Genomic DNA, 144,179 nt, shown 5'->3' with positions numbered 1-144,179 from the left:
AAGTGTAGCTTGAGACTGCTGCCTTATTCTGGATATATCTACATAGAAGAGCAGTGAGACTATGGAGCTCTCTGTCTGAGGAGGTGGTGATGATGGACTCACTAAAAGAGTTCAAGAGGAGCCTGGATGTATCTCTGGGGGGTAATAATATTACAGATTATAGTTATTAGATATCTGAGGAGATGCAGGGAGTTATTGGAATGGGTAAGGAATTTTATCTTGCCTAAAATGAGGAAAATTGTCTCATGTATAATTTTTGTCTTCCTCTGGATCAACTTGCAGGATAACAACCTGAACTGAATGGACAGATGTCTTTTTTCATCCTTACAAACTATGTTACTTTGTTACCATACATAGACATGAAAGTAGATGGCCGCTGAGGCAGATATGGATGCTGTGCTCTTCTCCTGTATTTCTGATTTAGCTATTTTTGCTCAAGGTAAAAAGTGCTCTTCAACCTAAAATAAAAAATAACCATAAGTACAGGTGGCTGAGTTGGCCTCTGTGAGCAACTAACATTTTTTCTGAGAAACCATAACCAATAAGTGGAGACTGGCAACAGAGACTTGTTTCATCCCTTGTCTACGACAACTCGAATATGTAATATGAATTATAAATAAGAAATGTGCTGTCGTTATAAAGGTTTTTGACGACTTACACCACTGCAGAACCTCAAGAGACAACATTGTTAGTCTGTAGGTCATTCAGTAGATCCAATACTACATTGTACCTCCTTTTTATGAACACATTTTTGACATATCACTTGAGGCTCCCCTTAACTTTTTGGAGTTCGACTACTTTCACACATGCGGTAAAGCTATCAGGCAGGCTATTACGGCAGAGGGACAGCCTGCCAAATTCATTGCATCCATCACAGCCGGATCTGGCCATGCACCGCCAGAGCCCGTTGACTATAGTGTGATCCTGCTGGAATTCGGCCAGTTATCGGCATGAGCAATAGGTTTCAGTGTGCTGTTCTTTGTCCAGCCAAAACCCAGCGCTCATGCCAGAAAATGGCCAAATAGTTAATGGAGTCTGGCGGTGAATGGCAAAATCCAGCGAGGCCAGACCTTGTGAACTCCGGCAGGCTGTTCTTCTGCTGGAACATCTTGCGGGATAGCTTTACCACAGGTGTGAAACTAACCTTAGGATATATGTGCACATTCATATGACTCATTTTATGTGGTGGGGGTCACCACAGGCCACATATCAAGATTGTGGTCTTTAGATCCTCCTGTGCATGGCTACCCCAACTTCCCCTATAAGGCACAAAAAATATCTGATTGATTAGAACTGGAGCTATATTTATAGAGAGAGAGTTCTATTACTATAAATCTGCTTTCACACTTTGCCTTCCTGTATATGCCAGGAGAACTCCAAGTGCATATGTCAAAGGTATCCATAGGCCTTTCATCACAAGGAGGCCAAAAGAGTCTGCTGTTCTATTCCATAAAGAGGGAGCCAGTACAAAATATATATTGTGCATACATTGTGTATACATGTCTTATTATTTGGAATCTATGGGCAAAGGGTGCCATTAAATGCCCATACAGTGGCATCTGTCAGAGGTATATGTTGGGAAAGTCCTCCTAATGCACACCTTTGAAGAACACTGCAATATGCAAAGTGAAAGCAACATAGGAGGTCACGTGGTATCTGTCGTGGCAGAGTTGGCACAGTACAACGTATGGGTAAAAGGTAGAGACACGTACAACCTGGACTCAACATTTACATTTGGAATACAAATGCATTAGAAAGATGACAATCATTTATTAATATGAATAGAAGTATTTTTTTTGCCCAATATTGTGAATCTGATGTCATTGGGAGTATGAAAATTTCTAAAATGTGGTGTACTATAAAAGCCCTTTAATAAAAGGCAAACAGGGGTCTGTAAAACTGGGTGAATATTTCATGGATTCCAATAATTCAAGGCATTGCTCTGACAATATTTTAAGGAATCTCAAGTTATGCCTTCAACCCCCGCGTCTCTGTGATGGTCTTTGCACAGTCTTGCCAGCCACTCATTTACTGGGTATTTAGCAATCAGATATAAATAAAGGTGAATGACAGAGCAGAGGGGGTGTAAAGGGAAAGGGAGGCTAAATGTGCTTCCATGACTCATAAAGTCAGCTCTAATTACTATATCCTACAATCTATTAAGCCAAATAGCAAAACACAAACTAACAAATTATAGAAAACATCAAGATCATTAACGTGAAGCATTGCCTTTGACTAGCATTGGTTATGTAACTTTCTAACATTTCTTTAGTAGATTGTAAAAAATTATATTATTACCAGGAAACGGTTAATGGGTTATTCCAACTTGGACATTTATCGGATATCCAACTACACCTTTAAAGAATATGGAATAATAATAATAATAATGATAAAAATAATTTGTCGCATTCTGGTGGGGAATAAATGGCGAGGTGGCTGCACATGTGGCTTAGGCTGCCACCGATCATGACAGGGGGTCCTGTGGACCTGTATGAATGGAGTGGCAAGCTGAGCATCGTCACTTCTGCTCCATTCATTCTGGGGACTGCAGGATATAACCAAGTACAGACACATAGGGGATAAGTTGTTATCTTGGAACAACACTTTCAAACACTACAGGCCATACTACAGGCCCTGTAGCTGTAGGCTTTTTCATTTTAACAAGCAATGTGACGTCTGTGTAGCTTGTAACAAAACTTTGGAGACCTTTTACTTAACTGCTATTCACACTACTGTCCTACTTTCAGATCTTAGGTGAGACACAATTATGATGAACACAAATTCTGACAGATACCATTGATTTATATTGGGGTCCCAGAGGCTTCTCTCCTTCCAGTATTTTAGATGGCAACACTAGTGCGGCACACTATACTGTTCTTATGACCAAAACCTATGAAACCCTGTATGCGGTTTACAGAAACACCTCACATGTGATCGTAAACTGCTGTAAGGGCACACGGCAGGATGCTGTAGGAAAGAAACGCCATATGATTTTTGGAAGGCAGATTTAGCTGAACTGGTTTTTAGATGCCATGTTCAATTTTAAGCCCCCGTGGTGCACCCCTACAGTATAAACTCAAAAAAGTGACCACATTTTGGAAACTACGGGATAAGGTGCCAGTTTATTGGTACTATTTTGGGGTACATATGATTTTTTATTACTCTATATTACGTTTTTTTTGTGAGGCAAGGTAACCAAAACATTGATGTTTTGGCAGTGTTTTTATTTTTAGCACATTCATCTGACAGGTTATATCATGCACTATTTTTATAGAGCAGGTTGTTACGGACGCAATAATATCAAATATGTCTACTTTCTATGATGTTTGTTTCAGTTTTACATAATAAAGCATTTTTGATAACAAAAATTAGGTTTTTGTATCTATCTTCATTTTCTGAACGCCCTATTTTATTTTTTTTCTGCCGATTGTCTTGTGCAGGGGCACGTTCTTTGCAGGAAGAGTTGATGTTTTTATTGGTACCATTTTTGGGCACATATGATTTTTTGATCATTCATTATTACACTTTATGGAGCAAGGGAACCAAAAAATTGTTTTGTAAAACAGTTTTTATTTATTTATTTTTACAGCGTTTACCTGAGGGATTAGGTCATGTGACTTTTTTATAGAGAAGATCGTTACTAACTAATATGTCTACTTTTTCTTATTTATTTAAGTTTTACACAATAATAGCATTTTTGAAACTAAAATAATGATATTTTAGTGTATCCATAGTCTGAGAGCCTATAGCTTTTTTATCTTTTGACCAATTGTCTTAGGTAAGGACTCATTTTTTGCGGGATGAGGTGAGGGTTTGATTGGTACTATTTTGGGGGGTATAAGCCTTTTTGATGGCTTGGTGTTGCAATGTTTGTGATGTAAGGTGCCAAAAATGTTTATTTTTTTACACTTTTTATTTTTTTTACGGTGTTCACCTGAGGGGTTAGATCATGTGATATTTTTATAGAGCTGGTTGTTACGGACATGGCGATACCTAATATGTATACTTTTTATTTATTTCTTTCACTTTAGCACAATAATAGCAGTTTGAAGCAAAAAATAATCATATTTTAGTGTCTCTATTGTCTGAGAGTGATAGCTTGACCGATTCTCTTAGCTACGGTCTAATTTTTTCAGGATGAGGTGATGGTCTGATTGGTACTATTTGGGGGGCGTATACGCCTTTTTGATAAATTTTTGTGATGTAATGTGACAAAAATGCCCTTTTTATACACAATTTATTTATTTATTTTTATGGTGTTCATCTGAGGGGTTAGGTCATGTGATATTTATATAGAGCTGGTTGTTATGGACGTGGCCATACCTAATATGTATATTTTTTAATGTATTTTACTTTAGCACAATAATAGCAGTTTTGAAACCAAAAAAGGATGTTTTAGTGTCTCCATGTTCTGAGAGCTATAGTTTTTTTTTTTTTTTGGGCGATTGTCTTAGGTAGGGGCTCATTTTTTGCGGGATAAGGTGACGGTTCTATTGATACCATTTTGTGGGACATGCGCCTTTTTGATCGCTTGGTGTTGCACTTTTGTGATGTAAGGTGACAAAAATGTTTTTTTTTTACACAGTTTTTATTTTTATTTGTTTATGGTGTTTATCGGACAGGGTGGATGATGTGATATATTTATAGAGCCGGTCATTGCGGAAGTGGCGATACCTAAGAAATCTTTTTTTCTCTGATTTTTAATTATAAAATAAGGGAAAAGGGGCTTTTTTTTTCTTTTTTTACTTTATTAATTTTATTACTTTATAAATTTTATTAAAAACACTTTTTTTCTTAACTTTTTTTCTGATGTTCACTTTTGGGGGTCTGATCCCCTCTGCAATGCATTACAATACATCTGTATTGTAATGCATTGCCTGTTCGTGTACTACAGTAAGTAGTACACAAACAGGTTGGCTAGGAGACCCAGCCTGAGGCTGATCTCCTCAGCACCCGTAGAAGTCAGGTCCCGATGCCGTGCAAGGCATTAGGCATCCTCTGCACGGCATCAGGCTGCCTTCTGACACATCGAGTCCCCGCCACAGCACCTCGGGGACTCGATGCGCTCACTCACCCGACACAAACCCCTTCTTTGTTGCGGTCAGCGCGGACCGCGGCATAGAAGGGGTCAATCTGCCCGCATTGGCTTTTACAGCGATGCCGGCGGATACAGCAGGGGCCCGGCTACCGCTCCGGTGACGCAGTGGTTTCCATGACGTAGTAGTACGTCATGGGTTGGGAAGGGATTAAAGAGCCTTTTTCTTACCACTGGCAGCCATGAGATTATATCCATAGCCATATATGTCGCTGTCGCTGTCACTGTAAGATTGTTAATGTTGGCTTGGTGTTAACGAGCTTGAAATGAGTTGCGTATGGTCATAGGAGACCTCAGATTGTAATCCACAATTTTTCAGGGCAACCGGAGTACTGTTGATTCAGGTCGAATTTATTCAGACCCAAATCGAATCTCCTGACCGATTTTTTTTCAAGAAATTTGCTGATCACTAGACAGCATAAATTTTCGCTGTAGTCTCCGTGCACACAACTTTTTCTAGGTCACTGTTTCAGTGCAGAGATGGACAATATGTCCTCGGTGCAGGATGTGGTCAACTCCATACACTGTCCACCCAAAGGGGCTACTCTCTTCTTGAGGATCACCGTCACACTTAACACAAGCAGGAAGCAGGAGTGCAGGATAATTACAGCTTTTCGTCCCATTCTTGTGACTGGGAGAGGGAGTGCAATTACCCAGCACCACCGCTACATTGTACACAGAAAGCATGTAAGCACGAAGACAATGAAGCACTTGCACGAGCGCTCCGACCATTTCAAACTGCTAATCATCGAGGGTTCTGAGAGTTAGACCCCCACTGTTCTGATATTGGTGATCCACCCTGAGGATAGGTCATCAATACCATGTGACCAAAGTAGCAACTGATTTGGCCGCCCTTCCTGTTTTGAGTTTTGCAAAAATGGCTGCTACAGTTTGGGTGAAAATCTCTTTTAAAGACCGATCTAAAAAAAAAAAAATTGGACCTTTTTTAAGTGATGTGTTAGCTTCATGTGAAAAGAGTTATTATTCTAAATTATATATTTGGCAGAATTTTATATCTTTTCTTTTCATATTTTATGTAATATATTTCTTTAATAAGTGGCATTTAGCAAAATACCGTATATTCAGGAACTGTTTATATAATTCTGTATAATACAATATTGTAACTTTTCTACTAGGATTCACATGTATATCCAAGAGCATGAACTTGTACAGATGTGTCAGCAGTGGGCACAGACAGCTGAGAGTCCCTGTGCAAAAATGGACCCAGTTCCGTCGTCGGAGCTGCCTGCCAGATCCGCCGATCAGTGTGACAACTGACAGCATTTGTAGAAGGATCTGGGTGCGAATCCGTCTACAAATGCATTGCAAGAACGGATCAGTCTCTCCACTTGTCATGCGGATGGATGGATCCGTCTTGCAGTTGTTTTACAATGCCGGATCCGGCACTAATGCAAGTCAATGGGACTGATCAGGCACTGTCCGGTCAAAATGCCTGACAGTGACTGAACGGAAGGCATACTGATGCAAACTGAACAGATTTCTATCCATTCAGAATGCATTGGGATATGCCTGATCAGTTCTTTTCCGGCATAGAGCCCTTTTGACGGAACTCTATGCCGGAAAATAATAATGCTAGTGTGAAAGTACCCTAACAGTCCACCAGTGATTGTCCCAGTGTGCCAATTCATTTCTGCTACATACTATATATATATATATATATATATATATATATATATCAACGAAAAATGGCGGCACTGGCAATTGGATAAATCTGGGTGCATGTCCTTGAGGGAATAGGCTTCTTACCCAAAAATAGTCCAGAGAATGAACGGCACTCCAATAGATCATGGACAAATAACTCCTTTATTCACCCGTGCGGTGCAACGTTTCGGCTCAATACCAGAGCCTTTTTCAAGCAAAGAACACATACATGTGGTGAGTATATATAGAGGTAAAAAAAACACATCAAAGTCATGTGACCCAATCAAATCAGTGGGTGTTAACAAAATTAGCATACAAAGCAATTAGAAAGAAAAACTGCGTACAAAATATACAATATACATTGCATAGTGAAAATTGCCTGGTAAAGACGCGGTCATATACAATAATTGCGATATAATCTAATATCCTTATATAAAAAAAACTACGATCTATAATGATAGACATCATCTCCAGTGCTGACCATGTCAAGTGTTAAACCAAAGTCTAATATAAGGGGAGGAGCCAAAAGACAGAGAATGCTAACATACCCATCGGGTAAGGCACACTATCCATACGCCATCCCGGCGTTGTGTACATTCTACTGCGCCTGCTTCAGGGAGTGCCAATCGGGTAACACGCAGGCAGCTGGGTGCGCCTTGCGTCAAAGACAAATGTTGGCGCATTCCCATTCCGCTCTCTTGCCTAATCTGTAAGATACTACGTGCATGCCCAGTGTAGTCCAGACACACACGCGCCACTTGGCTACTGGTCAGCTGCCCTAACTTCGCATATCAATGCTGCTGCCACCAGAATCCAGCCTTATGATTGAGTATAGCACCGCAAGACGGCAGGGGCAGTCCCCTTCACAGGGATGCAACCCCACCATTCAGGGTAACACCCCAAAGACCACCACATGTCACGTGGCTATCTAGGGGGGGTACCATGAAAATATGCGGGCATCATTCTACTCAAGAGGGATCTCCTCAGGCCGGTGAACCAATATATATAAATAAAGGGCGGGTAAAAAAAATACCTGAAACAATAAAAACTGAACCAACAGGGCTAGTGTGACTTGTACCCTCTGGCACTCCTCATTCAGGGCAGTGTGTACTCAATAAACAATACATAAAGAGTGACGAATTCCCGACGGATGTGCTGCAGCCACTTTGCTCTCCATCCCTTCTTTCTTCATATTGTGCAAGTGATCTAAAAAGACTCAGGTTCTGACTCCATTTTCAGTAATATAGCTATTTTCTTGGATAAAGTTCTGCGACATTGTTCTATAGGGGGTAGTTCTTATATACAGGACATGTCAGACTTCCTGGTCAAACTTGGAGAAGTGGATTTGGCTCACTCCTCCCCTGTACTACTTGCCTCCTTTGATGTAACCTCGCTATACACTTCAATTGTACACGAGAGAGGTATTTTGGCTGTCACAAGGATGCTCAGGTTGTCAGCTTACACTGCTCATGCATCAGATTTCATTATCACTTTGTTGAACATCATTCTGCAGTATAATTATTTTATTTTTCAGGATGTTTTTTATTTGCAAAAACGCGGCGTGGCTATGGGGTCTCACGTGGCCCCTACGTACACAAATATATTTATGCGGCGCTTTGAGGAAGATGTCGTCTATCTGTCCCACCACTTCAGACATGTTCTGAGGTGGTGGAGATGCATCAACGACATCTTCCTCATATGGAGTGGCAATGAGGCCCAGCTGTTGGACTTTCATGTGTTCTTGAACAATCAGGATAAGAACCTGCAATTCACACTTGTACACTCTAATACTGAGATCCAGTTTTTAGACACCAGGGTTATATATAGTGGAGGTACATTGCACACTGATCTTTACACGAAGCCCACAGACACTAATACATTTTTGTGTTATAACAGCTCCCACCCTAGGAAGATGATTTAGTCGCTCCCTTTTTCCCAATTCCTCAGGGTGAAACACACTGTACACACTGCCCTGAATGAGGAGTGCCAGAGGGTACAAGTCACACTAGCCCTGTTGGTTCAGCTTTTATTGTTTGAGTTATTTTTTACCTGCCCTTTATTTATATATATTGGTTCACCGGCCTGAGGAGATCCCTCTTGAGTAGAATGATGCCCGCATATTTTCATGGTACCCCCCCCTAGATAGCCACGGGACATGTTACCCTGAATGGTGGGGTTGCATCCCTGTGAAGGGGACTGCCCCTGCCGTCTTGCGGTGCTATACTCAATCATAAGGCTGGATTCTGGTGGCAGCAGCATTGATATGCAAAGTTAGGGCAGCTGACCAGTAGCCAAGTGGCGCGTGTGTGTCTGGACTACACTGGGCATGCGCGTAGTATCTTACAGATTAGGCAAGAGAGCGGAATGGGAATGCGCCAACATTTGTCTTTGACGCAAGGCGCACCCAGCTGCCTGCGTGTTACCTGATTGGCACTCCCTGAAGCAGGCGCAGTAGAATGTACACAACGCCGGGATGGCATATGGATAGTGTGCCTTACCCGATGGGTATGTTAGCATTCTCTGTCTTTTGGCTCCTCCCCTTATGTTAGACTTTGGTTTAACACTTGACATGGTCAGCACTGGAGATGATGTCTATCATTATAGATCGTAGTTTTTTTTATATAAGGATATTAGATTATATCACAATTATTGTATATGTCCAGTGTCTTTACCATGCAATTTTCACTATGCAATGTATATTGTATATTTTGTACGCTGTTATTCTTTCTAATTGCTTTGTATGCTAATTTTGTTAACACTCACTGATTGGATTGGGTCACATGACTTTGATGTGTTTTTTAACCTCTATATATGTGTTTTTTGCTTGAAAGAGGCTCTGGTATTGAGCCGAAATGTTGTGAATAAAGGAGTTATTTGTCTATGATCTATTGGAGTGCCGTTCATTCTCTGGACTATATATATATATATATATATATATATATATACACAGTACAGACCAAAAGTTTGGACACACCTTCTCATTCAAAGAGTTTTCTTTATTTTCATGACTATGAAAATTGTAGATTCACACTGAAGGCATCAAAACTATGAATTAACACATGTGGAATTATATACATAACAAAAAAGTGTGAAACAACTGAAAATATGTCATATTCTAGGTTCTTCAAAGTAGCCACCTTTTTCTTTGATTACTGCTTTGCACACTCTTGGCATTCTCTTGATGAGCTTCAAGAGGTAGTCACCTGAAATGGTTTTCACTTCACAGGTGTGCCCTGTCAGGTTTAATAAGTGGGATTTCTTGCCTTATAAATGGGGTTGGGACCATCAGTTGCGTTGTGGAGAAGACAGGTGGATACACAGCTGATAGTCCTACTGAATAGACTGTTCGAATTTGTATTATGGCAAGAAAAAAGCAGCTAAGTAAAGAAAAACGTGTGGCCATCATTACTTTAAGAAATGAAGGTCAGTCAGTCTGAAAAATTGGGAAAACTTTGAAAGTGTCCCCAAGTGCAGTCACAAAAACCATCAAGCGCTACAAAGAAATTGGCTCACATGCGGACCGCCCCAGAAAAGGAAGACCAAGAGTCACCTCTGCTGCGGAGGATAAGTTCATCCGAGTCACCAGCCTCAGAAATCGCAGGTTAACAGCAGCTCAGATTAGAGACCAGGTCAATGCCACACAGAGTTCTAGCAGCAGACACATCTCTAGAACAACTGTTAAGAGGAGACTGTGTGAATCAGGCCTTCATGGTAGAATATCTGCTAGGAAACCACTGCTAAGGACAGGCAACAAGCAGAAGAGACTTGTTTGGGCTAAAGAACACAAGGAATGGACATTAGACCAGTGGAAATCTGTGCTTTGGTCTGATGAGTCCAAATTTGAGATCTTTGGTTCCAACCACCGTGTCTTTGTGCGACGCAGAAAAGGTGAACGGATGGACTCTACATGCCTGGTTCCCACCGTGAAGCATGGAGGAGGAGGTGTGATGGTGTGGGGGTGCTTCGCTGGTGACACTGTTGGGGATTTATTCAAAATTGAAGGCATACTGAACCAGCATGGCTACCACAGCATCTTGCAGTGGCATGCTATTCCATCCGGTTTGCGTTTAGTTGGACCATCATTTATTTTTCAACAGGACAATGACCCCAAACACACCTCCAGGCTGTGTAAGAGCTATTTGACCATGAAGGAGAGTGATGGGGTGCTGCGCCAGATGACCTGGCCTCCACAGTCACCGGACCTGAACCCAATCGAGATGGTTTGGGGTGAGCTGGACCGCAGAGTGAAGGCAAAGGGGCCAACAAGTGCTAAGCATCTCTGGGAACTCCTTCAAGACTGTTGGAAGACCATTTCAGGTGACTACCTCTTGAAGCTCATCAAGAGAATGCCAAGATTGTGCAAAGCATATTTTCAGTTGTTTCACACATTTTTGTTATGTATATAATTCCCCATGTGTTAATTCATAGTTTTGATGCCTTCAGTGTGAATCTGCAATTTTCATAGTCATGAAAATAAAGAAAACTCTGAATGAGAAGGTGTGTCCAAACTTTTGGTCTGTACTGTATATATATATATATATATATATATATATATTATAAACATATCCTTCTCAATAGGGAGTGGAGCTACCTTTTTTAAATTATAATACTGTATATTATATAAAGCTGAGTGTATGTGTGTGTGTGTGTGTGTGTGTGTGTGTATGTCCGCTAGAGGAGTCCACACCGTCGCATTTACAATCACGAAATTTGGCACACAGGTACATCAGGTGTCCGGGAAGGTTTTAGACTGGGTCTCAGCTCTCTAGGACGTACCGTTCCTGAGATATTCCCAAAAAAATGCATTAGCTAATAGAAGCTTGGTCACATGACCCTTATCAGCCAATAGAAGCTTGCAGGGGTTAGCCTCCACATACACAGTTTTACTCCAGGTTTCCATAACAACCCAGCCATTTTTCTTCACTACTATAGGTGAGCTTTAAAGGAAATCTGTCACCAGGGTAATCGCTATTGAAATAAAGCCATGGCTTAATAGCTGTGTATGACACTGTTAAGGGAGCGGAGTGCTGTGGAGGTCACAGTTCAGGGGACAGGTAGTGTGGCCATTCAGGCTACCCTGAAAAGATGGACTTAAAATCCCGCCCCCAGGTCCACTAAGCCACGCCCCAGATTAGGCCACGCCCCTCCCACTTCTCAGCCGACAGATATTGAAAAAATGAAGTTAAAAATCAACTTCTGTCAGCTGCGGAGATTGGAGGGAGGGTAACTTTCTCCCGGCAGCTCACACTCAGACAGCACAGTGCTGCTGTCTTAGAGTGAGCTGTTGAAAAGGACAAGCCCCCGATCCAGTGAGGCCACGCCCCCTCCACTCCTCAGCCGACAGGAATTGAAAAAATGAAGTTAAAAATCAACTTCTAGGTCCCGCTAAGCCACGCCCCACTAGTTAGGCACATTTCCTCCCACAACATACACAAACATTAAATGAAATAGATTGAATATACCCGAGCGAAGCCGGGTCCTTCAGCTAGTATATATATAATGTTGGTGACATTGCCAAAAAACTAAATTGTGGCATGAATGACGCTAGTATACCAGATGACTACTGTCATATATGATAGAATGACTTTATGGACTTCACATTGGCCTCTGAGTTTGAATCCAAAGTGGGCAGCATCTGTATGGAGCTTGAATGCTCTGCCTCTGCTGATAATGCTTTTCCTTGTTCTCCTGTTTCCTGACACAGATCCCAATCCTGAGACAGGGATAATAATAGACGAGTACCAGGGACTGGGACTGATTCAGGACTGTAGAAAGAATATGTTGCAATTTTATACATAATGGGAAAATAATGAATACCCAGTTTATAACATCACTACTGTCCAATCTAAGTTATGTCCTGGCTATGCTCTTCTTGTAAGTATATATCCCAAGGGATTGTAATATAATAAAGTATAGGATTGATGGTGGAGTATTAAGCCAGCAGTAAAATGAGCATAATCCTCTCTAGAGCAGAGAGACAGTTAAGAAGTGAGGAATTTCAGGGAGAGGAGGGGGCAGCCTGTGATTGTGCTGAAGCGGGAATGCTCTGTGCTGGGCACATCCCAAGAATAGACACGGGTGAATATGGCCATGTTCCTCCAGCACATATCACATTCACTCCGTGCTCTTCAAACACCAGCGCTCACCCGGAGACACCCAGAGCCTTCCATTAAATATTTATACAATCAGTAATCCCATGTTATTCTGGAGAATATCTGGCTGCATGTATTACGTGTTTGTTACGCAGAGAGATGCCACACACACAGGCATACCATGTATGTGTATAGCTATAAATATGTGCTGAAAGGAGGACCCCTCTGCTATACCGGGCACCAGGAGGGTTATTTTTAATCAGCGTACCTGGAGGCTCACTCCAAAATCCAGGAAACCTGGAGGCTCATTCTATTATCCAAGGTACCAGAAGGCGCTCATCTTCTGTCCAACATACCTGGAGGCTCATTCTACTAAGGGTACATTCACACTGGCCGTATGTGTTTTGTGGTCCGCAAATTGCAGATCCGCAAAACACGGATACAGGCCATGAGTGTTCCGCATTTTGTGGAACGCACCTGGCCAGCCCTATGATAGTAATGCATATTCTGTCTGTGATCGCGTCCAATACAACATGCTCTATCTTTTTTGCGGGGCCCCGGAACGGAAGTATGGATGTGGAAAGCACACAGTGTCACACATCTTTTGAGGCCCCAATTAAAATGAATCGGTCAGCACCCGTTCCGAAAAATTGCGGAATGGATGCGAACCCATTCATATGGCCGTCTGAATGAGCCCTAACCATGGTATCTGCAGGCACTCTGTGGTACTCCCGTGGGGTTCCATGCCTCCATTCCGCACCAGACCTTCCAGATTCACTTGAAAGGGACCGCATCTGTGATGCGGGGTGCAGGTGGCCGGTACCCGTGTATTGCGGACCAGCTGTTTGCAGGCCACAATATGGGCATGGCCGGGCAATGGCAACTGGGTAATCCATTTTATACTATCTTTGCTGTTGATCTGATAACTATGTATAATATATTCAGAAAACGGTCCAGCATTTTATTGGCCGCTATAAAACACATTTATCGCCATTCCTCAGAAATACAGAACCTTCTGGTGCATCTGTTGCCTCCACAGACGGGCAGTAACAGCTTAATATGTCATGCCCCAGTTCTGACTCCTGTGCCTAGTCAGTGCATTAGCCGAATTCTCATGGGTATCAGTTTGACCCATGAATTGCCTGTCTCCAAGTTGGTAACAGGATGCACTGTAATACCAGCCATGAGCAAGACTGCAGAAAACAGCAAGGACCAGAAAATAACAGCACATAAAACTGTAGAGATGTGGGCTTTTCAGTACAAGTCACACAATTTTATGGTGAGAAAAACCATCAAATTAGGACCATAAAGCAAGCAATTTATTGTGACGGTTAAAAAGGTTGTTTGGGTTAAACATACTCTGCCAGGGTATAGTCAGCTAATAGAAGGGGTCCTGCGATCGGCCCACTACTCTTTACTGAATTCCATAAGAGTTCCCCAGTGGCTGATCACAAAGTCTCCCAAGCTCTCTTGGTGTCCAAGGCGGTGCTTTCAGAATATGCCCCGCCACCTTTAGCCTGCATGATAGCAGTCAAAAGAAAATTTCTTTATTTATCCTTAAAGGGCATCTGTATTTGTAGCCATGAACCTGGGTTGGTTCTATGTTCATATGTGTCCGCATTGCTTAGAAAAATGTCATTACTATATTCAAATGAGCCTCTAGGAGCAACGGGGGCGTTGCTGTTACTCCTAGAGGCTCAGCTCTCTCGCAACTTTCTTGCACTTTGTTTGACTTTAGGAAAAGTCAGGGCCAAGCATTATGAGGTTTTCACTGCCTGGCCCTGTCAATCAAAGTGCCTTCTCAGGTGTCTTCACCAGAGTCCTCCAGAATGCTCCTCTTTGTTACTGGTACCTAAAGGATAGGTCCATCTTTGCTGAACTTGCAGGCAATGCGGTTCTCTAGCATAGTCTCGGTTTTACAGATCATTTTTCAATCCTCAATCCTTTCCCCATGAATCTTCAAGGTTGCCTATTGGCCCAATAAGTGTCCCATATGTCCCATACAGCGTTGAAGAGTGCCATTTTGTCCTGATACTATGGATGGCTTTAACAAATTGGCCAGAAAGGCCGTAAGCCTGGAGGGTAGCAAAGAGGAATGGCCAACCTAAATGGTCAAATGCCTTTTCCGCATCCAAACTAAGAAGTAGTGCCTCCTCCCCCGAGCAAGATATGACATCTATCAGGTCAATGTTTCTCCGTGTGTTGTCGGCCCCCTGATGGCCCGGGACAAATCCCACCTGATCCTTATGAATCAGGGAAGGGAGAAAGACGTTTAGTCGGGTAGCAAGGGTTTTGGTGAAAATCTTAAGGTCTGAGTTAAGAAGGGCAATGGGCCTATAATTAGGACATTCGTGCGGATCCTTCCCCGGCTTCGGAATCATTGTGAGATACGAGTGAGACATTGGGACAGGACCAGCACCTGGATTTGAATACTTTTGCAATTGCATGTAATTAACCATTTAGTATACTCAATACAATGTATGTGGAGCCTCACATTATCTTTTCTTTATATTCTTTTCTGACCATCTAAGTAACATCACTGAGGTGGACGCACATGCTCAGTTTCATCCTTCAACTGCAGCCAGCTATGTCTACTGTTATAAGCTACGACAGGAACAAGGAGAGAACTTCCGGAGAAAGGACACAACCCCTGAACAGCCAGCCTGAAGAAAATCCAGCAGAGCCATTGAAGCAGTGAATGGGTTGATCTATGTGAGGTACGGGGCTGGTTCTAAAGATATTATAATCTACTATATAATGTCTGATTTTAATAATTTTCCATTAATCATGGAGTAATCCCCTTAACGATTGGGGTGCACAGATTATATATCAATATCTGTTCTTGTCATTTCTCATAGATTTCTTTTCTGTTTCTTCTTTATTGTTCTGGCTTTTTTACCTTATGCTGTTTAGTAGCTTAATAATTTACTAAAGGTAGATCTAGAGCTAGAATTGCTCATAGGCGTAAACCACATGCCCTGTGCGGCATCGTAACGGAACACTTCCCCTTTGGATTGACAGCACTAGACATATAGTTACTGTATATTCAGATAGAGTGTAGGGTCTTCTGTTGTATAGGACGCAGTGTAAAGAGGCATATAAAGATAGCGAGGGAGTCTGTCCCAGAATAGGGGTAAAGTCCAAAAGACTCTGAACAGCTGTTTCCCTTTGAAGCACGGCCATTGATGTGTATTTAAAGTCCTTCCTTTCCATAAAATCATTCATTAGATCTCCTCTAAAACACGGCAGATGACGTAAAGTTCAATGTAATACATTGTAATGACCAGAAAAGGGACAGTTCCGTAGAGTATTATTCTCTTTTTGTTATAGAGAGACAATCGTGGCATACGGTAATCCTCAGATACAATGAGTGGGAGTGGGATGGGGGATTTAGGTAATTAGAGGGATTCTGTGGGATTAATAGCGTTCATCTCGCTAAACATTCAACGCTCAACAAGCCATAAAAGTTCACTCCCTGAGCTCAGATCTCGGGGACTGGTACTTTATGGGAAGCTATGCACACAATGCCTGGCCTCATTTTGCTGGGTAATAATCTGACGTTTTATCATAATAATGCTGCAGATTACTATCTGGCACCCACTGCAGTCTCTTGTTAGTTCTTTTACTATCTAAACTTCCTAGTGATCATCCGACAAACACCAGCTTGTTGGCAGATCACACCTCTTATGTTACCATTACCCTTGAAACAAGTACTTTTTGACTCTGCCCATGTAAAAGGATCTAGAGCAGCAGATGAAGCTGCTGATTGTTGGGAAGGAAGGGTTTCTTCCCAACAATTGCCTGCTCGTCATTGGTGGAGACCGCTGCTATTACATGCAGCAATCTCCTCCACAGTATGGGGAGAAGTGATCGCTAATGCCATTGCTTGTTCCCATAAGTAATTATTACGTCACGATCTGCTGGCAAACTATGATTTTTCAGCCTTCTTTAAAAAAAATGCAATTGCCCAAAGAATGATCGTTTGCTCGTTCATCAGGTAATCGCTGCACTTTTACACAGGCAGATCATCGCTAACGAGTGCTTGATGGTGATGATCTGCCTGACTATCTGTGGGTCTAAGTCTACTTTCACACTCGCGTTTTGGCTTTCTGTTTGTGAGATCCGTTCAGGGCTCTCACAAGTGGTCCGAAACTGATTTGCATTCTAATTGTCATGGAACCATGAACCAGACGTACAACAAGAGATAAGTGGAAATAAGAAGGCTTTATTGAAAATCAAGCTGTAAGGCAAAAGTCCAAACGGATGGCTAAACCGAAGCAGGGTCTTGCGAAGCCAGAGGTCAGGAACCAGAAGGGTAGTCAGACGAAGCCTGGATCAGGAACCAGCAGGGTAGTCAGACGAAGCCTGGATCAGGAACCAGCAGGGTAGTCAGACGAAGCCAGGATCAGGAACCAGAAGCAGCAGCAGTCTTAGAAGCATGTGAACACAGGGGGACCAAGCAAGGAACTGAAGCCACAGACCTCCTATATATATGAGCTAGGCATCCAGCTCCTCCCAGTGGGAAGGAGAAGCCGCAGGGTGGGAGGCTACAAGAAACCCAGAAACCAAGATGGCCGCCAGCACATGTCAAACGAAGGAGAACAGCAAGAAGGTAAGACCATGACAGTACCTCCCCCTCAAGGGCCCCTCCTCCGCGGAGTAAAGAACGGTTTCTGAGGGAAGCGTGCGTGGAAGGCTCGGAGCAAGGCAGGAGCATGGACATCTGCGGAGGGAACCCAGGAACGCTCCTCTGGACCATAACCACTCCAATGGACCAAAAACTGCACCCGACCGCGGACCAGGCGTGAGTCCAGGATATTGCTCACCTCATACTCCTCACGATTGCCCACTTGGACCGGACGAGGCCGAGGAACCGAGGAAGTGAAGCGATTACACACCAGTGGCTTCAACAGGGAGACATGAAACACGTTGGAGATCCGCATGCCAGGAGGAAGCGCAAGGGCATAGGCTACTGGGTTTACCCTGCGAAGCACTCGGAAGGGACCAACAAAGCGAGGCGCCAGCTTGGGAGTGGGCACTCGAAGGTTGAGGTTGCGGGTGGACAACCATACGCGATCTCCGACCTGGTAGGAAGGAGCGGGCGCTCGTCTGCGATCAGCCTGGAGTCTCTGGCGCTGCGCAGAGACCTCAAGGGACCTCTGGATCTGTACCCAAGAAGCACGTAGGACAGAAAGGTGATCCTCCACAGCCGGAATATCCTGGGGAGAGAATACCTCCGGTAACACGGCAGGTTGGAACCCATAATTGGCCATGAAGGGAGACGTCCCAGAGGAAGAGTTCACCACCGTGTTCCTGGCAAACTCAGCCCAAGGCAGGAGGTCAACCCAATTGTCTTGGTGATCGGAGACATAGCAACGAAGGAATTGCTCCAAGGCCTGATTGGCTCGTTCTGCGGCCCCATTGGACTGAGGGTGGTAGGCCGAGGAGAAAGAGAGATGAATCCCCAACTGGGAGCAAAAGGCGCGCCAGAACCTGGACACAAACTGACTCCCCCGATCCGACACAATCTCCTTGGGCAAACCGTGCAACCGGAAGACCTCCCTGGCAAAAATCGAGGCCAACTCTTGTGCAGAGGGTAACTTCTTGAGAGGAACACTGTGGCACATTTTGGAAAACCGATCCACAATCATGAGAATGACCGTATTGCCTCGGGATGCAGGGAGGTCCACAATGACCATGGACGCTCCCCGGTGGCTATGGGTTGCAAAAGGCCCAACGGAAGGTGCCGAGGGGACTTACTCTGGGCACAAACGGAGCATGCCGCTACATATGCGGCGATGTCGGAACGTAGAGAAGGCCACCAGAACAGACGTGAAACAGCCCAGGACAGCTGATTCTTTCCAGGATGCCCCGCGGCCTTGGAGTTATGGTAGGTTCGCAACAACCGAGTGCGCAACTCCTCAGGCACAAAACATCTGCCGTTGGGTCTCCCAGAGGGAGCACCAGATTGAGCCGCCAAAATCTGCTCACCCAGGGGAGAGGTCAGGCTGGTGCGAATGGCGGCCAGGATCTGATTCGGAGGTATGACCGAAGTCGGAATCGACTCCTCCCCGGACAGCTCGGAGTACTGCCGTGATAAGGCATCCGCTCTGATGTTCTTGGAACCGGGTAGGTAGGAGACCACGTAATTAAAACGTGACAAGAACAGAGCCCATCTGGCCTGACGTGGTGTCAATCTCTTGGCCTCAGAGAGGTAGGTCAGATTCTTGTGGTCCGTCAGGATGAGAACCGGAACCACCGAGCCCTCGAGCAAGTGCCTCCATTCTTTAAGGGCCTGCACGATGGCCAATAACTCCCTGTCACCAATCTGATAGTTGCACTCCGCGGAAGACAGTTTCCGGGAGTAAAACCCACAAGGAAGCAGAGGGCCCTCTGGTGTTCTACGCTGAGACAGAAGGGCGCCTACTCCCGTCTCAGACGCGTCCACCTCGAGGACAAAAGGCAACCCAGGGTTGGGATGCGACAGAATCGGAGCCGACACAAAGGCGGACTTTAGAGCCTCAAAAGCTCGGATGGCCTCGAGCGGCCAGACCTGGGGATTACTGCCCTTCCTGGTCAGATCCGTGAGAGGCTTGGCTAGCATGGAAAAGTCCCTGATGAACTTCCGATAATAATTGGCGAAGCCCAAAAAGCGCTGCAGGGCACGAAGACCACTGGGCTGGGGCCACTGTAAGACAGCCGAAACCTTCTCAGGATCCATGGAGAACCCCTCAGCGGAAATGATGTAACCTAAGAAGGTTACCTGGGATCGGTGAAATTCGCATTTCTCAAGCTTACCGAACAGCTTGTTCTCTCGTAACCGTTGCAACACTCGTCTGACATCCAGAATGTGGGCCTCCATGGATTCAGAATATACCAAGATGTCATCCAAATAGACCACCACACATTGCTGCAACAGGTCACGGAAAACATCGTTGATGAATTCCTGGAAGACTGCGGGCGCATTGCACAACCCAAAGGGCATAACCAAGGATTCATAATGACCGGTCCTGGTGTTAAACGCGGTCTTCCACTCATCGCCCGCCTTGATCCTTACCAGGTTATATGCCGCCCTCAGGTCGAGTTTGGTAAAGACCGTGGCCCCTTTGAGGCGATCGAACAGCTCGGAAATCAAGGGTATCGGGTAAGCGTTCTTGATTGTGATGCGATTGAGACCCCTGTAATCGATGCAAGGCCTCAACTCACCGCCCTTCTTTTTCACAAAGAAAAATCCAGCCCCTGCCGGGGACGAGGATTTGCGAATGTGTCCGCGTGAAAGCGCCTCCCTCACGTACTCCTCCATGGCCTCATTCTCCGCTACCGACAGTGGATAGACTTTGCCACGAGGAGGAACGGCACCAGATTGTAACTCTATGGCACAATCGTATGGGCGGTGCGGAGGTAGGGCAACCGCACGCACCTTATCGAATACATCCCGGTACTCCTCGTATTCAGGAGGCAACAGAGAGTCCGAGGAAGTACACAGCAACTTGACAGGCCCATGGATGCAACTAGCCCCACACTGCGGTGACCACGAGAGGATCTCGGCCGATCTCCAATCGAAAGTCGGATTATGCTTCTGGAGCCAGGGGTACCCCAAGACCACCGAGTAGTGTGGAGACGAAATAACCTGGAGACAGACCGACTCTCTGTGAACAGCACCAATGGCCATCCCCACTGGAAGGGTCTCCTGAGTCACGTGTGGCGGCAGAAGGGGTCTGCCGTCTATCGCCTCAAGAGCCAGTGGGGAACCTCGAGGCTGCAGAGGAATGGAATTGGCGGCAGCGAACACACTATCAATGAACAAACCACCAGCACCAGAGTCCACCAACGCCTGGGTCGTCACCGAGCCCCCGACCCAGGAGAGGACAACAGTAATCAGTGGTTTGTCAACACGGGAAACCGGGGACGAGGAGACTCCACCCAAGATCTGCCCCCGACAGGATCTCAGGTGCGAGCGTTTCCCGGACGGTTCGGGCATGCCAACCGAAAATGCCCACCGAGACCACAGTACATGCAACGGCCCTCGCGTCTCCGGAGTACCCTCTCCCCCTCGGACAGGCGAGCAAACCCCAGCTGCATGGGTTCACCCCCAGACAAGTCATCCCCAGGAGGCGTGGGAGGAGAGGGAGGCACGGGTGGGACAGCAAACGTAGGCGCCAATCTGTTAGAAGACCTCCGCAGGCTCTCCTTAAAGGAAGGTCTCTCCCTGAGTCTGGTGTCAATCAAAATCAGGAAAGAAATAAGAGACTCGAGCTCCACTGGTAGGTCCTTAGCTGCAACCTCATCCTTCAAGGCATCCGAGAGACCATGAGAGAAAGCAGCGACCAGAGCCTCATTATTCCAGCCCACCTCTGCTGCCAGGGTACGAAACTCAATGGCGTATTCAGCTACGGATCGTGAACCCTGTCTGATGGACATAAGGAGCTTCGCAGCAGAGGCAGCACGAGCCGGCACATCGAATACCTTCCGAAGAGAAGCAACAAAACCGGAAAACTCGGCAACCCCCGGATTGTTGTTCTCCCATAAAGGGCTGGCCCAGGCCAAGGCCTTGTCCGAGAGCAGCGAGATCAAGAAGCCCACCTTTGATCTCTCAGTAGGAAAGGCATGTGGCAGCAACTCGAAATAAATGCCCACCTGGTTAAGGAAACCTCGGCACTGAGTTGGCTCTCCCCCAAAGCGCTGTGGAAGGGGGGCAGAACCGGTCATACCCCGAAACACCGCAGGCGCAGCAACAGGTGTCGGGGTAGACTCTGGCGCAACAACCGGAGCGGCAGTAGGAGCGGGCCCAGGAGCGACAACCGACCCATCGGCAACGGAAGCTAAATGAGCCGTGCGTTCAAGCAGGGTTTGCAACGCCACAGCGAACCGACCCAACAGGTGATCCTGCTGATCAAGTCTGGCAACCAGCGTAGGTAGCGAGGATGGCCCTGTACCGTCAGAATTCATGGCTTGGTCCTAATGTCATGGAACCATGAACCAGACGTACAACAAGAGATAAGTGGAAATAAGAAGGCTTTATTGAAAATCAAGCTGTAAGGCAAAAGTCCAAACGGATGGCTAAACCGAAGCAGGGTCTTGCGAAGCCAGAGGTCAGGAACCAGAAGGGTAGTCAGACGAAGCCTGGATCAGGAACCAGCAGGGTAGTCAGACGAAGCCAGGATCAGGAACCAGCAGGGTAGTCAGACGAAGCCAGGATCAGGAACCAGAAGCAGCAGCAGTCTTAGAAGCATGTGAACACAGGGGGACCAAGCAAGGAACTGAAGCCACAGACCGCCTATATATATGAGCTAGGCATCCAGCTCCTCCCAGTGGGAAGGAGAAGCCGCAGGGTGGGAGGCTACAAGAAACCCAGAAACCAAGATGGCCGCCAGCACATGTCAAACGAAGGAGAACAGCAAGAAGGTAAGACCATGACACTAATGTATTCTGAATGGAAAAGGATCCGCTCAGAATGCATCAGTTTTCATCAGTTCAGTCTCCGTTCCGCTCTGGAGACTGACACCAGAACACTGCTTGCAGTGTTTTGGTGTCCATCTGATGACACTGAGCCAAACGGATCCGTCCTGACTTACAATGTAAGTCAATGGGGACGGATCCGTTTTCACTGACACAATCTGGCACAATAGAAAACAGCCCCGCCCTCCATTGTCTTTCAAGTGTGTTCAAGAAGGATTCGTCTTGGCTATGTTAAAGATAATACAAACGTACGCAGACAGATGTATGATCTGAACGGATCCGTCCATGACGGATCCGCACAAAACGCAGGTGTGAAAGTATGACGACATTGGTCGCGCAACTATTTTTATAATGGCAGTCTATGGTGTCGCACTGCAACACGCTGCGACTGCAATGCAACAGTTGCAGAAAATCTATTGAGATGGATTTTTCTGCGACTGTCACGTCGCAGTCGCAGCATGACGCATGTTGCAGTGCGACATTATAAAAATTGTTGCGCGACATTGGTGCAACAAAATGCTGCACCACAAATGTTGCAGCGTAGTTGTGCCCTGTCGCGTGACAAATGTCGTCGTGTAGTCCTAGCCTAATACAGGCCTTAGACTTGAAGCATACGTAGCAATCTAGCCAGTTTACAATGAAATTATGTCTTTACATCAACAGCCACGCCTTTCAATCCGGTCTTTTGAGTTTCTGAAAGCCACTGTGACCACATGAAAAGGAACCTTGTTGGTTATCTTCCTTCTATTCACTGTTAGTTAATCACTTACTGACAAGGTCGCTATTCTAATTTTACTGATACTTTATGATTCTCATGCCTGTGGGAATGAAACAGTTTTATAAAAAAATAATAGCGCCTCTACATGCCTCCCAAGTGTCCCTTTTTTGGAGGGACAGTCCCTCTTTTTGATCCAAGTCCTTCTATCTCTCTTTGATCCTTAAATGTCCCTCTTTTTGACCTGGGGAATGAATGCATAAATGTGCATTAATACATTTACTAAATTGCTCCTTACTAAACTATCTGTATGGTTTCTACCTGTATATTAGACCATAACTTCATTATTTGATGCAAATTGTCCCAAGGGCTCTGTATACTGTAGAAAACATAAAGGAACTTATACTCACCTAACCGATCCCCAGCAGTAATTATGGGTTAGAGACATGGACTAGTATGAAAAAAATTGCAGCACAAAAAGTTGGGAGGTCTGCCTCTATCATGCCCTGTCCTACTGCTGACTATTTTCAGAACCTCTGACCAGCATTGTACCAGAGAGTCCAGAACTCACTCACACAGAGGATGTGCATGTCCGCTTTAAATTCTTCTGTCACTCTATGCACAGGACATATGATCAATAAACTCTAATAGGATATTCATGAACCAGTCTATAAATGGCATCCCATAGTGGAAAATTATTGGCTCAAAAGTCGTCTTCATGTGAGATTGTCTTCTGCTAGACCTCTGGGACCCTGTTATTGTGTGGGGACAATTTTTGTGTTTGACCCTGGGCTCACTAGAAATTCTTATGTAGAAATAGATATCTAATATGTGATCATTACTTATCAAGCTCATAGGTAAAATACTAATGTTCTTTATTTTCCCCTTTTTTCCTTGTAACTGAAAAATAAAACTTTAGGAATATGGAAACAAAAAAATAGGGTTGTTCATCCTAGGAGCCAACCAACTCAATCTTCAGAACATGTACCCAATTAAGAAAAAAATACTCACCTGTCCACAGCAGCAGTCCCCATACTGTGGCCTTGTTTCCGACCGCTTCAAGTCCCCACCTTGAAGTCACTTGGCTGTGTGACCACAGTGGTCTCAGCGGTCACATCTCGTAAAAGGCCATGTTGCTAGTACATGTGACCGATCAGGCCAGTGACTGGCTGCATTGGTCATGGGATCAACCCGCCTCCGATCTGGTGAGGACCTGAAGTGGCGGGAAGCAGGGCAGCAGGACTGTGTTCAGGTGAGTTTTTTTTTTTTTTTATGGGTACAGGATTGGGTTGGTCAGCTCCCCTTTAAAGGGGTTATCCCATGATAAATAAATAAAAAAAGAAAGAAAAAAGAAAATCAGACATTATATAGTACATGACAATCTCTTTGTAACAAAACTAGAACCAATCCTGTACAGCACATGGTTCCAGAAATGTCCCCATTCATTGCTCTACTAGATGCATTTTAAGCTGGCATCTTAGGAGTGGGTCCTTTCTCAGGGAATGTGTCATTTCTACTGTAGCTCTCTTCTTGTAACTATAACTACTGTAGGTAGAGACAGACAAGGACAGTGAGCCCGAAGGCTAAAACCCAGCCCGCTTTCCTACCTACTTGCAGCACAAGCCCTAGATAGCTAGACCGCAACTGGTCGATGGTACCTATGCAGACATGGACAAACAACAAAGACAGACAAACACAATATCAGAGTCATATGTAAATGGGTCAGAGCCAGGCAAGCTATGCAGTACAAAACTAGAGACAGAGAGTGGTAAGAAGACAAGCCAAGATCCGAACCAGATGGACAACACAGTGCCAAACGAGAGACAGAGAGTGGTTAGAAGACAAGCCGGTGTCGGAGGAACGAGCAGTCCAATAAGCACAAGATTAAGGAAAAAGGAACACAGCTAGTGAGTCAGAGACTATCACTGACACTGATGTATGGCCAGGAAAGGGTTTAAATTGGCTCTCCATTAGTCAGCACACTAGCACATAGGAATAGAGCAGCTAAACAATAACCTCACTGCTAATCTCCTCCAGCACACGCCCGCTGTGGGGCGAAACAGAGCACTGCATCATGTTGTAAGGACGCTGTTGTGTCACCAGGGGGCATGGCTTAGCAGCACGTCTATCCCGGTGCAGCCGTGCAGAGGCTGAGGATCACACTGCTGGACCCCAGTCAGTGAAGTATGTTACAGTAACTGTCACAACTAGTGGCAGCTGAAGGATGAAACTGAGCATGTGTGACCATCTCAGCGAGGTGGACAGAGAAATAAGGAAAAGGACAAACAGCAGGTGGCACCAAACAAATAAATTTTATGGACTATACTAAATTTTAAATTACATGCAATTACAAACGTATTCAGATTCTGATCTGAAAAATTTAGAATATTTTTTGGTGGGACAGCCCTTTTAAGGCCCAAATTAGGCCATGTCCTTATGGGGTTAAAACGGTCTTGCTTACAGAATGTCATCTTTATGTTCTTTCCCCTGTTTATATCACATTGTACAGCACCACAGAAGATGTTCGTTCTGTATAAAACCATTTATAGTCTTTATAGGGGTGAAAGTTAAATGTCTGCCCGACCCCTCTGAAGCCCAGACTTGCGCTATGATATATAGGAATCAGGTACAAGCAGGGCCGGCCTTTGGGGTGTGCGGGCTGTGCGGCCGCACAGGGCGCTATAGCAACAGGGGCGCCGGGCGGCCGACAGCTCGCAATGTAATATGGGCAGGCGAGGCGGCACTTGTGTTCTCCCTCGGGGCGGGCCCCCCGCCCCCTCCATCTCCCCCTCCCCTGTATTCAGCAGGGGCGCCCGGCGCCCGTTGCGGTTAAAAAAAAAAAAAGTTGCTTATATAAGTTTGGGCGGCGCCCCTCATTCTGCGCCGCCTGAGTGGCTGAGGCTGAGCGCTTGCCGCTCTAAAGAATCCTGCCTGCGCCTGCTGTGTGCTGTTAATGTAGCGTGGCCGAGCTCTGTTCGATCCGCGGTACAGGAGCTTTTGTTTCCTGTACCCGGCTGGACTGACAGGAAGTGCTCACTTAGTGTGCACTTCCTGTCAGTCCGGCCGGGTACAGGAAACAAATGCTCCTGTACCGCGGATTGAACAGAGCTTGGCCACGCTACACTAAAGGTGGAGGTGGGAGTAGAATGAGAGTGACAAGGGGGGAGGGGGGAGAAAATAATGAGAGTGACAAGGGGGGAGGGGGGAGGGAAATAATGAGAGTGATGGGGGGGAATAATGAGAGTGACAAGGAGGGAGGGGGAGGGAAATAATGAGAGTGACAAGGAGGGAGGGGGGGGAATAATGAGAGTGACAAGGGGGGGAGGGGAAATAATGATAGTGACAAGGGGGGAGGGATGGGAAATAATGAGAGTGACGAGGGGGGGGGGGGAAATAATGAGCGTGACAAGGGAGAGGGGGGATAATGAGAGTGACAAGGGAGAGGGGGGGGGATAATGAGAGTGACAAGGGAGAGGGGGAAGAATAATGAGAGTGACAAGGGAGAGGGGGGGAGAGAGTGACAAGGGAGGGAGGGGGGGGAGAGAGTGACAAGGGAGGGAGGGGGGGGAGAGAGTGACAAGGGAGGGAGGGGGGGGGAGAGAGTGACAAGGGGGGGGGGGGGGAGAAGAGAGTGACAATCGAGTCCCCAGAGCCAGATTGCAGCCAGAGTCCAGATCATCTTATTGTCCTGGTGGTAAGTAGAAAATGCAATATGTTTATTATTTAATTGTTTAGTTATTAATACTACATTGGAAACTAATTTTCTCAGCTGGACACCGGCCGACACTGCGCATGCGCTGGGAGCCTCACCAGCGGTTAGGGTAGGGAAAAAGCACTGGCCCGTACGTAATTTTTCCCTTCCCTAACCGCTGGTGAGGCTCCCGATGCATGCGCAGTGTCGGCCGGTGTTCAGCTGAGAACATCCATCCGATCACTGCGCCTGCGCATTGGCCCATAGTTTTTCCCTACCCTAACCGCCGGCGAGGCTCCTGGCGCATGCGCACTCTGCTGTGAAATTTCCCTAACCTGTCGTTGTGCGCCTCCTCACGTCATGTCTGGTGCGACCGGAAGTGACAAGGGTAGGGAAATCTCACGAACTAGGGAAGTATAACATTACACCGGCCTTTGGGGTGTGAGGGCTGGTAACTACTTGGTTGGATAGTCAGCCAGCCTATGCCATGATGCCAGCAACAAGCGGTGTTTTTTTTTTTTTTTTTTTGGGGGGGGGGGGGGGGGGCGCCACAAGGTTAGCTCGCACAGGGCGCATGAACACCTAAGGCCGGCCCTGGGTACTAGAACTCTAAAACCTGAAGTCATAATGGTGACAAGTAAATAGAAAGCTTATCATTTTCTAAACTGTATGTTTGATGTTACCTGACATAGGCTGCCTAGTGTAAAGTGTAATACATGAAGCACAGGTTTAATAAAAGTAGTAAAAGTAGCCAGATACAAGAAAGAAATTATAAATGGAGGCTCAATGCTACAAAAATATGGTGCATGTGCTTGTGCCATTTTTAGGTCTTTAACAACATAAAAGTCACTATTGTCCTTGTCTTGAGGCCTCCTCCTTGCCTGCTGTCCTGCTCCATCCTCTGCATCAGTGGCTCCATTCCCAGCACCCTACTCACCACCGGTCACTGTCACTGGTGTCCTCCTCCCCACTATTGCTCTTCTAAGTGCCTCCCACATGCAAGTGCACAGACTTCAAGGGCCAGTGCACACCAATCCATCTTTTCTCCAGTCAATTCCCAGTTGTCACAAGATTGGACGCTTCCTCCAAAATTTCTGTGCCTGAGCAATAAGGTTCTTTAGATACCAGGTAGCTGTAGGTATTCACCTGTCCAGTTTGCCTGTCTTAGCACGCTTAATGCCTGCCGCTGTGACATCAGATAGTAACTTTTATCCTTAAAAGGTTATTCTGGTTAGTACAAGTGGGGGATAACTGTTCGATGGGGGTCCAACTGCTGTAACCCCCACAATCACAAAAACGTGGGTCCCATGTTCCAATCTAAATGGAGAGACGTTCAAGCATATTTACCACCACTCCATTTAAAGTCTATGGCAGTAGCATTGTTTGGTCGGCACTCAGTATCTCACAGTCGTGGTGTATGTGGAAGGGAAGTCCCACGTAAATAGCAATCAAGTAATCCTGGCACTCGCAAGAATGCTCTTTATAGTTCACACAGGACATGTTTCGGCCCCTCCATTGCCTTTGTCAACCACCACTTAAAGTCTATGAAACTGCCAGATATATTGGAGGGCCGTACTTGCCCATCTCCATTAGTCTTTTAGAGATAGATGGAGTGACAGTGCACATGCGTCACCTGATGCTCCATTGGAATGGGGGCACCTGATGAGTGAGGGTCCTAGTGGTTCGTTCCCCACCAATCTAACAGTTATCTCTTATCCACTATATAACTTATTCTAACCAGGAAACCCCTTTAAGTCAGCTACTTCTAATGGAGACTTCTCCAGGGATACCTTCTCATGGGGTTCTAGGGTTGAAGAACTCACAATCCCTTAGGCCCCTTTCACACCGTTGCGGAAAAATGTGCGGGTGCGTTGCGGTAACACGCACGATTTTTCCGCTCGAGTGTAAAATATTGTAATGCGTTTTGCACGCGCGTGAGAAAAATCGCGCATGTTTGGTACCCATGTTTGGGATTGATGTTCTAAAGATTGTATTATTTTCCCTTATAACATGGTTATAAGGGAAAATAATAGCATTCTGAATACAGAATGCATAATACAATAGCGCTGGAGGGGTTAAAAAAATAAAAATAAATTTAACTCACCTTAATCCACTTGCTCGCGTAGCCGGCATCTCCTTCTGTCTTGATCTTAGCTGTCTGCAGCAACAGGACCTTTGGTGACGTCACTCTGGTCATCACATGGTCCGTCACATGATCTTTTACCATGGTGATGGGTCATGTGATGACCGGAGTGACGTCACCAAAGGTCCTGTTACTGCAGACAGTAAAGATCAAGACAGAAGGAGAAGCCGGCTACGCGAGCAAGTGGATTAAGGTGAGTTAAATTATTTTTTATTTTTTTAACCCCTCCAGCGCTATTTTACTAAGCATTCTGTATTCAGAATGCTATTATTTTACCTTATAACCATGTTATAAGGGAAAATAATAATGATCGGGTCTCCATCCTGATCGTCTCCTAGCAACCGTGCGTGAAAATCGCACCGCATCCGCACTTTCTATGGGGCCTGCGTTATGTGAAAAACGCACAAAATAGAGCATGCTGCGATTTTCACGCAACGCACAAGTGATGCGTGAAAATCACCGCTCATGTGAACAGCCCCATAGAAATGAATGGGTCGGTATTCAGTGCGGGTGCAATGCGTTCAACTCACGCATCGCTTCCGCGCGGAAAACTCGCCCGTGTGAAAGGGGCCTTAGACTCCACTCTTTAGCCCAAAGCCAAATCTGTAGCAACCCAGTGGATCCACATCCTCTTCAGTTAGTCTTGTGACAACCGATGGCTCCACCGCTAGTAGTTACTGCTGATAATTATAACCTGTGCCAATGTGTTTAGGAGCGTTCTTAGTTTCCGACACGAGATACCAATACCTTACATTTTCCACTGCCATCAAGACATGAGTGGAGGCCACCAATTGCGAGAATGATGCAACTGTGGCATCTGTTAGTAGGGATCTCGGCTGATAAGCTCCCATTCATAACACCTTCTAACAAACCTCATGCAAAACACATTAGTCAGCACCACAATAAAGGGGCAGGTGCAAATCTGCTGTGACTGCAAACATATCTGCATACACAGGGTACTGCAGCGTTCGCGTCTGTCACATCTCAGTGCTAAAGGCATACATACCCTAAAGCTATGTGTTGATGCAATCTTACTATATTAGAGGCTGTTTATATATTTTTTATTATCTTGTGAAAAGTTTATCAAGCACATTATCTATTTTTACCAGCATCTGGGAACATAGAAAAGCTGCCTTGGCTTGGTACGGTATCTAAATGTACTGTGTGAACAGTGACATCTAGTGGTAGAAGATATATCACTGCTCATTCAGTCATTTTTCTGCTGTAAATAATAAAATAAAACGCACACTGTGTACTTGGCCTAATATCTTGCTAGTGTAGTCTTTCTGCTGTGAAAAAATGAAGCACAAGGAACATTGTGTGAACTGGCCCTTAGAATATGTTTCTAGAACTGATTTTATAGAGAACTGTTTCTTAACTATGTGTGGACCACTAAAATGGAGATGAGTGAAGGTCTCAAAACTTCAATTCGGCTGCTTCGCCGAATTTCACAAAGAAATTTGCTTTGTGACGAATTACTTTGTCACGAAGCGCATTTCTTTGTGAGAAGTGGGCCCCCTATCATTCAACCCACCCCCCATCATTGAACCCCTCAGATGCTGCGTTCATCGTTGATTGCAGCTCCTGAGATGACCATTGAGGGCTGTCAGGGGTTAATCTGTAAAAAAAAAGAAGAAAAATACCTTATCTATTTGAGAACGAAGAGCCCGCTGCGGCCAATTTGCTTAAAGGGATTCTGTCACCAGGTCTCACCCCTGTCAGCTAAAAATATGCTGATGTTCAGGGCGTCTTGACGATTCCTGATGTGGGCTTATAAATGTCATCTGTAGGCTTTTTTAGCTAAAAAACTGTTTTGACTAACCTGTCAGTCAAACAAATAAGGTGCCCAAGGGGATGTTAATGGATGCAAGGTGCCGTCCGCACCCACCGGCGTTCGTGCCCAGCGCCGCCTTTCCAGACTTCTGTGCCGCCTCCTAATCCTCTGTGCCGCCTCTCTCTCTCCCTCCCTCCCCCCTCCTTCTGCTGTAAGATCTCGCGCATATACAGGGGTTGAGCGAAGTGCCGGCGCATGCGCACTTCGCTGTAAGAAGCCAAATGGAGAAGTCCGCACGGGCGCATCAGGCAGAGCCCTGTGCGCAAGCGCGAGATCTTACAGCAGAAGGAGGGGGGAGGGAGGGAGAGCAAGAGGCGGCACAGAGGATTAGGAGGCGGCGAAGAAGTCTGGAAAGGCGGCGCTGGGCACGAACGGCGGCGGGTGTGCACCGGCACCTTGCATCCATTAACATCCCCTTGGGCACCTTATTTGTTTGACTGACAGGTTAGTAAAAGCTGTTTTTTTTAGCTAAATAAGCCTACAGATGCCATTTATAAGCCCACATTAGGAATCGTGAAGACGCCCTGAACATCAGCATATGTTTAGCTGACAGGGGTGAAACCTGGTGACAGAATCCCTTTAAAGATCCAGTGCGAAATATCATGTCACAGCGCATGAGATTTCTCGCGGGATCTTCTATCAAGATGGCCTCGCGTGGGCTCTTCGTGATGAAATGGATATGGTATTTTTAATTTATTTTTAAATAGATTAACCCCTGACAGCCCTCAATGGTCATCTCAGATGCAGCGATCTGCGATGAATGCGGCATCTGAGGGGTTCAATGAAAAATGTATGAGTTGAGTGGAAATGGAAGAAGTGAGTATGAATTATTTTTGTTTTACCATCATTTTAGGGAAAGTTAATTTGTTGTTACCACAAAGCACAACGAAATTCAGGTTTGTGGCAAATCAAATTTTCCCTGAAATTTGAAAAGAAGCCCATTTTGTTAGCTTCGATTCGCTAAACACTAGCTATAAATGTCTGGGCGGTCCGCAGTAAACTCTGCAAGGACGTTCCTGAACATCCATGCAGAGTTATCTGATGCACAGAGATTGTATTTCTGCAGGAGCAGGGAGCCCCCCGCTATCAGTGACAGCAGGGCTCCCCAAAGAGAAGGCAGGGATGGTTATTTTCTACTGTCGCTGTCTTCTCCATGACAGAATACACTGCACTTAATGAGTGTTGGATATACAGATAAGTAAGCAGCGCTCCAGTCCTAGTGATCATGTGACCACTGGGGGCTAGTTATCTGCATGAGCTGCTGGTCCTAGCAGATCCAGATCAGCTCTACAGTGAGGCTGAACAACCTCTCTGGGGCTAATATGTCACCCCCAGTTACAGGAGAATCAGCAATAAAAAAAAATTAAATGCTAAATTCCCTTTTTTCTTGTATGACCTTATGGGGTCTAAGTGTAAAAGATTATTCCAAAAATAAGGGCATAATTAACAAAACACCACCACTTGTCACCCTGCAATGTCTAGCCTCGCCACTGGCTACTATAATCTATATATCCCACTATATCAAAATGATAGCTACAGAGAGGAGACATTTCAGTAGTATTTCAGTTGCACTATGTGCCATTAAAAATGAAAACATGAAAAACAAAATAAAATGATATAAAAATAAAGCTCCATGTATTACCGAAAAATAGGGGCACAACATTTTTTTCCATAACCGAACGGAAAAAAGTTCTTGCGTTCAAAGAAGCACGAAACAAAGAAACAGAAAAAGCTCTTGGTCAGGAAGGGGGTTAAATGTGCAGCGTCCTACTGCAATGGCGGTGTTCTCTTGCAAAAGGATTTTTACGTCCACATTTCGTTTGCTTTGGCAAAACAGCTTCAAGGCCTGTCTTTGGAGGTGGCAGGATTGAAGGCGTCTGTCCTCCAACAGCAGCAGCAAATGCAGCAGACCGTAAGCCCAGTGGTTGCTATGGGTAACCAGGTTGTTACAGAACCCAAGGTTGTTCTTCCTGACAGATTCTCTGGGGGAAGGGACAAATTTGTGTTGTTCCGTGAGGCCTGCAAATTATATTTTAAGCTGCGCCCTTACTCCTCAGGTAATGAAGAACAGCGGGTGGGGATTGTTATTTCCCTGCTTCAGGGGGACCCGCAATCCTGGGCGTTCTCGTTACCCCCTGGTTCCCAGGCTCTCCGGTCAGTGGAGGGATTTTTTGGGGCTTTGGGTCTCATATATGATGACCCTGACCATGTCGCCCTGGCTGAGTCGAAGTTACGGAAACTCCTACAGGGAGATCGGCCAGCAGAGGAATATTGCTCAGAGTTCCGCAGGTGGGCTACGGATACTCAGTGAAACGACCCGGCTCTCAGGAGTCAGTTCTGCTCTGGGTTATCTGAAAGGGTTAAGGATGCGCTGGCGCTGAATGAGACCCCCCTTTCCCTTGATGCTGTTATGTCCCTCTCTATCAGGATAGATAGACGTCTTAGGGAGAGATCGAAAATTCCTGAGCAATCGGTAACCTCTCCCAAGCAGCAGTTAGTCTGTACTGACTTGGATGAGCCTATGCAGCTAGGAGGAACTTCTCGTCAGGTCCGTCCTCCTGAGGTTCGCTGTAGGTGGGGGGCTTGTTTTTTCTGTGGGGGGGAAGGGTCATTTCATTAATATCTGTCCCTCCTTTCCCAAAAACAAAAGACCGTCGGAAAACTACTAACCCCAGGCTGTGCGGAGGATGTCAGCCTGGGGGTATACGTTTCCTCCATACAAACATCTCAATTTGTGTTGCCAGCGGTTATTGTTTTTGGTGTTAAGACGGAGTCTATTTCTTTTTTTTCTAGACAGTGGTGCAGGGGTAAATTTGATAGATGCCCATTTTGCCCGCACTATGGGTTTGTCTCTCTGTACGCTGCAGAGACCCATTCCCATATTCGCTATTGACTCTGCTCCTCTGTCTCAGAGAAACCTCACTCACGTTGTCCATAACTTACATCTTCGGGTAGGGGACCACCATAAGGAGCGTCTTTCATGTTACGTTCTGGAGGGCCTTCCCTCTCCTGTGGTATTGGGTCTTCCCTGGTTGGTAGCGCACAATCCAGTGGTGGATTGGCAGGCCAGGGAGATATTGGAGTGGAGTGAGCATTGCAGAGAGAATTGCTTAAATAACAATTGCTTAATCGCCTCCATAGCTTCCCTACCTACATTTATTTCGGACTTTGAGGACGTTTTTTCTGAAAAGGGTTGTCAGAAGCTACCACCTCATCGTCCTTATGATTGCCCGGTTAACCTGATTCCCGGTGCAAAATTACCCAAGTCCAGGTTGTATAATCTTTCGGGTCCCGAGAGACAAGCCATGAAAGATTATATCTCCGAGAGTCTGGCCAAGGGACACATCAGACCCTCTTCTTCACCCGTGGCTGCAGGGTTTTTCTTTGTTAAAAAGAAAGATGGGGGCCTGCGTCCTTGCCTAGATTTCCGTGAGCTAAACCGGATAACCGTCCGAGACCCATACCCTCTTCCTCTCATTCCTGACCTTTTTAATCAGATTGCGGGTGCTAGGTGGTTCTCCAAACTTGATCTTAGGGGGGCCTACAATCTGATTCGTATCAAGGAGGGGGATGAGTGGAAGACAGCTTTTAACACCCCTGAGGGGCATTACGAAAATTTAGTCATGCCTTTCGGTCTGACCAATGCCCCTGCTGTCTTCCAACATTTCGTTAATGATATTTTTAGTCATCTCATCGGCAGGTTTGTAGTCATATACCTAGATGATATCTTAATTTATTCGGCTGATCTGAAAACACATGAAGTACATGTCAGGCAAGTACTGCAGGTCCTACGGACGAATAAATTATATGCGAAAATTGAAAAATGTGTCTTCGCCGTTCAGGAAATACAATTCCTGGGATATCTATTATCTGCTTCAGGTTTCCGTATGGATCCTGGGAAGGTCCAGGCAATTTTAGATTGGGATCTTCCTGAGAACCTTAAAGCTCTACAACGGTTTTTGGGTTTCGCAAATGTCTACAGAAAGTTTATTAAAAATTATTTAGTGATCGTTAAACCCCTTACTGACATGACTAGGAAGGGGACTGATTTTTCTAAATGGTCTGACGCCGCTAAAATTGCATTTTCCTCTCTAAAAGAGAGATTTACCTCGGCACCTGTCCTAATTCAACCTGATGTCTCCCAGCCTTTTATTGTTGAAGTTGATGCGTCGGAGGTGGGAGTGGGGGCTGTATTGTCTCAGGGTCCGTCTCCTGGCAAATGGCGTCCTTGCGCTTTCTTTTCCAAAAAATTATCTGCAGCAGAAAAGAACTATGATATTGGAAATAGGGAACTGTTGGCGATTAAACTGGCGTTTGAAGAGTGGCGTCACTTCTTAGAGGGAGCAATCCACCCCGTCACGGTAATTACGGATCACAAAAACCTTCTGTACCTAGAATCGGCTAAGCGTCTCACCCCTAGACAAGCTAGGTGGTCGCTATTCTTTACCAGATTTAACTTTGTAATCACCTATCGTCCTGGGGCAAAAAATACCAAGGCAGACGCATTGTCTCGTAGTTTCCCTGGAGGGGGTAATGTTAGTGATCCGGTACCTATTTTACAAAGAGGAGTTGTTGTCTCTGCTGTACACTCTGTTCTAGAGGGAAAGGTGTTAGAGGCCCAGGGGGACGCCCCGGCCTCTTGCCCCTCAGAGAAATTGTTTGTACCGTTAAACCTGCGTCTTGAGTTATTGAAGGAACATCATAATTCGGCACTTGCTGGGCACCCGGGTAGTAAAGCAACCTTGGAGCTATTGTCTCGTCGTTTTTGGTGGCCAAGGTTGCGTCAGGATGTAATAGATTTCGTGTCTACTTGTTCTACTTGTGCACGCGCGAAAGTCTCTCATACACGTCCAGCAGGGTCTTTATTGCCACTTTTCATCCCCAATAGACCATGGACACATCTATCAATGGATTTCATCACTGACTTACCTTTGTCTGCGGGTAAAACAGTTATCTTGGTAGTAGTAGACAGGTTTAGCAAAATGGTACACTTTTTTGCGCTACCCGCACTTCCTAATGCTAAGACTCTTGCTCAGGTGTTTATCAGTGAAATCGTGAAGCTTCACGGGGTCCCTTCCGATGTGGTTTCGGATCGGGGAACCCAGTTTATTTCTAAGTTTTGGAAAGCTTTTTGTACCCGTTTAGGGGTACACTTATCCTTTTCCTCAGCTTTCCATCCTCAGTCGAATGGACAGACTGAGCGTACCAACCAAAACCTAGAAACATATTTAAGGTGTTTTGCGTCTGAAAACCAAGAGGTGTGGTCATCATATTTACCGTTAGCCGAGTTTGCCATAAATAATCGCCGTCAGGAATCCACTGGCAAGTCACCATTTCTTGGTGCATACGGTTTTCATCCCCAATTTTGTACTTTCAAAGAGGGGGGGTCTTCTGGGGTTCCCGAAGAGGAACGGTTTTCTTCATCTCTTTCATCGGTATGGCAGAAGGTGCAAGCTAACTTGAAAAATATGAGTGGTAAATACAAATGCATGGCCGATAAGAAACGGTCGCCAGGTCCGGACCTAGGAGTGAATGACTATGTGTGGTTGTCTACTAGGAATATTAAGTTGAAGGTTCCCTCTTGGAAACTGGGTCCTAGGTTCATTGGTCCTTATAAAATTGTAGCCGTCATTAACCCTGTGGCTTTTCGCCTGGAGCTACCTCAGACTTTTAAGATCCATAACGTCTTCCATAAGTCGTTGCTCAAGAAGTATGTTCCACCTCTAGAACCATCACCGCTGCCACCTCCTCCTGTTGTTGTGGATGGTAATCTGGAGTTTCAAATATCCAGAATTGTTGATTCTCGTCGGGTCTGCCGCTCTCTTCAGTATCTGGTGCATTGGAGGGGTTACGGTCCCGAGGAAAGAATGTGGGTTCCAGCGTGAGAGGTAAACGCCAACAGGTTGATTCAGGCTTTCCATGTCTCTCATCCGGAGAGACCTGGTCCTGAGTGTCCGGAGGCCCCTCGTGAAAGGGGGGGTACTGTCACGAGGGTGTCAAGAGCCACGTCTGACTCTGTTATACCCGGGGTCAGGAAGTCGCAGCGGGTGGCTGCGCGCTCTATGTCTAAAGATCACGGTGTTTCTTAGTGTTTGTTTTCTGTGTTTGCCTTGCTATCCTTTTTGTCTCACTCAGGGATCCGTAGCTTCTCCTCCTCAGCTGTTTCTTGTCTGCCACTCCCAAACTCCTTATATTCTCCTCTCACACTTCTCTTGTTGCCAGTTATAGAGCTTCCTGCCTGGACATCTATGCTGACCCACTGGAGCTGAGAATCTGGTTGTTGTTCCAGAGTGCTACCCTTCGGATCCCTGTTGGGCTTTTGTTGTCTCCTGTTGTTGCCCACCTGGGATTATATGTTTAGTTTGTATTGTCTGTCCTCCCCTTGGTGTTTTCCTTTAGAGCTAGTGGTGCGGACTAGTGTTCCCACCGCCCTGTTCACTATCTAGGGCTCATCCTAGGGAAAGCCAGGGTTTTAGGCACGTGATCGGCGTACGGGTGAGGAACCCGTCTAGGGACGACAGGGCAGCCAGGCGCCAGCCGCAAGGTGAGTCAGGGGTCACCACCTTCCCTCTCACTAGGGCAGGGCCTCCCTCTTTTCCTCCCTTCGTGTCACGTATGTGACAGTTACGCCGATCGTGATAGATACTTCATAAAATAGTTATTACTTAACATTCCCCATATGTCTACGTTATGTTTGCATCATTTTGTAAATAGTATTTTATTTTTTTAGGACTTTAGAAGGCTTCGAATTTTAGAAGCAATTCTTAACCTCTTGGGGACACATGACATACAGGTACGTCATGATGTCCTGGTACTTAAGGACACATGACGTACCAGAATGTCATGTGTATTTCCGATCACCGCCGTGCAGCAGGCGGTGATCGGAACTGGGTGCCTGCTGAAATCAATCAGCAGGCACCCTGGGACAATGCCGAGGGGGGTCCTGTTACCCCCCCTGTATCGGCGATCGCTGCAAACCGCAGGTCAATACAGACCTGCGGTTTGCAGCGCTTTCGAAAGTTTCTGATCCCCGCGGTCCGTGACCGCAGGGATCAGAAACCTCAAAATGACCCATCTTAATTTTTACCCCCCCCTCCCCCGCAGCCCTTATTGTTATCTGCCGGTGGGCTGTGCGGAGAGTGGAGGTGCGGGCAGTGCTGGGGGGGGGCGGGGCGGGGCGCGATCATACCGCCCGCCCCCTCTCTCAGGATGGCCGAGCGTTTAGCAGAGTGTCAGCACATTGCTGACACTCTGCTTGAAAAGGCTGACATCCGTGCTCACAGATGTCAGCCGTTTAATCCCTTCCATGCTGCGGTCCGTAGGGATCGCTGTATGGAAAGAGTTAACAGGGAGGAAGCTCCCTCCCTCTCCCATCGGGCTGCAGTGCCGTTTCAGCCCCCGATTCTTGACGGGATCGCAGAGGGAGGGGGCCCCTTCCCCATCACCCGCTGCTCTGTTGTGGCAGCGGGTGATGGTTACCATGGCAACCAGACGCCTTCACAGGCTTCCGGCTTGCCATGGTAAGGCTTAGTCTGATCAGACTTCTGCTAAAGGCAGAAGTCTGATCAGACTAAGTGTAAAGTGAAAATACAGTACAGTACGCTATATAGTGTACTGTATTGTATTATACAGACATCAGACCCACTGGATCTTCAAGAACCAAGTGGGTCTGGGTAAAAAATAAAAAAAATTACATTTAAAAAACACATTTATCACTGATTAAAAAAAAAAAAAAAAATGCAGTACACATTTTAAGTATCGCCGCGTCCGTAATAACCTGCTCTATAAAAATATCACATGACCTAACCCCTCAGGTGAATACCGTAAAAAAAAAAAAAAAAAAGTAAAAAAGCAATTTTTTGTCACCTTATATCACAAAAAGTGTAATAGCAAGCGATCAAAAAGTCATACCCACCCCAAAATAGTGCCAATCAGACCGTCATCTCATCCCGCAAAAATCATACCCTACCCAAGATAATCGCCCAAAAACTGAAAAAACTATGGCTCTCGGACTATGAAGACACTAAAACATGATTTTTTTTGTTTCAAAAATGAAATAATTGTGTAAAACCTACATAAATAAAAAAGAAGCAGACATATTAGGTATCCCGGTGTCCGTAAACACCTGCTCTATAAATATATCACATGACCTAACCCCTCAGGTGAATACCGTAAAAATATAAAATAAAAACTGTGTAAAAAAAGCAATTTTTGGTCACCTTACATCACAAAAAGTGTAATAGCAAGCAATATACGCACCCCAAAATAGTGCCAATAAAACCTTCATCTCATCCCGAAAAAAATGAGTCACTACACAAGACAGTCGCCCAAAAAAATAAATAAAACTATGGCTTTCAAAATGTGGAGACACTAAAGAATTATTTTTTTTTTAAATGTTATGTAAAACTGAAACAAACAACCAAAAAAAGTCATATTTGGTATTGTCGTGTCCGTGACAACCTGCTCTATAAAAATACCACAAGAAATGAAAGGTGTAATGAGTCAGAGTGGTACCTTAACCCTGGGTTCAGACCTGAGCGTTCTGAAAGGAGCGCTCTGTATGCGCGATTGTACGGGCGTTTACAATCGCGCATACAGAGACAAGCGAACACACATTGTCGCGCGTTCCCGAATATCTATGTACGGGAACACGCGACAAAACGCCCCCAAAAAGCTCAAGAACTTATTTGAGCGTCGGGCGTTTGTACGCGCTGTAAAACGCCCAGGTGAGAACCATTCCCATAGGGAAGCATTGGTTTCTCCTTGTTGAGCGTTTTACAGCGCGTAGGAACGCGCTGTAAAACGCTCAGGTGTGAACTTAGGGTAAGAAAAAACTAGCCAAGAGATTAGGAAGGCTTCAGATAGATTGAGGATATACTGGGGGAAGGGTGTGCAAGTTGTATTATGCTTGTACTTGCTTACATAAAATTCAATAAACAGTATATAAAAAAATAAATAAAATACCACATGATCTAACCTGTCAGATGAATTTTGTAAATAACAAAAAATATAAACGGTGCTAAAACAGCTATTTCTTGTTACCTTGCCTCACAAAAAGTGTAATATAGAGCAACCAAAAATCATATGTACCCTAAACTAGTACCAACAAAACTGCCACCCTATCCCGTAGTTTCCAAAATGTATTCACTTTAGTGCATCGGGGGGCTTCAATGGGACATGGTGTCAAAAAAACTGTCCAGCAAAATTTGCCTTCCAAAAACAGTATGTCACGAGGGTGTCAAGAGCCACGTCTGACTCCGTTATACCCGGGGTCAGGAAGTCGCAGCGGGTGGCTGCGCGCTCTATGTCTAAAGACCACGTTGTTTCTTAGTGATTGTTTTCTGTATTTGCCTTGCAACCCTTTTTGTCTCACTCAGGGATCCGTAGCTTCTCCTCCTCAGCTGTTTCTTGTCTGCCACTCCCAACCTCCTTATATTCTCCTCTCACACTTCTCTAGTTGCCAGTTATAGAGCTTCCTGCCTGGACTTCTATACTGACCCACTGGAGCTGTGAATCCTGGTTGTTGTTCCAGAGTGCTACCCTCCGGATCCCTGTTGGGCTTTTTGTTGTCTCCTGTTGTCGCCCACCTGGGATTATATGTTGAGTCTGTATTGTCTGTCCTCCCCTTGGTGTTTTCCTTTAGAGCTAGTGGTGCGGACTAGTGTTCCCACCGCCCTGTTCACTATCTAGGGCTCATCTTAGGGAAAGCCAGGGTTTTAGGCACGTGATCGGCGTACGGGTGAGGAACCCGTCTAGGGACGTCAGGGCAGCCAGGTGCCAGCCGCAAGGTGAGTCAGGGGTCACCACCTTCCCTCTCACTTGGGCAGGGCCTTCCTCTTTCCCTCCCTCTGTGTCACGTATGTGATAGTCACGCCGATCGTGATACAGTATGGCATTACTTTCCTTCTGCGCCCTGCCGTGTGCCCGTACAGCAGTTTACGACCACATATGGGGTGTTTCTGTAAACTACAGAATCAGGGCCATAAATATTGTGTTTTGTTTGGCTGTTAACCCTTGCTTTTTAACTGTAAAAAATGGATTCAAATGAAAAATCTGCCCAAAAAGTGAAATTTTTAAATGTTATCTCTATTTTCCATTAATTCTTGTGGAGCACCTAAAGGGTTAACAAAGATTTTAAAATCAGTTTCGAATACCTTGAGGGGTGTGGTTTGTAAAATGGGGTCATTTTTGGGTGGCTTCTATTATTTAAGCCTCACAAAGTGACTTCAGACCTGAACTGGTCCTGAAAAAGTGGGTTTTAGAAATTTTCTGAAAAATTTCAAGATTTGCTTCGAAACTTCCAAGCCTTCTAACATCCCCCCAAAATTTAATGACATTCATAAAATGATCCAAACATGAAGTAGACATATGGGGAATGTAAATTAATAACTATTTTTGGAGGTAATACTATGTATTATAGAAGTAGAGAAATTGAAATTTGGAAATTAGCACATTTTTCCAAATTTTTGGAAAATTTGGAATTTATATATATATATATATTTTTTTTTACGCCATTTTACCAGTGTCATGAAGTACAATATGTGATGAAAAAACAATCTCAGAATGACCTCGATAAGTAAAAGCGTTTTAAAGTTATTCACACATAAAGTGACACTGGTCAAATTTGCAAAAAATTGCCTGGTCCTTAAGGATTTAAAATTTGCAAGAAAATTTCTAAAAGCTACTTTTTTAACCACCTCCGGACCGCCTAACGCACGGATGCGTCCGGAAGGTGGTTGATTCATTCCTCCTGGACGTATCCGTGCGTCATCTCGCGATAGCCGAGATTTCCTGTGAACGTGCGCACACAGGCGCGCGCGTTCACAGGAACGGAAGGTAAGCGAGTGGATCTCCAGCCTGCCAGCGGCGACCGTTCGCTGGCAGGCTGGAGATGCGATTTTTTTTTTTTTTAACCCCTAACAGGTATATTAGACGCTGTTTTGATAACAGCGTCTAATATACCTGCTACCTGGTCCTCTGGTGGTCCCTTTTGTTTGGATCGACCACCAGAGGACACAGGTAGCTCAGTAAAGTAGCACCAAACACGACTACACTACACTACATCCCCCCCTGTCACTTATTAACCCCTTATGAACCCCTGATCACGTCATATAGACTCCCTGATCACCCCCCTGTCATTGATCACCCCCCTGTAAGGCTCCATTCAGACGTCCATATGATTTTTACGGATCCACGGATACATGGATCGGATCCGCAAAACACATACGGTCGTCTGAATGGAGCCTTACAGGGGGGTGATCAATGACAGGGGGGTGATCACCCATATAGACTCCCTGATCACCCCCCTGTCATTGATCACCCCCCTGTAAGGCTCCATTCAGAAATTTTTTTGGCCCAAGTTAGCGGAAATTTTTTATTTATTTTTGTTTTTTTCTTACTAAGTCTCATATTCCACTAACTTGTGTCAAAAAATAAAATCTCACATGAACTCACCGTACCCCTCACGGAATCCAGACTTCTTCTCATGCTTTAGGGCGCCTAAAATGCCAGGGCAGTATAAATACCCCACATGTGACCCCATTTTGGAAAGAAGACATCCCAAGGTATTCCGTGAGGTGCATATTGAGTTCATGGAAGTTTTTATTTTTTGTCCCAAGTTAGCGGAAAGGGAGACTTTGTGAGAAAAATGTAAAAAAAAACAATTTCCGCTAACTTGTGCCAAAAAAAAAAAATTCTATGAACTCGCCATGCCCCTCATTGAATACCTTGGGGTGTCTTCTTTCCAAAATGGGGTCACATGTGGGGTATTTATACTGCCCTGGCATTTTAGGGGCCCGAAAGCGTGAGAAGAAGTCTGGGATCCAAATGTCTAAAAATGCCCTCCTAAAAGGAATTTGGGCCGCTTTGCGCATCTACGCTGCAAAAAAGTGTCACACATTTGGTATCGCCGTACTCAGGAGAAGTTGGGGAATGTGTTTTGGGGTGTCATTTTACATATACCCATGCAGGGTGAGATAAATATCTTGGTCAAATGCCAACTTTGTATAAAAAAAAATGGGAAAAGTTGTCTTTTGCCAAGATATTTATCTCACCCAGCATGGGTATATGTAAAATGACACCCCAAAACACATTCCCCAACTTCTCCTGAGTACGGCGATACCAGATGTGTGACACTTTTTTGCAGCCTAGGTGGGCAAAGGGGCACACATTCCAAAGAGCACCTTTCGGATTTCACCGGTCATTTTTTACAGATTTTGATTTCAAACTACTTCTCACGCATCTGGGCCCCTAAAATGCCAGGGCAGTATAACTACCCCACATTTTGGAAAGAAGAAACCCCAAGGTATTTTGTGATAGGCATAGTGAGTTCATGGAAGTTTTTATTTTTTGTCAAAAGTTAGTGGAATATGAGACTTTGTAAGAAAATAAATAAATTAAAAAAAATCATAATTTTCCGCTAACTTGTGACAAAAAATAAAAAGTTCTATGAACTCACTATGCCCATCAGTGAATACCTTAGGGTGTCTACTTTCCGAAATGGGGTCATTTGTGGGATGTTTGTACTGTCTGGGCATTGTAGAACCTCAGGAAACATGACAGGTGCTCAGAAAGTCTGAGCTGCTTCAAAAAGCGGAAATTCACATTTTTGTACCATAGTTTGTAAACGCTATAACTTTTACCCAAACCATTTTTTTTTTTTACCCAAACATTTTTTTTTATCAAAGACATGTAGAACAATAAATTTAGCGAAAAATTTATATATGGATGTCGTTTTTTTGGCAAAATTTTACAACTGAAAGTGAAAAAAGTCATTTTTTTGCAAAAAAATCGTTGAATTTCGATTAATAACAAAAAAAGTAAAAATGTCAGCAGCAATGAAATACCACCAAATGAAAGCTCTATTAGTGAGAAGAAAAGGAGGTAAAATTAATTTGGGTGGTAAGTTGTATGACCGAGCAATAAACGGTGAAAGTAGTGTAGTGCAGAATTGTAAAAAGTGGCCTGGTCATGAAGGGGGTTTCAGCTAGGGGGGTTGAAGTGGGACCAGTTCAGTCAAAAGTGAAGTCACTTTGTGGGGCTTACATAGTAGAAACCACCATGACCCCATTTGTAGAAACTACACCCCTCAAGTTATTTAAAACTGATTTTTACAAACTTTGTTAACCCTTTGGATGTTCCATAAGAATGAAAGAAAAATCTCTGACTTCAAGCCTGACTAGAAAAGCGCGCCGGGCAGGGGATTAAAGAACATTTTTACAGCTTTTGCTTAACTACCTACAGGAAGAAAATGATCGCTACAAACATGCTGCTGGCTACTCTAAGGTACTGCTGCCGGCTTGGGATGTTTTTTGGAGGCGACAGGTTCCCTTTAATCTATTTTTTCTGTAATACAGCAAGGGTTAACAGCCAAACAAAACTCCATACTTATTACCCTGATTCTGTAGTTTACAGAAACTTCAAATGTGGTCATAAACTGCTGTATGGGCACACGGCAGGGCGCAGAAGGAAAGGAACGCCGTATGGTTTTTGGAGGGCTGATTTCACTGGGATAATTTTAAGTTGCCATGTGGCATTTAAAAACCCTTGATGCACCCCTACAGTAGAAACTCCCAAAAAGTAACCTCATTTTAGAAACTACAGGATAAGGTGACAGTTTAATTGGTGCTATTTTGGGATACGTATGATTTTTGATCGCTCAATATTATACTTTTTGTGAGGCAAGGTAACCAAAAAAATGGCTGTTCTGGCACAGTTTTTATTTTTTACGGTATTCCCTTGTCAGGATAGATCATGTGTTACGATAATAGCTAATATGTACTTTATTATGTAAAACTGAAGCAAAAAAAAAAAAAAAGCATAAAAAATAAAATTAGGTTTTCGTGCTGCCATAATCTGAAAACCATATTTTTGGGGCATTTGTCTTATGCAGGGGCTTGTTTTTTGCAGGATGAGGTGACAGTTTTATTGGTACCATTTCAGGGTACATACGCCTTTTTGATCACTTGGTATAACAGTTTTTGTGAGGCAAGCTGATCAAAAAATGGTTGTTTTTCTTAATTTTTTTTTTTTTTTTACTGCGTTCCCCTGATGAGGTGGATCATGTGATATTTTTACAGTCAGTCGTTACAGACTCGGTGACACCTAATATGAAGATATGAAGACATTATTCACTGAAAGCTGTAAACTGATAAAGACTGGAAACACAATAACCTGCACAAGCTTCTCTAGCTTCATAACTAATCACCCAAATATCAACTTTTTTTCTGCGGACAGTGGAAAAAAGTCCCCAATTTTTAAGGATGTCCATAAATTTATGGATGGCAACCGTGCCCAGGGCTATGTTGCATGGGGCCCAGCCATATGTATTTAACATCAGAGAACCACTGCACCTGTACAACAGAATGCACTATGTGACAGTGCGGAAACACAATAACACTATTATTACTACTAATAAACTCATTTACCGGCTTTATTAGTGTTCACCCCCCTTCCTTACCAGGCCATTTTTTTAGTTGTAGCAAAGGGCCTATCTAACTGTAAATTTTTCCAAAAAAATCTCTATCCTGTATCTATCTCTCTATCCGGTATGTCTCTATCCTGTATCTCTCTATTACATCTCTCTATCCTGTATCTCTCTGTTACATCTCTCTATCCTGTATCTATCTCTCCATTACATATCTCTCTCTATCCTGTATCTCTCTATTACATCTCTCTATCCTGTATCTCTCTATCACATCTCTCTATCCTGTATCTCTCTATTACATCTCTCTATCCTGTATCTCTCTCTCTATCCTGTATCTATCTCTCCATTACATATCTCTCTCTCTATCCTGTATCTCTCTGTTACATCTCTCTATCCTGTATCTCTCTGTTACATCTCTCTATCCTGTATCTCTCTGTTACATCTCTCTATCCTGTATCTCTCTATTACATCTCTCTATCCTGTATCTCTCTCTCTATCCTGTATCTATCTCTCCATTACATATCTCTCTCTCTATCCTGTATCTCTCTGTTACATCTCTCTATCCTGTATCTCTCTGTTACATCTCTCTATCCTGTATCTCTCTGTTACATCTCTCTATCCTGTATCTCTCTGTTACATCTCTCTATCCTGTATCTCTCTGTTACATCTCTCTATCCTGTATCTCTGTCACATCTCTCTATCCTGTATCTCTCTGTTACATCTCTCTCTATCCCTTATCTCTCTCTCTCTCCCGTATCTCTCTCTATCCTGTATCTCTCTCTCTATCCCGTATCTCTCTCCCGTATCTCTCTCTCTATCCTGTATCTCTCTCTCCCGTATCTCTCTCTCTATCCTGTATCTCTCTCTCCCGTATCTCTCTCTCTATCCTGTATCTCTCTCTCTCTCTCTCTCTCCCGTATCTCTCTCTCTCTCTCCCGTATCTCTCTCTCTCTCCCGTATCTCTCTCTCTCCCGTATCTCTCTCTCTCTCCCGTATCTCTCTCTCTCTCCCGTATCTCTCTCTCTCTCCCGTATCTCTCTCTCTCCCGTATCTCTCTCTCTCCCGTATCTCTCTCTCTCTCTCCCGTATCTCTCTCTCTCTCCCTCCCGTATCTCTCTCTCTCCCGTATCTCTCTCTCTCTCCCGTATCTCTCTCTCTCTCCCGTATCTCTCTCTATCCTGTATCTCTCTCTCTATCCCGTATCTCTCTCTCCCGTATCTCTCTCTCTATCCTGTATCTCTCTCTCCCGTATCTCTCTCTCTCTCCTGTATCTCTCTCTCACGTATCTCTCTCTCTATCCTGTATCTCTCTCTCTCTCTCCCGTATCTCTCTCTCTCTCTCCCGTATCTCTCTCTCTCTCTCCCGTATCTCTCTCTCTCCCGTATCTCTCTCTCTCCCGTATCTCTCTCTCTCTCCCGTATCTCTCTCTCTCCCGTATCTCTCTCTCTCCCGTATCTCTCTCTCTCTCCCGTATCTCTCTCTCTCTCCCGTATCTCTCTCTCTCCCGTATCTCTCTCTCTCTCCCGTATCTCTCTCTCTCTCCCGTATCTCTCTCTCTCTCCCGTATCTCTCTCTCTCTCCCGTATCTCTCTCTCTCCCGTATCTCTCTCTCTCTCCCGTATCTCTCTCTCTCCCGTATCTCTCTCTCTCTCCCGTATCTCTCTCTCTCTCCCGTATCTCTCTCTCTCTCCCGTATCTCTCTCTCTCTCCCGTATCTCTCTCTCTCTCCGTATCTCTCTCTCTCCCGTATCTCTCTCTCTCCCGTATCTCTCTCTCTCCCGTATCTCTCTCTCCATCCCGTATCTCTCTCTCTATCCCGTATCTCTCTCTCTATCCCGTATCTCTCTCTCTATCCCGTATCTCTCTCTCTATCCCGTATCTCTCTCTCTCTCTCTCCCGTATCTCTCTCTCTATCCCGTATCTCTCTCTCTCCCCCGTATCTCTCTCTCTCTCCCCCGTATCTCTCTCTCTCTCCCCCGTATCTCTCTCTCTCTCTCTCTCCCGTATCACAGAGCAGACGATCGGTGTCCTCCCGGTCCTGTCACATGACGTCCCCCCGGTGCCGCAGCCCGCCTGGAGGTGACCGCTTCTCTCCCACAATGCTTTGCTCCCGCCGCCGCCGCTGATACACACGGAGCGCAGACGCCCAGCATCTCCCGGCAGAGATGAGCGATCAGCCCGGGCTCCTGCGGCCGGACACCGGGGAGAAGCTGATCCTCTACCACTGGACGCACTCGTTCACATCGCAGAAGGTGAGGGCGGCGGCCGGGGATCAGGACTGGACAGCGCAGGGCGGGGGCGCTGACACCGGGGCCTGGACCTGCTCAGACCGGCTCCAGATACCGGCCCCGTGTGTACAGGTCCTCATCACTGCGGTTCTCACTGCCGCTTCCGTGCAGTCAGTGGGATCAGGGGCCACTTATAGACCTGTGACTGCGGCATCTTACACACACATAGCCGGAGTGACAGAAAATATAGTCACGGGGAGGTCTAGGAATCAGTGGAGGAGGTGCAGATGACTGGGCCCCACTGCACATTTTTGAATGGGGCTCCATCCCACACAGAACTATATAGAAAATGCCTTTTCTTGTCCGTAATTGCGGACAAGAATAGGACATGTTCTATATTTTTGCGGAACGGAAGTGCGGATCCGCAATTCCGGATCAGAGCGGGACAAAGTCTGTCCCCATAGAAATGAATGGGTCCGCAATTCCATTCCGCAAAATGCGGAACAGAACTGCGGACGTGTGAATGGGGCCTAATACTGTTGAGGAGGCCCTGACCAAATCCTTTAGCCCTCCTCCTCCTGGATGGGCCCCTTCTGGGTCAGGGCCCCAAAACAGTCGCTTCCCCTATAGCGACGCCCCTGCTAGGAATACAGAAATATGGTTAAGAGGAGTGAATGCATAGCACCCGTACCAAATCCTGTCCCATTCATTTCAATGGGGCTGTGTACGTGAGCGGTTCTTTTTTCACGCATCAGTTCTGCGTTGCACGAAAAACGCAGCATGTTTTATATTCTGCGTTTTTCACGCAACGCAGGCCCCATAGGAGTGAATGGGGCTGAGTGAAAATCGCAAGCAAGTGCGAATGCGGTGCGATTCTCACGCATGGTTGCTAGGAGACGATGTTAGTAAATTGGTTAAAGTCAATTTACTGTATTATTTATTTTCTCCTATAACATGGTTATAAAGGAAAATAATAGCATTCTGAATACAGAATGAAAAGTAAAATGTTGTTTGAGGGGTTAAAAAATAAAAACAATTAACTCACCTCATCCACTTGATCGCGCAGCCGGCATCGTCTTCTTCTTCTTTCAGGACCTGCAAAAGGACCTTTGTTGACGTCAGCGCAGGTCCTGCTGAATGAAGATAGAACCCCAAACCCAAACTTCAGTGAAGAAGTTCGGGTCTGGGTACCACATTCTACTTTTTATTATGCGCGTGCAAAACGCATTGCACCCGCGCGATAAAAACTGAACAACGGAATCGCAGTTAAAACTGACTGAAATTGTGTGCGCACTCGCGCGGGTTTCCCTCAATGCACCCGGGACGCATCCGGAGCAAACCCAGGACGCCCGTCTGAAAGAGGCCTTAGCCAGCAGAAGGGACGGACAGTGTAGGGACAGGAATCGTTTTCAGGCGGGGTTTACTGTTGAAAGGTGTTAGAGACCCAAAGTCCTTTGAAGGACTATTGTTTTATCTGGATGCAAAATATGTTATTAGCGCAACCTGTGCTAAATTGCGTGCTGTTGTCTGGCCGCTGCTGACACAACCTCCACTACATCTGTAATGTTACATTTGCGCATCCTAAATATCTGTGACATTCAGCGCAATTGTTTGGCCGCTGGTGGCAGCGACATTACCTGCGCTACATCACCTGTATAACGTTTGCCCATCCTAAATATCTGAGACATTCAGTGTAATTTATTTGCACATACACTGCGCTACTGTACGTGTGACATACTTGCAAGCATATATACAATTGATTATGCTCAAGGCGAGCAGTAAGGGACGGGGAAGTGGCCGTGCTGCTGATGGTGCATGCAGAGGCCGTGGCCCTGGGCGCGGTGAAACTGTGCCTGCTGCCAGAGCACAAGAAACACACTCATCCACGATACCCAGCTTCATGTCCCAGTTTGCAGGGCGGAGCAGGACAACGCTCTCGAAGTCAGACCAGTGCGACCAGGTGGTCAGTTGGATTGCAGCAGATAATGCTTCCAGTCGGTTAAGCACCACCCTGTCTTTCACAAAGTCCAGTCTCAGTAGCCAAGAGTCTGGTCAACAGAATCCTTACCCTGATACTCCTTCCTCCCACCATGGAGAGTCTTGGCAAACAAGTGATCCCACACTCAGATATTCAGAAAAGCTCTTTTCAGCGCCATTCCTTGATTTGGGCCTCTCGCCAAGCCCGCTTGAAAAGGGACATGAGATATTGTGCACCGATTACCAAACTGTTGAGCATCCACAGTCACAAGAAGATGACAATAGGGAACAGCAATTAGTGTTTCACGAGGTGGATGATGATGCTGAGACACAGTTGTCAATAACTGAGGTTGTTGTTAGGTCAACAAGTCAGGAGGATGAGCAGAGTGAGGAAGTGGAAGAGGAGGTGGTGGACGATGAAATCACTGACCCAACCTGGGAAGGTGGCAAGTCGAGCGAGGACAGCATTACAGAGGGGAAGGGATCCGCAGCACTGCAACAGGGTGCAAAACGCAGAAGGCGGGCCCCACCAAACGGGCCTGCAACTGTTCCCCAGAGCACCCCCTTGCGGCAATCTCCCTTGCCAAGGGGTAGGTGTTCCGCAGTCTGGCACTTTTTTGAGGAAAGCGTGGACGGTAAAAGAATTGTCATTTGCAACCTGTGTCGTATCAAAATGAGCAGGGGCGTGAACACTAGCAACCTCACCACCACCAGCATGATCCGCCACATGGCATCAAAGCACCCTAATAGGTGGGCCGAATGCCTGGGTCCACAATCAGTGTCTGCGGGTCACACCACTGCCTCCTCTTCCCCTGTGTTATGTTCTGGCAAATCCCCTGTCTAAGACGCAGGCCCAGATGCCTCCCGCCCTGCACCTGAACCTTCGCAAGCACCATCAGCTAGCACATCCACTTCTGTGTCCCAGCGCAGCGTGCAGATGTCCATACCTCAGGCCTTTGAACGAAAGCGCAAATACCCAGCCACCCACCCACAGGCCATAGCACTAAATGCGCAACTTTCCAAAATGCTGGCCCTGGAAATGTTGCCATTTAGGCTTGTGGACACTGAGGCTTTCCGCAGTCTGATGGTGGCAGCCGTCCCTCGTTACTCAGTCCCCAGCCACCACTACTTTTCCTGGTGTGCCGTCCCCGCCTTACCTGTGTCCCGTAACCCGTGCCATGACCAACGCAGTTATTGGGAAGGTCCACTTAACGACTGACACATGGACAAGTGCTTTCGGCCAGGGACGCTACATTTCCCTGATGGCACATTAGGTGATTGTTGTGGAGGCCGGGAGTGAGTCGTACCCTGGGATGGCGGAGGTGCTACCGACGCCAAGGATTGCGGGCCCTACTTCCATCAGGGTTTCCGCCACCACCTACATTAGTGGCTGCAACCCCCCCTTCTCCTCCTCCTCCTCTACTTCCACCTCTGAATTCTCATCTTGCAGCACCAGTCAGCCATCAGTCGGTAGCTGGAAGCAGTGTAGCACTGCAGTGGGGAAGTGGCAACAGGCCGTGCTGAAACTAATTTGCTTAGGTGACAAACAGCACACCGCCGCAGAGCTGTGGCAGGGGATAAGGGACCAGACTGAGCTGTGGCTCTCGCCACTCAACCTACAACCAGGTATGGTTGTGTCTGATAATGGCCATAACTTGGTGGCGGCTTTGGAGCTCGGCAAGCTCACACACATACCATGCCTAGCCCACGTGTTCAACTTAGTGGTTCAGCGGTTTCTCAAAACTAGAGCTACTGGTGAAGGTGCGCTGCGTGTGTGCCCATTTCCGAAAGTCATCTACAGCTGCCGGTCTGGCAACGCTGCAGCAGCGCTTGCAATTGTCAGCTCACCGACTGTTGTGTGACGTGAGCGCGCGCTGGAACTGCGCGTTCCACATGTTGGCCAGGCTTTGTGAGCAGCAGAGGGCAGTAGTGAAATACTCACTGCAACATGGTTGTCGCCTTTCCAGTCAGCTTCCGCTATTCACAAGCGAGTGGGCATTGATGTCTGACCTCTGTGAGGTTTTAAGCAACTTTGAGGAATCAACCCCGATGGTGAGCAGTGATGCCGCTATTATCAGCATAACCATCCCACTTCTGTGTCTACTGAAACACTCGCTGCTCACAATGAAGGCGGAAAGAGGTGGAAATGGGGGAAGACAGTATACAGGGTGATAGCCAGACCACCCTCAGTTCGTCTTCTCCGCGCGAATTGGATGATGATGAGGAAGAGGAGCAGGAGATGGTTGCCTCCGCTACAGAGGGTAGTACCCATAGCAGGTTTATTCCATCTGTTCAGCGTTGATAGGCCGAAGAGGAGGAAGAGGATGAGAAGATTGAGAGTCATCCTCCTGATGAGGACAGCGAAGTCTTGTATGTTGGGACTCTGGCACACATGGCTGACTTTATGTTATGCTGCCTTTCCCGTGACCCTCACATTATACGCATTTTAGACAACATGGATTACTGGTTGTTCACCCTTCTCGACCCCCACTACAAAGAGAACTTCTCATCTCTCATTCCTCTGGTGGAGAGGACAAGCAAAATGGTGCAATACCAGAAGGTCCTTGTGGAAAAATTGCTCCAAAATTTCCAGCTGACAACGCTGGCGGCAGAGTACGTAGTTCCTTGGCCAACCGAGGAAGGGAGACCCATAGCAAACACATAGCAGTTCCAACAGAGGCAGGGCAACACTCTACAAGGCCTGGGACAGTTACATGACACCCCGCCATTACCCTCACCCTGATGCGCTGCCTAGTGTCACAAGGAGGGAAACGTTTTGGAAGATGGTGAAGGAGTACGTAGCAGAACGTGTCAGCGTCCTCAATGATCCCTCAGTGCCTTACATCTATTGGGTGTCCAAGCTGGACACGTGGCACGAACTGGCGCTCTATGCATTGAAGGTGCTGACCTGCTCTGCTGCCAGCGTTTTGTCTGAGCGGGTATTTAGTGCTGCTGGGGGCATAATAACTGATAAGTGCGTCCTCTTGTTAACTGAAAATGCTGACAGGTTGACTGTTATAAGAATGAACAAGGCCTGGATGTCCGTGGATTACTCCACCAGAGGAAAGCGGCTGAACATAAAGGCACTTTAAATGTGGCTTTTATGATGTATTGAATACACTGTATTCCCATGCACCCCTTCTACCACAAAAAATAGTATATGGTTCAATCTCCCTTTTCTCGTCCTTCTCCTCCTCCATCATATCAACATGCTTATTAGGCTACCCTCGCTCCTAATGTTTTAGATGGTCATCTCACCTGCAGACCCTCACCCATAATGTTTTAGATGGTCATCTCAGCAGCAGACCCTCACCCCTAATGTTTTAGAGGGTCACCAGCAGGCCATCAATCATAATTTTTTCAGGGGTGTGTATGATGCCCTCCTTTATGTGGAGTGCTAGTTCCTTGTAAGTTTTGGCAGCCCTTTCACTTAGTGCATAGGCCTTATGAGTGAACAATTGTAGCACAATGTGAATGAGGCCCTCCTTTATGTGATATACGTGAGGTGTCGGAGTGCCTCTTCCTTGTAATTTTTGCCAGCACTTGCACTTTATATACAAGTAAATATACAGGAAAGAATGTTTACTAATTTTTTTCCTTCAAATCGATTTTATCTTCAGGTTTGGTGCGTATTATTGTCAGTCTGTAAAAGTGGCGTACTACTCGGACAACATCGTTCCCGAGCAGCGACCTGGGAGTCCAAGATGCATCCAGACATCCTCCCCATGCTGTTCCCGAACCACTTCAGTGGTGTTTCCATCAATTTCTGACCTTTTCCTATGAACCAGACACCCTCCTCTCATCAGAGCACGGGGTGCCTGGTTTAATGCTCGGGTTCTCCCATTGACTTCCATTGTGCTCTGTAGAGCACCCGAGCATCCCAAAGTGTTCTAACTCGACACCACGAGCACTTTGGTGCTCGATCAACACTAATCGCCATACCTCCCAATTTTGTAAATGAACAAACAGGCACACATTGTGCGGTGCGCAAGATACGTCGCAGCAATTTTTTTTTGCACTAGGCCACGCTTCTAACTCCGCCTAAAACAGAACTATACACCTAATCCTACCCAGTACCCTTAATGCCCCACATAGTAATTATTCCCCTTTCATGCCACCGCACAGTATTTATGCTCACATTGTGCCTCCTTCACAGAATTATGCCTAGCTGTGCCCCCCAGTAATATGCCCTCATTGTGCCTCCCAGTAATATGCCCACATTGTACCTCCCAGTAATATGCCCACATTGTGCCTCCCAGTAATATGCCCACATTGTACCTCCCAGTAATATGCCCACATTGTGCCTCCCAGTAATATGCCCACATTGTACCTTCCAGTAATATGCCCACATTGTGCCCACCAGTAATATGCCCACATTGTGCCCACCAGTAATATGCCCACATTGTGCCCACCAGTAATATGCCCACATTGTGCCCCCCCAGTAATACGCCCACATTGTGCCCCTCACAGAAAGTAAAAAAATAAACACCACATACTTAGGGTCCATTCACACGTCTGCAATTTCGTTCCGCATTTTGCGGAACGGAATTGCAGACCCATTTATTTCTATGGGGCTTCCTATGGGCGCAGGGACAGCTGCCAGAAAGCGGGACATACCTCCCCGTATCGGGACAGCAGGACAGCCACTGTAATCCGGGACTATCCTGTCGGATCCAGGACGGTTGGGAGGTATGCATTGCATTCGGATGCAGTCCAGGTGCAATGCATTTTTCACTTTCTAGGAGATGTTGTTTGTAAACCTATAGTTTTTTTTTTCATGCGCATGAAAAACGCATCAAAACGCATTGCACCCACGCGGAAAAAACTGAACGCAATTGCAGACAAAACTTGGTTGCAAAATGGTGTGAGTTTCACTGAACGCACCCTGAGCCAATCCGTCACGCTCGTGTGTAAGATGCCAGAAGAAGGATACCTGGGGGTCAGTGGTACCCCTTAACCCCTCCTCGCAGAGATTGCTGTAATTAGTACTGGATGCCATTAATTACGGTTATCACTCATAGCGTTCATGCACAAACATACCTTTTTTCACATCTGATCCGCAATTTTGCAGGTCGGATGTGGATCCATTCACTTTAATGGGGCCACAGAAGATGTAGATAGCACTCTGTGCCGGGCCCCGGCCCCCATCAAAATTTGAACATGTTCTATTCTTGTCCATATTACAGTCAGGGATAGGACTGTTAGATTATGGGCTGGACGTTCCATTCCGTGAAATGCGGAACACACACAGCGCCACATGAGCTCTTACATATGGTGCCCAATGGTTGGTTGCTCCTTACTGCAGTACAGACCTTAGAGTTGAAAAGTTGTCAAGCATTAGAAAAAAACATGGCTTCATTCGTCCAAAAACAGCGCCCAACCCATCCACAGGTTGTTTGTGGTATTGCAGGTCTGTTCATTCTCCTCACTGAAGCGGATCTGTAGTACCAGACACAAAGCCATGGACAGGTGTGGAGCTGTTTTTTGGAAACAAGCAGCCATGTTTTTCTAATTCTCTACAACCCCCTTTAAAATAATTATGTAAGAAGTGGGTCTGAGAACTTCTTATGGACTCATATTAGCCTTGGTAAAGAACCATCAGCCCAAGACTGGTGGCTCAGTGGTTAGCAGTGCTGCAGCGCTGGGGTCCGCCATGAGCAATATCTGCATGGAGGTTGTATGTTCTCCTCCTGTCTGCGGAGGTTTCTTTCGGGTACTCTGGGGGACATTTATCAAAACTGATGGGAAAAAAACAGGCTTAGTTGCCCAAAGCAACCAATCAGATTCCACCCTTCATTTTTTTAGAGTTCCTTTAGAAAGTGAAAGATGGAATCTGATTGGTTGCAATGGACAACTAAGCCAGCTTTCCTTTACCTCAGTTTGATAAATCTTCCCGCTGTGTTCCTCCCACACTCCAAAAACATGCTGGTTAGTTAGTTTGGAATTTCGTCTGTGGTCCTCATTAGGGACAGGTCCAATCTTTGTACTGCACTGTGGAATATACTTGTGCTATATAGGCAAGTACCGTATTTTTCGCTTTATAAGACTCACCTAATGATAAGACGCACCTAGGTTTTTGAGGAGGAAAATAAGAAAAAAAAAATTTTGAACCAAAGGTGTGCTTTTGGTGGGTTTTGAACTAATGGTGGTCTGTGGATAACACTGTTATGCGGGATCTGTGGATGACACACAGTTATGGGGGATCTGTGGATGACACTGTTGTGGGGGATCTGTGGATGACACACTGTTATGCGGGATCTGTGGATGACACTGTTATGCGGGATCTGTGGATGACACTGTTGTGGGGGATCTGTGGATGACACTGTTGTGGGGGATCTGTGGATGACACTGTTGTGGGGGATCTGTGGATGACACTGTTGTGGGGATCTGTGGGATGACACTGTTGTGGGGGATCTGTGGATGACACTGTTGTGGGGGATCTGTGGATGACACACTGTTATAGGGGGGATCTGTGCATGACACTGTTATGGGGGATCTGTGGCATGACACTGTTATGGGGGATCTGTGCATGACACTGTTATGGGGGATCTGTGGCTGATGCATTGTTATGGGGATCTGTGGATGACACACGTATGCAGGATCTGTGGATGACACACGTATGCAGGATCTGTGGGTGACACTGTTATGCAGGATCTGTGGATGACACACTGTTATGGGGGATGTGTGGATGACACACTGTTATGGGGGATGTGTGGATGACACACTGTTATGGGGGATGTGTGGATGACACACTGTTATGGGGGATGTGTGGATGACACACTGTTATGGGGGATGTGTGGATGACACAGTGTTATGGGGATGTGTGGATGACACACTGTTATGGGGATGTGTGGATGACACACTGTTATGGGGGATGTGTGGATGACACACTGTTATGGGGGATGTGTGGATGACACACTGTTATGGGGGATGTGTGGATGACACACTGTTATGGGGGATGTGTGGATGACACACTGTTATGGGGGATGTGTGGATGACACACTGTTATGGGGGATGTGTGGATGACACACTGTTATGGGGGATCTGTGGATGACACTGTTATGGGGGCATCTGTGGATGACACACTGTTATGGGGGATGTGTGGATGGCACACATATAGCATCTTATGCTAGTCCCCTCATGGCCCTATGTGTTACAGTATTACATTATTAATGTGTCCCCACATGTCCCTGTGTGAATAGTGACCCCATTACATCGGGCCCCGCTCACAGCAGTCTATATATGTAAAGTTTATTAAAATAATGCTCAAGTAGTGGCTCCCTCTTTGTTAAACTAGCGTAATCGTCTGTAGTAGTACTCACTAGCTCACTCAAACCAATCAGATTCCTCCTTTCATTTTGCACAGCTCCTTTGGAAAATGAAAGGTGGAATCTGATTGGTTGCTCTAAGCAATTAAGACAGTTCTACTTTACACCAGTTTGATAGATCTGCCCCATAGTATCCGCCTTGGTATATATTATTGATTTTCTTTTTTTTTTTTATCTGTTTATTGTTTTCTAAGTAAGGTAGAACAAACAGCGCAACAGAGGAAATGAACTCATGGTGTCAGTGCATGAGGTCATCACGGCAGAATAAAGCCGAAAATAGTGCCAATTGGTACTTGAATTAATTGTTACAATGCTCAATTAAAGTAACCGGAATTACGGAAAAACAGGTCTGGACACTCTAGAACTAGTAGAACACTAGAAACACGTAACTAGAGAGAGTAGGGAAGGAAGGCATAAGAGACTCGAGGAGAGGGTGATGGGGCAGGAGGGGGGGGGGGGGGGGGGAGCCGCCGTCTCCTGGATGAGCCCTAGGAAACTGGTTTATTGGAATATCTGAGAAGAGACAGCAGGGATGGTTGTGTGTAGAGCTCAATATCTATTTAAAAAAGGGGTACAGGTGTGAACCAATGAAGATTAGAGGGGAGCGAGCGAGGGGCATTAGTCATAGAGAAGTCCCCTGTGGCGGGACCAAGGAGCACATTCTCCTCTCCGAGCTCATTGACCAGGAGGGCGCCTTTCTCCCTGCCACTAAAATGGCAGACTTATTAAACATTCTTCAAATAGAGGAAAAACAACTCAAATATTTATGCAAACATATTCGCCCTTATGTAATTTCAAATGGGGGGCAACGGCCCTATTCCTGGTTTAAGCGACTCTGCACACAAACGAAAACACCATCTAAAATAATTTCCATCATAAACAAACATTCTCTACCCCTGGAAAACCCATCGATCCCTTACTTCATCAGAGAATCAGAAAGAGTTACAAACCAAATTTTCACCTTTTCACCCCCCCCGAAATTACATCCAGGTACGTAAATATACAAGAAAACTCCTACAAAATCCTTTCAAGGTGGTATTTAGCACCACTCAGGTTGAGTCAGATGTATGACACAACGACCGCTAACTGCTGGAGAAGCGAGCGAGGGGCTCCTTTTTACATATCTGGTGGGACTGTGAGTTCATCAAACCTTTCTGGCATCAGATGCTCAGGACTGTTAATAAGGTATGTAATACCTCCCTCTCGCTCATACCAGATATAGCTTTGCTCTCGCTCTTCCCCTCAGACATAGCTGAGAAAACTAGACGCCAGGCTCTAGATCCCACTTCACTGGAAGTCTAGAGAGGTTCCCTCAATCTTACACTGGTTAAACAAGATCGACCAGATTGCCAGGTTTGAATACATTTCTCACTGGGAATCAAGGTCTTATAAAGCGTTCTCCCGTATATTATGGATTTTCCTAGTCCTGTTTGTACGTCTTCGCTGAATACTGTTAGGGCTTATTCACACGCCGTTTGCAGATGTGGCCCATTCACTTGAATAGTTCCATGATCTGCAAGATACGTTCCGCATGTTCTATTTTTTTGCGGTGCATGGGGCGAAATCCAATGGAAGCGCTCTGTAGTGCTTCCATGGGCTTCCAATCCATGTAGGGCTGCAACGATTAATCGATGTAATCGATTATATTCGATAACTGGATTCGTTGTCGACGAATCCAGTTATCGAATAATCGCCGATTCGTTGCTATGCGGGCGGTCGCTGCATCTTTATTTTACCTTTTTACAATGATGCTCCTGTAACAGCCAGGCAGAGCGGACGGCGGCGTAACGTCACTCACTCACATGACGCACCTGCTCCGCCCACTTCATTCATGAAGCGGTCATTGTAAAAAGGTAAAATAAAGATGCAGTGATTAGTCCGACTTATAAGCATCGGGGCCGGGGCTGTTATGGGGAGGGGGGAGGATCTGTCTATGGCACTGCTATGGGGAGGGGGGTCTGTGTATAGCACTGCTATGGGGAGGGGGGAGGATCTGTCTATGGCACTGCTATGGGGAGGGGGGTCTGTGTATGGCACTGCTATGGGGAGGGGGGTCTGTGTATAGCACTGCTATGGGGAGGAGGGGGGGTCTGTGTATGGCACTGCTATGGGAAGGGGGATCTGTGCACTGTTATGAGGAAAGGGATCTGTGCACTGTTTTGCCCATAACAGTGCACATATCCCCCTCTCCATAACAGCGCCACCCACAGATCCCCCTCTCCATAACAGCGCCACCCACAGATCCCCCTCTCCATAACAGCGCCACCCACAGATCCCCCTCTCCATAACTGCGCCGCCCACAGATCCCCCTCTCCATAACTACGCCACCCACAGATCCCCCTCTCCATAACTGCGCCACCCACAGATCCCCCTCTCCATAACTACGCCGTCCACAGATCCCCCTCTCCATAACTACGCCGTCCACAGATCCCCCTCTCCATAACTACGCCGTCCACAGATCCCCCTCTCCATAACTGCGCCGTCCACAGATCCCCCATAATAGTGTCGTCCACAGATCCCCCATAATAGTGTCGTCCACAGATCCCCCATAATAGTGTCGTCCACAGATCCCCCATAAGTGTCGTCCACAGATCCCCCATAAGTGTCGTCCACAGATCCCCCATAATGGTGTCGTCCACAGATCCCCCATAATGGTGTCGTCCACAGATCCCCCATAATAGTGTCGTCCACAGATCCCCCATAATAGTGTCGTCCACAGATCCCCCATAATAGTGTCGTCCACAGATCCCCCATAATAGTGTCGTCCACAGATCCCCCATAAGTGTCGTCCACAGATCCCCCATAAGTGTCGTCCACAGATCCCCCATAAGTGTCGTCCACAGATCCCCCATAAGTGTCGTCCACAGATCCCCCATAAGTGTCGTCCACAGATCCCCCATAAGTGTCGTCCACAGATCCCCCATAATAGTGTCGTCCACAATTTGTTTTAATATGGCCTTTGAACATAATTTTTCAAGTAAGATCATATAAACCTCTCTGTTTTGTAATTTTGTCATTTTTCCCGATTAATCGTAGAAATTAATCGGCAACTAATCGATTATTCAAATAATCGTTAGCTGCAGCCCTAAATCCATGCCTCCATTCCGTATCTTGCGGATTGCGGACCCATTCAAATCATCGGGTACACATCCAGGATACGGAGTGCACAGGGCTGGTGCCCGTATACTGCGGAGCATGGGGCACACACGCTCATGTGCATGACCCCTTATAGGAAATCCTAATATTGGAATATGTGGCATAACCTATCGTCCCCCCTGTATTGTAGGAAGTGGCACCATGTAAGGTACAGGGGCGTACTCCGATATCATAGGGGCCAAGAGCAAAACTTAGTAAGGGCCCTTGAGTGACATTTCTTTACAACTTTTTTGTTTATGGAGGATTTTTTTTTAATATAGGTGGTCTATTCTCAGGATAGGTCATCAATTTCTAAACGGTGGGAGGTCTGAGTCCTGACACTTCCCCCGCAATTACTTGTTTGACGAGGCCGCAGCACTCTGGTGAGCTCTGTGGTCTGTTCCTAGACCCGTGATGTCATGTTCATTGGTCACATTGCAGCACTCCAGACCTGCAGGGTATTGCGATTGTGAGGTCATGGTTTAATGGGCAAGCGAGGGTTACTCACAGTTTGGTAGAAGAACCCTGGGCAGGCATGCGGCAGTGAAGGAAAGGCTGGCACAGGAGTCCTCTGGGGCACACTCTGTATATAGGGACCAGGCCTGATGGTGGATGAGGTACCCTGGATGTTGCAGGTGTTTTATGTGCCTGGGGCAAGGTCCCTTTAAGAATCGTGACGACAGTGCCTGTAACGGTGGCACACCGATTTATAGTCGCAGTAATTGAGGAACACGATGGTATGGTGAACCAAACTTTGATTTACTGAAGAAACATGTTAAACTTTATACAGTTGGATGGCAATACGGTTCCTTACATCAAGTGCTCTTCACAAGCAGGCTTACATCAACAATGGCAGGTATATTCCTTGCAAGATACTCGGAGGGTAATAATCACATACACTCAGATCAGGTTGTACCTTCTCCTCAGACTCCTGTCTGGTTTCTATCCCAAGGCCCGGACGCCCAAATGCTGGTTTTTATCCTTGGCAAATAATCCTCCTCCCGTATTTATCCTTGCACTATGTTTATGACTCTTCTGCCCTTCAGCTTACTTGAGTTTAGCTGGATACACTGGCTCTGCTTGGCTTGTGGGAACTGCAGGTTTCTCCCAGGAGGAACATCTCTTCTACTCGGGTGATTCTTCTGAGCTAACCTAGGCTCAGGAAACTTCAGGCAAGCTGGAATCCTTCACTAGCCTCCTGGTGGCAACTAGAAGCCTGGACTGTCTAGTTGCATGTCAGGAGGAGGCCCTCAGCTTGTCTCTGGCTGGTGCCCTCTCACGTCTGTCTCCACAGACTCCTGACTACAGACACCCTCCTCCCTGTCTGGGCCTGGACATTTATACTAGGGGCTCTCTATCTCCCTCTAGTGTCTAGGATGCTACACTACACCCCAATAGGCCTGTTGTACATGTCACAGGGGAACAATACCTATAAAAACCTATAGAAAATACATTAAAATGCATAGTTAAATATAATGCCACTGTCCCTCAGGAGTAGGAGTACCACGTGGCCCAATTGACCCTTGTGTAGTGCCCTAGTGGGACACTACAACATGACTTAGGCACAGCTCAGTCCTATGGCAGCACAACTCCCATTACTTAACAGGAATACTATAAAAGAGAACAACACCCACATGACCCCCCCAAAACATCGCAACCAATACTTTGTCATGTTCTGCAAACCCAAGTTAAAAATATCTAGACCCACATTAGAGAGGTGCACAGAATCCTTTCTATAAAGACCTAATACCGCACCCTGCAGGTCAACATGTCTAACTAAACCCTCCCAAAGAAGGTAAGATCATACCAGTGTATTACTGTATTGCGGCGACAGCAGGGAGCGCACGGTGTCATAGCAACCAATGGCGCCGTGCGCTCCTGCTCTCAGCAGGAATCCAGCCCGTGGTTCCACGGACTGCTCACTGCCGTGAAAAACGGCCGTGTGCATTCGGCCTAAGGCTACTTTCACACCGGCGTTTTGGTTTACGTTTGTGAGATCCATTCAGAACTCTCACAAGCGGTCCAAAACGGATCAGTTTTGCCCTAATGCATTCTGAATGGATAAGGATCCAATCCGAATGCATCAGTTTGGCTTAGTTCCGTCTCCATTCTGCTTTGGTGTCCGTCTGACGAAGCTGAGCCAAACGGATGTAAGTCAATGAGGACGGATCCATTTTCTATGACACAATCTGGCACAATAGAAAACGGATCCGTCCCCAATTGACTTTCAATGGTGTTCAAGATGGATCCGTTTTGGCTATGTTAAAGACAATACAAACAGATCTGTTCTGAACGGATCCATCCATGACGGATCCGCACCAAACGCGAGTGTGAAAGTAGGTACCATTTCTGAAAACCCGATTACCATGGTAGGAAACAAAGATTTGAGAGAAGCTAGATCACACTTCATTTCCCAAACCAAATCCAACGTTCTGATTTTACCCACATCATTACCTGCCACATGCTAAATTATTAAATGGGGAACAGGCCACAAAACATAATCTTTGAACTTCAGAAAAGACATTACGCCACTTCATACCTTTTGCTCCCCACCATTGTGATTAAAAGAAAGATTTTCAGAGTAAGGCTACATGCACACGAACGTTGTTTGTTTCAGTGTCCGTTCCATTTTTTTTTTTGTTGCGGATCCGCATAAGGTCGTATGCATGTAGCCTAAGTGCGGAGAGCAGACCTCTTCTGAGCCCAGTGGATGAAAGAATGGCCCATAATCCACATGACTAAGGCTACTTTCACTGTCATGGACGGATCCGTTCAGATAATGCGACCGTCTGCATCTGTTCAGAACGGATCCGGTTGTATTATCTTTAACATAGGCAAGACGGATCCGTCTTGAACACCATTGAAAGTCAGTGGAGGACGGATCCGTTTTCTATTGTGCCAGATTGTGCCAGTGAAAACAGATCCGTCCCCATTGACTTACATTGTGTGCCAGGATGGATCAGTTTGGCTCAGTTTCAACAGACGGAATAAGACAAATGTTTTAACATCAAATTAGTAGCAAACAACATTAACATCTTCAATAAAATAATCAGTTTTAAATAAATCACAAAAAGTGTGCCCACTCCTTCCAGGCGGCAGAGTAACTGGCCCATGTTTTAGGAGCGACACCCGAATGCTATCTGATATTAGTCCAAAAGCAGGTTCCATAAATGTGATGGACAAGGATTGCCCTCCTGCGCTGCATCTGGAGCCAGTTCTCTGAACCTTTCCCACTGGCAACGAGAAAGAGAATCAGCTAAGTTTTCAGTTTGTGAGATCTGTTCAGGGCTCTCAGAAGTGGTCCAAAACGGATCAGTGTTGCCCTAATGCATTCTGAATGGAAAAGGATCCGCTCAGAAAGCATCAGTTTGCCTCCGATCAGTCTCCATTCCGCTCTGGAGGCAGACATGAAAACGCTGCATGCAGCCTTTTTCTGTCGGCCTGACAAAGCGGAGCCAAACGGATCCGTCCTGGCACACAATGTAAGTCAATGGGGATGGATCGGCTTTCTCTGAGACAATTTGGCACAACAGAAAATGGACCCGTCTCCCATTGACTTTCAGTGGAGTTCATGACGGATCCATCTTGACTATGTTACAGATAATACAAACAGATCCGTTCATGACGGATGCTAGTGGTTGTATTATTGTAACGGATGGAAGAGGATGTGGCACAGGAGGAAGAGGGATCATTTCCACGGTTATCAGGCCAGTCATTCACAAGTGGCTTGGAGGGTGGATTTCTGTGCCAACATAGGCCAGGTACACAACTGTCCAGCCAGGGCACAGTTCTGCAGGATGAGGAGGATTTTGAGGAGGAGGAACCGTGTTCACAGCAGGGTGGCACCCAAAGCAGCTTATGGGCATCAATGGAGCATGGCTGGGGGGATACAGAGGACACAGACGATACACCTCCCATAGAGGGCAGCTTGTCGTTGCCTCTGGGCAGCCTGGGGCACATGAGCGATTACATGCTGCAGTGTCTCCACAACGACCGCCGAGTTGCCCACATTCTAACTTGTGCTGATTACTGGGTGGCCATCCTGCTGGATCTACGTTACAAGGACAATGTACCGTCCTTAGTTCCGTCACTGGAGCGTGATCGGAAGATGCGAGAGTACAAGCGCACACTGGTAGACGCGCTGCTGGTGGCATTCCCATCTGACAGCGGGGGCTCAGTGGAAGCACAAGGAGAAGGCAGAGGAGGACGAAGAAGTCGCTAATGCAGCTGGGGCACCGCCAGCACCTCAGAAGGGAGGGTTAGCATGCCCGAAATGTGGAAAAGCTTTGTCAGCACGCCACAACAACCAGCACCACCAGCTGATATGGAACGTCTTATGGTTGAACAGTATATGTGCACACGCCTACACGTACCGACTGATGGGTCTGCCCCATTCAAGTTCTGGGTCTCCAAACTAGGCACTATGTTTTGAGCTTGCCCTTTATGCCTTGGAGGTGCTGGCCTGCCCTGCAGCCAGTGTATTGTCCGAACGTGTGTTTAGCACAGCAGGGGGAGTTATCACAGACAAGCACAGCCACCGGTCCTCAGCCATCGAGGACAAGCTCACGTTCATTAAAATGAACCAGGCATGGATCCCACAGGACTTGTCCGTACCTTGTGCTGAGTAGACAAGTATACCGGCCACACCCAGCCATTGTTATACTCCAGCGCAGTTTCGCTTTACATGCTCTTTTCTATTTTCCAATGTTTTGGGGTTTTCCCAAATTTATAAAAATAAAAAATGAAGGAACCCCCCCCCCCCCCAACAAAAACTGTGTTGGCTACCTCCTCCTCCTCCTCCACCACCTCCCACTCCACTCCACCTCTGCCTCCTAGTTCAAGATTATTATTATTATTATTTTTATATTCTATGTTATTTCAAGTAATTTCACTATCCACATTTATTGGGCAACTGTCCTGCTCTTACCCCCATTTTGCTTCCTTTTGCAGCCCTCTGGCCCTTACTACGACTATTTTACAGCCATTTTAGTGCACCAAAGTTCAGGTCCCCATTGACTTCAGTGGGGTTTGGCCGAACCCTAACATCCACAGGTCTGCTCATCCCTATTCAAGCTCCCAACAACCTCACAGCCCTCCCCTTTGAATTGCGGAACCGTAAAACCAGATGAAACATCATTATACAGCAGCTGAGCCATCATTCTGTCTGGATAAAGAGAGCGCCAGGAGAGCATTCTTTGCCGCCTCACTGGAGTCCATACTTTTGGACAGCAGGTCCTTTGACCCAAGCTGCTGTGCTCCAAACTGATTCGCTCTTTCGAAACATTTACAGATGGGATGGGTGACCCCACAAAAGGAACCCTCATGCCTGTAGCGACAGTTATTTAACCATTTACATGAACCTTCATTAAAAGCACAGCACACCCCTTTACCAACAATAGTTTGTCTGCTGAATGAAGAGCGCTGTGGCAACATGAGGTTAAGCCACGAGCCTACAGCTTTAACACCCTATTTAAGCGATGGGTGAACTGCCAATTTTTGACAGAAAGATTCTTCATTTGCAAACCAAGCCATACCTCCAAAATGGCGGTAGGTTTCCAAAACAACGTCAACATGCTGGAATAACCCGCAGCATTTAGCAGGGAATTACCCCCCGCGTAAATACAAAAGGCCTGAAGCCAACTATTGGAGGACCTCTTTTCCTGTCATCTTTTTTCTCTTTTAATAAATGTTCCTTCTACGCAGGTCTGGGGCCAGCGTCCTCCTCCTTCAGGAGACACACTTCAAATTTAATCACTATCCCAACCTATCTTTCTCCAATTACCCTCTTTGGTTTCATTGCGGAGGTAATTCTGCTGCATCCGGGGGGGGTGAGTATTGGATTCCAGAGGAAGGTTCCCTTTAGATACATCTCCCACCTTCAAGATACAGAAGGAAGATACATATTGGTCAAGGGTTCTATTGGTCCCCAGACTTACACCTTTATCAATTTGTATGCTCCTAATACGGGTCAACACACATGGTTTACAAAAATGTTTCCCCTGATTGAATCCTTTATGGAAGGTCTGATAGTGGTTGGAGGAGATTTAAACGCTACACTCAATCCAAGCCTTGACTCATCCTCCCACAGTTCGGGCCTATCTCTTAAGACTTTACGCTTAATAAGAAATGGCTTCTGGAATCTGCACCTTATAGATGTATGGCGTACCTTCAATCCAGACACGAACGACTATACGTTTTATTCCCACCCTCATAAATCATACCACAGATTGGACTACCTCTTTGTATCAAAGGAGCACCTTCAGCTCTGTCATGGCCCCAAAATAGGATCCATTCTACTATCAGATCATGCCCCCATATTCCTATCTATCTCGGCACCCACACCCAACCCAAGCAAATTTAGATGGAGGTTAAACGAGTCCCTGCTGAATAACCAAGAGATTAGAGAAAAAATAGCTGACTTGCTCCAGGAATATTTCTCCCTTAATAAAATACCTGAGATTTCAGATCAATCGCTCTGGGACGCCCATAAACCTTACATCAGGGGTCATTTCATTAGCCTGGGGACATTTATGAAAAAAGAAAGAAACAAAAAGATTGAGTCCTTAAGCAGTAGAATCTTCTTGTTGGAGAATCTACATAAAAAATCCCTCTCTGAGTCCCACCTCACGGAACTTTCATCCCTAAAAGCTGAACTGAAGGCCCTATTACAGCACTCTACTGCCAAATATTTTTTGAATTCGCAGCACAAATTCTATGCACATGGAGACAAAGCATCCAAATTTGTGATGCGAAGAATAAAAAACAGGCAAGCCACGAACTACATTCATCAACTAGAATCCCCCCAGGGAGCTCCCCTCTACTCCACAAAGCTAATTGGATCCCAATTCCGCACATTTTATGAGTCACTGTATAACCTCCCTCTTACCTTGGACCCAAAATCCCATTCAGACCTCATGGCTTCCTTCCTGGATACGATCTCTTTGCCCACTTTATCCCCTGAAAACAAAATTAAATTGGCATCCCAATTTACTCTCGAGGAACTGACGAAAGCACTGTCTCAATCTCCTCAGGGCAAGAGCCCGGGTCCAGATGGGCTCCCAGTGTACTATTATAAGACATACCAGCAAATGGTTCTTCCACATTTGCTCTCGGTCTGCAACATGGCCCTCCAGGGGAAACAACTATCTAGGGATATGACAATGGCCCACATCACTGTAATCCCCAAGGAAGGGAAAAATCCTAAACATTGCGCAAGTTATAGGCCTATATCACTTCTTAACATTGATCTCAAATTATTAGCAAAAATGCTGGCAAATCGACTTGCTGACCTTTTACCCTTGCTTGTACATGGGGACCAGGTGGGATTCGTCAGGGGAAGAGAGGGCAGAGACAATACGTCCAGAGTCCTAAATGTCATATACCACTCTGTTCTGCGCTCCTCACCGCTGCTCCTCTTAAGTACAGATGCAGAAAAAGCATTTGATAGAATTGGATGGCAGTATTTGGAACAAATCCTGTTCAGGTTTGGCCTGCCTGGTCCCTTTGTGCAAGCTACCTTCGCAATGTATACCCAAGCTTCGGCCTCAGTTCTGATCAATGGAGATCTGACTGACCCTTTTAGAATACAAAATGGCACCCGTCAGGGATGCCCCTATCACCCCTGCTATTTGTTTTGGCCCTGGAGCCCCTTCTTGCTAGACTGAGAGCAGACCGGGACATCCAAGGTGTAACCTTGGGAGGCCAAGTTCACAAACTTGCAGCTTTTGCCGATGACATCATGATTATGACATCCAACCCAGACACCTCGCTCCCTAGGATTCAGAACTACCTAGACACATATAGCCTTTTATCCAACTTTAAGATCAATAAACAAAAATCCTTAGTGAAATGCATAAAAATTTCTCAGCGAAATCAACTGAACCTAAAAAAGGATTCTCCCTTCGATTGGTCATCTCCCCACATCACTTACTTGGGGGTCAAAATTAGCCCCAACCCGTCTGAACTGTTTGCACTTAATTACTTGCCCTTATTGCAATCCATCACCGCCGACATAGATAGATTAAACATTCCTACTATATCCTGGTTTGGTCGTAAAAACCTTTTGGTCTCGCTAATACTTCCTCGCCTTACTTATCTCCAACAGGTTTTACCCATCCCTGTTCCTAAGTCCTACTATGTCACCCTCAGAAAACTTTTTAGTACGTTCATCTGGAATAATAAGAAGCCAAGACTTTCCCACTCCCTCCTGTCACACCCTAAACATACAGGGGGTATATCCTTTCCAGATCCGGAAACATAGGCAAGGCTGTCCTTTTATCCAGAGCAATAGAATGGCTCAGAACACCTAATCCCAAGTCTTGGGTAGCGATGGAACAAGATCTGGTAGGTCAACCCTTCCGCTCCCTCCTATTAGGAAACTCTAGCCTAAATAATATCCCCACCTCTCCCTTTCCAATGATACAAGCTACCCTCAATGCGTGGAAAAGCCTTCAATCCTCACATTGTGCAATACCCTTCCCTTCGCCAACATTATCGGTAGGGGACACTCTGGGCACCTCCCTCCCAGCAATAAGGGACTGTACCCCACATGACGTTAGGGATTCCGCCACCTCCATATTTACACTTCTCCACTCGGATGATACCCCCCCCACCATTAAAGAGATCCAAACGAAACTCAGTCCTCATAGGCAATTCGTACCAGCTATTTCATACCTACAATCCTATATTTCACTGAACGTTAGGAGTAGCGATCTGCTTAGACCCTTGGTTTGGGTTGAATCGCTCTTCACCCACCCTAACACACCAAAAAAATTAATATCACAGTTGTATAGAAAACTCATAGACCCCCCATTATTAGTTAAACCTGCCTTCATTAGGACTTGGGAAAAAGATCTTGGTTTCGACTTCCCATTATCCATGCTGCCAAAGGTTTTGATATCCCCGCACAGGTCATCTCGTTGTGTCCGCATACAGGAAAATGGGTATAAGCTTTTAACAAGATGGTACAGAACTCCAGACAAAACCTCGCTCTATTCGGATACAGCGACTGACCAGTGCTGGAGATGCCTTGAAGACAAGGGGACATTTTTCCACATTTGGTGGTCCTGTCCCGTGATTAACAGATGGTGGAAGACCATATTCGACTTAATTAACTTGATATGTCAGACGAATGTTCAGATCTCCCCCTCACTAGCTCTACTCAATATAGTTGTCCAAGCAGCACCCCCTCACCCCACCTTTCTCTTCAGACAGCTACTGATTGCTGCTCGTCTGTTAGTGCCTAAATATTGGCTATCAACCGCAGTTCCATCCGTAGAACAATGGAAACTGAAGGTAGATCAATTATTCAGGTTCGAGGAAATCTCCTCCTGGGAAGCACGCACCCACATCATGTTCACTAAACAGTGGAAGTTGTGGGCTGAACATAGACACCCACAACCTTCCCCTTAACGGTGGAATAGATCTGTAGTCCTACTCTGATACAACGATCACTGTCAAAGTTTAACATGCCCTCATCTGAGACTTGCTATACGATATATTGTATTTGAGATCAGTTCCTTACTGAATGCCTGTGAACATATGAGTTACCTGACTATGCTTTTTATTCATACTTGCATGGATTGTATTCAGATGCTCAAATTTACGTCATGCTCGACGTATGAGATGCCTACAATCAGGGCCGGCCTTAGGTGTTCAGGCGCCCTGTGCGAGCTAACCTTGTGGCGCCCCCCCCCCCCCAAAAAAAAAAAAAAAAAAAAAAAAAATGCTTGTTGCTGGCATCATGGCATAGGCTGGCTGACTATCCAACCAAGTAGTTACCAGCCCTCACACCCCAAAGGCCGGTGTAATGTTATACTTCCCTAGTTCGTGAGATTTCCCTACCCTCGTCACTTCCGGTCGCACCGGACATGACGTGAGGAGGTGTGCAGCTTCGCGCAGGCGCACAACGACAGGTTAGGGAAATTTCACAGCAGCGCATGCGCCAGGAGCCTCGCCGGCGGTTAGGGTAGGGAAAAACTATGGGCCAATGCGCAGTGATCGGATGGATGTTTTCAGCTGAACACCGGCCGACACTGCGCATGCACCGGGAGCCTCACCAGCGGTTAGGGAAGGGAAAAATGTACGTACGGGCCAGTGCTTTTTCCCTACCCTAACCGCTGGTGAGGCTCCCAGCGCATGCGCAGTGTCGGCCGGTGTCCAGCTGAGAAAATTAGTTTCCAATGTAGTATTAATAACTAAACAATTAAATAATAAACATATTGCATTGTCTACTTACCACCAGGACAATAAGATGATCTGGACTCTGGCTGCAGTCTGGCTCTGGGGACTCCATTGTCACTCTCATTATTCCCCCCCCCCCCCATTACTCTCATTATTCTCCCCCCATCACTCTCATTATTCTCCCCCCCATCACTCTCATTATTCTCCCCCCCATCACTCTCATTATTCTCCCCCCCCCCACTCTCATTATTCTCCCCCCCCCTCACTCTCATTATTCCCCCCCCCATCACTCTCATTATTCTCCCCCCCATCACTCTCATTATTTCTCCCCCCCCATCACTCTCATTATTTCTCCCCCCCCATCACTCTCATTATTTCTCCCCCCCCATCACTCTCATTATTTCTCCCCCCCCATCACTCTCATTATTTCTCCCCCCCCATCACTCTCATTATTTCTCCCCCCCCCCCATCACTCTCATTATTTCTTCCCCCCCCATCACTCTCATTATTTCTCCCCCCCCATCACTCTCATTATTTCTCCCCCCCCCATCACTCTCATTATTTCTCCCCCCCCCCATCACTCTCATTATTTCTCCCCCCCCCCCATCACTCTCATTATTTCTCCCCCCCCCCATCACTCTCATTATTTCTCCCCCCATCACTCTCATTATTCTCCCCCCCCCTCACTCTCATTATTCTCCCCCCCCTCACTCTCATTATTCCCCCCCCATCACTCTCATTATTTCTCCCCCCCATCACTCTCATTATTTCTCCCCCCCATCACTCTCATTATTTCTCCCCCCCCATCACTCTCATTATTTCTCCCCCCCCATCACTCTCATTATTTCTCCCCCCCCCATCACTCTCATTATTTCTCCCCCCCCATCACTCTCATTATTTCTCCCCCCCCATCACTCTCATTATTTCTCCCCCCCCATCACTCTCATTATTTCTACCCCCCCCCATCACTCTCATTATTTCTCCCCCCCCCATCACTCTCATTATTTCTCCCCCCCCCATCACTCTCATTATTTCTCCCCCCCCCCATCACTCTCATTATTTCTTCTCCCCCCCCCCCCATCACTCTCATTATTTCTCCCCCCCCCCATCACTCTCATTATTTCTCCCCCCCCCATCACTCTCATTATTTCTCCCCCCCCCCCATCACTCTCATTATTTCTCTCCCCCCCCCCATCACTCTCATTATTTCTCCCCCCCCCATCACTCTCATTATTTCTCCCCCCCCCCCATCACTCTCATTATTTCTCCCCCCCCCCCCATCACTCTCATTTCCACCTCTAGTGTAGCGTGGCCGAGCTCTGTTCGATCCGCGGTACAGGAGCATTTGTTTCCTGTACCCGGCCGGACTGACAGGAAGTGCACACTAAGTGAGCACTTCCTGTCAGTCCGGCCGGGTACAGGAAACAAAAGCTCCTGTACCGCGGATCGAACAGAGCTCGGCCACGCTACACTAACAGCACACAGCAGGCGCAGGCAGGCTCAGCCACTCAGGCGGCGCAGAATGAGGGGCGCCGCCAGCCGCCCGAAGTTTTTTTTTTTAAACCGCAACGTGCGCCCCCTGCTGAATACAGGGGAGGGGGAGATGGAGGGGGCGGGGGCCCGCCCGCCCCGTGGGAAAACATAAGTGCCGCCTCGCCTGCCCATATTACATTGCGGGCTGTCGGCCGCCCGGCGCCCCTGTTGCTATGGCGCCCTGTGCGGCCGCACAGCCCGCACACCCCAAAGGCCGGCCCTGCCTACAATGTACCTTGTTACGTTACTTTTTACAAATAAAAATTATATAAAAAAAATAAATAAAAAATAAAAAAATAAAAAAATAAATGTTCCTTAACTGACGGCAACAATGACATCAAGTCCACAAACTCAAAACGCCAAATGTGCTCTTTAGTCTGTGCACTTAGATGAAAACCTAAAAAGGGATAGCTTTTTTAACACACGTCTGAGAAATGCCAAGACCCTTATCCAATAAAGGTACCTCAGACCCTTGTAACTTCAGACATAAACACTGGATAATTAACAGAATTAAGTACAGGCTGCACATTGGCAAGACCACCACTAGGTGGCACCCACACATTAGCAATAGAATTAGACACAGGATGAGGACGAAACTTAGACAGCAGAGAGAAAAGCTCATCAAAGAAATTAGAGGGACAAGAAAGGTTAGGGACAGATGGAGGCACATGGATGGTCTCAACACTGGGCTCTCCATCCTGAAGAGTGGCTGCAGGTATAGAACCTTGCTCGTCCATCAGTCCAGGCAGAGAAGATCATTGCAGCTGCTCAGAACCATGAGCCAGCTGATGGGCACTGCAATCTTCACCTGTGACCACTAGGGGGCTCCGGATTCCTTCAGAAGCGACCCATGGCTGCCGGTCTTCATCCCTTCTAGCCGGCTGATCTACATCCCGGGCAGCTGACCGCCGGCGCTCCGCTCCCGGACTTGATGAAGAGCGCACATAGTCTCTGCTACTGTGCTGCTTGCTGGTATGAGGAGGAGTATAAGCGCGCAGGCTTCTCCTCACACGCTTGGCGGGGACATCCGGCAGGGCCGCTTCTCCAGTCTCCAATGCCGCTGCATCTTCAATACTGGCCGCTTCAGCTGACACCGCCGCTGTAGAATAAGCCGAGGATCCCAGTTCAGATGCTGATGATTCCAACACAACCTTGTCCAGAAGACAGCGCTGAGGCCACTCTACACCGCCAGCCGACTGCTCTTCTTATCAGCTGATGTAGTATGTCTTCCATGTTTGCGTAAGAGTTATTAAAGGCACGGTATTATAACTCTTCTGCGCCCCAACTGACACGAAACACCAGATAACCGGGTTTAAATAGAGGAATCCTCCCCGCCATTGGAGATGACAACAATTTTCCCGCCCTGGTTCAAACATCTAATAAAAAAAAAACTAAAAACCAGGGCAGATTAGGACAACAGGCTCGTACTTCAGTACAGCTGACCTCAAGTTGACCTCATCTTCTCAGGTTCAATTACCTGCAATAAATGACTCCACATACATATATGGGGATGGGGGGAAATAGCGAGAAACCCGAAAAATTTACAACCATATACATATAATTCCGAAACCACAAAAAATAGTTTATAGGGAGTGTGCCGCCATGTGTCCCTACGAGTAAAAGCTCTGAGGGGGCCCTGACATTCAAGTGAATGAGCCCAAGCTGCAATACCAAGCACAGCCACTATGGTGCTGTGGTTGGTAAGCTGTGACGAGGATTCAGAGCTCACCGGAATGCCGTGGCCTCTTTATCCCCTTTGAGACCAAGCCAGTTTTCACCATAAGGACCTAGCCACATTTTGCATTTTTTTTTAAAATGTTTCACTTTATGTGGAAATAACTCTGGAACGCTTTTACTTATACAAGCGATTCTGAGATTGTTTTCTTGTGACATATTGTACTTCATGTTGGTGGTAAGTTTAACTCAATATGTTTCACCTTTATTTATAAAAAAAATTCCAAAATTTTGAAAATGTTTGAAAAATTAACAATTCTTGAAATTTGAATGTCTCTGCTTTTAAAGCAGATTGTGATACCTCAAAAATTTGTTGTTACTTTAATTTCCCAGATGTCTACTTCATGTTGGCATCATTTTGTAAATGTAATTTAAAATTTTTAGGAAGTTAGAAAGCTTAGAATTTTAGAAGCAATTCTTAAAATCTTAAGAAAATTTCCAAAAACCACTTTTTAAGGACCAGTTCAGTTATGAAGTCACTTTGTGGGGCTCGCATAGTAGAAACCACCCGTAAATAACCCCCATTTTTGAAACTACACCCATCAAAACTGATTTTACAAACTTTGTTAACCCTTTAGGTGTTCCACAAGAATGAATTTCAAAATTAAACTTTTTCAGATTTTCCATTTTAAACTATTTTTCCCTGTAACACAGTAAAGGTTAACAGCCAAAGAAAATATTTATTACCCTGATTCTGCAGTTTACAGAAGCACCACATATGTGGTTGTAAACTGCTGTACAGGCACACGGTAGGGCGCAGAGGGAAAGGAGCGCTGTATGGATTTTGGAGGGCAGATGTCGTTGGGATAATTTTAAGTTGCCATGTCAAATTTGAAGACCCCCTTATGCACCCCTAGAGTAGAAACTCCCAAAAAGTGACCCTATTTTGTAAACTACGGGATGAGGTGACAGTTTTATTGGTACTATTTTGGGGTACATATGATTTTTGAAAGGTAACAAAAAAATGGCTGTTGTGGCAGTTTTTATTTTTAGTTTTTTTACGAAGTAAGGCCTCATGCACACGACAGTATTTTTTCACGGTCTGCAAAAACGGGGTCCGTAGGTCCGTGATCCGTGACCGTTTTTTCGTCCGTGGGTCTTCCTTGATTTTTGGAGGATCCACGGACATGAAAAAAAAAGCCAAACGGATCCGTCCTGAATTACAATGCAAGTCAATGGGGACGGATCCGTTTGACGTTGACACAATATGGTGCAATTGCAAACGGATCCGTCCCCATTGACTTTCAATGTAAAGTCAGGAGTCCCTTTACTTTCACACTTGCGTTCATATAATGCAGACGGTGGCCCCGTTCAGAACGGATCCGTCTGCATTATATTGTTAAAACATTTCTAGCCTCAGATGGATCCGTCCAGACTTTACATTGAAAGTCAATGGGGGACGGATCCGTTTGAAAATTGAGCCACAGTGTGTCATCTTCAAACGGATCCGTCCCCATTGACTTACATTGTAAGTCTGGACGGATCCGCTTGCCTCCGTACGGCCAGGCGGACACCCGAACGCTGCAAGCAGCGTTCAGGTGTCCACCTGCTGAGCGGAGCGGAGGCTGAACGCTGCCAGACTGATGCATTCTGAGCGGATCCGCATCCACTCAGAATGCATTAGGGCTGGACGGAAGCGTTCGGGTCCGCTTGTGAGCCCCTTCAAACGGAGCTCACAAGCGGACACCCGAACATTTTAACTTGAAGCGTCCCCATCACCATGGGAACGCCTCTATGTTAGAATATACTGTCGGATATGAGCTACATCGTGAAACTCAGATCCGACAGTATATTCTAACACAGAGGCGTTCCCATGGTGATGGGGATGCTTCAGGTTAGAATATACTGAAAAACTGTGTACATGACTGCCCCCTGCTGCCTGGAAGGTGCTGCTAGGCAGCAGGGGGCAGACCCCCCCCCCCCTGTTTTTAACTCATTGGTGGCCAGTGCGGCCGCCCCCCCCTCCCTCTCCTGAAGTTAACTCATTGGTGGCCAGTGCGGCCGCCCCCCCCTCCCCTGTAGTTAACTCATTGGTGTCCAGTGGGCCCCCCCTCCCTCCCCTGTAGTTAACTTATTGGTGTCCAGTGGGCCCCCCTCCCTCCCCTGTAGTTAACTCATTGGTGTCCAGTGGGCCCCCCTTCCTCCGCTGTAGATAACTCATTGGTGGCCAGTGGGCCCTCTCCCCTCCCTCCCCTTCCTAATTAAAATCGCCCCCCCTTTCATTGGTGGCAGTGGAGAGTACCAATCGGAGTCCCAGTGTAATCGCTGGGGCTCCGATCGGTAACCATGGCAACCGGGACGCTACTGCAGTCCCGGTTGCCATGGTTGCTTAGCATTTTGTAGAAGCTTCATACTTACCAGCGAGCTGCGATGTCTGTGACCGGCCGGGAGCTCCTCCTACTGGTAAGTGAAAGGTCTGTGCGGTGCATTGCCTAATGATCTGTCACTTACCAGTAGGAGGAGCGCCCGGCCGGTCACAGACATCGCTGCTCGCAGGTAAGTATGAAGCTTCTACAAATTGCTAAGTAACCATGGCAACCGGGACTTCAGTAGCTATGTCCCGGTTGCCATGGTTACCGATCGGAGCCCCAGCGATTACACTGGGACTCCGATCGGTACTCTCCACTGCCACCAATGAAAGGGGGGGAGATTTTAATTAGGAGGGGGAGGGAGGGGAGAGGGCCCACTGGACACCAATGAGTTAACTACAGGGGAGGGAGGGGGGGCCCACTGGACACCAATGAGTTAACTACAGGGGAGGGAGGGGGGGCCCACTGGACACCAATGAGTTAACTACAGGGTAGGGAGGGGGGGCCCACTGGACACCAATGAGTTAACTACAGGGGAGGGAGGGGGGCCCACTGGACACCAATGAGTTAACTACAGGGGAGGGAGGGGGGGGGGCGGCCGCACTGGCCACCAATGAGTTAAAAACAGGGGGGGAGGGGGTCTGCCCCCTGCTGCCTGGCAGCACCTGCCAGGCAGCAGGGGGCAGTCATGTACACAGTTTTTCAGTATATTCTAACCTGAAGCGTCCCCATCACCATGGGAACGCCTCTGTGTTAGAATATACTGTCGGATCTGAGTTTTCACGAAGTGAAAACTCACCTCTGAAAAAGCTTTTATGCAGACGGATCTTCGGATCCTTCTGTATGAAAGTAACCTACGGATCACGGACACGGATGCCAATCTTGTGTGCATCCGTGTTCTTTCACGGACCCATTGACTTGAATGGGTCCGTGAACCGTTGTCCGTCAAAAAAATAGGACAGGTCATATTTTTTTGACGGAAAGGAAACACGGATCACGGTCTCGGCTACAAAACGGTGCATTTTCCGATTTTTCCACGGACCCATTGAAAGTCAATGGGTCCGCGAAAAAAACCGGAAGACGGCACAACGGCCACGGATGCACACAACGGTCGTGTGCATGAGGCCTTATAGAGTAGATTAATACGGACGCGACAATACCAAATATATGTATTTTTTGTTGTTGTTTCAGTTTTACATAATAAAGGCTTGTTCACACGAACGTGCCGTATTTTGCGGTCCGCAAATTGTGGATCCGCGAAACACGGATGCCGCCCGTGTGCCTTCCGCAATGAACGGAACAGACGGCTCTTTATAGAAACGCCTATTTTTGTCTGCAAAACGGACAAAAATAGGCATGACGTGCGGGGCCACAGAACAGAGCAACAGATGCGGACAGCACACGGAGTGCTGTCCGCATCTTTTGCGGCCCCATTGAAGTGAATGGGCCTGCACCCGAGCTTCAAAAACTGCGGCTTGGATGCGGAACCAAACCATAGTTGTGTGAATGAGCCCTAAAGCATTTTTTAAAACAAAAATAATGTTTTTGTGTCTTCATTTCCTGAAAGCTACATTTCTTTTATTTTTTGCAGAAAGAGTTGATGTTTTTATAGATAGCATTTTTGGGTACATATCATTTTTTTGATCACTCAATATTACACTTTATATGGCAAAGTGACCAAAAGATTGCTTGTTTTGGCAGAGTTTTTTTTAATTTTTTTTTTAATAGAATTCACCTTAGGGGTTAGATAATGTGATATTTTTATATAGCAGGTTGTTATGGACGCAGCGATACCTAAAATGTCTACTTGTTTTTATGTATTTCAGTTTTACACAATAAAAGCATTTTTTTTTTTAAATAATTCATGTTTTAGCAAATTTATTTTTATCTTTTGGGTGATTGTCTTATGTAGGGGCTCATTTTTTGTGGTAAGAGATGACTGTTTGATTGGTACCATTTTGGGGTGTGTATGACTTTTTGATCGCTTGGAATTACACCTTTTGTGATGAAGGTGACAAAAAATTGCATTTTTGGCACCGTTTTTATTTTTCGTCTTTTTTACAGACTTCTCCTGACAGGATAGATCATGTGCTGCTTTTGAGATGGTAGATTATGTGGCATTTTTATAGAGCATGTCGTTACGGAAGCGGCGATACCTAATATGTCAGTTTTTTGTTTTTTTTTAACACTTTATGGTGAGTTTTTTTTTTTTTAGGTTTAGGTACTTAAAGGTAGATAGCGTTTAGAAAAAACAAAAACACTTTATTAGAAATCTTAATTATAAAAGGCTATCTGCCCACTAGATAATACTCATTAAATGGATAGGAATATCCTCATCACCCTATATAGTACAGGTCCTTCTCCAAAAATTAGCATATTGTGATAAAGTTCATTATTTTCTGTAATGTACTGATAAACATTAGACTTTCATATATTTTAGATTCATTACACACAACTGAAGTAGTTCAAGCCTTTTATTGTTTTAATATTGATGATTTTGGCATACAGCACATGAAAACCCAAATTTCCTATCTAAAAAAATTAGCATATTTCATCCGACCAATAAAAGAAAAGTGTTTTTAATACAAAAAAAGTCAACCTTCAAATAATGATGTTCAGTTCTGCCCTCAATACTTGGTCGGGAATCCTTTTGCAGAAATGACTGCTTCAATGCGGCGTGGCATGGAGGCAATCAGCCTGTGGCACTGCTGAGGTGTTATGGAGGCCCAGGATGCTTCGATAGCGGCCTTAAGCTCATCCAGAGTGTTGGGTCTTGCGTCTCTCAACTTTCTCTTCCCAATATCCCACAGATTCTCTATGGGGTTCAGGTCAGGAGAGTTGGCAGGCCAATTGGGCACAGTAATACCATGGTCAGTAAACCATTTACCAGTGGTTTTGGCACTGTGAGCATGTGCCAGGTCGTGCTGAAAAATGAAATCTTCATCTCCATAAAGCTTTTCAGCAGATGGAAGCGTGAAGTGCTCCAAAATCTCCTGATAGCTAGCTGCATTGACCCCGCCCTTGATAAAACACAGTGGACCAACACCAGCAGCTGACCTGGCACCCCAGACTATCACTGACTGTGGGTACTTGACACTGGACTTCAGGCATTTTGGCATTTCCCTCTCCCCAGTCTTCCTCCAGACTCTGGCACCTTGATTTCCGAATGACATGCAACAGTCCAGTGCTGCTTCTCTGTAGCCCAGGTCAGGCGCTTCTGCCGCTGTTTCTGGGGAATGCGGCACCTGTAGCCCATTTCCTGCACACGCCTGTACACGGGGGCTCTGGATGTTTCTACTCCAGACTCAGTCCACTGCTTCCGCAGGTCCCCCAAGGTCTGGAATCGGTCCTTCTCCACAATCTTCCTCAGGGTCCGGTCACCTCTTCTCGTTGTGCAGCGTTTTCTGCCACACTTTTTCCTTCCCACAGACTTCCCACTGAGGTGCCTTGATACAGCACTCTGGGAACAGCCTATTCGTTCAGAAATCTCTTTCTGTGTCTTACCCTCTTGCTTGAGGGTGTCAATGATGGCCTTCTGGACAGCAGTCAGGTCGGCAGTCTTACCCATGATTGCGGTTTTGAGTAATGAACCAGGCTGGGAGTTTTTAAAAGCCTCAGGAATCTTTTGCAGGTGTTTAGAGTTAATTAGTTGATTCAGATGATTAGGTTTATAGCTTGTTTAGAGAACCTTTTCATGATATGCTAATTTTTAGAGATAGGAAATTTGGGTTTTCATGAGCTGTATGCCAAAATCATCAAGATTAAAACAATAAAAGACTTGAACTACTTCAGTTGGTGTGTAATGAATCTAAAATATAGGAAAGTCTAATGTTTATCAGTACATTACAGAAAATAATGAACTTTATCACAATATGCAATTTTTTTTAGAAGGACCTGTATATGTAGTGTGTTGCTAGGTTGTCACCTATAACTGCTTGAGATGTGTCTTGGTTCAGTTAGATCAATGTCACCTCAATCAGCCCAGACAGAGCCACAGTATTTTGGCAGCACATTCAACCAGCACACACTATATTAAAAGGGTGAAGGGTGAAGCTGACAAACATATGCAGAGTCATGCACAGAGCTCCACACCTGTCTGTGACCTCTTTGTTATGTTATCACTGGGTACGCTGATATACGGTACAGTCCTGCTTTCCCTGCCTGTCACGCTCGATTCAACCTCCTAAGGCCTCATGCACACGACCGTTGTTGTGTCCCGTGTCCATTGTTCCGTTTTCTGTGATTTTCTGTGGACCCATTGACTTTCAATGGGTCTGTGGAAAATGCACCGTTTGTCATCCGCGTCCGTGATCCGTGTTTCCAGTCCGTGAAAAAAATATGACCTGTCCTATTTTTCCACAGACCACGGTTCGCGGACTCATTCAAGCCAATGGGTCCGTGATCAGTTTTTTTTTTCCAATCATTTGCAAGGCAAACTTGACTTAGATTTTTTTTCTATTTCCTTCATGTCTGGTGATCCTCCAAAAATCAAGCAGTTTGGCGAGAGAGAAAAGAAAGGGGAGAGGCGCTCATAGGGTGGTGGGTAGCGGTTGTGTTGTTCTGCGTAATGGTCGAAGTGTGCTCACCTTATGGTGTTGTGCTGGTTGGAGCTCAACGTCCGTGAAGGTAGGTACACGTGGAGAAGTAAGGGGGCGTTGGTTATTTTGGAAAGGTCGGTGCTGCCAATACCCGTTCGGTCCCTTAGGTGGAGTTGCCAGGGACTCCTAGGGACTGTGAAGGAAGAAGTTGCTGGTTTGTGTGCGATTGCACACAGTAGGGTATTTATTTGGCGCACAAAAGGACGACCTCAGACAGTGGACTTTGGTGAAATAGCTGTTTTTATTGTTCAGTAGACCACCAAGTTCCAGCAACTTCTTCCTCCAAAAATCAAGGAAGACACACCGAAACAACAACGGACACGGAACAACGGAACCCCATTTTGCGGACCGTGAAAAAATACTGTTGTGTGGATGAGGCCTTATTCTGAGGCTACATTTGAAGTCTCTCCTTAATGCTCTACGCGTTTCATTGCTGTTACAAGAACCAACAACTCATCAGGAGCGGCGTGGAGAAGTAAATCAGGATAGATTGTTTCACTACAAAATAACATCGCTGTGCGCCTCTGATGGCGCGCACATAGCTCAACAGAGCCTCCGGCACTATGACGGCCGTGAGTGCGGCCGCCCAGCGTCAGAGCTAAATGGCAGTAGCCACACCTACAGAGAGGAGCCTGCCCACGGGGATGTCCAATCATGTGAGAGGCAGAAAGTACTACGCCTCCCCCTGTGTATGAAGTTATCGGCTTGATCCCGGGTGAGGATAATGTGTATTTTTTTTCCAAGGTAAATCACTGGCAATTTCATAATCTGTCTCCTGTATGGGACAAAGCGTTATATAGTGATCGGGCATATACGGGAGGTCATCATAATAACAACCTGACACCTTATCTCCGGTGAACAGTACTGAATGATATCGGACAATGAGAAATGCAGTGCAATGTGGCACCTACTACTGTTTCCTTTTGCGTGTATCTTAGATTTCCAGGTGCATAACACCTAAGTCTAGCCTAGACCATCATGCCCGCAACCCGTTTAGACAGGTTGGTGCACAGTACGTTAAACACTCCGATCAGTGGTACGTGGCTGTTCACTGGAGAGAAGGTGTCAGGTTTTTATTATGATGACCTCCCTATATATGCCCAATAAAAATAAAAACAGCCAATTCGCCATTTTTTGTCACTTAAACTACCCAATAATTTTTTAAATAAAAAAAGTGAGCAAAAAGTCGCACACACTTCAAATTGGTATCACTGACAAGTGCAGATTGTCCCGCAAAAAATAAGCCCTCACACAGCCCCATACACATAACTACAAAAATATTATGTTTTTTTCCCTCAAAGGTTTTATATATTTTTTCTGTATTAAAACTTTTTTACAACTGTGGTGTCGTTGTAACAATACTGATCTGGTCAATTTTACCGCATAGTGGACAGTGTAAAAAATAAAAAATCTTTATCAGAATTGCGTTTTTTCCCAATTCTACCCCTTTTGGAATTTTTTTCCCCGCTTCCTACTACATAGTATGCAACCGTAAATGGTGCCGTTAGAAAGTACAACTGTAAACTGTTGGTTTATAGTAAACTACCGCTATCTCTTATTGGCAGAGCCAATTTAGTTAAAATGGTATTTATGCCCCAATTTTTGTATATATTACACAATAGCCGATCTGGATCCCCATGAAATACTTTTATAAAATTCAAGGTCTATTTCGGTCGTTAATCTGGAACAAAAAATCCCTTAGAATTAGACTGGAAACCTCGCAGAGAAATAAGGATAATGGAGGATTAGCTGTGCCCAATCCCTGGCTCTATTTTTTTAGCTTCACAAGCCCAGCAGTTTCAATCCTGGGAAGTCAATGGTGGTATGAACCCTGTTGGGACCCTGGTATCTTTTCTCTTGGGGGGGGGGGGGCAAACCACCATCATATATCTTGGAACTCAGCTCGGACACGCGTCCGCCAGATACTATGCCTAGCATTAGACTATTTCGTGAAGTGTGGCAGAAAGTGAAAGACATAACTGGAGCATAAGGCCTCATGCACACGACCGTTGTTGTGTTCCGTTCCGCAAAATGGAGTTCCGTTGTTCCGTGATCCGTTCATCACGGAAAGTAATGGAAAGTAAAAAAAAATCCAAGACAGGTTTGCCATGCAAATGATAGGAAAAAAACAGACGCGGATGACAATATTGTGTGCCTCTGTGTTTTTTAGCAGTCCCATTGACTTGAATGGGTCCGCGAACCGTTTTCTGCGAAAATAATAGGACAGGTTATATTTTTTTGACGGACTGAAATCACAGAAGCGAATGACAAACGGTGCATTAGCTGAGTTTTCAACGGACTCATTAAAAGTCAACGGGTCCGCAGAAAATCACGAAAAACGGCACAACGGACACGGAATAAAACAGCGGTCGTGTGCATGAGGCCTTAGGGTGTACGACGATTACCCTTCTGTGGGACCATGGTGACCTACCGGAGGTGCAGAAGTTAACAGGATTTGGGATTTGGAAGTGCAGGGGGATATTTTGGTTGTCCCAACTGTACACCAATGGGATCAACTGAAAGCAGAATTCAGCCTAGCGAACTCTAACTTCTATCAACATTTACAACTGCGCCACGCCTTAGTGACGCAAGGAAAAGTTACGCAAAGGTATCATTGATAGCTGATCAGCTTAGAAAAGGCGGAGATACTAGAGGAACGATATCAGTATTTTAGAGGATCCTGCTTTCATTTTATCAAAACTTTTTCCCATTGAAGGTACGAGATCAGTGGAGCGCGGACCTGGGACCTTTGTCTGACTCCCAATGGTCAGAGATGTTGGAGAGAGGCCCATCTTTATCTCTATGCCAACCGCGGAGATGGTCACAGTTGTATTTAGTGCATAGGGTATATCGCACGCCCATGTTCCTTCACAAGCTGGGCCTGCGAGATACATCTCAGTGCCCGAAATGTGCTGTTCCAGATGCTCCCATTTTACACGTGTTTTGGGAATGCACGGCGCTGGGGACTTTCTGGAAGGATGTCCTAGATGTTATTCTTGCAATATAATATTCGCTGCTTTGGGCATTCTATCTTGGGTTTAAGTACTGGCTGATGGAGCGGAATGGAAGGGGTGGATTGCAAATGGTCTGGCGTGGTTCGGGTGGGGGGAGGGGAGGGGTATTGTGGTATGTTATATGGACTGTATTTGTGTTCATGTCTTATTATATGCCTACATTATACTGCACTGGATTACTTTTGACATTCTTGGATGGCTATGTCAATACTGCTGTACTTAAGTATTATATGCAAAATTTGAATAAAAACGATTTGATAAAAAAAAAAAAAAATAAAGTACAACTTGTCCCGCCAAAAATAAGCCCTCATAAGGCTATGATAATGGAAAAATAAAAAAGTTAGGACTATGGGAAGGAGGGGAGTGAAAAACGAAAATGCAAAAAAAGAAAATCTCAGGCCTCTTTCACACGAGCGTGACGGATTAGGTCCGGATGCGTTCCGGATGGATTCAGTTAAAAATGTGCGATTTTGCAAGCAAGTTCATTACGTTTTCTCTGCGATTGCATTCAGGTTTTTTTTCCGCGCGGGTGCAATGCGCATTGATGCGTTTTTCATGCACGTGATAAAAAACTGAAGGTTTACAAACAACATTTCTTAGCAACCATCAGTGAAAAACGCATCGCATCTGCACTTGCTTGCGGATGCAATGCGATTTTCACGCAGCCCTATTCACTTCTATGGGGAGAGGGCTGCGTGAAAAATGCAGAATATAGAACATAGTGTGATTTTCACGCAACGCAGAAGTGATGCGTGAAAACCAACGCTCATGTACACAGCCCCATTGAAATGAATGGGTCCGGATTCAGTGCAGGTGCAATGCCCTGAGGGGCCTTAGGGTCCTGAAGGGGTTAAAATCCTGGAGAAGCCCTTTAGTTAAAGAAGTCACTTATTCGCCCATTTTTTTTTTTTTTTTTTATAATTCTTTATTATTTTCCTTTCGACAGGACATACAGTAAAGTCAGAGTGTACAACTCTGAATACAATAAAGAACACAAACAAATTAAAGCACTACAGGTGCCTCAGACAAAACCATCACAAACACAGGGCAATATATTTTCCTTGGTACATAGCAGTCATACTTCACAATTAATGTACTAACATACAGAACCATCCCGTTACACAGAATCATGGGGAACTGGCCGATGTAAGCCGCAGACGACCCAGTGTCCCTTTCAGCTGACCCACCAAATACCATTCCGTGAGTGTAAATGGCTGCATGATCAGCTGTAACTCCTCATTTGACATGCAATGCACAAGAAAAGGCTTCCATTTTTTAAATAACCCTTTCGCCTGTCTCTCCTTCTCCGCGAGAGAATTCAGCCTTTCTACGTGAAAAACATGCTTCAGCTTCTCTATCATAGACTGTAACCCTGGGGTATCATCCTGAAGCCACTGCTGCAAGAGCCCACGCTTCACTACCATGCATATCGTATGAAACAAGCGAGGTAACCCACCCCGTCCTACCTCTCCCTCCTCGTAGTGGAACAAGTACAATTTGGCGGACAACGGGAACTCCCGTCCCCAAATCCCCCTAATCAAAGCACCCACTTCCTCCCATAGCCTTTTGCTTTTCGGACACGTCCATATCCCATGAAATAAGTCAGAGAACCCTAACCCACACTTTGGGCAATTCGTAATTCTGTCAGGTCTAGCTGGATGAGGGGGTATATTAAAGCCATAGATAGCCCTATACATGAGCCTAACCTGGGTGTCCCTCCAGGACTCATTGACTATATGCCTCCTAACTGCCTCCCACCCTTTCACTATCTTTGGTTCAATGTCCCCATCCTCCAGCTGCTCCGCCCATTTTTCGAAACAGCTGTTCCTATCCCTAGTCCCATCTTCCTTCCTCATATCCGCATAGATCGTTGAAATCGAGACCCTCCCACCCCCCAAGTCTAAAATTTTATCCAGCACATTTCTACGTATCTCCTTCTGCACCAACACCAACTGATTTACCACCGCAACCTTCACTTGAGACCACTGAATAGTCTGAAATGACGACAAAGAAAACTTTGCGATCACTTCTTCTCCAGACAGCCACCTAGGCTCCGAGTCATGCAATAAATGTTTGACCCACAAAATCCCTTTCCTCCTCCATTCCTCAAACAGCTTGTTACTCATACCCTGTGGGAATTCAGGGTTGCCCCATAACGGAAGATGCTTGGAAATCCGGTACGACAACCAGTACTTTTTCCTAAGAGCCCTCCATGCAGCTATTGTGTCTTTGAACAATAAAGACTGTTTAATCCATATAGGTATCACCTGCAACCGCGAATGCAGCAACGCCACCGGGGACCAGGGAGCACAGAATTCCTTCTCCAACAGAGTGGCTGAATAAAAACTGGAACCATTAATCCAGTCACACACATGTCTAGCCATACACGCCAAATTGTAGTTCCTAATGTCAGGAAATGCTATCCCTCCCTGCTCAATTCCCTTTGCCAGGGAACGCATTAATATCCTGGGTCTCTGGCCATGCCACAAAAAGAATTTGAACTCCTTAACAAGTTTGGAGACATCCTTATGCTTTAACAGAATGGGGATAGTCTGCATAGGGTAAAGTAATTTAGAAACCGACATCATCTTAATAAGATGATTGCGCCCCAGCAACGACAGCGGTAGATCATGCCACCTCCGTAGTTCTTGAATTATTTTAGCGATCAACGGGTCATAATTGAGTCGATATATAGACTCGGGAGTGGTCCCCACTTTGATCCCCAGGTAAGTTATATAAGACCTAGCTATTGGAACGCCCCCTAGGACATTACCCGTCATCCTCTGCCCCCCTCCCTTTAAGAACAGTATCTCGCTTTTAGCTTTATTTATCTTTAATCCAGACAGAAGACCAAACTCCTCTAGGGCTTCCATGATCCTCCCAATATCCCTTTTAGGGTTGGACAAGAAAAGCAACACATCATCAGCAAACAAAGCCGAACGTAGCTGCTTCTTACCCACTCCTAAACCCTCAAACAAAACACCCGATTCCAGCCATCTCGACAATGGCTCTATAGCCAGGTCAAACAGGAGAGGAGACAAGGGGCAACCCTGCCTAGTCCCCCTTTGCAATGGGAAAGGATCAGACATACACCCTCCTGTACAAACCCTTGCCTTTGGGCCCAAATATAACCCCTCTAAGAGTGTGCGGAACAACCCTATAATACCTGCCGAATCCAGAGCAAGGCCCAGCCATTTCCAATTAATGCTATCGAAAGCCTTTTCTGTGTCTAAAGTGAGAATGGCTGGGTCCTGTCCCCGGCACTCCACCTTGCCGGCTACAGAGAGAGCTAATAACACTTTCCTCAGATTCGTAACAGCAGCCCTACCCTTTATAAAACCCACCTGTGCGGGGGAGATCAATGAAGGAAGAACTACCGCCAACCTGTTAGCAAGCAATTTCGATAAGATTTTGAGGTCATGATTAATCAGTGATATGGGCCTATAAGACGCCAAATCCTCCGGATCTTTCCCAGCCTTATGAAGTAATGTTATATAAGAGCCGTATTCATATGCTCTGGCAAAGAGGCCCCCTCCACTACCGAGGGATATAGGGACGTTAAGTAAGGCACTACCTGAGCATCTAAAGCTTTATAAAAGTCTGCCGTATACCCATCCGGGCCAGGGGCTTTCCCAGAGGGGAAGGATTTAACAATCGCCTGAACCTCCGTTGCCGTCAATGGGGCGTTCAAGGTGTCCAATTGTTCCCCCGTCAGAGCCGGCAAGGAGATACGCTCCAAGAAAGCCCTCCCCTCCTCCACCCTATCCCCTGCATTCTGGTAAAACATCTCCATATAGCGTTCAAACAACTTATTAATCTGTTGTGGTCTGTGCTCCCTGGTCCCATCTCCCCTCCTTACCACCTGAATGTGGTTCAGAGGGCGCCTACCTTTGGCTAAAGAAGCTAGTAGCTTCCCAGACTTATTGCCAAATCTATGCATCCTGGCCTCTAGTTGAGATCTTTTTGAAATCTCTATTTTCTCCGCCCAGTCGTCAAAATCTCTCTTAGCCGAGATCCAGCGTTCTTTAGCAATCTGGGTCTGGGCCAAGAGAACGTTGCTATAGGCTTCCCTTAAACATGTACTAGTCTTTTCATATTGATGTCTGGCTATTTTCTTGATAGAGGACACGTATGCCATCAATCTACCCCTCAATACGGCTTTAGCCGTTTCCCAGAATAATATCGGATCATTCACATGCTGCCTATTGTCATCAACAAATTCCCTCCACCATCCTTTCAAAAGCTTTACAAACTCAGCATCCCTCACCAAATAATTTGGAAATCTCCATCTATACTCGCCCCCCCCACTATACACTTCCCTGATATCCATTAGGAGAGGTGAATGATCCGATATTACCATGTCCCCTATAACAATATCAGCCACTCTATGCACAAGCGCCGCTGAGACCAACAAGTAATCGATTCTGGACCAACTCTGGTGCACATGAGAGTAATGGGTAAACTCCCGACCCTGAGGATTGGAGACCCTCCACATATCCCTGAGAGACAACGACTCAGCAAAGTCCCCCAGAGAATGATGATGACAACCATCGCTAGTAGACCTCCTATCCTCAAAGTGATTCATCACAGCGTTAAAATCCCCCCCTAATACTTTTGCACCATGCGTATCTTGCAATATTCTGGTACATAATGAATCGAAGAAGGCTTTCTGACCCGTATTGGGTGCATAAATATTGTAAAGGCTGAAATCCCCAAACGGGCCAGAAATATGCAAATGTATCAACCTTCCAGCGTCATCATCTGTAGCAGAGTGAACAGTATGTGACAAGTGACGCCCTATCAAAACCAGGACTCCCGCTTTTCTGTCTACCGCCGTAGAGCCATATACCTCCCCCACCCACAGCTTCTTCATCCTATGAAAGTCCGCTGTCGACAGGTGGGTCTCCTGCAACAAGGCAATATCCACCTTTAACCTGCGCAAATGCCTAAGAACCTTCATGCGCTTATTGGGAGATTTCAGCCCCTTTACATTCCACGAGATTACTCTCATAAATGGAATAGTTACGTAAGACCCACCTGTCGACAGAGAACCCCACCCCACCTCTCTATCTGAATTCGATTAGTATCCATTGAAGCACTGCCTCCCAGCCTGACAGCACTCCATACAGCATCATACATTAATTGTGTACATATTGCCCCAGAACTAAGAAATATAAGCCACCTAGGAACCATGGCTAAGTAATGCAAATAAAGCTAAACAAAGTCAAACCGTGTACAATAGACACCACAGTCAGTTTAAGAACTCCCTTTTTTCAAGCATTAGACGCTCACCACCACCGCCATTTAGCCGGTACAGTCCAGTGTCCCCAAGCATTTTGAAAATCCCAGTAGGTATTTCTGTTACATCGGAAAAGAATAAACCCTCCCCCCCCCTCCCCTGAACTACGGAGATAAGTCCCAATAACCGAAACAGAACCTGGCATTGGCATCACAACGATTTTGGAGACTTGTTCATCCTCTGTGGGAGAGACGATGAGGTTTGATTCACCCGGTGCCATCCATGGCTTCCTTGCCGCGCGGGAGTGTCTTGACGGTCCTCCATAATATCAACCGCTTCCGATCTCCGATCCACTTGATGTTGCACAAACTCCTCTGCCTCCGTGGGATCCGTAAATTGCTTAGAGCCGCCATCCGACAACTGGATCCGTAATATAGCAGGATATGCTAGCTGAAATCTGGTGCCAGACTTATAAAGGCTAGAACAAACAGGCCCAAAAGCCCTCCGTTTCCGCGCCACTTCCGCAGAGTAATCGGCAAAAAGCAGGACTCTGACCCCTCTCAGTAGTAGAGGCTCCCGTCTTGCTCGGTAAGCCCGCAGAATGTCCTCTTTATCAGAGTAGTCCAAATATTTGCAAATCGCCTGCCTCGGCCTCTGATCCGCTTTAATAGTAACTGACGAACCATGGTTTCTCAAGGGTCCCACTCTGTGAGCCCTCTCCACCTTCCTCCTTCCGCCTTGGAGCCCCAAGGCCTGTGGTAAGTCGACTTCAAAGACTCGGCGGAGTTCTGCCACTGGCACCGATTCAGGCACCCCGACCAAGCGCAGATTGCTGCGTCTGGACCGGTTTTCAAGATCCTCGACGCGATCATTCAATTTTTCCGCTAGCTGATATAGCTCCCGCATCCGTTGTGCGGTGTCTGCCGCCTCCTCCTCCATGCAAGCCACCCGTTGTTCCACCTCAGACACCCTGTGGTCCTGTAAGTCCACCTCCTCTTTCAATTTGTTGAGCGCAGCTTGCAGGGTGGTAGATGGAGAGGCTATAATATCAGGGGCCAACTGTTTCGCCACCTCTATGGCCAGGGACTTAACATCGATAGCCTTACCAGAGGTCTCAAACAGATCCAGCTGCGAGTTAGCGATCGGGACATCTTGCTCTTCAGAAGACGCGGGCTTCGGTGAGGGGGGAGGGAACGGCGCCATCTTGGAGCAGGTCCCGTCCGTACAGTCAGTGTTAGCTGTCGCCTGGGGAAAAGATTTCTGGCCACTTCTTAGCAGATAGCGCTCCATACACCATCCAGGGCTCCACTATACTAGCGGCGGCCCTCACAAGAATCCTGACGCGGCGATGTTAGCTGATGTAATCGGCGGTGCAGCGGAGCAGCAGTCACCAGCGTCTTTACATGCTCGCGCCGGAACCGGAAGTCCCGCGCCGGAACCGGAAGTCCATTCACCCATTTTAACCAACTTCTATGTCGGAGAAAGTGGAACAGGCGCTTTATAAATATGGAGCACAGTTGATACTGGCGTTTAGGCACCTAGCATAAATCTATTGATAAATCTCCCCCATGCAGCCCTAAACCCTCTGCTTCCCTCACTCAATAATTATATAACTGTCTGTCTGTGATGGATTTCAGGACATAGAAACTTACAGAGTTACCATTGAACTGAATGGAAGCTGTAAAAATCCCTGTGCACTGAGCTCCCTCTAGTGGCAGCTGCAGGAAAATGCCATTTTATGGTGGCAAGCAGAAAGAGTACAGAACAGTGATGTGATCTGCCTCCATGGTAAGGGCTCATTCACACGGCCATGCCCAAATTGTGGCTCGCAAACAGCGGGTCCGCAATATGTGGGCATCGGCCATGTGCACCCAGATCCGGAAGCTGCGTTGTGGAACGAAGGCATGGAACCCCCTACAGAAGCACTACGGAGTGCTTTCGTGGGGTTTCTCTCCGTGCCTCCACCCCGCAAGTTGAATGGGTCTGGATCCATCTGCAGAATCCGCACGGATAGTGCCCGTGCATTTGCCGTCCCCAATGCCGGTCGATGGCTGTGTGCATGAGCCCTTACTAGGGGGATGTCCTAGCATATGTCTGGGTACCTTACCATATAAAATGATCAATATGATGTGAATGGAGCCGTAGTAAAAAAATAAATAAAACATTTTTAAATAAATTTCCCTTATAAACACAGTTTGGCTTGGTAGGTATTTTGGACTACTGGGAATAAGTTGGTGCTGATTTTCAAAGCAGGTAGATATACGGTAAGTACCGTACCTATATGAAGAAAGGGTACGTTTATTTAGTTTTTTCGTATGTTGATTTTTAGTTCTTGGAGGTGCCTGACATTTTCTATCCAGCAGTTGATTCTGCGTTGCCTGGTAATGCAGTGATGAGACGCTTGGGGCACATTCGCTGTATTGGGGCACATTCACACACAGCTTGGGGCAGGATCAATAGACCTGTGCGCTGCTGTAGCTCAATGTCCTCTACCTGTCTGTTCACATTATCAGGTGAGGCTCGTCGTAGCAGAAAAGTCTTTGAAGTGTGAAGAGCACGATGTCAGCCTTCCACTCAGCGAGCACAATGAGCCCTGGTTCATGCGGCTCAATCCCTCCGGAGAAGTTCCAGTTCTGGTTCATGGAGAAAATATCATCTGTGAGGCTACACAGATCATCGATTATCTGGAACAGACATTTACTGACGGTAAGTACAGTCATACGGACTGTATACAGACGTTCTTAGATGAAAGAGTAGATGGCCTTCTGAACTGATGCATCGAAATGTGATCAATTGGCTCTCTCTGTTAAAGGGGTTCTCCTACGATCCATGGAAAGATGAAAATCAGACATCATATAATTACGGATGAGCGAACTTCTGTTTTCAAGTTCGGCGTACAACGTTCGGGTTAGGCCCCTTTCACACGGGCGAGAATTCCGCACGGGTGCAATGTGTGCACCCGCACTGAATCCGGACCCATTCATTCACGATCGCCGGCCGTAGGTCAGCCGCATCGGATCGCGGACCCATTCACTTTAATGGGTCCGCGATCCGCCCGTTCCGCTAAAAGATAGGACATGTTCTATCTTTTTGCGGAACGGAGGTACGGGACGTAACCCCACGGAAGCACTCCGTAGTGCTTCCGAGGGGTCCTGTGCGGCCGTTCCGCGATTCCGGATTTGCGGACCCATTGAAGTGTACAGCTGATGGTCGGAAACATAGCGTTCCTTCCCGACAGCTGGCTGCTTGTTCAGTAAAGGAGACCCTTCACAGTATGAGGATCGCTATTGCGATTGCTCGCCCCCATACAGAATCATTGTTTCTGGGCAGCAGCTCGTGCTATCTAAACAGAGACAATAATTTAGGTGCCTGCACGAACGCCAGGATCACCCAGTGAGCGCGCGTTTCGCTCATTCATCAGGTGATCTACAGAACATTTAGACGGGCACATTGTCGGAAACGCAGTTCATTCCCAAAGTTTTGCCCAATTATCGTGCAGTGTAAATCCACCTTAAGGCTACATTCGCATCTGCGGTGAACGTTTCCGGCAGAGGACAGCCTGCCGGCGTTCAACAGACCCGGCATTGCGGATTCAGCAGTTCACCGCCAGATCTTTATAGACTATAATGGGATCTGGGTTTTGGCCGGACAAATACCTCTGCATGCAGCCGGCATTTATATTTTTTGTCACTTGAATGTAATTACAGATTTCATATATAATCCTGGTCCTTTGTGTATACATTTGCAGAGAAAACACCAAGACTGGTCCCAAGTGAAGGAAGCGTCTACTACATCCGAGTACAGCACTACCGGGAGCTGCTTGACTCCCTGCCGATGGATGCGTATACTCATGGCTGTATCCTGCACCCAGAGCTGACAGTGGATTCCATGATACCGGCATATGCAACGTCTAGAATTCGCAGTATGTGCAGTATATACAGTACCACGAGGCTGCTGGGCATGTCCAGAAGGTCACTACCACCACCACAGTCTTACAAAGTGATGGTATAGCGCTAGGATCACGTTATGGTCGCTGGCGGGCTGATCTCTGGGAACTCTGTGACTTTTTCCATAGCGTTGCCAGGTCTGAGACATAAGTACACGACCATAGACCTTATGCACACGACTGTATGGATTTTGTGTTCCACAAAACGTGGATCTGCAAAATACAGGTGATGTCCATGTTGCAGCTGTTTTTTTTTACTCCAATCGGTCCATGTTCTGCATTTTGCAGCCAAAAATAGGACATGTTCTATCTTATACGGACAGGAAATGGATGATCTGTGTCCGTTCCGCACAATATAGAACATGTCCATTTCTAGGCCACAAAATGCGGGCCATGGGCCCAGTGACATAAAAAAAAAAAACAGATGCAACACACGGACATGATCTGTATATTGTAGAGCCGCATTTTGGGAACCGCAAAATACTGCTGTACATATGGTCATGTGCATGAGGCCCAAGTCAAGAAGATTGGGACAGACCAAAATATAGCTTCTCAGAGACAAATTTGAAGTATCTTTCTTTAATGACAACCAGATCCTATGAATGATAACTTCACTTTGACGTTAACCCTTTAGGTCAGATTGGCAGTACTGAATCTGAACTCAAGAAGCTTGCTCAAGAAAACCCTGACCTTGAAGATGCCTACATTGCAAAACAAAAACGCCTGAAAGTAAGTGCCCATAATGCTAACAAATATATATCTACTGTATTTTTCTTCCTATAAAATGCGCCTAGGTTTTCATCAGACCTCAGCTCAGAGCCCCAATGTTCATAAGACCCCCAATCAGACCTCAGCTCAGAGCCCCAATGTTCATAAGACCCCCAATCAGACCTCAGCTCAGAGCCCCAATGTGAATAAGACCCCCTATTCAGACCGCCAATGTGAATGACACCCAAGCAGACCACAGATGAGACCCCCAATGTGAATGACCCCCCTAAGCAAATCTCACAACAGAGGCCAATGTTAATGACCCCTCCCAAGAAGACCTCACAACAGAGGCCAATGTTAATGACCCCCCCAAGCAGACCTCACATCAGAGGCCAATGTGAATGACCCCCCCCAAGCAGACCTCAGATGAGTCCCCCATGCTCAGAGCAGACACTAAATTTTTTTATTTAACTCTCATGCTCTGGACACCACCGCCGCTCTTCACATTCAGTCTCCTCTTAGAAGAGGAAGACCAGGAAGCGGTGAGTACAGAGCCCGGGGAGTGCTGCATTCACCGCTTCCCGGTCCTCCTGTACTAATGAGCCCTTCCATAATGGAGTTATTAGTATTAGTATTCACCCCATAAGACGCATTGCCATTTCCCCCCATTTTTCTCTCATGACGACACCCTTGTACATATATCCCCTTAATGCCATGATATACTGTATGTTCACGTAGTTATCCTTTGCATCATTTTGGAGAATTTATTTTTTTAATCCATATGAAAATGAGCAGTTAAGTGCACCGAGGGCGGGTACCAGCCACCCTGTGCACCTGTGCTCTTCCTACTTCCTCTGCCAGGCAAGAAGACTATGCAGGAACCTGGCCCTGTTAATGAAGGCGGAGAGGGTGGGCCTTGCAGAGGATGCAGGAGGGGCAAGGGTGCACAGGGTTCAACCGAGTGTTACCAATCAATGCTGCCGGAGTCCGACTGCGCAGGGACACCCCCCAAATGGTAACCACCAGACGGACCTTTATGGTAGACCTCTGCACTGCATTCGTAAACTTCAGGGTACGTTAACACAAATTAAATTCTAAGAGGATTTTATTGCGGAAAATGATTGTGAGATCCGCTTCTAAAGTGGAAACGGGGAAAAAAGCTACCGGCTTTCCACCGCCGCAACCAAGGGTTAACGCTGGCAAAACCTCTTCTAAATCCTCTTCCAAATCCTCTACAATCCGCCATCAGATTAGAACTCCACCGCCACCAAAAACGACCTGTTTTTAGCTAGTAATCTGCTAGTCAGTTGCCATATGAACTTAGTCTCAAGTAGGAATAATAGAGGAGTTGCACAACGTAGCGCTATATATAAGGATGCCCCACAGCTGGTATTACACATGGAGTGCAGGTAACATTACATTTCCTGGTGACAGTCTCCTTTCAATTTTATTCAGTTTTTTTATTGATGTTAAAGGGCTTGCCCAAGATGTGGATTTTTTTTTTTCTTTTACAAAGTGCACGGGCAGTTTTACAATAATAATAATAATAATAATAAGTAGATGATACTTACTGTCCTGAACGCTCTCTGTTCCTGTAGTGCCGCTCTGGGTGTTCTTGTTCTGACTGTGTACCTCACAGGACCGCTGACTATCTGTCTCCTGCTGTAAGCCACTGAGGCCAGTGATTGGCTGCAGTGGTCTTGTGCAGTATATGGTATGTGATCGCTGCAGCCAAAATATTACATCATGGCTGTTAGCAGCATTGAGGAGAGAGGTGGCATCACAGGAATGGAGGGCATTTGGGCTGGTAAGTAATATTAAGAGTGTTTGCGCACTTTGTAAAGGAAAAAAATATTAAAGAGGCTGTCCCATCTCACCATTTCCATGGCGGGATGGGACTAATCACCGACTCTAGTGGGCCGGCGCGCCACTGTCTGCGTAACTCTCTCTTTGCAGAGAATGGAATACGCTTCTTCTGTAACTCCAGCGAGATGGAACAACCTGACATGTCCTAGTTTTATTCCGGCCGCCTCTCGGCATGTTTGCCGTACTGCGGCCAAACCTTCGGCCCGCCCCCATTATAGTCAATGGGGCCGGAGAGGACTTCCGGCGGCACGGTGCACTGGCGGCAGCACAGATCCGGCAGGCTGTTCACCCACCGGAACAGCCTGCCGGAGAAGGCTGCCGCTAATGTGAAAGTAGCCTAAATAACTATTGCTGTAATATAGACACCTGGGCGTTTATTGGACTCGTGGATTTCCAGTATGTCTCTGTATCTACAGACGAAACTGATGGAGCATGACAACATAAAGTACTTGAAGAAAATACTGGATGAGCTGGAAAAAGTTCTGGACCAGGTCGAAACTGAATTGCAAAGACGAAGTGAAGAAACGCCAGGTAACAATACGCACTAAAAATGAGATTTATTAAGGCTTCATGCACACGACTGCGACGTGTTTTGAGAACCACAAAACATGCATGCCGCCCGTGTGCGTTCCGCAAAACGGACAAGAAAAGGACATGTTCTATTGTTTTTTGCGAGGCCACGGAACGGAGCAACACAGTGTGCTGTTTGGATGCGGACCCAAACAACGTTCTTGTGCATGAGGCCTAACACTGATATTTTGCTGTTAAAATGGGTAGTCCAGGCAAAGGTATTTATTCCATAATTAAGGAGAGCACGAAATCTGTCCCTCAATGGTTGAAGCTGCTAAAGAGGTGGGAAGTCAGGAATAGCTTTCTCTTTTATACTCCATGGAATGCAAAGAAGGAAAGAGAACCATCTCACTATCGCCACCTTGTGGAATTTTCTCCCTATGAGTCAAGATACAACTTTTTAACAAGCCTTGGGAACATCACAAAGGAAAATAGCCAAGCCAGATATCCATAGACAGCTGTTTTATTAGTGCTTGCCCCTCGTCAGTACAGAGCAGCATTCTGGCTGGCTGAGTGTGATGCCTTGGATGCAGCGTAGGCAGGGTACTGAATCTTCTTAAATTGAATGTGTCACCAAAACTTTTATACATTTTATCTGCCAGTCAAAACCACATAGTGACACATATCCTATTATCTTAGCTGTTTTTATATTCTGATTGCAGATTTTTTAATTATATTTGCTGAGCAGGATTATGGGGCGGCCATCTTGCTTGAGCTGTTCTTAACAGCATTTACACAGCATTAAAAATATTGCTTTACGGCAGCCCCATGGGCGACAAACACAATGGTCAGGAGGGGTCCTCATTGACTTCTATGGAAGAGTTTTCTAGGCATGTTCTGTGACCTGGGCAGAGGTCATTGTACAAGGAGAGAAGAGATAAGATGTGACAATCACCTATTGTGAATGGTGGAGCCCGTCTTATCTGTCATTAATCCTGCCTGTAATGATATCACCTCTGTGTACAGATAAGTAGATAACTGCAGTAAAGTGATCTGTACAGACCAAGAAGTGGCGCCAATTATTAGGCTTTGTGGCCAGTACGAAAAGTGCAGGATTTTAGAGTTTTTGTTTAAATTTAGATAGTAACATAGGAAATAAAAAAATAACATCATCAACCAATTCTTTAAAAATATGTTAAACATAAAAACATGATTTAAACAATAGGTCATTTTCTGATGACACGTTCCCTTTAACCACCTAACTGTCCTTCCCGACAATCTGCTTGTACATCGTCCCATGTAAAGGGACCTTAAAGGGAACCTGTCACCTGGATTTTGGGTATAGAGCTGAGGACATGGGTTGCTAGATGGCCGCTAGCACATCCACAATACCCAGACCCCATAGCTCTGTGTGCTTTTATTGTGTAAAAAAAACCGATTTGATTTATATGCAAATTAACCTGAGATGAGTCAGAACTTGAAAATATGACTCTTCTCTGTCACACAAGTAAGATATGACTCTTTTATGTTAATTTGCATATGTATCAAATCGTTTTTTTTTTACACAATTAAAGCACACAGAGCTATGGGGACTGGATATTGCGGATGTGCTAGCAGCCATCTAGCAACCCATGGCCTCAGCTCTGTACCCAAAATCCAGGTGACAGGTTCCCTTTAAGTCTGTGCATTGCCTTGGTAAGTACGTGGTATGTGATAAAGTCACAGAGTTGCAAATGATCCTATTTTTGTGCTTGTCAATGTGGTTGTTGGGCTGCAGGGGCTTCAAAGTAATTTTCTGAGACCCCTAAAAACGGAGGTACATACTGTGTTAGAAAACATCTAAATAAGGCTTACTCGCCATCCGATCCTCTGTGTTTCAGCACTTGCCCTGCAGTGATGATGTCCCTGACTACCCCTTGTGACTGCTGCAGCCAGTTATTTGCCTCGCTGATCACATGGGGTAGTCAGGAATGCCGTCCTACAGCACCAGAAATGAAGACCAGCGGGGAGCAGCGGAGAATGAGACAGGTCAGTAAGACATATTTGATAATTTTATAACATTCCTGGCCTTTCCTAAATTTTTGGGGGTCTCAGAACACCCCTTTAAGTGCAATAAAACAGTATGTGTTGTAAGACAAGATCTCTTGATTGCTTCTCTCTTGTACACAGAAGAAGGGCCGGGCAGCCAGTCATGGCTGTGTGGACAGTTTTTCAGCCTGGCAGACGTATCGTTAGCTGTCACTCTGCACCGATTGAAGTTCCTTGGATTTGCTCGAAGAAACTGGGGGAATGGAAAACGTCCTAATTTGGAGGCATATTATGAAAGAATCTTGCAAAGGAAGACTTTCAGTCAAGTTCTTGGAAATGTTAATAACATTTTAATCTCTGCTGTATTGCCGACTGCATTCCGCGTGGCCAAAAAACGAGCCCCTTCTATTCTGGGCACTACCGTCATGATGGGATTGCTGGCGGGTGCAGGCTACATTTGTTTCCTCTGCGTTAGAAAAAGACTTTTTAATGCATTCTCATCTATTAGGTCAAAACACTTTTTTTAGTTGACCTTAAAGGGGATGTCTCACTTCAGCAAATAGCATTTATCTCGATCATTAGAGAAAGTTAATACAAGGCACTTACTAATGTATTGTGATTATCCATATTGCCTCCTTTGCTGGCTGGATTCATTTTTCCATCACATTATACACTGGTCGTCTCCATGTTACGACCACCCTGCAATCCAGCATCGGTGACCATGCTTGCACACTATGGGAAAAAGCTCAGGCCATACTGATAGCCAGGACCCTGGGCGTAGGCTGGCACTTTTTCCTATAGTGGGCAAGCACGACCTTCACAGATGGATTGCAGGGTGGTCGTAACCATGGATACGAGCAGTGCATAATGTGATGGAAAAATGAATGAAACCAGTAAAGGAAGCAATATGGACAATCACTATACATTAGTAAGTGTCTTGTATTAACTTTCTCTACATGATAAATGCCATTTGCTGGAGTGAGACAGACCCTTTAAGCTATTAAATGTAATACTAAAAGGTACATGAGAACATATGAGCATTGTGACAAAGTATGACACCTGATTCGGGGTGGTGAAAATAAAGCCATTCTCATTATATACATGTCCTAACCGCATGTGATGTCACCACAATAAACTATATGTGGCATTTACGTAGATGGTTATCTCTATTTATCCCATTGTGCGTTCTAACCCTAGAGCTGAATGACCTCCTCCATTGAACTGGTCCTTATATTTTATTAAGGCTGACCAATATTTCGGCCAGTAATCGCCAACGAGCGTTCGCATGATCATAATTCGTGCGATCATCTTGCAGTGTATTGCCGGATGAACAAGCAAAGGCTCGTTGATTGGAGAATTCAGATTTTTAAGCATGATCAGTGGCGGCAGATCGCGCTACCTAATAGTGACCCGCTGCCGGCAAACCACTAGACAGTATGGGGACGAGCGATGGCATAGAGATCGCTCCTCCCCATACTGCGGAGGAAATGGCTGCATGTAATAGCAGCAGGTCTCCTCCGGTAGCTAGCAAGCGATTGGTGGGAGGGAACGCTTCCTTCCCTGCCAATCGCTTGCCGATCTGCCTGTCTAATACAGGCTTTACAGTTTCAGCAAAAAAAGGTTAATAAATATATAGTGCAAATGTATATATATATTTTTCTACATTTGTGTATCAAGTCATTACATGTTTACAAGGTAGCAGTCATTGAGTAATTAGCGTAAGGCCTCATGCACACGACCGTTGTTTTGGTCCGCATCCGAGCCACAGTTTTTGCGGCTTGGATGCAGGACCCATTCACTTCAATGGGGCCGCAAAAGATGCGGACAGCACTCCGTGTGCTGTCCGCATCCGTTGCTCCGTTCCGTGGTCCGCATAAAAAATATAACCTGTCCTATTCTTGTCCGCAAAACGGACAAAAATAGGCAGTTATATCAATGGCTGTCCGTGCCTTTCCGCAAATTGCGGTCCGCAAAACACACAACAGTCGTGTGCATGTAGCCTAAATAGAAATGTGTCTCACGATGGATACAGGGCTCTTTTCTGTTAGGGTAATGCTACGCAAGGAAGACAGCGCAGTATAGGTTCCTTTCTAAATGACAGCAAGCAGAGATCTTGAAAACCATGAGGAATTGCTACACAAAGTATATTGGAAAAATGTTATAACTTTTAAAGGATTGTTTCTGGGAGAATATTGATAACCTAGGTCATCAATATATGATGGCTGGGGGTCTGACTCCCGCCACCCCCCACCGATAAGCTGTTTGAAGAGGCTATGTTCTCCTCCTCACAGCCTACAAAGCACATTGTATAGCGGCCGTGCTTGTTATAGCGGCCCAGGTCTATCCTCAGGCCTCATGCACACGACCGTTGTGTGCACCCGTGGCCGTTGTGCCGTTAGACGTTTTTTTCTGCGGCTCCATTGACTTTCAATGGGGCCGTTGAAAACTCGGCTTGTGCACCGTTTTTACACCGCGCCCGTGACCCGTGTTTCGAGGCCGTGAAAAAAATATAACCTGTCCTATTTTTTTCACGGCTAACGGTTCACGGGCCCATTCAAGTCAATGGGTCCGTGAAAATCACGGCTGCACACAAGATTGTCATCCATGTCCGTGATCCGTGTCCGTGATCCGTGTCCGTTTTTTCCTATCATTTCAATGGCAAACTTGACTTAGATTTTTTTTTCATCTTTCATGTCCGTGGATCCTCCAAAAATCACGGCAGACCCACGGAAGAAAAAACGGGCACGGATCACGGTACAACGGAACCACGTTTTGCGGGACGTTAAAAAATACGTTCGTGTGCATGAGGCCTTACTTGAATGAGACTGAGCTGCGCCTAAGCCATGTGAATGATGAATGTGATGTCGCTGGTCTAGGGTGAGGCCTAGTCGCTGCGGTCTTTTCCAACTGCTCATTTCCGGGGTGCTTGGAGTCTGAACCTTTTCTTAGGCTACAACAGTGAAAAAAAAAAGTCAGTTAAAAACTGACATTTTTAACAGACTTTTTTTTTTTAATGAAGCCTTTCTGAGAAAAGGACGTTAAAAATGGACCCATTCAATTGTATGGGGGCAGTCTGTCAGTGAAAAACGGACAAGATCGAGTATGTTCTATTTTTTTTTACGTCCGTTTTTCACTGACATTCAAAAAAACTGGTCTGAAAACGGACGTGTGATGGCCGTTAAAAAAATATACACCACACGTCCGTTTTTCACTGCCCTGTGCGTGTAGCCTTATAGAACTATATATCAATCTGCTCAGCTCCTCCTGCTCTGTAAAATGCTGCCTGCGGATTATTTAGCATTTTCACAGTGACAGGTTCCATTTAAGTTTACAAAAATAGCCTTCATTTGCTGATATTTCTTTAACTGTTTCAAAAAGTTAAAGGCACAAATGGGGCATGTTACCTGTGGCACTGTTCATTTCTTCCTAGATGTACAGCCCTGCCATTATACTGTATATCCTATAGGACAGGGGTAGTGGCATTTTTAAACACACTGCCAAAAATGTAAAAAACAGTTTAGGCTATAGATTTGACCTCTATGCCCCCACTCATGTTTCCTGTCAAGGGGCCCTATTTCTAAGGTTGGGCAAAGAGGCTTGAACCAGTGGTCCTTACAGGATAGCGCTGTCTGCATCGCTGCTTACCTAGCAAAATTCTCCTGTGTAAAGTAGACAATTGTGAGGTTGAAAATTGAGCCAAAAGGACAGTTTTTGTCTTCTAAACTGAAAAAAATGTTGTTGTTTTTTTTAACCCCTTTAACTCCGGGCCTGTTTTCACCTTCCTGCCCAGGCCATTTTTTGCAAATCTGACACGTGTCACTTTATGTGGTAATAACTTTAAAACGCTTTTACTTATCCAGGCCATTCTGAGATTGTTTTCTCAGTCACATAATGTACTTCATGACAGTGGTAAAAATAAGTAAAAAAAAAAACAACATTTTTATTCATAAAAAAATACCAAATTTACCCAAAATTTTGAAAAATGTAGAAAATTTCTATTTCTGTACTTTTATAATAGATAGTAATATCTTCAAAAATAGTAATTACTTTACATTTCCCATATGTCTACTTCATGTTTGGATCATTTTGAAAATGACATTTTATTTTTGGGGGACGTTAGAAGGCTTAGAAGTTTGGAAGCAAATCTTGACATTTTTCGGAAAATTTCCAAAACCCCTTTTTTAAGGACCAGTTCAGATCTGAAGTCACTTTGTGAGGCTTACATAATAGAAACCACCCAAAAATGACCCCATTTTAGAAACTTCACCCCTCAAGGTATTCAAAACTGATTTTACAAACTTTCTTAACCCTTTAGGTGTTCCACAAGAATTGATGGAAAATGGAGATGAAATTTCGGAATTTCACTTTTTTGGCAGATTTTACATTTTAATCAATTTTTTCCAGTAGCCACAGCAGCGCGGGGACTCGATGCTCTCCCTCACCCGACACAAACCTCTTCTATGTCGCGGTCAGCGTGGACCGCGGCATAGAAGGGGTTAATCCGCCGGCATCGGCTTTTACAGCGATGCCGGCGGATACAGCAGGGGCCTGGCTACCGCGGACTGCCGGGCCCCTGCAGTGATCGCTCGCGCACCGCTCCGGTGCCCGCGCGATCACTATGCCGTACTATTACGTCAAATTGCAGGAACTCAGTAGTTCCCATGACGTAACAGTACGTCAAATGTCGGGAAGGGGTTAAACAAAGTTTTCTATAATAGAAAGTAGAGCACTACAGCGTCATATACAGCAAGCAGTGCCATAAACACATAAAGGAAAATGAGACAAAAAATAACATATATGCAAGAACAAAATACATCCATAACCACACGTGTAAATGATGATCATCAATGTGCCTGCCCTAGCAGCTCTCATGACATGTCTGTTTTAGTAACTACTTGTTTTCATATAACAGTTCTGGAGAGTCTTTTCTCCAAACTCTAAAATGGACCCATTCAGTCATTGAGTAGTAGTTCTTGCCCCACTTGAGAGAGTAGGTTAAACATTTTTTATGTAAATTCCACCTAGACGTACAGTACAGACCAAAAGTTTGGACACACCTTCTCATTCAAAGAGTTTTCTTTATTTTCGTGACTATGAAAATTGTAGATTCACACTGAAGGCAGCAAAACTATGGATTAACACATGTGGAATTATATAGATAACAAAAAAGTGTGAAACAACTGAAAATATGTCATATTCTAGGTTCTTCAAAGTAGCCACCTTTTGCTTTGATTACTGCTTTGCACACTCTTGGTATTCTCTTGATGAGCTTCAAGAGGTAGTCACCTGAAATGGTCTTCCAATAGTCTTGAAGGAGTTCCCAGAGATGCTTAGCACTTGTTGGCCCATTTGCCTTCACTCTGCGGTCCAGCTCACCCCAAACCATCTCGATTGGGTTCAGGTCCGGTGACTGTGGAGGCCAGGTCATCTGGCGCAGCACCCCATCACTCTCCTTCATGGTCAAATAGCCCTTACACAGCCTGGAGGTGTGTTTGGGGTCATTGTCCTGTTGAAAAATAAATGATGGTCCAACTAAGGCTCCTTTCACACTAGCGTTCGCTGGTCCGCTCGTGAGCTCCGTTTGAAGGGGCTCACGAGCGGACCCGAACGCAGCCGTCCAGCCCTGATGCAGTCTGAATGGAGCGGATCCGCTCAGACTGCATCAGTCTGGCGGCGTTCAGCCTCCGCTCCGCTCGCCTCCGCACGGACAGGCGGACAGCTGAACGCTGCTTGCAGCGTTCGGGTGTCCGCCTGGCCGTGCGGAGGCGTGCGGATCCGTCCAGACTTACAATGTAAGTCAATGGGGACGGATCCGTTTGAAGATGCCACAATGTGGCTCAATCTTCAAGCGGATCCGTCCCCCATTGACTTTACATTGAAAGTCTGGACGGATCCGTCCGAGGCTATTTTCACACTTAGCTTTTTTTTTGCCATTTTAATGCAGACGGATCCGTTCTGAACGGAGCCTACGTCTGCATTATTATGAGCGGATCCGTTCAGAACGGATCCGCCCGAACGCTAGTGTGAAAGTAGCCTAAACGCAAACCGGATGGAATAGCATGCCGCTGCAAGATGCTGTGGTAGCCATGCTGGTTCAGTATGCCTTCAATTTTGAATAAATCCCCAACAGTGTCACCAGCAAAGCACCCCCACACCATCACACCTCCTCCTCCATGCTTCACGGTGGGAACCAGGCATGTAGAGTCCATCCGTTCACCTTTTCTGTGTCGCACAAAGACACGGTGGTTGGAAACAAAGATCTCAAATTTGTACTCATCAGACCAAAGCACAGATTTCCACTGGTCTAATGTCCATTCCTTGTGTTCTTTAGCCCAAACAAGTCTCTTCTGCTTGTTGCCTGTCCTTAGCAGTGGTTTCCTAGCAGATATTCTACCATGAAGGCCTGATTCACACAGTCTCCTCTTAACAGTTGTTCTAGAGATGTGTCTGCTGCTAGAACTCTGTGTGGCATTGACCTGGTCTCTAATCTGAGCTGCTGTTAACCTGCGATTTCTGAGGCTGGTGACTCGAATGAACTTATCTTCCGCAGCAGAGGTGACTCTTGGTCTTCCTTTCCTGGGGTGGTCCGCATGAGAGCCAGTTTCTTTGTAGCGCTTGATGGTTTTTGTGACTGCACTTGGGGACACTTTCAAAGTTTTTCCAATTTTTCGGACTGACTGACCTTCATTTCTTAAAGTAATGATGGCCACTAGTTTTTCTTTACTTAGGTGCTTTTTTCTTGCCATAATACAAATTCTAACAGTCTATTCAGTAGGACTATCAGCTGTGTATCCACCTGACTTCTCCACAACGCAACTGATGGTCCCAACCCCATTTATAAGGCAAGAAATCCCACTTATTAAACCTGACAAGGGCACACCTGTGAAGTGAAAACCATTTCAGGTGACTACCTCTTGAAGCTCATCAAGAGTGTGCAAAACAGTAATCAAAGCAAAAGGTGGCTACTTTGAGGAACCTAGAATATGACATTTTCAGTTGTTTCATACTTTTTTGATAAGTATATAATTCCACATGTGTTAATTCATAGTTTTGATGCCTTCAGTGTGAATCTACAATTTTCATAGTCATGAAAATAAAGAAAACTCTTTGAATGAGAAGGTGTGTCCAAACTTTTGGTCTGTACTGTAAATCCCCGTTAATGGATAGTAGAAAGTTATAGAAGTCGTCATTCATGAAGTGTTCTTCAGGTCTGACAACCAGCTCAAAATCCACACTGCGGGGGGCGTGGCCAACTGCCGGCATGTGAGCACGCGTTTAAGTGAAGCTCCGTTCACCCTCTGCAATCCTTCACCATCCTGACAAACTGCCGACCCCAGGCACAGACTGGACGGTGTGTAAGCGCAAGAGGAGACCCCGCACACCGACGATGGGGCCCAACAAAGCTCAAGCGGCCGCTGAAAGGCTGAAGGAGTTTGCTCGGTCTGAGGCCTAAAATGGCGCTGCGACTGCAACACCCTTGCGCGCCGCGGTTACCCGCGGGCAGGCCGCACAACAGGCTGAGGAACCCTCGGAGCCTGAATTCACCCTCAAGGCTGCCTACGATCAACTGCTGCTGGCGTCTCATCATGTCAGTCCTCGTTCACTGGGAAGCTGGAGGAGGTGAGGGTGGATGTTAGCCTACTACGCCATGACATGCAGCAACTAAGGGATCGAGTCAAGACCACTGAAGATCGGGTCTCTGCTCTGGAAGACCTGACCAGACCGATGGAGGGGAGAGTGCAGGATCTGGAAAGGGCGGTCGGTCAATGGCAGCAGAAGTGCGATGACCTGGAAAATAGATCGCGGCGCAACAATGTGCGGATTCTGGGCCTACCTGAAAAAGCTGAGGGCCGGGACCCAGCGGCGTTTCTGGAGACCTGGTTTAAGGAGCAATTCCCGGAGGCACCATTTACCCCTGCATATGCTGTGGAGAGAGCCCATCGTGTCCCCGCCAGACATCCGCCGCCTGGGGCTCCCCCTAGACCACTTCTGGCGCGCCTTTTAAACTGGAGGGATCGTGACCTTCTCCTCAGTCAGGCCAGGAGCAAGCAAGACATCCGCCATGACAACGCAAGAGTCTCCCTCTTCCCGGACTTCTCCGCGGATCTCCAGAAGAAAAGGGCCACGTTTGTTGCGGTTAAGCGACGTCTCCGTGAGTTAAACCTACAGTATTCTATGGCTTACCCGGCTCGCCTTAGAGTGATTGATGGGGAGAAGACCGTCTTCTTCAGCGATCCCAGGGAGGCTGAGGACTGGGCCTCGAGAATGGCCGCGCGCCTTCCTCCGCGTTGATCTGATCGCCGTCCGCACCGCAAGTATTATGTGTCCCCTCATGACTGTTTTGTGTAGGACTTGGTATGTAGGCCCTGCAGATGTCTCTCGATTTACTGCCCTACGGCCCTGCTGTGACTTTGCTGCTTAGTCTTATTGGACTCAGAAGAGGGCTTGCAGGGATATAGGGGACACTTGCGATACGCACTGTGGACGTTATCTCCTAAAGCTTTCTTTTTTCGAGTTTTGGTAGGCAGTTTTCAATCTCTAGTTAAATGGGGGGTGGGAGTGTCACCTGTGTGGTATTAACAACCTTTTACACCATACAGGTCCCCGAACCTAAGGCCACTCAACTAGCTGGCCTAACATCTGACGCACTCAGGTTGTTTGTGTTACTGTTATTTGTTATGCTACTATATGCTCCTGTTTGCTCGTATCAAGTATGGCTATCACTAACCATTTTATCTACAGACCGACTGCAGATCTGGAGGGATCAGATGCCTAGTGTAGGGGTGAATATATGCTATGGGAAGGTATAGGTCATGGATTCATTTAGAATGTCATTATGGCCCCCTTAAGAATTATGTCCTGGAACATCAGAGGGTTGGGTGATCCTAAAAAGAGGATTGCGGTGTTCTCTCGGATTCGGTCCTTTAATCCCCATATCTTGGGACTTCAGGAGACCCACCTCATCCCTGAAACGGGTAAGAGGCTGAAGAAGCCCTGGGCTCAGCATGTATTCAATGCATATGGCAGTTCGCACTCTAGAGGTGTCGCGCTGCTGTTTCATAGGAGCCTCTGGTGTGAAATTCAACACTCGGTGGTGGATCCGGGGGGTCAGTACATTTTTATTTTCGCTCATATTGATTGCCTACCATATGTGATTGTCAATCTGTATAACCCGCCCCCTGCTTCTCTCTCCCTGTTGCAGGCAGTGGTGGGCTTTGCGACTCAATATCCTGCGGCTCGCTTCTTATGCATGGGGGACTTTAATCAGGTGATGAGTGAGGCTGCGGATAGGTTTAGTGGTAGGGCGGATAGAAGTGGGATGGGAGGGGACTCTACATCCCTTGCTAGAATATCTCGGGAGATGGGATGGATAGATGTGTGGAGAGACAGGAACCCCAATGCCAGGGAGTACTCATGCTTCACACCCTCCAGAGGGGCTTTATCGAGAATAGACTATTTACTCTGTAACCCCTTAGTGTACACTGACCTGGTGAACATTAGCTATGGATCCCAGGGTCCCTCTGATCACGCCCCGATCATGGCCGAGCTGATGATGTCTGGCTCCCTGAATCCGGGAGGTAAAATGCAGATACATCCCTTCTGGCTTACCCTATTTGGCTTAACAGATAGGATCCCTGATCAGCTGAGGATGTTCTTTGAGATCCAGGGAGCTTCCACTGATCCCTTATTACTATGGGAAACATTAAAAGCTTATCTCAGGGGCTGTATTAAGTCCTCTATATCATATGTTAAAAAAGAATCTCAGCGCAAAGAGGAGGACTTGTCTGCTAGGTGTAGGGGGGCAGAGAGGGCATTCCTTGACTCTCCCACAGAGGCAGTATATGTTGCACTTGGAAAAGAAGAGTAAGAGGAAGCTATTCTTTCCCAAGCAACAGGCGTTCGAGACAGGCAATCAGGCAGGGAAGCTGCTGGCCCACATTGCACGGGCCAACACCATGGCTCCGCCAGTCCTTCGCCTTCGGGGAGCTTATGGTGGCATGGTGGAATCGGTGCAGGGTATACTGCAGTGTTTCCATAGCTTTTACGAGGATCTATATAGATCGGTTGTCACGCACCCAGAACAGGAATTGGAAGCTTATCTCGGAGAGGTGTCCTACCCCAGCCTGAGCAGTCTGGATAGGGGCATCATGGAGGAAGATATCACCCTGGAGGAAGTGGAGAAAGCTATCATGGACTTGCCGTCAGGTAAAGCCCCTGGCCCGGATGGCATTCCAGTGGAGGTGTACGCTAGGTATAGGGAGATCTTAGGCCCGCAGCTATTGGAATTGTATAGGGCAGTGCACTCCCGCGGTATCTTGCCGGAATCCATGCACGACGCCTCCATTGTCGTGATTTTGAAGCCTGGCAAGGACCCGTTGGATTGTGGATCTTATCGCCCAATTTCGCTCTTGAACTTGGACTATAAAATCCTTACTAGAATACTGGCCAACAGATTGAACAAGGTGATAACTTCTGTGATACACTCTGACCAATCTGGTTTCATGCCCGGAAGGTCCACATCGGACAATATCAGGAGGGCGCAGGTGATCGCACAGATTGGAGCCGTCCAGAAAGAAAGGTGGGCTATGGCCTCTCTTGATACGGCTAAGGCTTTTGACTCCCTGGAATGGCCCTTTTTAACCGCCGTGTTGAGGAAATTTGGCTTTGGCCCCAATTTTGTCAAATGGGTCAGTATACTGTATAACAACCCTTCTGCACGTATACAGCTAAATGGTTCATATTCTGATGGAATCTCTCTGCTTAGAGGGACGAGGCAGGGGTGTCCACTCTCGCCTCTCCTGTTCGCAATAGCGATAGAACATTTGGCGATAAGATTTAGGCAGGATCAGGTGTACATGGGGGTGACTGTGGGAGATAGGGAGGACCGAATTGGGTTATATGCGGATGATTTGATCCTGTTTATGTCTAGCCCCGAAGTGTCACTCCCGAGAGCGATCGAGGTCTTGTTTCCTTTGGACGTTACTCTGGGCTCCACATAAACTGGGGCAAATCGGCCATTATGCCACTATGGGACCACGACTGGCCGGATAGTCACTGCAACTTACAGGTAGTGGACAGATTCAAATACTTAGGGGTAATGATTACTAGGCTGCCGCAGCTCTCATGCACGCTGAACGTTTTAAATTTCCAGGAGAAATTTAAAACGTGGGAGTCCCTCCCTTTATCAGCTATGGGAAGATTGAACCTGGTAAAAATGGTATTACTGCCCAAGGGATTGTATTTGCTGTCCCATGCCTGCACCCCAGTCCCCCGGGGATTCTTTAGGCGCATTCACGCTATGACTGCGACATTTGTCTGGGGTAAAGCCAGGAGGAAGCTCTCGCTCTCAGTATTTCAGAGGTCAAAGCTGCAGGGGGGCGCAGCCCTACCTGACTTTTTCCTGTACTTTATAGCCAGTCAGTTGCGGTTTCTGAGGTGCTGGGTTACCGAGGCTCCTCGGCCCAATGCTGAGGTCTTCTTGCATGAATATCTTCAGCTCAGCACGCTGTGGCCTGTACTAGAGGGCTACAGACAACTACAACAGGGCGTTCTCCCGATTCACAAACTGGCCCACCAAATTTGGCAGGCATCAAAGTTAAACTCATACAAGGATCTGCCCGACGAGATTCCCATATGGGATAACTGCATGTTTCCCCATTTGTCTCAGTTGGAGGGAGCTGCAGAGTGGAGGAGGTATGGGATCCAAGTCCTAGGGGATATATTTGACGGGGGACAGCTGATCTCATTTTCTCAGATACAGGATAGGTTTCGAGTACCGCGAACCCTCTTTTACAGATACCTTCAGTTGCGGCACGCAATGCAGGCCCAGTTCCGTGGGGATAATAGGATGGTATCCAAGTACCCCGTCATTGGTGTTTTGCGGTCTCAGGGTCCCAGGGGGATGGTATCGGCGCTCTATACTCACCTGCTAGACTGCCACATGCTGGCGACTCCTTTGGCTGTGGAGTCCAGATGGAAGAGGCTCATACCTTCTTTGACTTCTGAAGAATGGGAGGAGGCGCTGCTATCTCCAACAAGGGTATCCCCCTCGATTAACAACAGAATGACTCAGCTCTTCATTCTACATTATAGCTACCTGACCCCCACTAGACTTTATAAGATGGGAAGGCTGGATCACTCTCGATGTCACAGATGCAGTGCGGAGGGTGCCAACTTTTGACACATGATATGGGAATGTCCAGGCATACACCAATTTTGGGTGTCGATCATGGAGGTTCTTAGGACTTTGGTCCCGCCGACACTGCAGCTGTGCCCTAAGATGTGCATTTTGGCTATAGTTGATGAAGAGTCTTGGTCACATTATCACAGGATTCTCCTGGAAAGGACACTGTTCTTGGCTAGAAAGGCAGTTGCGCTGGATGGGAGAGTCTCTTCCTTCGAAGGGTCAATGGCTCTCGCTGGTTAATGATGCGATCTCCATGGAAAAGGTGGTCTACAAACATAGGGGATGCCCGCAGAAGTTTGACAGGGTATGGTCTGATTGGTGCTCCTCACCGCTCACATTGCACGTAACACGCCCATGAGGCCGACCGGAGCTCCCCTGGGGCTTGTTTGATCCTTTAAGACCCCCCTGGCGACTGATACTCTCCTTAATGCCAGCTGTTTTCTTACTAAGTGCACTAGGGCCCCCTCACGTAAGCAGTACATGTTATTGTAGTGTGCACCTCACCTGTGTACCCTCAGTCATATGGTATTGTAACGCTTGTATTACACTGTCTCTGCATTTATGTTTAAACCCCTGCGTGGGTCATTGTGATGTCATATGTGTGCCATACTTGTTTTGCTATCCTTGAATAAAACGAGTTTTAAAAAAAAATCCACACTGCGGGTGAAGGGACAGGAGGTTAAAATCGGGACATCCATTGATTTTGGTTTTAGGTTTGTTCTCTTTGGCAGCAGTACTTAAAAAAATAGAATTTATTTTATGAATAAAAACTGAACTCAGTGTCAGTAGTAAGGAGGACAGAATCAGAGTATTTAGTCATTAAAGGTTTAATGACAGAAAAGAAGAAAACCCTATAGAGTTGTGTGCTAGTTGATAATCATACTGCCATTTACCACCAGGTGTCAGCAGTGTACCACAGCTCTCGCTCTGACTGCATTCTGAATGCTCTTCCACATTACTAATGGTGAGTTTAGATTTTGTTCGCAAAATATATTCTAGTAAAGTACATTATATTTAGTAAAATGCAACGTCCTGATTTTAACACTCTGCCCCTTCACCTGCAGGGGTGACATTAAGCTGTCTGTTAGACCTGACCAACATTTTGTAGCTGAAAAAAGATCAAAAGGTTATATTTGAGTATTAGGCCTCTTTCACGTGACCGTTTGGCTTTTTCAGTGTTTTGCGGTCCGTTTTTAACGGATCACTTTTTTGTTTCCGTATGCAATATACAGTATACAGTAATTACATAGAAAAAATTGAGCTGGGCATAACATTTTGAATAGATGGTTCCGCAAAATAACGGAACGGATACGGAAGACATACGGATGCATTTCCGTATGTGTTCAGTTTTTTTTGCGGACCCATTGACTTGAATGGAGCCACGGAACGTGATTTGCGGGCAATAATAGGACATGTTCTATCTTTTAACGGAACAGAAATATGGAAACGGAATGCATACGGAGTACATTTAGTTTTTTTTGGCGGAACCATTCAGCCACCCTGAGTCAATACTTTGTAGGACCACCTTTCACTGCAATTATAGCTGTAAGTCATTTGGGGTAGGTCTCTACCAGCTTTGTACATCTATTCTAGAGGCTGACATTTTTACCTATTCTTCTTTGCAAAATAGCTCACGCTCAGTCATTGGATGGAGGGCGTCTGTGAACAGCAATTTTCAAGTCTTGCAACAGATTCTCAATGGGATTTAGGTCTGGACTTTGACTGGGTCATTCTAACACATGAATATGTTTTGATCTGAACCTTTCCATTGTAGCTCTGGCTGTATGTATAAGCCGTGTATCGGGGTGGGCTCCCCAGGATACAGCGAAGTCACGAACAAGGAAAACGACTCTTGACTCCAGCTCTTGTAGGACAGACTTTGTCCGCAATTTTTTTACGGATTTTGCGGACCCAGTCATTTTCAATGGGGCCAGAACGGATGCTATGTGCTGTTCGCATTTCCGGATCCGCAATTCCATTCCCCCCCAAAAAATACAACATGTCCTATTCTTGGCCGCAACTGCGGACAAGAAAAGGCATTTTCTATTATAGTGCCGGCGATGTGCGGTCCGCGAAATCCGGTGTCAATGTTTTGCGGATCCGCAAACACCTACGGACGTGTGAATGGACCCTTACGGGATATCAAACACTCCCAAATGCAGTGAACATAAAATCAGATTACATACACTCAGCCCGGAGGCTGAGACCCCCTGTGTCGCACATGGCCCCTACAATGGTAGCCAGAAAACACTTGCGCAATTTACCTACTGCGAGCAGAGCTAACTCTGCTTTGCTATACCTGTTATTACCCTGAAGAACAGGAACAATCGTGTGTGCGAGATACAGGCTAGCCCTCGGTGCGACACAGTAGCTTACAATCTTACCAGACTATACAGTACTATCTATACATATAACCAATGAAAAGAACAGCACCTCCAGACAGAATCGCAGGTGCAAGCTACCAAGGCAACAATGTATAAAAACACGAAAAAAACGTAGCAGCACACTACTAAATGCACTAAGACTGGGTGAACAGGTGTATGTGTGAACAGGGTCAAATACATGACGCCCATACTTACTAATAAGCAGGGTAGAAGCTCTTAGCGGATATAATTGATCAAAAATATGTCGGTCCCATCTACCAGACGTCAAGGTGGCTTCAAATCAGATGGGACCTACTCTAACACGGAGTGTCCAGCTCAGTGCTCCAGACTAAAAAAATCTAATTTTTTGTCGCCAAATCGAAACCGAATCAAAATTTTGGTATCGTGACAACGCTACGCCGATCAGATCGGTGTAGGGTTGTTTTGATACCAAAATTTTGATTCGCTTTCGTCCCCATAAAAAGTATTGTGATACTCAATACCGCGCAAAAAAAACACCAAAAAAAGCCACGTGCATTTTGCATTTTATGAAACATTCGGCCCATAATAGAACAGTTCTATCCTATTTTTTGGGGTGACAAGGTGACTAAAAAATGGCGAATGCTCACCGCATAGGAGATATTTTAATAATTTAATAGTTTGGACAGCGCTATGTAATATGTTTATTTATTTATTGTTTATATATTTTATATGTAAAATTGGGAAAGGGGGGATTTAAACTTAATATTTTAGGGTACTTTCACACTAGCGTTTTTCTTTTCCGGCATAGAGTTCCGTCACAGGGGCTCTATACCAGAAAAGAACTGATCAGGCATATCCCCATGCATTCTGAATGGAGAGTAATCCGTTCAGGATGCATCAGGATGTCTTCAGTTCAGTAATTTTGACTGATCAGGCAAAAGATAAAACCGCAGCATGCTATGGTTTTATCTCCGGCGAAAAAAACTGAAGACTTGCCTGAATGCCGGATCCAGCATTTTTCCCCATAGGAATGTACAGGTCCTTCTAAAAAAATTAGCATATTGTGATAAAGTTCATTATTTTCTGTAATGTACTGATAAACATTAGACTTTCATATATTTTAGATTCATTACACACAACTGAAGTAGTTCAAGCCTTTTATTGTTTTAATATTGATGATTTTGGCATACAGCTCATGAAAACCCAAAATTCCTATCTCAAAAAATTAGCATATTTCATCCGACTAATAAAAGAAAAGTGTTTTTAATACAAAAAAAGTCAACCTTCAAATAATTATGTTCAGTTTTGCACTCAATACTTGGTCGGGAATCTTTTTGCAGAAATGACTGCTTCAATGCGGCGTGGCATGGAGGCAATCAGCCTGTGGCACTGCTGAGGTGTTATGGAGGCCCAGGATGCTTCGATAGCGGCCTTAAGCTCATCCAGAGTGTTGGGTCTTGCGTCTCTCAACTTTCTCTTCCCAATATCCCACAGATTCTCTATGGGGTTCAGGTCAGGAGAGTTGGCAGGCCAATTGAGCACAGTAATACCATGGTCAGTAAACCATTTACCAGTGGTTTTGGCACTGTGAGCAGGTGCCAGGTTGTGCTGAAAAATGAAATCTTCATCTCCATAAAGCTTTTCAGCAGATGGAAGCATGAAGTGCTCCAAAATCTCCTGATAGCTAGCTGCATTGACCCTGCCCTTGATAAAACACAGTGGACCAACACCAGCAGCTGACATGGCACCCCAGACCATCACTGACTGTGGGTACTTGACACTGGACTTCAGGCATTTTGGCATTTCCCTCTCCCCAGTCTTCCTCCAGACTCTGGCACCTTGATTTCCGAATGACATGCAACAGTCCAGTGCTGCTTCTCTGTAGCCCAGGTCAGGCGCTTCTGCCGCTGTTTCTGGTTCAAAAGTGGCTTGACCTGGGGAATGCGGCACCTGTAGCCCATTTCCTGCACACGCCTGTACACGGTGGCTCTGGATGTTTCTACTCCAGACTCAGTCCACTGCTTCCGCAGGTCCCCCAAGGTCTGGAATCTGTCCTTCTCCACAATCTTCCTCAGGGTCCGGTCACCTCTTCTCGTTGTGCAGCGTTTTCTGCCACACTTTTTCCTTCCCACAGACTTCCCACTGAGGTGCCTTGATACAGCACTCTGGGAACAGCCTATTCCTTCAGACATTTCTTTCTGTGTCTTACCCTCTTGCTTGAGGGTGTCAATGATGGCCTTCTGGACAGCAGTCAGGTCGGCAGTCTTACCCATGATTGCGGTTTTGAGTAATGAACCAGGCTGGGAGTTTTTAAAAGCCTCAGGAATCTTTTGCAGGTGTTTAGAGTTAATTAGTTGATTCAGATGATTACGTTAATAGCTCGTTTAGAGAATCTTTTCGTGATATGCAAATTTTTTTAGATAGGAATTTGGGGTTTTCATGAGCTGTATGCCAAAATCATCAATATTAAAACAATAAAAGGCTTGAACTACTTCAGTTGTGTGTAATGAATCTAAAATATATGAAAGTCTAATGTTTATCAGTACATTAAAGAAAATAATGAACTTTATCACAATATGCTAATTTTTTTAGAAGGACCTGTATTCGTGCCAGATCTGGCATTCAAAATACCGGAATGCACCCGCACTAAATCCGGACCCATTCACTTCTATAGGGCTGTGCACATGAGCGGTGATTTTCACACATCACTTGTGCGTTGCGTGAAAATCGCAGCATGCTCTATGTTGTGCGTTTTTCACGCAACGCAGGCCCCATAGAAGTTAAATCGCAAGCAAGTGCGGATGCGGTGCGATTTTCACGCATGGTTGCTAGGATGAAAGTCTATTCACTGCAGTGCGCCCCCCCAATATAATAAACATTGGTGGCGCAGTGCGCCCCCCCCCATATAATAAACATTGGTGGCGCAGTGCGCCCTCCCCAATATAATAAACATTGGTGGTGCAGTGCACCCCCCAACACACCAGTATAATAAACATTGGTGGCGCAGTGCGCCCCCCCAAACACCCTAGTATAATAAACATTGGTGGCGCAGTGCGCCCCCCCAATATAATAAACATTGGTGGCGCAGTGCGCCCCCCCCAATATAATAAACATTGGTGGTGCAGTGCACCCCCCAACACACCAGTATAATAAACATTGGTGGCGCAGTGCGCCCCCCCCAAACACCCTAGTATAATAAACATTGGTGGCGCAGTGCGCCCCCCCAATATAATAAACATTGGTGGTGCAGTGCGCCCCCCCAATATAATAAACATTGGTGGCGCAGTGCGCCCCCCCAATATAATAAACATTGGTGGCGCAGTGAACCCCCCAATATAATAAACATTGGTGGCGCAGTGCACCCCCCCAATATAATAAACATTGGTGGCGCAGTGCACCCCCCCAATATAATAAACATTGGTGGTACAGTGCGCCCCCCCAATATAATAAACATTAGTGGCGCAGTGCAACCCCCCAATATAATAAACATTGGTGGTGCAGTGCGCCCCCCCAATATAATAAACATTGGTGGTGCAGTGCTTTGCGTGAAAATCGCAGCATGCTCTATGTTGTGCATTTTTCAAGTAACGCAAGCCCCATAGAAGTTAGGGGTTGTAGTTATGGGGCTGCGTGAAAATCACAAGCAAGTGTGGATGCGGTGCGATTTTCACGCATGGTTGCTAGGATGAAAGTCTATTCACTGTATTATTTTCCCTTATAACATGGTTATAAGGGAAAATAATAGCATTCTTTAATACAGAATGCATAGTAGAAGGTCAATATAATATACATTGGTGGCGCAGTGCGCCCCCCCAATATAATAAACATTATATACACCCCAGTATAATAAACATTGGTGGCGCAGTGCGCCCCCCCAAATTTAATAAACATTGGTGGCGCAGTGCGCCCCCCCAATATAATAAACATTGGTGGTGCAGTGCGCCCCCCCCAATATAATAAACATTGGTGGTGCAGTGCGCCCCCCCAATATAATAAACATTGGTGGTGCAGTGCGCCCCCCCAATATAATAAACATTGGTGGTGCAGTGCGCCCCCCCAACACCCCAGTATAATAAACATTGGTGGCGCAGTGCGCCCCCCCAACACCCCAGTATAATAAACATTGGTGGCGCAGTGTGCCCCCCCTCAATATAATAAACATTGGTGGCACAGTGGGCAGTGCCAATGAGGGTTAAAAAAAAAATAATAATTAACTCACCTCGTCCAATTGATCGTCTCCTGTTCTTTCTTCAGGACCTGTCAAAGGACCTGTCGTGACATCACTGTGCTCATCACATGATTCGTCACCATGGTAATGGAACATGTGATGAGTTCAGTGACGTCACCACAGGTCCTGCAGAAAGAACAGGAGACCGGCAGCTACGCGATCAACTGGAGGAGGAGAGTTAATTTTTTAAATTATTTTTTAACCCTCATTGGCACTTCCCACTGAGCCACCAATGTTTCTTATACTGGGGTGTTGGGGGGGGGGGGGGGGGGGGCGCACTGTGCCACCAATGTTTCTTATACAAATACAGGAGGCGGGTGCCGGAATCAAATAGCCGGCACGTGACCTTTGTGACAGGGAGCTGCGATCAGCGGCAGTTAACCCCTCAGGTACCGCACCTGAAGGGTTAACTCAACTGCAGCTGATCGCAGCTCCCTGTCACAAAGGTCGGGTGCCGGTGTAGCGTTACATTACCCTACTTCGTGAGATTTCCCTACCTCCTGACTTCCTGTCGCACTGCTAATGACGTGAGAAGGCGTTCCCGAGTTTTGACGATCTGCGCATGCGCAAACCGACAGTTCATGGAAAATTTCAGTGGAGTTCAGCTTCATACCAGGACACTGCACATGCGCACTGGGCCGTAATTCCCTACTGAGGCTCTCCTGCGCATGCGCAGTGTCCCGGTCTGAACTCCGCTGAGATTTTCCATAAACTGTCGGTTTGCGCATGCGCAGATCGTCAAAACTCAGGAACGATCACTAGCAATAATAAAAATAGCAATGAATAAAATAGTGATGGATCCAGAAGCATACACAAACAAATAAAATAGATAAATAAATTAGTATCCCATAAGCAGCGTGGTTTATATAACAGCAACTGAGTTGATGAGTGTTGCAATTCACAGAGGGGGATAGGACAAGTTCAGTTCACTTCCATATTCTGATATAATTGTAGCAGCATAGAATAGGAAATAGAAAGTATATATATCGCCAAATTCACCGCAATTTGTTGCAATATAGGCAGGGTGACAGTGGTTGGTAGAAAACTATCAATGTCAGCCCTTTGATTTTTAAATGAAATTTGTCATATGGCAGAGACAAAGGCAGTTCGTGAAGGACCTGCAATGAGGGCAAGAGGATCATAAGCTGGTATACCTTAGTGCGGGACTGAGGACGTGTGCGGAGTGAGCTCCTCTGCTACCCTGGTATTCCGCAGAGCCAGCCACTTGTTCCACATGGGGAAAACTCTCAAAAAGAGCAGAGCCAGGTCTGTGGCTCCCCTGCCATCCTCCCAGGGTGACTTACCTCGGCTGTCGACATGCACCTGCAAGATGGCGCCGATCCTCCCATACAGCGCCCGGCTGCAGTTTCCTCAGTGGCCTCCGGCCTGCTTGATCCTCCACACTGTCGCACCCGATCCCGGTCGGCCTCTGAGCCGCTCCTAGGCTCCATAGTAGGACCTGCAGCAATATATCCAGGCACGGAAGATACCGGACCCCGACTCTGGACCTACAGAACTTCCATGGCGGGAACCTCTCCAGGCGGCGCAGCTGTCACCGCGGCCTGCCCTCACCCAGGTCAGCAATGGAGGGACCCCTCTTCCACAACGGCAGTCCCGGTCTCCTCCTCATGTGACTAATCCGGATATTGGGGCTCTCAGGCCTTCTGCATGCCCATTTTGCCCTGCCAGAGAACTTTCCATACGGCCCTCCGGGGCCTGTACCTCATCCCCCCATCAGACCCCTTCCTGGGCGCCTTCTCTATTTGCAGGTGTACCCTCCAGCCCAGCTTTGCCGCACCCTGATCTTCGGGACACATTGTCCCTATACCCTGAAGCGGCTCCGGTGCAGCATTCTCCGCAGGACCCATTCCGCCATCCCTCTTACTCCCCTGAACCATCTTTGGCAGCGTCACCGCACTGATCTACGGACTCCTCATGGGATGGGTCCCACTCGCGTCCTGGCATAGTTGCCTCTCCTAACCCGCGTGCCTCAGCTGCCACTGCCATCACGGACCCGCAGGGATCTCCTCAGCCCTTTCGGAGACCTCCCGCCTCTGCTCTGTCGTTGGACGAGGATTCTCGGCCGCCCACTGTGGCGGATCTACGCAACCTGCTATGCCCCCTGCCATCTAAGGCGTATCTCTCCAGCTTTGCAGCTGATATTTTACAAGAATGTAAAAAAGAGTTCGCCCAGGTCTGCTCTGAGATGACCACACTGGGTGTCCGAGTGGACTCACTTCAACAGGACCATGTTTCCTTATTAGCTACTGTGCAGTCGCTGGCTGAGAAAATGCAATCTTATGATACTCAATTGCACATCCTGCACCATCATTTGGATGATGTTGAAAACAGGAACCGTCGCATTAAATTGCGAATCCGTGGCCTCACGGAATCTGTATCGCCAGCGTCCCTTATGCCCACCCTGGTGAAGATCTTCAACGGACTCTTGGGGCGCCCACCAAGCGCCAATATTGAAATTGACCGGGCTCATAGGGCGCTACGCCCTCCTAATCCTTCAAAGCCAAGGGACGTTATTTGCAGAGTTCACTTCTACTCCGTGAAAGAACAGATCCTACTGAAAGCGAGGCAGTCGTCGTCCTTGTCCTACGAGGGCACTCCTTTCATTCTGCTGCAAGATATTTGTCGCCACACCTTGGTGCAACGAGCTACTCTCCGTCCACTCCTGTCCCTCCTTAAGGACCGTGGCATTCCTTACCGTTGGGGTTTCCCCTTTGCTCTCCTCACAGGCCCTTAGGGACAACAGGCTACCCTCCGAGACCCGTTGGACCTTCCTTTCTTCAGCAGTTGAACTTACCTCATGTGGACCTGGGTCCCTGGCCATCCATCCTTCCATATGCTCAAGGACCGCCGGGACGACCCCGTTCACCACCAGTTGGTGGCATGACCAATGTTTTTCCTTTGACCCAGAGGGGACGACGACATAACCGTGCGAATGGGCCGAAACGCAGCTCTTCGTCTCTTTCTGCTACCTGAGGGGTTTGCTGTGACCCTTCTTTGGGATGCTGATTGTTACTATATTCTAGTATCTCTCTTCCTCTAATGGGTAATCTGTTTACCCTTCTCTGTTTTTTGCCTGTCCCTTTTTGGATGTTTCTTGAACCTTCTGTGTATTTTCTCTGTTGTATTCTGTGTTTTTTCTCTGTTTTTCTCATACCTACCGGGGTCGTAACGAATAGCTCCTGTCTGGTTGACGCTTCTTCCGAAGACCCAGAGACTCTCCCTTGGGGCGCCTGGTCCCAAGTGATAGCCTCTTTTGACCCTTTGGTCACTCTATTCCCATTTCTGCTTTCCTTTTCCTTTTGTTTCCTGCTCCTTTCCCTTTCGTTTTCTCCTCGTCTTTTGTCAATTGTTTGCCTTCCCTTCCTTGGTGTTTTTCCCTCTCCCTGCAGGTATGGCATCCTTGAAAATTGCATCCTTCAACGTGAAGGGCTTTAACACACCAGAGAAAAGAGCCCAGGTGCTTCACCACTTTTACTGTCAGCAGGTACAGGTTGTTTGTTTCCAGGAAACACATTTTAAGGTGGGTCATGCCCCGGCCATCCGTCATCGACACTACACGACTTGGCACTTTGCGAATAACCTGGTTAATAAGATGAAGGTGAATTGCCATAGCGATCTTTACCTCACCAGGTGCTGGACTGTACGGTCGACCCGGATGCCCGGTATTTAGCACTTATGCTGCTCATAGGGGGTAGGGAATTCACCTTCCTTAATGTATATGCCCCCAGTCAGAATCAGGCCTCATTTGTGGAGGATCTGCTGGACAAAATAGCTCCAGTGATCCGTGGAACTTTAGTTCTGTGTGGGGACCTTAATGTGACCCTTGATCCTACCCTTGATAATTCAGCAGGCCGCGCATCACTCCCTTATTCCACCATAAAAAAAGTCAAACGTGCCCTGCTTCTGTTGCAGCTGAGAGACCCCTGGCGTCTTCAGCATCCGTCAGACAGGGGCCTTGTCCTTGCTGACCGCCACGCATGTTGGTAACATTTTGTGGTCCAGCATGTCCAGTGTATTGCTCCCTGACCCTCCCCTTTTTGGCCAGACAGGAGTGGACTTGGCGCCTTAATGAGTCCCTTCTTCTCGACGCAGTCTGTGTTGCTAACCTCACCGATCGCATAAAACATTTCTTAGTGGACCATAGAGACGATCCCACCGACTTCCTGTGCAGTGGGATGCTATGAAATGTGTCCTTCGGGGTGTTCTTATCAGACACGGTTCCCGTCTCAAAAAAGAGAAGGCCCATCCCTTAAACTTGCATTGCAAAGGGTCTCCTCGCTTGAACTTGCCCACAAGCGAGCACTCTCTCTGCAAACCCTACACGACCTCCAGAATGCACGCATGGAGGCTAAGCGCCTTTTGGAATCGTCTTATAGATGTATGCTGCAAATTTGCAGGAGTAAATTCTACGAGTTTGGGAACAAGAGTGGTCGTATGTTGGCGAGAACTCTCCGGGGGAAGATGGCTGCTTCCCATATCCCCGCCATCAAAACGGCTCGAGATTGCATGGTACACACCACCCCGGACATAGCTGCCACTTTCCACACCTTTTATTCGCCACTCTATAATCTCCCCCACACCCCAGTACAGCAGACGGGCATCCCTTCTAACTCCTCCGATTTTCTCCCTAAACTGTCAGACACTGACTCATCCAGTCTAGAGGCCCCATTTACGGACGTTGAACTTCAGTTAGTGCTCAAGAGCCCTGGCCCTGATGGGTTTACTGCCCGTTTTTATAAAACCTTTTCCACAGATCTGTCCCCGGTCCTGTTGACGGTCTTCAATGTGGTGTCTCCTGGGCTTCCCTGGCGCAGTCCAGAGGCCCATATTACTGTCATCCCGAAACCGGGTAAGGAGCGGCACCTATGTTATCGTCCTCTCTTTTAAACGTAGATCTTAAGATCTTTGCCAAATTGATGGCGAACAGATTGAATGTTCATTTGCCTTCTTTAATTTGCAATGATCAGGTCAGATTTGTGCCGGGGAGGGAGGCCCGGGATAACACCCTTAGGACCCTTGATATTATCCATTATGCCAAATTGAAAAAGACTCCCCTTATGATCCTGTCCTTAGATGCCGAGAAGGCTTTTGACAGGCTATCGTGGCCAGCCATCCAGGCTGCCTTATCCCATATTGGTGTAGGCCCGATGTTGTGATGTAAGGTGACAGAAAATGGCTTTTATGACACTTTTTTTTTTTTTTTTTTTTTACGGTGTTCTCCTGAGGGTTTAGATCATGTGATATTTTTATACAGCAGGTTCTTACAGACAGGGCAATACCTAATATGTATACTTTTTTAATTTTATTTACCGGTACGTTTTACACAATAACAGCATTTTTTAAACAAAAAAAAAAATCATGTTTTAGTGTCTCCATATTATGAGAGCCATAATTTTATTTTTTTGGGGCGATTGTCCTAGTTAGGGTCTAATTTTTTGCGGGATGAGATGACGGTTTGATTGGGGCAATTTTGGGGTGCATATTACTTTTTGATTGCTTGGTATTACACTTTTTGTAATGTAAGGTGACAAAAAATGCCTTTTTTTTACCCTTTTTTTTTTTCGGTGTTCATCTGAGGGGTTAGTTCATGTGATATTTTTATACAGCAGGTTCTTTCGGACACGGAGATACCTAATATGTATACTTTTTTTTATTTATTTAAAGAGGACCTTTAAAGAGGACTTGTATAAACTATGTGAACTGAGTATGCTACCATATAGAGCGGCGCCCGGGGATCTCACTGCACTTACTATTATCCCCGGGCGCCGCTCCGTTCTCCCGTTATAGGCTTCGGTACCTTTGCTCCTTAAGTTATAGTAGGCGGGTCTTCCCTTGTCCTGTGGGCGTCTCCTTCTCCTAGGCTGCAGCGCTGGTCAATCGCAGCGCACAGCTCACAGCCTGGGAGGTTTTTTTCTCCCAGGCTGTGAGCTGTGCGCTGCGATTGGCCAGCGCTGCAGCCTAGGAGAAGGAGACGCCCACAGGACAAGGGAAGACCCGCCTACTATAACTTAAGGAGCAAAGGTACCGGAGCCTATAACGGGAGAACGGAGAAGCGCCCGGGGATAATAGTAAGTGCAGTGAGATCCCCGGGCGTCGCTCTATATGGCAGCATATTCAGTTCACATAGTTTATACAAGTGAAAGGTCCTCTTTAAGTTTTACACAATAACAACATTTTCTAAACAAAAAAAATGATGTTTTAGTGTCACCATATTCTAAGAGCCATAGTTTTTTTTTTTTTTGGGGCGATTGTCTTAGGTAGGGCCTAATTTTTTGCTGGATAAGATGATGGTTTGATTAGTATGATTTTGGGGTACATATGACTTTTTGATCGCTTGCTATTACACTTTTTGTGATTTTATTTTTTAAACGGTGTTCACCTGAGGGGTTAGGTCATGGGGTATTTTTATAGAGCCGGTCGCTACGGACGCGGCAATACCTAATATGTATTTTTTTCCCTATTTTGTACCCTTATTTTTAACTTTATTTTGGGAAAGGACGCTTTTTTTTTTTTTTTGCTTGAAACTTTTAATTTCTTTTTAAAACTTTTTTTTAACTTTATTTTTTGTCCCACTCTGGGACTTCAACTTTTAGGGGTCTGATCCCCATTACAATGCATCACAACACTTCTGTATTGTGATCCATTGGCTGTACGTATATTACACACTGTAATATACTTCAGTCTGCTTGCCTGTGAGATCGAGGGGGCTGGATCTCACAGGCTCCGCCGGAAGGCAGCCACGATGCCTAAGGGCTGCCTTCCCTGCCATCGGGTCCCCGTCACAGCAGCGAGGGGACCCGATGGCCACCCGCACCTGGAAGGATCCCGCATGTGCCGCGGTCAGTGCGAGGGTTAATGCGCCGGCATCAGTGTTTTCACCGATGCCGGCACATACAGCAGGGTCCGGCTATCAGTGACTACCGGACCCCTGCTGATGAATCTTAAGTCATGGACACCAGCACCGAACATGTAAGGGGTTAAGTGCCGGAAAACCTTTAAGACTAGATAAACAGTTCTATAGATTTAGATAGATCAGTTTTCACTTCAGTAACATAGTAACATAGTTTGTAAGACGGAAAAAAGACGTACATCTATCCAGTTCAAATATAACTAGAGGAAGAAGTAAAACTTATGAGGTAAAAGCCAATTTTTCTCATCTTAAGGAAAAAATTATTTCATGATTCTAGTCAGGCAATCAGAATAACTCCCTGGATCCACAACCCTTCTCCAGAAGTCTAGTAACTATACAGATATAGTAGAGTTAACACACATGCTTTATGTTAATGTGGGGAGTGGGGGAAAACTCCCCACCGTATAGCGTAGGAAAATGGGGAAGCAGCTAGGTCTGGAAACCAGGAATGGGGAGCAGGTTACCTCCTAAAGCATGTAACGACAACTAGACATACAACAGACCCCGCACATAACTCACACCAAACATAGATACAAGGGAAGGTACAGACATAGGAAACATAGGGGAGACATCAAGGTGACATTAATGTCTAGCTAGGAGGACCTCCCACTGGACAGATGGTATATCCAGGAAAGGAGCAGCACTCAAGGCAACTGACCTCAGACTCACAGGACAACATATAAAGAGCCAAGAGGCCACATCCAAGACACATCTAAAATTACACCAGCCAGATAATAAACCCCTCCGCCACCAGACATGGAAGGACTCAGGTGAAAGGAGGAGCCACCTACATGCTGCAACAACATGCACGGCAACCGTGTCACGGCGCACACAACAGAGGCCGTGACACTTTATGAGACGTGTTATCTAAACTAAATGCATTAAGCAAACACCATCAAGATAACATGATGCGTTAAAGGGAGTCTGTCACCTCCATATGGCCATATACAGTGCGTACATGGCTCTGTAGCACACCTATAAAGGATTGTAACTGCACCTTTGTTAGTTTCTTTAGACTTGCACCAGCAGGAAAAACGAAGTTTAATTCATATGCAAATGAGCACTCTCATGCCCAGGGGCGGCGTTCAGTGTGTAGGTGCCCAGGCTGCTCTGCCTTCTTTTCACTTTACTCCTCCCCAGCCTCTTCCTTTGCCCTATCAATGAGGCAAGAGACTTGGAGGGCGGGCAAAGGCAGAGGCTGGGGAGGAGTAAAGTGAAAAGAAGGCAGAGCAGCCTGGGCACCTACACACTGAACTCCTCCCCTGGACACTTGCGAGTGCTCATTTGCATATGAATTAGGGCTCATGCACACGACAGTATTTTGCGTTCAGTATACTGGACGTTTTTTGAGCTCAGTATACGGAACATATACTGAACCATTCATTTCAATGGTTCAGCAAAAAATACTGAAGTGTCTCCGTGTGCATTCCGTTTCAGTATTTCAGTATTTCCGTGCCGTGAAAAGATAGAACATGTCCTATACTTGTCCGCAAATCACGGTGCTTGGCTCCATTCAAGTCAATGGGTCCGCAAAAAAAACGGAACACATACGGAAATGCATCCGTATGTCTTCCGTTTCCGTTCCGTTTTTTCCTGAACCATCTATTGAAAATGTTATGCCCAGCCCAATTTTTTCTATGTAATTACTGTATACTGTATATAGCATATGGAAAAACGGAACGGAAAAACGGAAAGGAAACGGAAACACAACGGAAACAAAAAACGGAACAACGGATCCGTAAAAAACGGACCGCAAAACACTGAAAAAGCAATACTGTCGTGTGCATGAGGCCTTAAACTTAGTTTTTCCTGCTTCTGCAAGTCTAAAGAAACGAACAAAGGTACAGTTACAATCCTGTATAGGTGTGCTACAGAGCCATGTACGCACTGCATAAGGCCATATGGAGGTGACAGACTCCCTTTAACCACTTTTTACACTTCTGCACTACACTACTTTCACAGTTTATTGCTCGGTCATGCAACTTACCACCCAAATGAATTTTACCTCCTTTTCTTCTCACTAATAGAGCTTTTATTTGGTGGTATTTCATTGCTGCTGACATTTTTACTTTTTTTGTTATTAATCGAAATTTAACGATTTTTTTGCAAAAAAATGACATTTTTCACTTTCAGTTGTAAAATTTAGCAAAAAAAACGACATCCATATATAAATTTTTCGCTAAATTTATTGTTCTACATGTCTTTGATAAAAAAAAAAATGTTTGGGTCCAAAAAAAATGGTTTGGGTAAAAGTTATAGCGTTTACAAACTATGGTACAAAAATGTGAATTTCCGCTTTTTGAAGCAGCTCTGACTTTCTGAGCACCTGTCATGTTTCCTGAGGTTCTACAATGCCCAGACAGTAGAAAAACCCCACAAATGACCCCATTTCGGAAAGTAGACACCCTAAGGTATTCACTGATGGGCATAGTGAGTTCATAGAACTTTTTATTTTTTGTCACAAGTTAGCGGAAAATTATGATTTTTTTATCTTTTTTTTTTTCTTACAAAGTCTCATTCCACTAACTTGTGACAAAAAATAAAAACTTCCATGAACTCACTATGCCCATCACGAAATACCTTGGGGTGTCTTCTTTCCAAAATGGGGTCACTTGTGGGGTAGTTATACTGCCCTGGCAATTTAGAGGCCCTAATGTGTGCGAAGTAGTTTGAAATCAAAATCTGTAAAAAATGACCTGTAAAATCCTAAAGGTGCTCTTTGGAATGTGGGTCCCTTTGCCCACCTAGGCTGCAAAAAAGTGTCACACATCTGGTATCGCCGTACTCAGGAGAAGTTGGGGAATGTGTTTTTGGGTGTCATTTTACATATACCCATGCTGGGTGAGAGAAATATCTTGGCAAAAGACAACTTTTCCCATTTTTTTATACAAAGTTGGCATTTGACCAAGATATTTCTCTCACCCAGCATGGGTATATGTAAAATGACACCCCAAAACACATTGCCCAACTTCTCCTGAGTACGGCGATACCAGATGTGTGACACTTTTCTGCAGCCTAGGTGGGCAAAGGGGCACACATTCCAAAGAGCACCTTTAGGATTTCACCGGCCATTTTTTTTACAGATTTTGATTTCAAACTACTTCGCGCACATTAGGGCCCCTAAATTGCCAGGGCAGTATAACTACCCCACAAGTGACCCCATTTTGGAAATAAGACACCCCAAGGTATTCCGTGAGGGGCATGGCGAGTTCCTAGAATTTTTTATTTTTTGTCACAAGTTAGTGGAATATGAGACTTTGTTATAGAAAAAAATAAATAAAAAAATCATCATTTTCCGCTAACTTGTGACAAAAAAAATAAAAATTCTAGGAACTCGCCATGCCCCTCACGGAATACCTTGGGGTGTCTTCTTTCCAAAATGGGGTCACTTGTGGGGTAGTTATACTGCCCTGGCATTCTAGGGGCCCTAATGTGTGCAAAGTAGTTTGAAATCAAAATGTGTAAAAAATGACCTGTGAAATCCTAAAGGTGCTCTTTGGAATGTGTGCCCCTTTGCCCACCTTTTGCCGAGAAATATCCCGGCAAAAGACAACTTTTCCCATTGTTTTATACAAAGTTGGCATTTGACCAAGATATTTATCTCACCCAGCATGGGTATATGTAAAATGACACCCCAAAACACATTCCCCAACTTCTCCTGAGTACGGCGATACCACATGTGTGACACTTTTTTGCAGCCTAGATGCGCAAAGCGGCCCAAATTCCTTTTAGGAGGGCATTTTTAGACATTTGGATCCCTGACTTCTTCTCACGCTTTCGGGCCCCTAAAATGCCAGGGCAGTATAAATACCCCACATGTGACCCCATTTTGGAAAGAAGATACCCCAAGGTATTCTGTGAGGGGCATGGCGAGTTCCTACAATTTTTTTTTTTTTGGGCACAAGTTAGCGGAAATTGATTTTTTTTGTATTTTCTCACAAAGTCTCCCTTTCCGCTAACTTGGGGCAAAAATTTCAATCTTTCATGGACTCAATATGCCCCTCACGGAATACCTTGGGGTGTCTTCTTTCCGAAATGGGGTCACATGTGGGGTATTTATACTGCCCTGGCATTTTAGGGGCCCTAAAGCGTGAAAAGAAGTCTGGAATATAAATGTCTAAAAAATGTTACGCATTTGGATTCCGTGAGGGGTATGGTGAGTTTATGTGAGATTTTATTTTTTGACACAAGTTAGTGGAATATGAGACTTAGTAAGAAAATACAAAAACAAAAACAAAAAAATTTCCGCTAACTTGGGCCCAAAAAAATTTCTGAATGGAGCCTTACAGGGGGTGATCAATGACAGGGGGGTGATCAGGGAGTCTATATGGGATGATCACCCCCCTGTCATTGATCACCCCCCCTGTAAGGCTCCATTCAGACGTCCGTATGTGTTTTGCGGATCCGATCCATGTATCCGTGGATCCGTAAAAATCATACGGATGTCTGAATGGAGCCTTACAGGGGGGTGATCAGGAAGTCTATATATTGGTGATCATGCCCTTGTCATTGATCACCCCCCTGTAAGGCTCCATTCAGACGTCCGTATGTTTTGCGGATCCGATCCATGTATCCCTGGATCCGTAAAAATCATACGGACGTCTGAATGGAGCCTTACAGGGGGGTGATCAATGACAGGGAAGTGATCAGGAAGTCTATATGCGTGATCACCCCCTTGTCATTGATCACCCCCTGTAAGGCTCCATTCAGACGTCCGTACGTGTTTTGCGGATCCGATCCATGTATCCGTGGATCCATAAAATCATACGGACGTCTGAATGGAGCCTTACAGGGGGGTGATCAATGACAGGGGGGTGATCAATGACAGGGAAGTGATCAGGAAGTCTATATGCGTGATCACCCCCTTGTCATTGATCACCCCCCTGTAAGGCTCCATTCAGACGTCCGTACGTGTTTTGCGGATCCGATCCATGTATCAGTGGATCCGTAAAAATCATACGGACATCTGAATGGAGCCTTACAGGGGGGTGATCAATGACAGGGGGGTGATCAGGGAGTCTATATGGAGTGATCAGGGGTTAATAAGTGACGGGGGGGGGGGTGTAGTGTAGTGTAGTGTTTGGTGTGACTTTACTGACCTACCTGTGTCCTCTGGTGGTCGATCCAAACAAAAGGGACCACCAGAGGACCAGGTAGCAGGTATATTAGATGCTGTTATCAAAACAGCATCTAATATACCTGTTAGGGGTTAAAAAAAATCACATCTCCAGCCTGCCAGCGAGCGATCGCCGCTGGCAGGCTGGAGATCCACTCGCTTACCTTCCGTTCCTGTGAACGCGCGCGCCTGTGTGCGCGCGTTCACAGGAAATCACGGCTCTCGCGAGATGACGCATATATGAGTGACTCTGCGCAGAGCTGCCACCTCCGGAACGCGAATCTGCGTTAGGCGGTCCGGAGGTGGTTAAGTAATTTGAGTTAAGCGTTTGTGTGTTAACCCTGCTACATCTGTGTAGCGGTCAGAGGAGGGAGAGACTGCATAGCAGGATTCAAGTACAGTACAGCGGACAAGGAGACTAAAGCAAAAACCGGCTTTATTAAAGAACCAGATGTAACTGCCGGAAAATCGGATTAACAGTATAAACAGGTTTACGCAGATTACATGAACACGAGTTAGAATAAATGCGTTCCACAGTATACACATCAGAGTCCAGGCTACACTCAGCTAGTATACTCCTATCTAGTCCTGCTACCCAGGGACGCTTCTGCAGCGCACTGACTAAGTCCCTGACCCTATAACCTATCACAGATAAGCAACGGGGCCACTCACAGTTCTGCAGATTCTCCTGGATCCAATAAGATGCAGTCTGGATCCAGGTCCGATCGCTTGCTTGTCTGTCTTTCTCTCTCTGGTCACAACAGATGCAGATCTCCACCTAGTTCCAGCTCCGGCAGGAAGGATCCGGCTTGGACGGGTCTGGTACTGGTCTCTACACATGGTCCCACTCCTCTGTAACACACTGTGCAGTCTCTTTCTCTGGGTCACAGCTGCAGTACTTCAGTTCAGAGTCTATCTTGGCCTGTCTCCAGCACAGCCAGCTTCTCAGGACTCCATCAGTCAGGCTCCATGTCTCATCACTAGCCTTTACTTGGCTCCTAACATGGCAGCCATCCTCTCACAGCTCTCAGGGCACTCCCACCTCTAGCCAGGACTCAAACCCCGGGAACTTCTGGCTCCTCCTACCTCTTGTGTATCTCAGAAACAGTTCAGCTTCCTCTTTCTCAGAGCCACAGTGGCCTCTAGTGTCTGAAATAAGTCATCACAGTCTATGTAACACCATATTGTAAGATATCTGTGCAAAGAACAGTATTCTAGGGGCTGACCCTTACATGCCCATCCACTTTAAAGGCGGCCGTCCTCGGCCTCGCTATATAGTCCATGGAAAACAAAGGGGTTAATGGAACATTCAAACGGCAGTACAACATTGTCCACCATACCTACAGGCAGACCAAATGAACTCATCAGCAGCGTACCTGTTTGGTAGAACCCCTGCAGTAGACCTACTGGATCTCCGGAGGTCTTGACTATCTGCTAGGACCTGACTTTCTCCACTGGTAGCTGTTAACCTGGGTTCTTCCTGGACAGGAGATCTGGATGTGGTCGCGGGTTCTTCGGACCGGCATGGCTGTGGCATATTCCTATGTAGAGTCCGTGAGGCAAACTCCTCCTTTTCAACCTGCACTTTGTAAGCTGGACCATTGGGATACAGTCCCTTGCTCACTTTGTATGGCCGTACCCCCCAACACTCGCTCAAATCGCCTCTGGGACGTTTCTCTTGCGGAATTACCACGGATTGGTGTGCTGGGACTCTCTTCCGGGTACCACAAAATCGGATCCGCTGTTGAAATGCTGTCTGGGTAGGTTTGTGTGGAGTGGCTTGCTCCCAATAATCCAGAGGTTCTGGGTGTCCAGGCGGCTTACTCCAACACTCTCTGGCGAAATGTCCTATATTTCCACACCGCCAACACTGTACCCTTCGACGGCCCCCTCTTCGCCTGCGTGCGGGAGGTGCCCCTAGAACTTGGTGGGGAGGCAACTTAAGATGAGGACGTTCTGGTGTAGGAACCTGCAAGGTCGCCTGATAGGCTTGTTGTTGGGCCGGACAGGCCGCCTCAGGAGATAACATGACTCCATCCGTTTTTTCCAGGTGCGTCAACTTTTCGTGCATAGCACTCAGAGCGCTCTGTAAGTCTTGTACCACTTTGACTAGGACCTCTTTGCTCTTTGTAACCCCGAGGGGTGTGACGGTCTGGGTCCGTATCACTCCGGACGCATAACTTTCCTCTTTACTCCATGCCACAGCCTCTGCCAAAATTTGCCAAAAGGTTAGGGCAGGGTCCATCCTGACTCGTTCCCGCAGGGCCTGTCTCAGGGGAGTACTGTAGAGTCCCAGAATGAATTGTTCTCGCAGTATCCGGTCTACGGGCCCCAGGCCGGTTACTCCGTCTGCCTCTTTTTTCTGTATCTCGGCCAATATTCCCTGTAACGCCATCGCATATTGTGAAACCCCTTCCTCTTCTTGCTGAATCCGGTAAAAGAACGTTGCCCGGAGGTGCCCCGCACTAGTCGTCTCACCGTATATTTCTTCTAGAAATTGCACAATCTCTTCCAACGTTCTACGGGTGGCTTCTGGTTGTAGGAAAACAGTCTTCCGGGCCTCACCCTCTAAGGCGGCCAACGCGATTTCCACCTAGAGTTCTGGGCTGACATTGTAAATCCTAGCAGCGCTCCGTAACCTTATCACCCAGTCCGACAGTGACATATTCTGGCCATCAAATTTGGGTAGCAAGTTAAACAACGTGCCCATAGGGACGGGCCCTTGCAGGGAGTTCCACCATTGCCTGAGGTACTCACATTAGCATTATGCACATTGCCTTCAGCCGCCTCCATCTCTGTGACTGTATCCTGTTGGTGACGCCACTTGTAGCGGTCAGAGGAGGGAGAGACCGCATAGCAGGATTCAAGTACAGTACAGCGGACAAGGAGACTGAAGCAAAAACCGGCTTTATTAAAGAACCAGATGTAACTGTCGGAAATTCGGATTAACAGTATAAACAGGTTTACACAGATTACATGAACACGAGTTAGAATAAATGCGTTCCACAGTATACACATCAGAGTCCAGGTATACTCCTATCTAGCCCTGCGACCCAGGGGACGCTTCTGCAGCGCACTGACTAAGTCCCTGACCCTATAACCTATCACAGATAAGCAACGGGGCCACTCACAGTTCTGCAGATTCTCCTGGATCCAATAAGATGCAGTCTGGCTCCAGGTCAGGTCGCTTGCTTGTCTGTCTTTCTCACTCTGGTTACAGCAGATGCAGATCTTCTTCAGCTCTGGCAGGAAGGATCCGGCTTGTAGTGGTTTATAACACACGGTCCCACTCCTCTGTAACACACTGTGCAGTCTCTTTCTCTGGGTCACAGCTGCAGCACTTCAGTTCAGAGTCTATCTTGGCCTGTCTCCAGCACAGCCAGCTTCTCAGGACTCCATCAGTCAGGCTCCATGTCCCATCACTAGCCTTTACTTGGCTCCTAACATGGCAGCCATCCTCTCACAGCTCTCAGGGCACTCCCACCTCTAGCCAGGACTCAAACCCCGGGAACTTCTGGCTCCTCCTACCTCTTGTGTATCTCAGAAACAGTTCAGCTTCCTCTTACTCAGAGCCACAGTGGCCTCTAGTGTCTGAAATAAGTCATCACAGTCTATGTAACACCATATTGTAAGATATCTGTGCAAAGAACAGTATTCTAGGGGCTGACCCTTACATCTGTAACATGTAATATTATTACACTTCATAAATACATCCAGGCCCCTCTTGAAATCTTTTAGGGTGTTTGCCATTACCACCTCCTGTGGCAGAGAGTCTCACTGCTCTTACAGTAAGGAAACCTTCCTTTCCCCTAGAAGTAGAGGATGCTCCCTTGTTAGGCTTATTGCAAACGAACGTGCGCGTTCCGTGGCTGTATTGTGGACCGCATTTGCAGATCTGCAATACACAGGCACCGTTGCGTGTGCATTCTGCATCACGGATGCGGACCCATTCACTTCAATGGGCCCGCAAATCCGGAGATGCGGAATGGTGCGGAACGGAAGCACGAAACGGAACCCTACGGAAGCACTACGGAGTGCTTCCGTGGCGTTTCGTCCCGTACTTCCGTTCCGCAAAAAGACAGAACATGTCCTATCTTTTTGCGGAACGGCCAGATCGCGGACCTATTAAAGTGAATGGGTCCGCGATCTGGTGCGCCTGCCGCACGGTGGGTGTTCGTGCATTGCGGTCCGCAGCATGGCCACGGAGCGCACACGTTTGTGTGCAAGAGGCCTTACCATTACAGTTCTGGGTATAAATAGTTAATTGGTAAAATCTATGTATGTTCATTACTGTTTAGCGAACCCTTAAAGCCCAATTTATTTAGCAAATAAAAACACATTATCTTCAGATAATATTGTTCCCTTTCAATTTCAGTGGGTCTTCCAGGCTTTTAGCATTGATGGCCTACTTAGCATTCTGCACTATGAACCAATGTCTGAACCAATTTAACCTGGACAATTGCTTGTCGAGTACTGCAGCACCTTCAAATACCGATCGGCGTGGGTGCCGAGAGTCAGACCCCACAAAATCTAATACTGCTGGCCTATTTTAACGATAGGCATTCAATTTCAAAAGCCTGAATCACCTGTTTAAATGGAAAAAAGCCATGTGACTGAAATCTCCCAATATAGTCCACCATTTGATCTTTAAAAAAAAAGTGTCTATTGTAGGCACTGATTCATTGCTCTATAATGCGTTAATAATCTCATGGCTTATCTTGTATTTAAACAATGAATTCAGGTATAGAATATGGAAAAGTTTTAACCATTTTAGATCATGTACAGTAATTCACTTTTGGACTCTCTTGTTACACTAATAACTTGGGCCCAAGTAGAGATATTTATGGGCTCTAAAACAAAGAATTCCGCAGAAGATGAAGACAGATTTTGTGTTATTATCCATCTGCTCTTGTTAAGCAGCATGGCGTTCATCAGTTTATAGGAAGATCGTAGGAAAATTATTTTCCAGATCAAAATGTTAAAGTCTGAGTTTTGTAAAACAGATGAAATACAGGGTGTCCAGAAAAAATTGGAAATTTGTTATAGAGTTGCTTTTGTATGGAAACATGTTAAATGGGTTGCACAGCGGAGGGACAAACACGTCCAGAGTAATTTATCTCTATCTCCTACATTGTTTGGAAAAAAGAGATCTAGTCAGCATTATTATATGCAACTGCAATATTTGAGCCAGATACCATCGAAGACAGTAGTAAGAAGGACAAATTCTAGAATTGTTTAAAATAAACATAATTTTTTCACTAAGTAGAATTAAGAAGGGAAATAAAAGCTTGGTTTAAAGTTTAGAAACTGGTTTACAAATGACAAGTAGAAAAGATGTGGTTGCACGATGATGTGTAGTGCCCATTTGCCCAATTAGCCCCCTTTCGGCATGTGAAGTCTGTGCACTTTACTCGTTTGAGAACTTTTTGTAACCAGTAAAAGAAAAACCTCTTCCAATAGGAAGTTCAGCATCACACTTATCAGTCACAGGGGTGAAGATCCTGTGACCACCGACCATCTCAGTATCTACAGGAGTACAGGTGGGAGAGCACAGTGGGTCCAAAGCTTATATAACACAGGAAATCCAGGGGATCATGACCCATAGCTTTTTTTGATCATTGAACTTGTAAGGAAGTACTATAGTCACCTTTCGGAACCACATCCAAGAAACTCTGAAACTGCTACCAGTCTACCTTAGCAACTCCAGTTGGTAGGAAGCTAAGTCTACCCCTAAACATCCTTAGGTTTTATATCAGAGCCCTCTGCAAGACAGGATGGACTTAGCTACTAGAGACCCAGGTTATGCCTGCGGTGTAAGGTGGCAGAAAACTGGTGTAAGCTCACTAGACATAACAGAATGAACAGGGTAAAAAGAGCAATAGACAAGCAGTGTCAGAACCAGGAACGATAGATAGGCCCCAACAGCTGACGAGGGGTTAATCCAGAAACTAGGTCAGAACACCAGGAGAATCAGAAGAAGCCAATTCAGTAGATGTGAGGTTAATTAAGTAAACAAGCAATCATCAGTACATAGGGGGTTAATGAGCAGGTCTAGAACCCAGGTACAAAACACAGAGGAGCAAACTGAGCTAGAATACATACGCAATTACCTGCGGCTGCCAGGACTAGTAGACTTATATACCCCACCTAATTCTAACGCTGAGCCTGGACCCTGATTGGCTCTGCTTCCAACCTGACTGATACAGATGCAGTCGAGCTCAACTGGATGGTTAATGCGTTAAGTAAAACATGGCGCAAAAAGATTAACTAACTCTTTCAATGTATTTCAATGGCTTTTGTCACAAGATGGCAGGAGATTACACTGTGACATGTGTTATCAGAGTCTACATCTATAGCTTGCCCGGTCAGCATGACAACTCTCCCCGCATCACCTTGCACAGAATTTTGGCTGGGTAAACTCCAGACATAAACAATCCACAAGAAATGTTAAAATATGACTTGCAGTTTAGGGTTTCCTGATGCCTCCGACAGGACTTTGTCAGGATGGGACCTGGCGTGTAGACACGTGTATAAGAGGTGGAGAGACACTCATTTTAAACTAATTCACAGGTCCTTATATACAGCTCCCTCTCATCCTGACAGATTAACAGCATGCCCCAGGTGTAATACTCCATCTACAGATACAGCCTGTGGCATGGAATGTGGACATGTCTGCAAATGAAATCTTTTTGGGACAAAGTGATTGCATACATCAACACTTTGTGGTGGATAACTGCAGTGTCCCACATAGGTGTGAAAAAGGGGACACTTCAAACATCTAAATATGTGTATGGTGAACCTAAATGTATGGTATTTCCTATTTTCTGGCTGGCAAAGTCATTACATCCATTAGCCCCTAGGTGGTGCTGGCACCACATAATATATATATATATAGTGGGGTGTGTCTAGTTGAGAGTGAGAGTAGAGAATGTAGGAAGAAGCAAGTCCACGGAGGAGAGACACAGGCTAAAGTCACCATGTAACTGCTGTACTTTCCTATGGGCCCTGATCATGCCTAGAGTTGATAACTTTAGAAGACCAGCTCCAGACAGTGAGTCTATACACCAAGATGCAAGGAGACTAGTGAGGGAAGCCGCTAACTAGGGCTTATGGACATCATTAGCACAAGTGATCAGGAGAAGCTTTCACAGTGCCTGAACACAACCAGACAATTTAGGCCAAATTGTCATCATCACTAACTTAACCTTCCGGGTGGTAGTGAGAAAACATAAAATCCTTTCTAGATGCGTTTCCTGCCAAATAATGAAGCAGATGTGTTTGCCTGCCGTGAGGAGGACGCCCTTAAAGGAAAACTCCTAGATGAATAATTATTAGCATCTTCAGTGCCAGTGTGCTGTGAAGTAAACATAGGATTTCTACCCGGATCCTTGCCTGCCAAGAGTCTACTCCTAAAAGGACAACTCAAAAACATTTGCCACTACCAGATAATAGGATTACCAGTGAACTTATTACTTATGCCATATAAAACACTTCTTATTGATGAACTGTACCAACTGTCCAGAGACTAATGATCTTCAGTAAATGTTCAACTGGTTTACAATTACTGACTCCTCATTCTTACAACTACTACTCTCAACATTTGCACCTAACGGTGCTGGCGTCACGAACCAGGGGCCTAGCCACAAGCACTCTAAACATCACCACCATCAAGGGCACCTCAATCAGTGGCGTACCGCCAATATAGGCAGACCACGCAGTTGCTATGGGGCCCGTGGCACAGGGGGGCCCGGAACACACGGAAGGCCCCGCCCCCTCTGTTTGCTCTGCAGTCTGCACACTTAATTAGTTAATATGCGGCGCAGCGGCATTTGTGTGTTCTTCCGAACCACCCCCCTCCCCTGTCGGAGCCACTGGCCAATCACTGACCTGAAGGAGCGAGACTCCGGGCTGCATTTCACATTGGCCAATCAGTGCAAAGAGGCTGCTGCTGATTGGCCAATGTATTGCTGGCACAGGCAGCCATACATACAGTCCAGTGAGGCGATGCGGCGTATGATCCTCTGGAGTCCCTGCGTGCCACTCACATGTGCTGCCCGCCTGAAGTTATCAGCACTGTCAGTGCAGTGGCAGACACCCCCTCCCTTCCCGGACTGAAGGACGGCTCCTGACCTATATGGTTGGTTCACCATGTAGTATGCATCAAGGACTCATAAGGAGGAGGGAGCAAGGAGGTGGGGGTTCTCATAAAGGACAGTGTGCTTTCCTCCTACTTCCCCATCCCCTGGGCATTTTGGGGGGCATTGGGGGGCTCATAGAGGACTCAGGGGGGGGGGGGGGGGGGGGCTCCTATATATGTACAGATGGTAATAGCTGTACATGTATATTATATAACAGAAGATGTATAACTTATACCAGCTGTACATATATAATTATATATAGGAGATGCCCAGGTTATACCAGCATGCTCCATATCACTATATACAAGAAGATGCAATACCGTATACATCTTCTTGTATATGGTGATATGGAGCATGCTGGTATAACCTGGGCATCTCCCCCTGTATATAATTATATATGTACAGCTGGTATAAGTATTGCCCAGGCCAATGCACTGCAGCCTTTCCCGCACTGGCTGCTCTATTGCGCCCCCATCTGCCTGCAGTTCTTCACCCTGTGTCTCCTCAACCTCTATTTTTCACAGGGGCGTCTGACTGCTGACTTTTATCATCCGGGGAAATGCTGTTCTGCTTGTGGTCGTCAGGGGGTCGATGTTGTCGTCTTCCCCCTTCCTGTGATTCCAGTTTTCAGAAACGTTCTTGTTTTGCAGAAGGAGGTGACGTCACTGCTTTAACTCTTTATTCTCTGGGGCTGTGTGTAAGCTTGTACCCCCTGTGGCCTGCGTGCTGAACATGGGGCACAGGGATGGGCCAAGGGCTGGCTAGTGGGCGGAGTTAGGGGGCCCAATTCAGATTCTTGCTATGGGGCCCAATGATTTCTATGTACGCCCCTGACCTCAATCAACACCTGGCTGGTGTTCCCTGCAACAGAGAGTGCCCCGGAAGATTCCGTGCTGTCTTCCCATTCACTGCACTGCTGACCCAGGGAGGCATCTGCTAACCGTGAGTACAAACCACTGCTACCCCCTTCGGCCCACCGCGAGCCTCACGTGTTTTCTCCTGCGGTCCGGCACGCTGCATAACTATGACACAAGATCCCCTGATATTGGTGTTTCAGGCAATCTCAATGGAAGATTTAGGTTTGAAGTGTTGAAGAGTGAAGAGTTCTCCCTTTGGTCTACATTGATTGGACATGGTGATCAGAGGTGTCATCATTATCGTTGTGCCTGAGCTGTTTCAGTTTTCGCCTCAGGCAGCAGAAAGGCTAGCTGCACCCCTGATGGTAAGGCACAAAGAGTCTCACGCCTGTAAGACTTTCCTCTAGACCAGTGGTGGCGAACCTATGGCACGGGTGCCAGAGGCGGCACTCATAGCCCTCTTTGCGGGCAACCGCACAATGGAAAATGTCTATGGTGTACCAATATGCCTTAGATATTTCCTGCCATTCACCAGCGCTGGGCACACCATGAAGGGCATAAGCAGCACATTGAATATATTCAAGCTATTATAACTAAATGATAAACTACATGAAAGATATATTATACTGGACTGTAGTATTCAGGTTAAATTGCTGTGTTGGCACTTTGCGATAAATAAGTGGGTTTTGGGTTGCAGTTTGGGCACTCGGTCTCTAAAAGGTTTGACATCGCTGCTCTAGATGTAGTGGATGTCCCCTAATCACAGTGACAGTCCTGAGATAGATGAGGGCAGAGATCTCTGTATTTGATATATTTATACATATTAATTAGATTTCCCATCTTCCTTTTTTTTTCTAAATTGACACTCATTTAGATAATCTTTCTGGATACTAAAGTCCACCCATTCCATATATTACTTTGAACCCGCTCAAGCTCTGTTATGTCTTTTTTGTGCAATGTGCCTAAAATTGTATGCAATACTCCATGTGTGGCCTGACTAATGATTTGGAAAGTGGCAAAACTATGTTTTCATCACATGCATCTATGGCCCTGATGCAACCCATAATCTTATTAGCCTTGGCAGCAGCTGCCTGACGCTGGTTGCTACAGTTAAGTTTACTGTCAATTAAAATTTTTAAGTCCTTTTCCGCGTCAATGTTACCCAGTGATTTTCCATTTAGTATGTCTGGGTGAAGCCTCTTGCACACTGAAAACCACCTGAGGTTTGTCTTGGTATTCTCTTATGCTTCATTCGCACATCAGTGTTTGGTCAGTGATTTCCATCAGTGATTTTGAGCTAAAACCAGGTGCGGCTCTAAATACAGAACAGGTGCAGATCTTTCCCTTATACCTTATATCTTTGGAGGCTCCAATCCTGATTTTGGCTCACAATCACTGATGGAAAAAACAAGTAATGATGGCCTCTCGTTTTTCTTTACTTAGCTGCTTTTTTCTTGAAATAATACAAATTCTAACAGTCTATTCAGTAGGGCTATCAGCTGTGTATCCACCTGACTTCTCCACAACGCAACTGATGGTCCCAACCCCATTTATAAGGCAAGAAATCCCACATATTAAACCTGACAGGGCACACCTGTGAAGTGAAAACCATTTCAGGTGACTACCTCTTGAAGCTCATCAAGAGAATGCCAAGAGTGTGCAAAGCAGTAATCAAAGGAAAAGGTGGCTACTTTGAAGAACCTAGAATATGACATATTTTCAGTTGTTTCACACTTTTTTGTTATGTATATAATTCCACATGTGTTAGGCTAGTTTCACACTAGCGTTCGGCTGTCCGCTCGTGAGCTCCGTTTGAAGGGGCTCACGAGCGGACCCGAACGCTTCCGTCCAGCCCTGATGCAGTCTGAATGGATGCGGATCCGCTCAGACTGCATCAGTCTGGCAGCGTTCAGCCTCCGCTCAGCAGGCGGACACCTGAACACTGCTTGCAGCGTTCGGGTGTCCGCCTGGCCGTGCGGAGGCGTGCGGATCCGTCCAGACTTACAATGTAAGTCAATGGGGACGGATCCGTTTGAAGATGCCACAATATGGCTCAATCTTCAAGCGGATCCGTCCCCCATTGACTTTCAATGTAAAAGTCTGGACGGATCCGCTCAGGCTAATTTCACACTTAGCTTTTTTTTGCCAATTTAATGCAGACGGATCCGTTCTGAACGGAGCCTCCGTCTGCATTAATATGATCGGATCCGTTCAGAACGGATCCGATCGAACGCTAGTGTGAAAGTAGCCTTAATTCATAGTTTTGATGCCTTCAGTGTGAATCTACAATTTTCATAGTCATGAAAATAAAGAAAACTCTTTGAATGAGAAGGTGTGTCCAAACTTTTGGTCTGTACTGTAGTTTTTTTTAAATAATTTAAATATTAATTTGTGTTCAGTCCAAGTCCATTAAGAAAGTTGGAATATTAAGAAGGGATCTGCACAGCTTCCTGTGTTATTAGCTGAATAATAATAGTAAGGCCTCATGCACACGACCGTTGTTTTGGTCCGCATCCGAGCCGCAGTTTATGCGGCTTGGATGCGGACCTATTCACTTCAATAGGGCCGCAAAAGATGCGGACAGCACTCCGTGTGCTGTCCGCATCCGTTGCTCCATTCCGTGGTCCGCAAAAAAAATATAATCGGTCCTATTCTTGTCCGTTTTGCTGACAAGAATAGGCAATTATATCAATGGCTGTCCGTGTTTTGCGAATCCGCAATTTGCAGACCGAAAAACACACACCGGTCGTGTGCATGAGGCCTAAAGGTAATAGATCACAAAGTACTTGCAGTGTAGAACCACGATGTGCAGAAGGCCTGGAGAGCAGCATTCATTAATCCAGCTGGGAGTTGGCGGCATGTACACACCGATATCAGTCCCTGGAATCTCTAAAATAAAAACAGGCACACAACCTCAAATAGTAGAGGAGGACTCCAAGTATCTCTGCCCAGATTTATTTCCACTCACAAGATGCTGGTGTAAAAACAACAGGTAGCAAAGGTTAAAAACACATCTAATAAAGCGCTTACTTCGTGCTTACTGGTCACCAGACTTAAAGGGGTAATCTGTTTATAATATTAGGGGATAACTATTAGATAGGTGGGGGTCCTACCGCTAGGACCCCCACCGATTACGAGAATGGGCGCCTCATGCTGGGCTGTCTCCCGAACTATCATAGAAATAAATGGAGAGGCTGTGCGCATGCCCATCTGACGGGTCTGTTAATTTTGAGCTGCTCCACAGGATACAGGGACCCGTTCTTATGATCTGTGGGGGTCCTAGACTGCCACCTATCTAATATTTATCTCCTATCCTGTGCATAAGGGAAGACTTAATATAACCAGAATACCCCTTTAAGCTTTGCCTCCTGGGCTTCATCTGGGGCTTGACTATTGAGACTACGTTCCACCCATTTATTCACTCACATTAGCATATGCAATGATTAAGACAAATTATTTTAAAATAAAAATCATACACAATCCATAAGAAAAGCATACATCTCCTAGTGTTCAGTGGCGGATTACAATAGGGACGTTCGGGTCGGCAGCCCCGGGCCCAGCACCGCTGGGGGGCCCAACGCTGACCCGAACGCCCACATACTGCGGCGGGGCACGGGAGCGCATAGCTCCCTGTCCCGTCGCCGATCACCGGCATTCAGCGCATAGGCCTCAGGCCTTGTAGGCCTGTGGCCTATTAAGTAGTGAAATCCCGGCGCAGGCGTGCGTGATGACGTCATTGCGCGCCTGTGCCAAGACGCAGCACTGTGACGCGCCTGACTCATCCCGCCCGCCTTCCTTCCTCTGCGAGCAAGCGCCTGGCCCTGGACATAGGTGAGTATTTATTTTTTCATTTTTTGTTCATTTTTTATTTTTTTATTTCATTTGCCTACTTGGGGGGGGACACAGGAGGACCTATTAGGGAAGATAAATCGATTACATGGGGGGGAATGTGGGGGCTGTATGGGGCCAAATTATTATGGGAGGGAATACTATGTGGGGGCAAATTACTAGATGGGGCAGTGTGGGGGCAAATTATTATGAGGGAATACTATGTGGGGGCAAATTACTATGTGGGGGCAAATTATTATGAGAGGGACTACTATGTGGGGGCAAATTACTAGATGGGGCAGTGTGGGGAAAACTATTGTGTGGGGGCAAATTGCTGTGTGGGGGCAAATTATTATGGGAGGGACTACTATGTGGGGGCAAATTTTTATCTGGGGGCAGTGTGGGGGAAACTATTGTGTGGGGGTAATTGCTATGTGGGGACTATGTGGGGGCAAATTACTATGTGGGGGAAACTATTGTGTGGGGGCAGTGTGGGGGAAATTGCCATGTGGGGACAGTGTGGGGTAATTTCTATGTGGGGACAGTGTGGGGTAATTTCTATGTGGGGACAGTGTGGGGTAATTTCTATGTGGGGACAGTGTGGGGTAATTGCTATGTGGGGGCAAATTACTATGTGGGGGCAGTGTGGGGAAAACTATTCTGTGGGGGGAAATTATTATTAGAGGGACTACTATGTGGGGGCAAATTACTAGATGGGCAGTGTGGGGGCAAATTACTAGATGGGGCAGTGTGGGGGCAAATTACTAGATGGGGCAGTGTGGGGGCAAATTGCTATGTGGGGGAAGTGTGGGGAAATTGCTATGTGGGGAAAAATTACTATATGGGGCAGTGTGGGGGCAAATTACTATGTGGGGGAAACTATTGTGTGGGGGAAATTGCAATGTGGGGACTGTGTGGGGTAATATCTGTGTGGGGTAATTTCTATGTGGGGACAGTGTGGGGTAATTTCTATGTGGGAAAATTGCTATGTGGCAAAATACTATGTGGGGGCAGTGTGGTGTAAATTACTATGTGGGGGCAGTGTGGTGGAAATTACTATGTGGGGGCAGTGTGGTGGAAATTACTATGTGGGGGCAGTGTGGTGGAAATTACTATGTGGGGGCAGTGTGGAGGAAATTACTATGTGGGGGCAGTGTGGAGGAAATTACTATCTGGGGGCAGTGTGGAGGAAACTACTATGTGGGGGCAGTGTGGAGGAAATTACTATGTGCGGGCAGTATGGGGCAAATTACTATGTGGGGGCAGTGTGGGGCAAATTACTATGTGGGGGCAGTGTGGGGCAAATTACTGTGTGAGGGCAAACTACTATATGGGGGCAGTGTGGGGCAAATTACTGTGTGGGGGCAAACTACTATATGGGGGCAGTTTGGGGGAAATTACTGTGTGGGGGCAAATTACTATGGGGGGATTACTATGTGGGGGCAGTGTGGTGGAAATTACTATATGGGGGTGTTGCTATTGGGGAGGCACTATAGGAGCAATTCTATTATTTCTGGGGACACTATACAGGGATTATTACCTGGAGCACAATAGAGGGTGGTATTATTACTGGGGGTCTCTAGGGGACATTATAGCTGCTGTGGACACTATAGGAACATTTGGGGTAGTTTATCAAACTGGTGTAATGCAGAACTGGCTTAGTTGCCCATAGCAGCCAATCAGATTCCACCTTTCATATTTGACAGCTCTTTTGGAAATCCAGTTCTACTTTACACCAGTTTGATAAATTACCACAATTATATCTATCAGGGTCACTATTTTTTCAGCAGTATAGTTCCTGGGGCATTGGGGAGCACAACGGGCACAGTATTGGGGGTGGCAGGATGACACTGTGGGGACACCAGGATGAGGAGGTTGATGGGAAAATTGAGAAATCTAACGTGTCTGTGTTACAAACTGTAGAGACGAGATGCAGCTAAAAGAATTTGCCATGGTGGTCTGGGTCAAATGGAGGAGAAGAGGAAATAGAAGGTCATGACAGGAGATGTCACTGGATGTAACAGGTATGTGGTGCTGTATTCTCCTCCATGTCTTTTTTATTACAATTATATGTATTTTAAATTTGACGACCACATTTTTCAGTTTAGGACCCAATTTGGGGTATTTTTTTTTTGTCTGAAGATGTCATATGGCCTAAGAAGAGACTGTGGCGCTCATAAAGCACCGCAGCCTCTTCATACAAAAAACTAAAAACTAAACTAAAATGGAGGGGGGCCCAAGTTGGGTAGACAGCCCCGGGCCTATCATGCACTTAATCCGCCCCTGCTAGTGTTCCATCATTATTTTAAACCAAGCCTAGTCTTGCTTTGCTTCTAAGGTCGGGCAATATGAGGCTGGTGAGCCTAGAAGTATACAAACAGCCTCTGCTGCGTTTTTCATAATTAAAAATATATAGATAAATTGGAGAACATTCACCTTATATAAAAACAATGTAAAATTGATACAAAACGACGACCACCTTTTTGTATGTTTGTATATAAATACTGTTGCACTGTTTTTTTAGGCCAAAAGTCAGCCTTTATGCTGGGAAGCATTCAGATCAGGGGTGCACCACCAATGAGGCCAAGTAAATTGATGGCCTCAGGCAACACCAGGTAAGGGCAAGAGGGGGCAGCGAAAGGGCCATGGGCAATGAGTGCTTTCATTGTGGCAAAGGGGGCATTAAGGGGGCGCCATTTTAGTTTTCACCTCAGGCAGCAGAAAGGCTAGGTGCACCCTTGATTCAGATGCAGATTACCATCGGATCCCCATAGTCAACATAGATCCAGCAGTGTGAAGCAGTATCCAGTAAACTCCAGTGATCTGCTCCTGTGCTGGAACAGACTACCGTAGTTTGTAGACACTAGATTGGGAACCTACCCGAATCAAGAATGGACTTAGTTCAAAACGTAATGGAAAACTTGCTAAGAACACAAGGTGCTGCATGTCATTTTTATGGACTGTGAATGATGTTTATTTTAATTGCTGAGTATGCTAATGTGTGGAACAAGCCCTAGATGAATCTCAGGAGGCAAAACTTAAAGAGGATGTCCCACAAATTATATTCTACATTTTTGAAACCAGCACCTGGATCTGAA

At 46.2% G+C, this 144,179-nt stretch overlaps 1 protein-coding gene across 2 annotated transcripts; it reads left to right on the top strand.

Moving 5' to 3' along the window:
* The first annotated feature begins 47,233 nt into the window (after window positions 1-47,233).
* Window positions 47,234-98,043, top strand: GDAP1 (ganglioside induced differentiation associated protein 1). Of its 2 annotated transcripts, none has more exons than XM_044294855.1 (6): window positions 47,234-47,368; window positions 90,907-91,099; window positions 92,142-92,315; window positions 92,974-93,068; window positions 95,330-95,444; window positions 97,596-98,043. In XM_044294855.1, exons 1-6 carry the CDS (start codon window positions 47,282-47,284, stop codon window positions 97,976-97,978), a joined length of 1,047 nt encoding a protein of 348 aa, XP_044150790.1. In that variant the 5' UTR covers window positions 47,234-47,281; the 3' UTR covers window positions 97,979-98,043. The 2 variants fall into 2 exon arrangements, with proteins under 2 accessions (XP_044150790.1, XP_044150788.1); XM_044294853.1 differs by having other exon boundaries at window positions 97,593-98,043.
* The last annotated feature ends 46,136 nt before the right edge of the window (window positions 98,044-144,179 follow it).

Source organism: Bufo gargarizans, chromosome 5, assembly GCF_014858855.1.
Source record: "Bufo gargarizans isolate SCDJY-AF-19 chromosome 5, ASM1485885v1, whole genome shotgun sequence".
NCBI lineage: Eukaryota > Metazoa > Chordata > Amphibia > Anura > Bufonidae > Bufo > Bufo gargarizans.
This window is presented reverse-complemented; position numbering and strand designations above follow the sequence as displayed.

What these genes read in the sequence shown, in the direction of transcription:
- GDAP1 (XM_044294853.1), top strand. Translation starts at nt 47,282, where the DNA reads ATGAGCGATCAGCCCGGGCTCCTGCGGCCGGACACCGGGGAGAAGCTG. An exon ending in CAAAACAAAAACGCCTGAAA is followed by an intron (nt 93,069 to 95,329) that starts GTAAGTGCCCAT and finishes CTGTATCTACAG; the next exon opens with ACGAAACTGATGGAGCATGA. An exon ending in ACGAAGTGAAGAAACGCCAG is followed by an intron (nt 95,445 to 97,592) that starts GTAACAATACGC and finishes TCTTGTACACAG; the next exon opens with AAGAAGGGCCGGGCAGCCAG.